At 45.2% G+C, this 144,179-nt stretch overlaps 3 protein-coding genes across 10 annotated transcripts in view; 1 reads left to right on the top strand and 2 right to left on the bottom strand.

Moving 5' to 3' along the window:
- Positions 1 to 6,723, top strand: part of SLC6A8 (solute carrier family 6 member 8) — a 77,419-nt gene extending 70,696 nt beyond the window's left edge. Inside the window, exons 10-13 of the mRNA XM_077283800.1 lie at positions 238 to 340; positions 2,999 to 3,099; positions 3,490 to 3,660; positions 5,018 to 6,723. Of these exons, the coding sequence (XP_077139915.1) occupies positions 238 to 340; positions 2,999 to 3,099; positions 3,490 to 3,660; positions 5,018 to 5,155 (513 nt within the window). The 3' untranslated portion in view covers positions 5,156 to 6,723. The remainder of the gene's footprint in view (positions 1 to 237; positions 341 to 2,998; positions 3,100 to 3,489; positions 3,661 to 5,017) is intronic.
- A 43,505-nt stretch (positions 6,724 to 50,228) lies between these two features.
- BCAP31 (B cell receptor associated protein 31) lies at positions 50,229 to 115,024 on the bottom strand. 3 transcript variants are annotated; one of them, XM_077283793.1, is made up of 8 exons: positions 114,833 to 115,024; positions 107,150 to 107,261; positions 105,797 to 105,897; positions 91,666 to 91,810; positions 79,502 to 79,637; positions 78,214 to 78,334; positions 72,098 to 72,198; positions 50,229 to 51,178 (listed from the first exon to the last, which is right to left on the bottom strand). In XM_077283793.1, exons 2-8 carry the CDS (start codon positions 107,239 to 107,241, stop codon positions 51,140 to 51,142), a joined length of 735 nt encoding a protein of 244 aa, XP_077139908.1. In that variant the 5' UTR covers positions 107,242 to 107,261; positions 114,833 to 115,024; the 3' UTR covers positions 50,229 to 51,139. The 3 variants fall into 3 exon arrangements, with proteins under 3 accessions (XP_077139908.1, XP_077139907.1, XP_077139909.1); XM_077283792.1 differs by having other exon boundaries at positions 114,763 to 114,864; XM_077283794.1 differs by lacking the exon at positions 114,833 to 115,024 and adding an exon at positions 114,688 to 114,789.
- Positions 115,025 to 129,435: 14,411 nt separating this feature from the next.
- G6PD (glucose-6-phosphate dehydrogenase) overlaps positions 129,436 to 144,179 on the bottom strand; it is a 24,633-nt gene continuing 9,889 nt past the window's right edge. For all 6 annotated transcript variants that reach the window (XM_077283818.1, XM_077283817.1, XM_077283819.1 and 3 more), the window contains exons 3-13: positions 139,282 to 139,319; positions 139,040 to 139,148; positions 138,366 to 138,583; positions 136,526 to 136,684; positions 136,319 to 136,444; positions 136,148 to 136,241; positions 135,789 to 135,975; positions 135,343 to 135,578; positions 132,975 to 133,051; positions 132,799 to 132,891; positions 129,436 to 130,624 (exon numbers count right to left, since the gene is read on the bottom strand). In XM_077283818.1, coding sequence (XP_077139933.1) covers positions 130,534 to 130,624; positions 132,799 to 132,891; positions 132,975 to 133,051; positions 135,343 to 135,578; positions 135,789 to 135,975; positions 136,148 to 136,241; positions 136,319 to 136,444; positions 136,526 to 136,684; positions 138,366 to 138,583; positions 139,040 to 139,148; positions 139,282 to 139,319 — 1,428 coding nt within the window. In that variant the 3' untranslated portion in view covers positions 129,436 to 130,533. The remainder of the gene's footprint in view (positions 130,625 to 132,798; positions 132,892 to 132,974; positions 133,052 to 135,342; positions 135,579 to 135,788; positions 135,976 to 136,147; positions 136,242 to 136,318; positions 136,445 to 136,525; positions 136,685 to 138,365; positions 138,584 to 139,039; positions 139,149 to 139,281; positions 139,320 to 144,179) is intronic.

The following is a 144,179-nucleotide window of genomic DNA, read 5'->3' on the forward strand; positions in this document are numbered from 1 at the left end:
GGGGCATCCCAACTCTTCTGTGTTAGATGATGTTGAGGGACAGAAGGATGGACCCACATTAGGATTCAATAGCAAATGGAGCTAAGCTGCAATACCAGACACTTCCTACAGACAGATGTGGCACTGTTTCTGGATGAAATCAACAGGGTTGCCATTTTGATCTTATACAACCATATAGATGTAGAACATCATGGTTATAGATGACCTAACATCCTACATATGTGTTTGTCTTCACAGGGTGGCATGTATGTTTTTCAACTGTTTGACTATTATTCTGCGAGTGGAATGACCCTTCTATGGCAGACTTTTTGGCAGTGCGTAGTCATTGCCTGGGTGTATGGTAAGTCAGTGGAAACCTGAAAAATGGATATGATTTATATATTACTTCTTCCTGCAACTGTTTAAAGATCATGGTCATTTGGCAGAGAGTTGGTGCAATATCCTGGTCCATTTATGTGGTTTTGGAGTGCCAGGACTTGTGTGATATTACAATCAATCATAGTCTCATGGTCATTGGGCAGAGACTTAGCTGGAATATCCTGGTCCATTTATGTGGTTGAGGAGTGCCAGGACTTGTGTGATATTACAATCAATCATGGTCTCATGGTCATTGGGTAGAGGCATAGGTGGAAGCTCATGGGGCTTCTATGTGGATGCAGGGTGCCAGGGCTTGTGTGATACTACAATCAATAATGGTCTTATGGTCATTGGGCAGAGACATAGGTGGATGCTCATGGGGCTTCTATGTGGTTGTAGGGTGCCAGAACTTGTGTGATACTACAATCAATCATGGTCTCATGGTCATTAGGCAGAGACATATAGATGGAAGCTCATGGGGCTTCTATGTGGTTTTAGGGTGCCAGGGCTCATATGATACTACAATTAATCATGGTCAGTGAGTAGAGACTTGAGATAGACAAGAATATTCTATATATGTGGTTTTGGGGTGACAGGGCTTGTATGATACTGTAGTAATAGTCTATCATGGTTATTGGGCATAGACATCGCTGGAATATCCTGGTCTATCTACGAGTGGTTGCAGGGCACCAGGGCTTGTGTGATATTACAACCAATCGTGGCTATTGGGTAGAGACTTAGCTGTAATATCTTGGTCCATTTATTTGGCTGTAGGGTTCCAGGGCTCGTGTGATGCTAAAACCTATCGTGGTCATTAGACAGAGACTTACCTGGAAGCTCCTTGTTCATCTATGTGGTTATGGGGCACCAGAAATAAGATGATACTACATTCTGTCATAGTTAGTGGGCACAGACATAGCATGAGGTTCATGGACCTTGGACGTAATTATGGAGCATCATATGGGCTTGAATGATGGTACAACTTATCTTGGTTATTGGGCAGGTTGATCTATGTGGTTGTGAAGGACCAGGGCTTGAGTGATGATGACAATCGGTCATTGTTATTTGGAAAAGACAAAACTTCAATCTCCTGGTCAATCCATGTATTCATGTGGCGCTAGGACTCAGGTCACACCACTTTATAGTTAAACCATCTTGAGAGACCACATAGGTGGTAACAACTGAGGTACCAGGGTATAAATCTGAAATAGTTTCTTCTGCTGGTGATTTTAAGCCACTTCTACCATGGACTATGCTTGGGATAATATATCCATATAATCACAGTGCAGTGTTTCCCGACGTGGATGTGTATGAGTGAGTCAGCAAAGATAGCTGTCGGCTGAACGAATGACAGCTATCTTAGGTGTAATGGCCCCTTAACACATAAGGTGGTCCACAGGCAACCTGTCACATTAGAAACACCAGCATTATAAAATAGCATATGGGGCCATGTTAGAGATTTTGTATTGGGACCCAAAAGTTTCTACAGTAGTTTCAAGGGCTGAAAGGACATGCTAAAGATTTTAAGCCCCCATCTCTCTGTGATGTGTGATCTATATTTCAGATAGATTAAAAGTCCCATTCTATTTGCAGTGAGTCCGACCCAGAGTTCTCCAATCACTTCAGAGGCAGATGCAGGAGCTGGAGCGTGAACGGCTGTTGGCTGTCATCCAGAGCATGCGCCTCTACACAAAAACTCTGTCTTAATATAGCTCTGTCCTTGGGATCTGCTGAGCTACAGAGATGCCGCAAAGCATCTCCTAGAGCGCTTTCAAAATACCAGATTGGTCACATTTGCTACTGCATATCTTCTGTACAGAGGAAGGATTGATCTATTTGCTGACTGGCACATACATCTTATTTGTAGTCATTATAAGAATTAATATAAGGGAGTCTCTGGAAATATAGAAAAAAAAGGATAAGTGATATCCTTAAGGCTCCCAGTGTACTGATTATTGAAATTTGGTTGCAGAGAGTTTATCATGTCACAATTCTGGAGGTGTGGGATTGTCTACATGGTATATGTAGTTGATGGTGGTGGTATACCAAGTCAAATGGCAAAATACATGTACTGAAATATAAGGTCTACCATCACCATTGCTACCATCAATACCACCACCATCCAAACCACCATCCTGACGACAAATATCACAACCACCTCCATAACACCCACCATCATCATCATAACAACCACCATAATACCCACCATGAAAACCATCATTCTGATGACCAATATCACAACCACCCTTATAATGCTCACCATCACAATCATACCCACCATCCTGTCGACCAATATCATAGCTACATCCATCACACCCACTATCACATCCACCACTATTGCAACCACTACCATCACAACCACTATCATACCCACCATTGGAACCATCACCAACATCACACCTCCATCACAACCATCACAACCAAAATCACTACCGACACCAACAACATCACAACCAACACCACAACTACCACCATCACTCCCACCATCCTAGCCACTATCATCACAGTTACCATCAGAACCATCACTCATCAGGATCTCCATTATCTCACAACCATAAGTGCTGATAATAGGTACACAGAAGAATACTAGTAAAAATATAATCTGCTAATTTTGATCTTTTAATTGATTTCACGTCATCAGGTGCTGATAGATTCATGGATGACATTGCCCGTATGATTGGATATCGTCCTTTCCCTTGGATGAAATGGTGCTGGTCTCTGATCACTCCCTTCGTCTGCATGGTAAGATCACATCCTTAATTACCTGCCTGCTCGGGGTGGGATTTATAGTTTCAATACAGCTGGAAAGCCACAATTTGGAGAAAACTGATCTATGATATCGCCAAACGCAGCTGCCTTGTACCACTTGCTCAGATCCTGAAGAAAGAAGCTTATCACAACCTCCAGATGCCTGAATGAAGAACAAGCCTAATGACTTCCGTGAATATTTTCATAAAACATAAACTCATGTGACATCTTCTTCCATGAACTTGATATAGGGTTGGCTCCTAGAGCAATAAAAAAAATCTATAAAAGTTGTGAAACGTTTCCTAAATCTGCAAGTCAGTCTAGGTTTTCTTGAAGAATTTTTGTTCAAAACTTGTAGTGACTGACATACTTTCTGCTATACAGGCCATATTTATCTTTAACTTGGTGAACTACAAGCCTCTGACGTACAATAAGATCTACACATACCCATGGTGGGGTGAAGCAATTGGCTGGTGCTTTGCTTTGTCATCAATGCTGTGTGTCCCGGTGACCTTCCTTTACAAAATCACACGTGCCAAGGGGACACTGAAAGAGGTAAGTGCCCTCACTTCTACGTAAAATGAGATATAACTGTTTAGTGATGGTTCCATTCAGGGATTCACTAATCCACCAAGAGAACGGAGGATGTTCAGATGGGCCCAATCTTGGACATGATAATTAGGTTCACTTAAAGAGCTTGTCTATTTTAAAAAAAACTGTTTCCATATAGTCCTAGAAGAGAATTAGAAGAAGGGTCCACAGTTTAGGGTTTTTATATCTTGGCTAAAGTGAAAAGTGATTGCAAAAAGCATCTTTTGCTCTAAAAAACTTAATCCAATAATTTGAATAAGCATTGTGTAATTCTTAATTTGCCCTGTGGGGGCAATGAAGGGAAATGTAACACTTACTGTCAGGTTTCCTCTACAGACCACATCTGATTGTTGTGAAAGACATACCCTACGAGTAACTTGTTGTCAATGGAGCCTTTTAATAAGTAGGGTTGGTCCTAAGTGGACAAAGTAGATGCAGTTGGAGTTGATTACAATTTTAATCCCTTACAAACATTTTTTTCAAGTCTAAGACAGGACTGTACCTGTTTATGAATAATATTAAAGGGGTTGTCCAGTGAAAACACATTATCATGGGCTGATAAAATTACTGCTGGGACCTGCACCGATTGAGAAATTGGGGAGTTTTTATTCCCGACAGGGAACTTTTATAATGGAGCGGCAGGTCAGATATCTAACCACTGCTCCATTCACTTTGCCAGAAAAAAATGAGGCTTTAGAGAATGAATGGTGCAGAGATCAAGCAAACACATTTCTGCTCCATTCTAAAGGGGATAAAATTGCCCTAATCTGCCGACCAGTGGGAGTCCCAATGGTCGGACTCCCACCAATCAATAAGTTCTCGCCTATTCTGTCTATAAGTGATAACTTAGCTTCACCGGTCAACCCTTTTAAAGGGAAAACTTGAGTTTTTAGAATTCAAATTAAGATTTATTTGTGATCTCTTCACAACAAGGTACTTTTTTGGTTAATATCAATTTGTGGATGAATTTCTAAATTCACCAGAACCAAAATATATTCAGGATTTCATAGTTAACTGCTGTTTTCACTTTATTTGGTGGTTTTTGCCTTCAGTTATCATTGATTGAGTTATACTTTCTTGGTTTCCATCATTGTTCGAATTGTCACGTGAGCGAGGCCTAGGGTAGCAAAGCTGGAATTGCCAGTTATCTCCCCAAAAATACTCCTGTCAAACCATTCATATCTCTTTGAATTAAATTTAACATAGAAAATTGCCTTGTCCTGAAAATTTTCTTCTTTTCATCTATTAAAGTAGTGATAATCCTTAAATAGAAGAATGCTTACCCAATGTATCTAATGACCTTGTTGCTATTTATTGACAGCGTTGGCATCATCTAACTGAACCCATATGGGGAGCTCATCATTTAGAATACATGGCAAGTGATCCAGATGTCAAGAGCTTGACCAGCTTGAGCCCTGTGTCGGATAACAAGGTCATCATCTTCGAGACTGTTATGTGAAGTGAGCGTCTACAACCTGTGATCCTCTGAGGGTTTTGCTTCAGTCCTAGTCTCCATCTTCAATCAATGACAAAAATGTACAGTAAATTCCAACTCACAATGCAAACATCTTCCCCACCTAATGCTAAATCATCAAGACGTGAAATGATTGTCCCACACCATTGTTGGCAATGGTGAAGCAAATGTGAAGAATTTACCATAGGTTGGGTCTTCTACCTCTAAAGTATGGTCTGTTTCGAGAAAAAAAAATCTGGAAATTTACATAATGAACTTCTGTTACTGCAATCGTACTAATCTCGGTCATTAATTGCCAGCAAACATTTGGGCTACAAATTGATTTTCTTATGTTTTTAAGTAGGAAGCATCAGGTGGTCAAAAAGTGGACAGGTTGTTGAAATCTCCTTAACCAACATTGTTAATGGTTGTCCTCCTTTAGTGAACAAGATGGTAGGAAATCATCCACGAGATTAACAATTCATGACCATGAAACTACTATTCTGCTGGATGATGGATCTCCAGTTAAGCACCTTATAATGGTAAATCCTAGTACCCCAAATTGTTTGTTGATGGAGAATCTCACCAACCTGGACTTATACATTCTGTATCGATTTGTTTTAGGACATATTTGCAGAATCTAAAAGGAATACAGTATCTATGCCAAAAAGCAGAATATGTAGAACAGATACAGTTGAGTAATTCCAGATTTACACTTTTTATAAGGGGGTGGGGTGCCAAATGCTTTTGGGATATCAAAATAAATCCCTGTCTTCCTTTACTACCAGGAAAACTCATCCCAAAATATCTGTGAAAACAAATATCAGGACAGGCATCCATTGTGCACTATGGCGGGTTGCTTGCCAATGTAAATAATACTGGTGTGCTTAGAAGGATTGTTGTGCCCACTTGGTGCCAGCAATCAACACAAAGTTAGATGGCAAGCTGATAGCTTTAACCCCTTAGGACGTCAGAATTATATCCTATGCATGTACCCTCTGAAGGAAAGTGGGATGAGGTGGCCAGGTCACTTCACTGAAATCACCGCAGACAACAGCAAATGCTGAATTTGCACTTTTTCTTTCTTTTTAATTATTTTTAAATCAGTATATTTGTGCATGCATTATGTGTGCACAAGTAACCACAGAGGATGCCACCGGTATTACAAGACTTGTAAAAAAGAACAAACACTATATCGCTGCTCGTATTAGTAACTGTCCTATACCTGAAAAGGGAGGTATCTGCTGCTATATGCAATGCTGTGACCGGCGTCCATTTTGTGCCTCTAGACATAGTGAAACCTATGCATCAACCAATGCAATGCTTTGGAATAAATATATATATATAAGTGTCTGTATAATGTGTGTATATATATATATATATATCACAGACACACACACATCTATTAAATATGTGTGCATATATATGTTACGAGTCAGGGAGTGGGCCAAAGCAGACCAGATAGGTCTGCACGGGAACATAGACTGAACACTTGATACATCCCATTAATACACATATACATCTCTTCTCTATATGCCCCATTGTCAAAAATATACATTGTACCTGACATACGCAAAAAAAAAATATATGTTGCATGCCTTGACAGCAATTCTCAAAAAATGGCGGGCTTATGTTAATTTGCATTAAAAGTGGTCTTTCTGTGGCATTTGGGGTAAAATTAGGCAGGACTTAAATTATCCCTTACACTCTTAACGGTTAGTAAATATGCAGCAGGTTACCATTACCGTACGGTACGATGCAACAAGGGATATCTCCAAAATCAACAATGTTCACACAAAAATACTTGAATTACCCAATTGAATCTGATCAAAAGCAAAACTACTCCCTAATATCACTGAGTAACAGACTGGAATGATACGCGCTTCCCCGCCCAGCATCCTTAGCAGCAGAATTAGTATGCTCAATAGCTTTTTTTTTTAAAAAATGCAAATTTCTAATTTTATTATAAATATTTTTGTGCGGTAAAATGTAATTTTTATTTTTATGATGATAAAACATGTATAGAGATAATGTTTTTATGAAGGAAATATGAAAAAATGCTATATTTTGTGACTTTGTGAAAAAGGGAGGAAGAATTAGGGTAACTTTTTGTGGGCTTTTCACAGTAATTGTGATTCTGATATACTTCTCAGTCATGAGCATGTAAAAGGAGATTCCTTATTCAGTGTACGTGAAGCAGTCCCTGTCACAAATAGGCCTCATTTTTATATACGATGCACTAGGCCTTAACGGTTGCCCATGGCGACCAATCAAAGCTCAGCTTACATTTCCAAAACTGCTTTGGAGAAATGAAAGCTGAATTGTGATTGGTTGCTATGAGCAACAAGGTCTGTTTATCCATTAGACTAAGAAATGAGGCCTATATGTTTTTATTAGGCATCCACCGGCCTTCATATGTTCATGGACTACATTTTTTTTAATGGAGGCTATGTTTCTGCAGCAGCCAATGCAAATTACAGTACTGGTTGAAATGAGCAACTGATTCTCTTTTAAGTCTGCCCTAGTTGTTATAGATAATGGTGATCAGTGCAACCAAATCAGAAACCACGTCTTACTTTGCCAATGAAAGAAAGCATCTGATTGGTTGCCAAGTGGAACACTGATTTTTTTTTACCTTAGCAAGTGTCTTGAAGAAAGTTGCCGAGAGTCTAATAAAGTTTGAACAAAGAAGGAAATATATACATAACAGAACGTCTTATATAAAAAAGTCATCGGATAAAAATATAATCAAGAATTGGAAATGTGAATCAATATAATTGTATTCCACTCATACACTTGTCACTACCTCTCAGTAGTAGCAGCCATTGTTACTGAACGAATAGATGAAGTACTTAAAGGGGTAGTCTACTTGACCATTGTGGAATAAAATGGAGGAGGAAACGCTGAGGTTGAAAAAATATATAAAAAATAAATAAATGTATACCGGTCTATATATTTCTATTATTTGGTACAGTATTTTATTTTTCCCGATTATTGCCTGTCTAAAAAGGTTGTCTATCACCGTACAAACAAGAAAAAAAAATAGAAAATTGTTGTTTTCTGCAGCACACTGCCCCTGTTTACAGGAAATGTGCTGCCGAGAATATGCAAAGAGAAGGATTGTCACTGTTTAACAGGTCAGTTAACGACTGCTGATTGGCTTGTATATAGCTGATTGATTACCGGACGATTGATTACTGTACTAAATGATAGAAAACTCTATATTCCCTGGTTCAGCATCTCTCCTTCTGTACTATGCTGCCCTGGATAGAGGCCTGACAGATCCTCTTCAAATCAATTGGACAAAAAAATGGTCTGTATTTGGCTAGCCTCTACTTATACCTCAAAATACCTCACTGCCCTCTGAACAAAATGACTGGTATTTTAGCATAGTCCAGTCGTGGACTATATTAAGAGATGAGACTAGCCCGTTGCCGCCCGGGACTTTCGTCTTCCTGTTCCGCTCCAAGCGATTGACAGCTCTCTCCCATGTGTGTACATAGCCTGTCAATCAAGCGGAGCAGGGCCAGGAGAAGCACCGGACTAGTCACATCTCTCCCTATAGTCCCATATATAATCTTATTACTTCTGAGGACTTGAGGTCCAGATGTAAGAAATCCTACTGAAAAAGTTTTGCCGAATTCACTACGGCTAAGAGTGATTAAGATCAGAAGCGTTTTCACCTCTCACGTAACCTACAGCTGACGCGCTTGGCACCATTGATGAAAATAACCGCCAATTTTTTTCGTAAACACTTGCCCAATAAAATGTTTCCAGCTCATATTATTTGGGCTGACTGTGCCAAGACATTTCAGGGCATCCTAAGAACGTATTGTAGAGGCACTTCTGATGGAAAAATGAGTATTTAGAAGGAATGTGCAGACTAAGTGAGTCTGGAAAGAGTCCTTGTCCATATTCCTTGGGTAATGATTACTATGGGTAATGTTGACTTACTGTTTAGTTAATCTTTTTATTGATCTGTTCTGTGAATATTTTGCTTGTTGGGTTAATTGTTTTATTACCTGAAGTCCATTGTATTGTAGTATATGAGTAACTGTCGACAAATCCATTCTGTATTATTTTGTAAATTCTGTAATATTTCAGCTTTAACATTTTATGGCGACTACCTCTCAATGGGGGGGAGGGTTCTATGAAAGCCATTAAATTGGTTGCATAATATTAGAGTAACATGGCTGCTTTCTTCCTGAAACGAGGTCAAGGGAATAGGTATAGGCTAAAATATAAGACTACCTTTAAAGGAAGCAGATATTGTTTCTTCTTGTTTAACCCCTTTAAGGAATTCTCTACTCTATTCAAAATTTGTCATTTTTTAAATTTAAGAACAGAAGTCAGAATTACGATCAGTGGGTACAGCGATCAAGGTTGGATGGAAGTCGCATCCAGCCATACATTTTCCTTTGCAGTCTATGTATTAATTGGACTTCCTTACAAGACAGTTCTCTCCTCTGGCACGCAGAGGTGGGTCCTAAGTTCGAATCACTTTCTGTAAATCTATATGTCCTAAAAGGGCATATGGGCAAAAATTGTCCTAATTGGACAACCTCTTCAAGGAGACATTTGAAAGTCTTTCACTCATTGCTGTTCTGGCCATGAACTGGAGCAGCCATCACATCTTTGGGATTCCCAATTAAGGGCCAAATTGAGATATCCATGAAATCGTCTGAGTATGGACCACGATGCACAGACTGGTCATGGGTCTCCTGACTAACCGCAACATCCTCATAGGCATATATCATAGGCATATATGAGGCTACTGAATTCTGGATTGGAGACCCGCAGTCAGTCCATACATCACAAATCCATACACGGACCATGTTTCAAAGACATTTGAATGAGGCATTACGCTGGTAGATAGTAGACTAAATACCAATATGGTGCATAGTAGGCCACTATCAGCTTACCAGTGTTAGTGTGACAGTGCTGAGCTTTTAGAGGAATGGTGGTAAATTCCTTGTACCCATTTTCTCCAGGATAAATGATCCTACATCCAAGGTGCTATATTTTTATGGTGCCACAATGTTCTTAATTCTTTATGCACCTTGCCTAATTTTATTGTAAATCTTTCTTGTGGTGAATTTTCTTATTTGAAATACATGTTTTATGCATTTTTCTTTTATTTTCTTGAGTTCGCCCTCTACCTATCTTAAGCCCAAGCATCAGACACTTTAAACATCTTTGTACATTGTTTTAGTCACCAGCCTCATATAGAACAAGCCAAAAAAAAGACTGATTTTCAGAAATAAAGCCATTGTATATTCTTGGAGTCTTCTAAACACTCATGCGGTATCAATAGGAAGAATTTTCATTGTTTCCACATCAGTATTGTGAATTTTTGGATTTTGAGGACCTTTAGGAATGACTATTAGGCAATCAATGCCTCCTTGTATACTGTGCAATACAGAAACAAGTTGGGTTCAAAACAGTTTTGGTCGCTCTGGGTGGGAAGATAAATGCATCTAGATCCCTATATATATATATATATATATATATATATATATATATATATATATATATATATATATATATATATATATATATAAATATGTTGTTATAATTTTCCTCAACTGCACCATACTGATAGGATGTCTTTGATTGTTAGCTATGGCACCATTCTATCCGTTAGATTTGTTGTACATTATGTTGGGGCAAAATGGACGGTTAATAACTTCAGAAGGGTTCAAAAGGTTACTAAATGTCTTTGATAATTATGGTCGAAAAATTGAGATTTTACCTATTCAAGAATTGGGGTAAATTCAGAAAAGATCTAGATCTAGACATAGTTTGAAGCCTGAAGAATATCCACAGTGCAAGTTTGGAATAGACAACAAGGAAGATGTAGCGATTGATCTTCTACTGCCTTATTTTCCTTATGGGCTACTTTTGTTCTGCGTCAACATTGAGTAAAACTTCCTATAATTGTGCAGTCCATTGTTAACGGGCATCTAATGGCTCACCTATTGGGATTGTCTTCTTCTCAGCCGTATTAAATGACCAATTATTGGGATTGAAAATTAAAGAGGTAGTAAGGGAAAAAGGTCTAGATTTTCCCCAAAATATCTGTTCATAGGCTGTATCTGGTATTACAACCATTATAAATTCCAATCACACATTATTGACAGACATGGTCTTTTCCCAAATCCAGACATGCCTTTTCAACAAGGCTATTCAAGGTTGTTCATTAATTGGTTGTTACACATTAACACATATTGGTGTTTTTAATATGTGACATCCCTCCCTGGGGCAACTAAACTGTAAGCTACTTCATTCGATGCTTTATTGATTAAAGTTCAAAAATGTTTTTTAAAAAATGTAATCGTATTTTTACTTGGTCACTGTCAACCAAGAATCCACGTTAAGATTGAGGGCCAACCTCAACCATAACTGTGCTTATATTGAGCCACATTAAGTAATATAGGGAAAAAAGCCAATTGCAGGGCCACTGTAACATGGTATTAGGCTAGTGCCAATTGGTTTACTATTAGTATTGGTAGAAGACAATGTCATATGAAGTGGCCACCAGTTGTGGACCTCTTCTGTAACCATTGATCAATGTTCTGTAATAGGCTATTCTCACTAAAAAATACTTAAATACCTCCCCTCAATTTTAACTTGGCATACATATTTGTGAATGTTATCTGTAACCCCTTTATCTTAATTCATTTTTGTGTGTTGGCCCTTAAACTGTAGAACCAAGCCTACAAAGATAAGTTGCAGCCTAAGATGTCCTTAATCTATTGCTTGTAGTATGTGATTTTTCAATGTGGTCAGTCTCCCAGCTAGAGTTTAAGCTTCTATGATAAAGCCCACCAATAGATAACTGTTGGCTGACAATCGTTCAGTTGGTAGCTATCTCGACTGTCTCTACCATACACAGGAGCACTCACTCGACTGAGTGCTCCTGTGTACTCTATGAAAGAGCCGCAGCCAGACATTTCTGGCGGCGGCTTAACATAAGGATCGGCAGTCTGAAATCAGATTTGCCGCATCCTTAACTCCCAATTGTCCAGTGCTCCCATGCAGATTAGACTGTCAGCCAAACCCAACCTTATTAGCAGGTTCGGCCAACGTTTTTCTAACATGGATCGGGGGCTTCAAAGTTGTCACCCAGCTTCTGCCGTTATAAGAAATAGCACAGTAATCTTGTTTCTTTCAGATGAGCCCTAGTTTTAGTTAGCTCTGCTAAGCCATACAGTCAACTGTAGCCCATGAATACACATATGTGGGTTGTAAGGTGCCTTAGTACTTAGTAGACATGACCCCAATTGTAAAATCAGCTGCCCTTGTACTTGCTGTCATAGACTGACAGGTCAAGCCGTGCACCCCTTCACTGAGCCAGATACTGTAATGTTTCATTGGAGGACCCAATGAACGTTATCTCAGTCTTCCTATAGGAGCTTTGTAACATACTGTAATATATCGCAAGGAGCTCCATGCTTTTGCACTGTGATTGTCTAAGTATATTCACTGAAAACGGCAATAATAATATTAAAAGATGTGATTTTTTGGGGAAAAGAAATGTGTTGCTTTGTGTCTTTTTTTATGGTTGTCTAAATTATTTTATCTTTAAACATGGCTGCTTCCCGCCAAAAAAGTGCCACATCAGACCATGTGTCAAGTCTGGTTGCAGCACAAGTCCATTGAAGTAAATAGTGATTAAACTGCAATACCACTCATGAACAGGTGTGGCGCTGATTTTTGTAGAGAACAGCAGTGGTCTTACCAATTTTGTACAACTCCTTTAAGATGGTTGGAACTGGAGGGGACAAACTGATGTCATCTTATATTTCAATTTCACTTAGAAAGATATCAAGTGTTACATTTGGCACAGCTTGGACTTTGAAAGCATTTTTCATTGAGAGTGATTTTGCACAAACAATTTGCAACTTCTTTTTAAAAAATTGGAATTCATAAATATGGCAAAAACACATGTGCCACCTAACCTACATCCATTCAAATTAAGACCAATTATTACGCCCACGGTGATACCCTCTGTTCCCCCGGATACTTACATGGCCACCTCTGCTCCCCGACGCGACGCTGTGGAGTTCCCGTGCTGTCTCTCGCTGGCGCTTCCTGGTCCTCGGAGGGCTCACGGCCCACGCATGTACTGTAGGTGCCAGCTGTACGCTCCTTCAACTCCTTATGCTGGAGGGAAGTCATGACCCTATAGCTCCGCCCTGTCATGGCGGCCCCCATCGGGTATTTCAGGACGCCTCCTACTGAGGGTAAACGTCTGATTATCTTTCTCGTATGCACAATTGCGGTCGCTTGTGCTGGCAATAGCACTGAGTTATATTCAGGTCCCAGCTTTGCCTTCCTGTGCTTTCTGTTTTCTGCAGCTTATCCTGCTCTGCTTGTTTTTCAGTGCCCACTTCCTCAGTGGCTCCAGACGTTCCTTCACCGTCCCCCTTACTTCTGGCCCTCAGCCTCCGTCCTTTACCTTCTTCTCCCTCCCTCCTCCAGCTTTCCCTCTGGTTCCTGACTCGTCCTGCTGGTCCCCGGTACTCTCTGACTGCCTGTGGATCCTCGCTCCACGTTCTGTTCATCCCCTACAAGCTGTCCCTTTGGTACCAGCTGTAAGGATTTTAACCCCTTGGGCCTGCCACAAAACACTCCCTGTATAGAGGATGGGTTCACTTGGTCAGCTTGCCCAGGGGGCTCTGGTATCCCGACCCAGAGGGTCCACTCCAGGTGGTGACTCAGTGGTGCTTCAGTGTTATAGTATAATCAGGCCATGGACCCCGCTGGTGCGGCTGCTCAAAAAGAGCTGGCATTTCTGCGTGAGAATCAGAGCCGCATAATGTCCTTCATGAAGACCATGGAATCCCATCTGTCCACTTTACAGGCCTCTGACCCAGGAAATGCATCCCAGCTCGCAAGTCTCCTGCAGGAACTTGTCCAACAGCGTGATACACAGGCTCGCATACTTAGTTACATGGCCTCTGTAGATGACCGTTTGTTTTCTCTACAGTCCGCCGCCTCGGTCTGTACGTAGGCTCTTGTCCCATGATCCAGATTCTAAACCTCATCCCCCAACTCGCCTAGGTAAACCACCTTGCTATAATAGCGACCCCAAGCTTTGCCGAGGTTTTTTGAATCAATGTCGTCTACACTTTTAGTTATTGCCGCAGCAATATCCCACCGATCGGGCTAAGGTAGTGTTTGTGGTTTCACATTTAGAGGGGGAGGCTTTGGCATGGGTTAATCCTCTCTGGGAACGTGGTGATCCTATAGTGAAGACTTAATCTCCCTTGCTACACAAATTGATCTATGCTTTCAGGAGCGCTCTTGTGAACCTGCTCAGGAGAGAACGCCCGCCCGTCCGTCCTCTTCCATTCGCAGGCTACCCAGTTCGCTACCCAAGGTGTCTTCTTCGGCCACCTCACCTGAGCCGATGCAGGTGGATCGGCTTAAAATGGCTGAGCAACGTCGTAAGGAGAGACTCGCACAGGGTCTTTGCTATTGCGGGAGTGCTTCCCACTTGCTTCATTCCTGTCCCGAACATCCGGGAAACTCCCCCACCTAGAACAGGTAAGAGAGGTCTCCCTAGGTGCATGTGATTCCTCTCTACTCCTAACTCTGTCCATTCAATTGCTTGTGGGCCTTAAACGCTATTCTGAGGTGGCTTATGTGGATTCCGGCGCGGCAGGGAACTTTATTAGACTTGAAGAGGTTAGTAAGTATCAAATTCCAGTTAAGACCTTGGAGAATCCACGGCTAATTGCATCCGTGGATGGAAAACCCCTGCAGGAGACCATAACTAAGGTTACTGAGGAGGTGGAGTTTCAGGTAGGAGCCCAGCACCGGGAAAAAATAGCTTTTTACGTTCTATCTGGTCTTTCTCACCTGTTTCGCCTTGGTCTTCCCTGGCTCAGGGCTCATGAGCCAACCTTAGATTGGCATACTGGTCATATACTGCGGTGGGGGCAGTCTTGCCCGGAACGGTGTTTGTGTACATCCCGTAGGCTTGTCCCGTCCCACTTCTTCTCCTGCTGGATTACGACCCGCCTATTGGTCCTTCTCGGATGTCTTCAACAAGGAGGCAGTGAACCTTCCTCCGCATTGGCCATACAACTGTCCTATTGAACTCATTCCTGGGGCGGTTCCTCCTAGGGGCAGAATCTTTCCGCTTTCCCCTGCAAAACCGCAAGCCATGTCAGAGTACGTTCAGGAAAGTCTGGCTAGAGGCTTTATTCAGAAATCCTCCTCTGCTGCTGGTGCAGGATTTTTCTTTGTTAAAAAGAAAGATGGCTCTCTTTGTCCCTGTATAGATTACAGAGGTCTGAATAATATTACAGTAAAAAATAAATATCCTTAGCCGCTTATCCAGGAGCTTTTTGACCATCTGAGAGGGGCACGAATATTTACCAAACTTAACCTTCGTGGAGCCTATAACCTGGTTCGTATTTGTGCTGGGGATGAGTGGAAGACCGCATTCAACACGCGGGACAGCCATTATAAATATTTGGTCATGCCGTTCGGCCTCTGCAATGCTCCTGCAGTATTTCAAGAATTTGTTAATGACGTCTTTTGGGATCTCCTTTACGCCTGTGTTGTGGTCTACCTGAACGAAATTCTCGTTTTCTCTACGGATCTGCCCTCTCACAGACGGGACCGTTCGTCTGGCTACGATTAACAGAGAATCATCTTTTTGCCAAGTTTGAAAAATGTATTTTTGAGCAGAATTCCTTGCCTTTTTTGGGATATATCATCTCTGATTCCGACTGAAGGTATCTGACATTGTCAACTGGCTACAACCTTGGGGTTAAGGCCATTCAGAGATTCCTTGGCTTCGCTATCTATTACAGACAATTTATCCCTCATTTTTCTTCGTTGACTAAGCCCATCTCCTCTCTTATCTGCAAAGGAGCTAACCCCAATCTTTGACCCGCAGCGGCTGAACACGCCTTCCAGTCTCTGAAGCAAGCACTTGCTACTGCCTCTGTGCTTCACCGTCCAGACGCAAGCAGACCATTCATCCTTGAGGTGGATGCCTCCACTGGAGCCGGAGCTGTGCTCTCCCAAAGGTCTACTTCCAAATGGTTAGTCACTTGCGGGTTTTTCTCTAAAGCATTTTCGTCTTCTGAACTCAATTACTCCATTGGAGATAGGGAACTTCTGGCCATAAAATTGGCTTCGGAAGAGTGGCGTTATCTACTCAAAGGTGCTGTTCATCCTTTCATTATATTCACCGACCACAAGAATTTGGCCTACATTCAATCAGCTCAAAGTCTTAACTCCCGGAAGGCTTGGTGGTCTTTGTTCTTCTGCTGTTTCGACTTTGAACTTCACTTTCAGCCGGGCAATAAGAATGTTAAGGCTGATGCGCTGTCTAGGTCATTCCAGCTGGTGGATGTAGACGAGAAGCCCTCACACATTATTGACCCTTCTAGGATCATCACCGAGGCTCCTCTGAATATTACTACCCTACCCCCGGGTAAGATCTTTGTGCCTGTGAGCGACAGAGAGAAGGTGTTTATTTGGAGACATTCTTCTAAACTTGCCGGTCATGCTGGAACCAAGAAAACCCTTTCTCTCATTTCTCGCGACTATTGGTGGCCCTCTCTTTGCCGAGAGGTTAAGGATTTTACACCCTCTGGTCCATCCCGTGCCAAGAACAAGATCCCGAAACATCTAACCTCTGGGCTTCCTGTGCTGTCGGTTCCTTGGAAGCATATAGCCATGGACTTCATCACTGACCTCCCTCGTTCCTCGAACTGTACAGTTGTCCTGGTGGTCATGGATCGTTTTTCTAAGATGGCTCACTTTGTTCCGTTATCTGGTCTGCCCTCCGCTTCCGAGTTGGCAAAGATTTTCAATCACCATATCTTCAGACTTCATGGATTCTCGCAACACATCGTATCGGACCGAGGAGTTCAATTCACCTCCCAATTTTGGAGAGCTCTCTGCAGGCTTATGGAGGTAACTCTGGATTTCTCCTCTGCCTATAATCCTCAGACCAACGATCAAGTGGATCGAGTTAATCAAGTTTCAATGTCTTATCTTAGACATGTTACCAATGCTCACCAGGACGATTGAGTTTGCTTACAATAACCATCCCAGCGAGTCTTCCTCCAAATCACCCTTTTTCATTGTCTTTGGGCAGTGCCCTGGCATGCCTCTTCCCATTTCCCCCACCTCGGGTGTACCGGCAGTTGACTCCGTGTCCATGGAATTTTCTAAAATTTGGGAGGAGATTAAGGGAACACTTGAAAAAGCTTGTGTCAAAATGAAGAGGCATACAGACAAAAGACACCTGGACTCTCCTCTGTATTGTTCTGGCGACAAGGTCTGGCTTTCATCCAAATATGTCAGACTTAAGATTCCCTCCTATAAATTGGGACGGCGCTACTTATGCCCCTTCAAGGTCCTAAGACGTATCAATGATGTAGCTTACAAATTGAAGTTACCTGCCTCGCTTGGTATCCCCAACATTTTCCATGTATCTCTCCTCAAACCTGTGGTGCTTAATCATTTTCATTCTTCGCCCTGTCACACCTCTCGACCTAGTAGCACCGAAAATGTCTTTGAGGTGAAAGATATACTTGCCACGAAGAGGGTTAAGGGGAAAACCTTCTTCTTGATCGATTGGAAGGGTTTTGGTCCTGAGGAGAGGTCGTGGGAACCTCGGGAGAACATCAATGCTCCTCGTATTTTGGGGAAGTTTCTTTCGTCTTAAAAAGGATGTAAAGGGTGTAAAGGGGGGGTACTGCTATGCCCGCGGTGATACCCTCTGTTCCCCTGGATACTTACATGGCTACCTCTGCTGCCCGGCACGACGCTGTGTGGGTCCCGTGCGGTCTCTCGCCAATGGTCCTCGGAGGGCTCGTGGCCCGCGCATGTGCCATTGGTGCCAGATGGGCGCTCCTTCAACCCCTTATGCTAGAGGGAGGTAGCAACCCGTTAGCTCCGCCCTGTCATGGCAGCCCCCATCGGGTATTTCAGGACGCCTCCTACTGAGGGTAAGCACCTGATTATCTTTCTCGTATGCACGATTGCCGTCGCTTGTGCTGGCAATAGCACTGAGTTATATTCAGGTCCCTGCATTGCCTTCCTGTACTTCAGGTCCCCCCATTGCCTCCCTGTGCTTTGTGTCTTCTGCAGCTTATCCTGCTCTGCTTTTGTTTCTTAGTGCCCGCTTCCTCAGTGGCTCCAGACATTCCTTCACCATCCGCCTTACTTCTGGTTCTCAGCCTCCGTCCTGTACCTTCTTCCCCTCCACCTACCCAGCGTTCCCTCTGGTTCCTCTCTTGTCCTGCTGGTTCTCGGTACACTCTGTCCCCCTGTGGATCCTTGCTACACCTTCTGTTCGTCCCCTAAGAGCCATCCCTTTGGTACCAGCTGTTAGGATATTAACCCCTTGGGCCTGCCTCAGACATTCCCTGTATAGGAGGTGGATTCACTTGGTCAGCTTGCCCAGGGGGCTCTGGTATCCTGACCCAGAGGGTCCACTCCAGGTGGTGACTCAGTGGTGCTTCAGCGTTATACCAATATTACCAATGATAACTGTGATGCTAGTCACTTCTCATGGCCAAGCCGTGAGTCAGAATCGTCAAGGAGTCCAAGGTCAGAAGCCCAGAGGGTATGTCATAAACAGAAGAAAGAGATAAAAGCATAGTCAGGTAACGTTCCGAGATCAGAATACCAGGAGGTTAGCGGATCAGAGCAGAAGGGGTTAAACGGACAGATGGTCAGAACAAGGTCCAAGATCAGGCAACAAAAGATCAACATACAGAATGCAAGGCACAGACGAAACAAACCACACTTAGCTGAATGTACGTCTGGCAGAGGTCTGGAAAACACAGCTCAGTTAAGTAGAATGGCAATCACCTGGGATAATGAACACTAGGAGAGATCAAGCACCTCCCAGTCTCAGATTGGATAGTCGAGCTGTCAATCAACAGACTGACAGCTCAGCACGCCCCTTTATCAGACTGGATGGCTGAGCTGTCAATAACTGTATCCCAGACACACTGAGGGGTATAACCGTGACAATAACACTTTATAAGTGAAATAATACCGTTACAAAATGTCCAAGACCAATACCACTACAAAGTGAATGAATAATATTAGCAAACTTCTGCTGTACAAAACACATTGTACAAAGACTAATATTTCCGAAATAATCACTATACACCGACAGTACTCAGTTACTTAATTGCACCACCAAACTGTTACCTTAATAATTGAAAAAAGACTATGCAAGTATATGCATACAACCCCAATTTCAGAGGTGTATACAGTAAAATCCGTTTCCTTTCACATTCTTTAACATTTCCCGTTTTCACATTCTGGCCCAGACAACTATAACAACTTCTTCCAGTAATGACCTGTATCAGTACATTTAACTTCTCACATTTGAAGCACATTTCATAACTTTTAACTAATCTACACAATTTCCCCATTCTGTTGCACCCCCCAATTATGCGTCTTTTCTTTCCACATTTTCCCCATCACTGCACCTGCTGTGTTGCACATTGAACCTAAGGGTACTGTCTATAGCGAACTAGGAGAGACAAGAGTGGACCCTCTGGACCGTGGGGAGCCCTACCCCTGGGCGAGCGACCTAGGAGATAACGACCCCTATACAGGGACCGCAAGGAGCAAGCCCAGAGGTCACTTACCCACGGTGAGATACCAGTAGGGACGGCTCCAGGAAGAGAGATAAACGAAGGCAGGATACTGAGGAAGAATACGGGAAGCAGCTAGAGAGCCCGGAGGGCAGGGAGGCAGGAATGGAGCTGAGCTGAGGGAAGGAAAACAAAACAAAGACCATAGGTAAACTACAGGAAAAGAAGAACGGGGACTGCAGGTAACAACAAGGAGGAAACGGAGTGAACCAGAGAGAACCGGAAGGTAGCACGGTAAGGCACAGAGTGCAGGTACTTGAGCAGGGAATACGAAGGGCCAAACGTAATAGCAAACGTGCTAAAACAATCAGGCACCAGGAAGCAGGAAGAACTACCTTTTATAGGAGGAGCAGGAACAGGATTGGGTGGAAAGAACATGTGACTTCAGGAGGAGGTAACAGAGACGCTGGGGCCTGCGAGCTACAGGGAAGCTAGAGCGCCTGCGCAGAGAAAGAACACCTGCAGAGGAGCGTGCAGACCGGGACGCTGGAGCGGTGGAAACGGCGACGCTGGAGCATGCAGACCGGGACGCTGGAGCGATGGAACGAGGACGCTGGAGCGTAGCGGAGGATGTAACAGTACCCCCCTTCTTATACCCCCCTTTACGAAGAGTAGCAAAAAAACCTATTGAGAATACGAGGAGCATCAATGTTCTCCAAGGGCTCCCAGGACCTCTCCTCCGGACCAAAACCCTTCCAGTCCACCAGAAAAAACTCTTTTCCCCGAACCTTTTTAACAGCCAAAATGTCCTTAACCTCAAAAATGTTGTCCGTGCTGGCAGGTTGAGAAGAGGAACAAGAGGGAGAATGAAAACGGTTAAAGACGGCTGGTTTGAGAAGAGAGACATGAAACGTATTGGGTATACGGAGCGAAGCAGGCAATTTCAGCTTGTAGGCGACATCGTTGACTCGACGTAGAATCTCAAAAGGACCGATGAACCGTGGACCAAGCTTGTAGGAAGGAATCTTGAGTCTGATGAATTTTGAAGAAAGCCAAACTTTGTCACCAGGAGAAAAAGGAGGAGAATCTAAACGCCTCTTGTCTGCTTGTCTCTTCATTCTAGAAGAAGCTAGATTTAAGGTCCCTTTGACCTCGCTCCAGATGGAAGAAAAGTTGAGAGCCGTAGAGTCAGCAGCTGGAACACCAGAGGCAGGAGAAACCGGTAGGGGAACACTTGGATGCCGTCCAAAAACAACAAAAAATGGAGACTTTGCGGAGGATTCGCTGGAATGGTTGTTATAGGCAAACTCCGCCCAAGGAAGTAGTTTGACCCAGTCATTATGGTGAGCATTAGAAAAATGCCGAAGATAAGCAGCCAAGGTTTGGTTGGTACGTTCTGCTTGACCGTTAGTTTGAGGGTGATACGAGGAAGAGAAGTCCAGATTCACCTTTAAAAGTTTGCACAAAGCTCTCCAAAAGCGGGAAGTAAATTGAACCCCTCTGTCTGACACGATGTGCTGAGGAAGACCATGGAATTTGAAGATGTTAAGAATAAAAATGTTAGCCAACTCAGGAGCTGAAGGTAAACCGGATAATGGAATGAAGTGAGCCATCTTAGAGAATCTGTCCACAACGACGAGGATGACCGTGCAGGCGGAAGAGCAAGGTAGATCGGTGATGAAGTCCATTGCGATGTGTTGCCAAGGTGCGGATGGAACAGGAAGAGGAAGGAGATTTCCATGCGGTAGTCGCCTGGGTACCTTGTTTCTGGCACAAGAAGGACAAGAGGCTACGAAGTCCTTTACGTCTTGACGTAAAGTAGGCCACCAATAGTAACGCGAAATGAGAAGAAAAGTCTTTCTAATACCGGCATGACCAGCCAATTTGGAAGAATGGCCCCAAGATAAGACCCTCTTAGTGTCTTCATCCAAGACAAGAGTTTTGCCCGGAGGAGGTTGGAACATCCGTAAAGGGGCTACGGTGACCATCTTAGTAGGGTCAATGATGTAAGCTGGCTCCTCTACGGTATCTGACGATTGGAAGGACCTGGACAGGGCGTCAGCTCTTATGTTTTTGTTGCCGGGCCGAAAACGAAGTTCGAACTCAAAGCGAGCAAAGAACAAGGACCATCTAGCTTGACGTGGATTCAATCTTTGCGCAGTCTGTAGGTAAGTAAGATTCTTGTGATCGGAGAAGATTACAAACGGGTGCACCGAGCCCTCCAGTAGATATCTCCACTCGCCTAGAGCCAATTTGATGGCCAGCAATTCTCGATCTCCAATTGTGTAATTTCGTTCAGAGGGTGAAAAGGCTTTTGAGAAGAAGCCGCACGGTGCCGTTAGACCCTCAGGAGTCTTTTGTGAGAGCACAGCTCCAGCTCCGGTAGAGGAGGCGTCAACTTCCAGAATAAAAGGCTTGTTCACCTCCGGGTGATGCAAGACTGGGGCAGAAGAAAAAGATCTCTTGAGAAGGACAAAGGACTTCTCGGCCTCAGGAGACCAATCCTTGGAGCAGGAACCTTTGCGAGTGAGAGAAGAGAGAGGACGAATCATGGAGGAGAAATGTGGGATGAATTGCCTGTAGTAATTAGCGAATCCGATGAAGCGTTGAATGGCTTTCACTCCGCAGGGCCGTGGCCAGTTAATAATGGCATTCACCTTCTCAGGGTCCATCTTAAGGCCGGAGTCAGAGACAATGTAACCAAGGAAAGGTAGTGAGGTTTGCTCAAACAAGCACTTCTCTATCTTGGCATACAAGTGGTTTTCTCTTAGGCGTTGCAAGACCTCGCGGACACTCCTGCGATGTGACGGAAGATCAGAAGAAAAAATAAGGATATCATCCAAATAAACCAAAACACAAGAGTACAGAAGATCCCGGAACACATCGTTAACGAACTCTTGGAAAACCGCAGGAGCGTTGCAGAGACCGAAAGGCATGACTAAATACTCGTAGTGTCCATCCCGGGTGTTAAAAGCTGTTTTCCACTCATCACCAGAGCGGATCCGGACCAAATTGTAAGCGCCTCGTAAATCCAACTTAGTAAAAATACGAGCGCCACGGAGGCGATCGAAGAGCTCCGGTATAAGGGGCAGAGGATACCGATTCTTAATCGTGATGCTGTTCAAACCCCGATAGTCTATACAAGGTCTTAAGGAACCGTCCTTCTTCTTCACAAAGAAGAACCCTGCTCCAGCAGGGGAGGAGGATTTCCGGATGAATCCTTTAGCTAGGTTCTCTTGTATGTACTCAGACATAGATTTGGTCTCAGCTGCAGAAAGCGGGTAAATCCTTCCCCTAGGTGGAGAACGGCCGGGAAGAAGCTCCACAGGACAATCGTAAGAACGATGGGGAGGAAGATTCTCAGCCTCTCGCTTGTTGAAGACGTCAGCGTAGGACCAGTAAGGAGAAGGTAACCCGTCAGGAACTTCAGCAGGCTGGGTACGAGAAACCGGACATACAGACCGAAGGCAACGATCATGGCACGAAGGACCCCACCGAAGTACATCTCCAGTGCGCCAATTCAGTGTGGGCTCATGTAGTCGAAGCCAAGGGAGACCCAGCAGGAAGGCGTAGGAAAGGTTAGGCAGAACATAAAAAGCGATCTTCTCGCGATGAAGGGCCCCAATTTGTATCTCCACCTCTTCAGTGACGAGGGAAATTGCATCTTGTAAAGGTCTTCCATCCACAGAGGCGATTAGACGGGGGGTGTCCAAAGAGATTACTGGTACGCGAAGCCTCCGAACCGCCTCAAGACTGATAAAATTGCCTGCCGCTCCAGAATCCACATACGCCACCTCGGAAGATTGATGCTGGTTAGAGAAAAAAAGAATGGAAAGAGTCAAAGGTTGAGAGGAAACGCGGGCACCTAGGGAGGCCTCTCTTACCTGTCCTAGGCGGAAGAGTTTTCCGGTCTGTCAGGGCAACTGCGGAGTAAATGGGTTGCACTACCACAATAGAAGCAGAGGCCCTGGGTGCGTCTCTCTTTGCGGCGTTGTTCCGCCATTTTAACTCGATCCACTTGCATAGGTTCAGAGGTTGGAACAGTAGAGGGAACAGAAACGGGAGCACGAGAAATACTAGACTGACGGAAGGTAGCGGAGACAGGCATAGATCTCCTCTCTCTAGCAGACTCCCGCGAACGCTCCTGGAAGCGGAGGTCGATCCGAGTGGCGAGAGAGATAAGGTCCTCCAGGGTAGTTGGAGTGTCACGACCGGCGAGCTCGTCTTTAATACGGCTGGACAGGCCTCGCCAGAAAGCACCCACAAGAGCCTCATTGTTCCACCCTAACTCCGAGGCCAAAGTACGAAAGCGGATGGCATATTGTCCAACGGAAGAAGAACCCTGACGCAGATTAAAGAGAGACTCGGTCGTAGAGGCTAAACGTCCGGGCTCATCGAAAACTTTCCGAAACGTCTCAAGAAAGTCCTCCAGGTGGCTGACAACGGGATCGTCACGCTCCCATAAGGGGTTCACCCAAGCTAATGCCTCCCCCTCAAGATGAGACACTATGAACGCCACTCTCGCCCGATCTGATGGATACTGAAGTGGGAGAAGCTCAAAGTGGAGGCGGCATTGATTTAAAAAACCCCTGCAAAGTTTTGGATCGCCAGAGTACCTGGGAGGTTTACCCAAACGAGGGGGAGGGTGAGCGGTAGACGGAGAACTGGAGTCAAGGGAAGAGGCTTGTGTGACCACAGCTGGGGCAGACTGGAGATTAAACAAACGGTCATCAATAGAGGCCATATAACTCAGCATGCGGGATTGGGTATCGCGTTGCTGGGCAAGCTCTTGTTGGAGACTAGCTAACTGGGCAGCGTTAACTGGGTCTGAAGTCTGTATCGAGGTAAGGCGGGACTCCATAGACTTCATAAAAGCCATTATGCACCGCTGGTTTTCACGCAAATGGGCTAGCTCTTTCTGGGCCGAGAAAGGGGTACCCGCGGGGTCCATGGCCTGATTGTACTATAGCGAACTAGGAGAGACAAGAGTGGACCCTCTGGACCGTGGGGAGCCCTACCCCTGGGCGAGCGACCTAGGAGATAACGACCCCTATACAGGGACCGCAAGGAGCAAGCCCAGAGGTCACTTACCCACGGTGAGATACCAGTAGGGACGGCTCCAGGAAGAGAGATAAACGAAGGCAGGATACTGAGGAAGAATACGGGAAGCAGCTAGAGAGCCCGGAGGGCAGGGAGGCAGGAATGGAGCTGAGCTGAGGGAAGGAAAACAAAACAAAGACCATAGGTAAACTACAGGAAAAGAAGAACGGGGACTGCAGGTAACAACAAGGAGGAAACGGAGTGAACCAGAGAGAACCGGAAGGTAGCACGGTAAGGCACAGAGTGCAGGTACTTGAGCAGGGAATACGAAGGGCCAAACGTAATAGCAAACGTGCTAAAACAATCAGGCACCAGGAAGCAGGAAGAACTACCTTTTATAGGAGGAGCAGGAACAGGATTGGGTGGAAAGAACATGTGACTTCAGGAGGAGGTAACAGAGACGCTGGGCCTGCGAGCTACAGGGAAGCTAGAGCGCCTGCGCAGAGAAAGAACACCTGCAGAGGAGCGTGCAGACCGGGACGCTGGAGCGGTGGAAACGGCGACGCTGGAGCATGCAGACCGGGACGCTGGAGCGATGGAACGAGGACGCTGGAGCGTAGCGGAGGATGTAACACTGTCACACAGTGGCACTTTGATCGCTACGACGGTACGATCCGTGACGTTGCAGCGATATCCATACGATATCGCTGTGTCTGACACGCTACTGCGATCAGACATCACGCTGAGAATCGTACGTCGTAGCAGATCGTTTGGAACTTTCGTTCGTCGCTTGATTACCCGCTGTCATCGCTGGATCGTTGTGTGTGACACCGATCCAGCGATGTGTTCGCTTGTAACCAGGGTAAACATCGGGTAACTAAGCGCAGGGCCGCGCTTAGTAACCCGATGTTTACCCTGGTTACCAGCGTAAACGTAAAAAAACCCAAACAGTACATACTTACATTCCGGTGTCTGTCCCCCGGCGTCTCAGCTTCTCTGCACTGTGAGCGCCTGCCGTCCGGAAAGCGAGCACAGCGGTGACGTCACCGCTCTGCTTTCCGGCTCTGGTGCTTACACAGTGCAGAGAAGCACAGCGCCGGGGGACAGACACCGGAATGTAAGTATGTACTGTTTGTTTTTTTTACGTTTACGCTGGTAACCAGGGTAAACATCGGGTTACTAAGCGCGGCCCTGCGCTTAGTAACCCGATGTTTACCCTGGTTACCCAGGGACTTCGGCATCGCTCCAGCGCCGTGATTGCAAAGTGTGACCACAGTCTACGACGCTGGAGCGATAATCATACGACGCTGCGACGTCACGAATCGTGCCGTCGTAGCGATGAAAATGGCACTGTGTGACGGTACCCTAATACTTCAAGACTTGTTTCATTAACATAAACACTTCCTAACGCGCTACAAAGACAGTAACCCTGAAAATTGTTGTGCCAAACAGTGCCCCTAAAAATAAACGGTGCCAAACAGATGGTAATAGTGTCTTAGCAGTGTCTCCTTCGCTCCCCCAAACAATAATAGTGCCCCTTGTGGGCCCTCTAGACAGTAACAGACCACTGTATGCCCCATAAAAAGCAATAATGTCCCCTCTGTGCTAACTAGAAATTGTGCATTCTGGAAAGTCATAGTGCCCCCTTTTTGCCTCTAAACAGTATTAATCATCCCTATGGACTCCTTTGAAAATTATGATACCCATGTGTGCTCCCTTATACGGATGCCCTTAAATGCTTTCTTAAAGTAGAAGTCTCTCAAGTATCTGAAAGATTCAAGCAGGAACACGGGATGCAGTGACAGACGGGAGGCAGAGCAAGGATTAACAGGTTTAATTACAGGGGAGATACTCCACGCAGGGAAGTAAGGGGTCAAACGGAGTTAAAGGTACAGCGAAATGCAACAGTTCAAAACACAATAATTAGGTGGCAAGAGTATAAGTTAGTCCTCACACTGCAGCTCCTGCTGCACATTAAATAGCGCCGGCAACGGCTGGCATAGTGCCTCCTCCTAGATGATATTGTAGTTGCTGGTTGCGTCTTCTGGCGGTAGTGGTTGGTCTCCGGTACCTCCCACTGCCCCTTGTCCATATAATAATGTGGCTATTAAAGGCACTGGCCACAGTGCGGTGTGAGCCCAACATGGCTCTTTAACTATATTAGCTGGAGGTAGTCAGATAGCAGACGGTCAGGACAACTCTTGTGTGTCCACATCAGGGTGCGAGTGTCAGTCCTGTCCTATGTGTGATCTCTCTTGGGCAACGCGTGTGCGGTACTCACGGTCACGTCGTGTACAGCACCTTGTACTCCCTGGATGTCACTGGGCACACACCACACGTCCCACTCTCCCGGCTCCCTGTTGTTGGCGGCGGTCGACGCTGGTCTGTTTGGCGCTAGTGCTCCTGGCAGGAGCACTCCTCTCTATGTCTGCTGTGACACCCGGCTCGGCTCCGCTGTGTGCACGGCTCTGCTCCACTCTGCACAACTCTCTCTGCAGAACGGCGTGCGGGACCCCTTGTCCAACTGCAGCACAGCCCGTCACAGCACCAGTACTCTGTTTCAGGATGGGGAGCGGAGTACGCTGCTCACCCGATTACACGCTACTCTGTACGCAGAAGGAGAGTTGCGCGCCAGGGCACTTTTTCCACTGTTTCTGCATGCCCTTTTCTGGCTCTCTCCGCCCCCTCCTGTCAGCAGGAAGCTCCATCTCACTAATGCTTCCCTCATGCAGCAGGGGAAGGTCCGCCTTTCTCAGGCTTCCCCCGGAAACAGAGGATGCAGCCGGTCCGGTCTATCTCTTTACATATCCACATTAATCCCCCTGAGTGTTCTGTAAAAAGTAATAATGCCCCCTTTAAAAGTAGTAGTGCCCTCTTAAATATAATAAAGCCACCCTTTTGTTCCCCTTAAAGGTAAAATTTAAATTCACCTATTCCAAATCCCCGACAATCAGAGCAAGTGAGTCTTCTATTCCATATACATAGCAGACTGGCGCAGGCGGCACAATGCAGTGACGTCCTTGCGTCCCCAGTGCCAGGACAATGAACCGCCTACAGGATGGAGACTGGTAGGGCAAAGAGTCGATGGCACACCACTGGAACAATCGCCCCAAAAAATAGCTGAAATCTAATACCAAATGTGCCCCATGGTTTGAGCCACCAGTATGAACAGGGCACCTTCTATCCCAACTTGACAAGCCATTGAGAATGTTGCCCCAGCTCTAGAAATAACCCAAAGTAATTTTTTTTTGCTCCTAACATATGCAGTTTTCTGCAGGAATAACTTGGGATGACCCCTTTGCACCAGCTTAGAAATATCCATCTGGTCACAAGACTAGGACTTTCCAAAGAGCACAGGACAGAAATAGTGCAGTGAGTCAGATGTGGAGCCTCCCCGTGTATATGGTTGGACTCTCTTCGTAAAAGACACCAAACAGTAACCGGAGCTCGGGAGGGATCATAGGTGTTAAAATTGGTTTTGCATTTCCAAGAAAACTTTACTGCCAGGGAATTGTATATGTGTATCAGGTGTAGTTATCAAACCAGGCCAAGGCTCCAAATTCGCAGGGCACAGAACGGCAACCGACAACGTCTTAATCCAATTACTACCTTAAGAAGAAGAACATGCAGAGTGTTGGCACATACTGGCACCATGTGGAAACTATATCAGTGATGAGCGGAGGGTACCAAGAGTCTGCAGGCAGGGAAAGGGGAAGGAAAGGATGCTGGAAGGTGAAGTTTCAGGTCCTACAGATTTAGAAGGGATATTAGTCCAGTGCTAAGGTTTGCCATTTCCTATGAGGCTATGTTCCCACCATGAGTTTTTGGTGAGTTTTTGATGTTGAAGATTTTCTGTAGCATTTCTGCACCTACGTATTACATAAAATATGTTACTTGCAGTTTTTCAAAAATACGCAGCATCAAAAACTCTTTGCGGAGTCAATTTTTCAATGTGAAATCTACACACTGATTCCACAGTTACGGGGATCATGTGATGTCTGTTTGATTTCCTATAGAAAAGGGCTGTATTAAGTCTGAACCAGGGAGCTGTACAATTGCTGCCGCCACAAATTCCACCAATAATACAATAAGGCAGTATTTCCTAAAATGATGGCACAATGATGGGAACCAGGTAGACCTTTTACAGTCAATGGTGCACCACTGGGCGCTGTTGGCTTCCATCCTGTGCGCTCTCTGTCACTGCTCTCATTTTTGCTTTTTGTCGCTATAATGGAACAGGAATACAGAAATTATAATAGCGCAGACATGAACAAAGCTGTAGATGTTTAAAGACCCTTCTACCAATGGTCGTTGTCATGCCTAATATAGGGACCGAAGGGGCAGTTCATGACACAAAGAACACCAGTATGCAAAATAGTTGGCTTCCATAAGGAAAAAAACTTGCACTTTAGTCTGAGCCATTAAAAAGCCTTAAAGTGATTGGAATATCAGCCAAAAATCAGAACCACCATCTGTAGAAAGATAGCAGCGCTCCTGATCCTCGTCAGTACAGAGTAGGGTACTGGTTGGCTGGGTGAAGTTACTGGTTCTCCATCTGGTGTTGGGAGTCTCGAATGCAATGCTCCCAGGAAAAAAGGTTGCAAAGAATAAAGAAAATTCTCTCTAGTGCCGTCTATTGCGGATTACTCACCCAGCCAACATGTACCTTGTTCTGTATTTTTCTGGTGTCCATACTCATGTTTCGGGGCTCTTCAATAGGTCAGACATTGAATTGCAGGATAGTTACTAACAGCTAGCACTAGTGACAGGTTTATTCCTTTTGGAGGAGAGCTAATTTGCATATTTCTCCCAGGTGACATTGCCTGTGATATTCTATATCAGATGGATCTCTACAAGGAGAATCAGCACCTTCTAAAGAACATCAGAGAATCCTCGTGTCAGGGCCCTGCACTAAAGAATAACATGGTTTATCAGCTTTGACTAGAGTGTTCCTGCAACCAGCTCCCCCACCTGAGATATTGTACAGGAGCTGTCAGTCCCAGGGATTGCACGTGTGCATTAAGGTACTGATGACTAACAATCTGCTCATGCACCGCCCCAAAGAACGATGGTGCATGCGTGAGATCTTGGTCCAAGGAAGCAGGTCACAGAGAAGAATGAGGGTGTTGGCAGGAGGAAAGGACATGGAGGTGGACCTGCAGGCCAAGCCCCTGAGCTAATTTACAGAAATGTTTGCCAATGGATTCCTAGAAAACAGAGACACAGGCTTTTAATATAAAGATATGGATGTCATCAATATTTCAGATATTGATGTTTTGCATAGATGGCGTTAGTTTAAGGATTAAAAACCTGCTGACAGGTTCTGTTTAAGCAATGTGATGTGCTATTTCTCATTTGAGGACCAAAGTCCTGTGACCTGTCCATTCTCCAATGAGTAATTGTCAAAAGTCCCATGACTATTGCTCATGATGGGGACAGCCAGGCTCTGGCCATTATGACTAATGAAAAACATGGCCGACATGGTTTAGAAACAGAAACCAGAAGTGGAAAAATATCATTAAATCACAATGAATGTGAGTTCTCTGAAACAAATATTATCTGGAAACTAGAAGTGGAAGTGCTGACCTCCTAGCTCAGTCAGTTCCTGAAAATAGGTGGAAGCTCCCCCAAAAACTAAGCGGCCACTTTACGATATGACATACGGCGAGGATGTTTGTTGGGGTGGGAGTTGAAGATTTAATCAGTGATTACTCACAAATTTTGCCAACCATAGATTATTTCAGAGCTGGATGGATTTCAGACAATGGCTTCAGCTTTATCTAAGAAATCTTGGTCTCCCGCACAGTTATCAGATGTGGACGAAACCACTAGCTCCATTACCATTACCCCCTTTCCTCATTGTTGTCGTGCTTGCAGTAGTTTTAACCCCTTCATGACCTTGGGATTTTCCGTTTTTCCGTGTTCGTTTTTCACTCCCCTCTTTCCCAGAGCCATAACTTTTTTATTTTTCCGTCAATATGGCCTTGTGAGGGCTTATTTTTTGCGAAACAAGTTGTACTTTTGAACGACATGATTGGTTTTAGCATGTCGTGTACTAGAAAACGGGAAAAAAATTCCAAGTGCGGTGAAATTGCAAAAAAAGTGCAATCCCATACTTGTTTTTTGCTTGGCTTTTTTGCTAGGTTAACTAAATGCTAAAACTGACCTGCCATTATGATTCTCCAGGTCAGTACGAGTTCATAGACACCAATCATGTCTAGGTTATTTTTTATCTAAGTGGTTAAAAAAAATTCCAGACTTTGCTAAAAAAAAAAAATTGCGCCATTTTCCGATACCCGTAGCGTCTCCATTTTTCATGATCTGGGGTCAGGAGAGGGCTTATTTTTTGCGTGCCGAGCTGGGGTTTAATGATACCATTACAGTGCAGATACATTCTTTTGATGACCCATTATTGCATTTTAATGCAATGTCGTGGTGACCAAAAAAACGTAATTCTGGCGTTTCAAATTTTTTTTCTCGCTATGCCGTTTAGCGATCAGGTTAATCCTTTTTTTATTGATAGATCGGGCGATTCTGAACGCGGCGATACCAAACATGTGTAGGTTTAATTTTTTTCTATTGTTTTATTTTGAATGGGGCGAAAGGGGGGTGATTTAAACTTTTCTATTTTTTTTTTTTTTTTTTTTACTTTTTCCATGCTTCAATAGCCTCCATGGGATGCTAGAAGCTGGCACAATGCGATCGGCTCTGCTACATAGCAGCGATCATCAGATCGCTGCTATGCAGCAGAAATGCAGGTGTGCTATGAGCGCCGACCACAGGGTGGCACTCACAGCCACCGGGGATCAGTAACCATAGAGGTCTCAAGGACCTCTATGGTTACTATACAGAAGCATCGCTGACCCCCGATCAGGAGGTCAGCGATGCGCTCATTTCCGGCCGCCCGGCCGGAAGCGCCGGTTAAATGTCGCTGTCTGCGTTTGACAGCAGCATTTAACTAGTTAATAGCGGTGGGTGAATCGCGATTTCACTCGCCGCTATTGCGGGCACATGTCAGCTGTTCAAAACAGCTGACATGTCCCGGCTTTGATGCGGGCTCACCGCCGGAGCCCTGCATCAAAGCGGGGTATCTGACCTCAGACGGGATAGTACGTCAGAAAGGGGTTAAGTATAGTCCTACTATTCATTAAATAGGAAGATCAGCATGAATTATAGCAGATGGAAAGAAACCAAAAAAGTTGCTAAATGGTTACTTGAAATGTAAAATACTCAAAAGTTGTGTGTCCCAAAGACAGAAGCCACCGGGGTAACAAGTCCGTTGACGACATTTTTTTTGCATAAGGCTATGTGTACACGTCCGGAACTGCCACGGAAATTTCCGCGGCAATTCCGCAACTGTGCCGCGGGTAAAACGCATGCAGAATTGGCATGCATTTTCCCGCTAAACACTAGCGTTTTACAAGCGAAATTAGCTTGCAGAATGCTAGCGTTTTCGAAGCGATCTGTAGCATCGCTTGGAAAACTGATTGACAGGTTGGTCACACTTGTCAGGCATAGTGCTTGACAAGTGTGACCAAATTTTTACTATTGATGCTGCCTATGCGGCATCAATAGTAAAAAGATCTAATGTTAAAAATAATAAAAAATCGTGATAGTCTCACCTTCCGGCGTCCCCAGCAGCCTTCCCGCTCCTCGCGATGCTCCCGTTCCCAATAATGCCTAGTGGCAATGACCTCAGATGACGTAGCATCTCGCGAGTCCGCTACGTCATCACAGGTCATTGCCGCAAAGCATTATTGGGAACGGGTGCATCGCCAGGAGCGGGAAGGCTGCTGGGTACGCCGGAAGGTGAGATTATCAAGATTTTTTCATTTGAATTCTTTTTTTTTACAGGTATATGGTTCCCAGGGCCTCTCCTCCACCCTGGGTACCAACCGCACATGATCCGCTTACTTTCCGCATAGTGGGCATAGCCACATGCGGAAAGTAAGCGGATCAGTGCATTCCTATGTGTGCGGAATCCCCGCGATTTCGCACAAAGAATGAACATGCCTAGTTTTTTTCCGGAATGCAATTCCGCTGCAGAAAAAAATGCAACATGTGCACAAAAATTGCAGATTGCATTCTAATAATAGGATGCTTAATGTATGTGTTTTTTTCGCAGCTTTATCGCGATTTTATAGTGAAAAACAGCTAAAAAAAACGTGAAAAATCCTGAATGTGTGCACACAGCCTAAATCTTCCCCCATCACCTCTGAGTGATGTTATGGAGAAGTAGAAGGAACCACAGCAACTCAGCCAAGAAGTGGAGACCCCGTAATGTTACTGAGTGGGGGGCCGAGTGCTGAGAAGCAGCGGGTAAGAAAGTCACTAAAGCTCTGCTGACTCCATAACTGCAGGGATCTGACCTTCTCTGGTATAACATCAGCACAAACACCGCACCCAAGCTGGGAGCTTCATGGCTGACAAGCTGCATACAGTCATACATCACCAAGTACAAGGTTGAGCGTTGGATGGAGTGGTGTAAAGCCGCCACCACTGGACTCTGGAGGAGACGTGTTCTGTGCAGTGACGGGTCACACTTCTCTATCTGGCGTCTGATGGACGAGTCTGGGTTTGGTGAATGCCAGGAGAACTTTACCCCCTGACTGCACTGTGCCCACTGTACAGTTTGGTGGTGGAGGGATACTACTATGAGGTTGTTATCAGGGGTCGGCCTCAGCCTCTTAAGGTACCGTTACACTAAACGACTTACCAACGATCACGACCAGCGATACGACCTGGCCGTGATCGTTGGTAAGTCGTTGTGTGGTCGCTGGGGAGCTGTCACACAGACAGCTCTCTCCAGCGACCAACGATCAGGGGAACGACTTCGGCATCGTTGAAACTGTCTTCAACGATGCCGAAGTCCCCCTGCAGCACCCGGGTAACCAGGGTAAACATCGGGTTACTAAGTGCAGGGCCGCGCTTAGTAACCCGATATTTACCCTGGTTACCATTGTAAAAGTTAAAAAAAAAAACACTACATACTCACATTCTGATGTCTGTCACGTCCCCCGGCGTCCACAGGGTTAAAACTGCTTTCGGCAAGAGCGCTGTTAAAGCACGCGCTGCTGCCGAGAGCTTCCCTGCACTGAATGTGTCAGCGCCGGCAGTAACAGCGGTGACGTCACCGCTGTGCTCTGCTTTACGGTCGGCGCTGACACAGTCAGTGACTGATGCTCTTCTTAATGAATGGAGAAAGATTCCCACAGATACCTCCAAAATGTTGTAAAAAGCCTTCCCAGAAGTGTGGAAATTGTTATTTCTGCAAAGAGGAAACAACTTCATCATGTCAGTGTCTATGTATTATTATATTACATGGATTATATTATTATAGAATGGGAGGTGAAAAAAGCTCTCAATACCTTTGTCCCATTGGAAAGGGCTTGTATTTCAGGCTTGGGTGCACGTTACATTGTGCACGTGGCGATGTCTCATCACAAGGACCAAGTAACTCCGTCTTCGCACACCATATTCTATATTTGGCCTACGAGGCTCCCAATGAGGAGACAAAGCTTCTTTCACAGGGATCAGTAATAGATCAGTATTTTTAGATCTGTTGTGCTGACTTCTGGCCTACATACTTACAGTGCGGACCTCCTAATACAGTAATTATTAGTGATGATAAAATAACAATAACGAGAGAAGCATGCAGCAAACAATTCAAAACTACATCCCTTTTTGGAATATACACGGAATATTTATATTCTGTATTCTGTGTATACCCATGTGCACAGTTTTTATTTTCAGCTTCTGATATAATATTTGAGGAGCAATATTTGCCGTTTTACACTGACATTAGGTTAGCTGCCCAAGAAAGAGCATTCTAGTGTACAGATGCAGCACAGGAGAAGTATTGGTAGCTAGAGTGAGAGTCATCACAGAGATCTACCATTTTAGGTCACTGTAGAAGACCGAGTAGACAAGATATAGACGAGGTCGACAAACCTCATCTAACATTTTAATTCATGTAAATCTTTTTTTTTTATTTACTATTATTTTCAGCAGCTTCATAAAGTTTGTGCTTAAATATGAGCAAGACGTGTACGTGATATGGACCAGGTAGTTAGATTTTGAGAGTGTAGCCCCCCCGCTCAAAGTCACGAGTTACAGGAATGGATTATGTAAGAATCAAGTCAGCTGTTGTGGTCGTGTCATACAGTCCATCCACTCCAGCAATGTCCTCCACCGGGGATCCCAGCATAGTGTGTAATGCAAGCTGCACAGCCTCAGGATTATTTTTACAGGCAAGCAGCATGCAGTAAATCTCAGTGTATTCTCTGCACCATACGTGATGGGCTCCGCTTCACAAGGACACTGCATGGGTTAAATGGAAAGTGCATAGAAAATTATAAAAGTACATAATAATAAATATTATATTTTCCATATTTATTCACAAATTATAATAATATGCACATCAGTGGAATTTTCCATTGACAGGTATTATGAAAAAAAAAATATTGTCGTCATGTGAGCTTTAGAATCCCTGTTTTCTCTGCTGTAGGTGTAGCAGTGTTCAAAAGGCTGAGCTGTGTATAACCCCGCCCACACCACTGATTGGCAGCTTCCTGTGTACATTGTCAGTAAGCAACCAATCAGTAGTGGGGGCGGGGTTACACAGATTAGCTGGACTTTCTGGCACGCCACAGCTAGTCTAGCATTGATAATCTCCTGCTGATAAAACACTGATTATCCTGAAACTGCAGCAAGCTACTAAGGAAGTGACACATTGCTGGAATTAGGCTGTCTGTCTCTATATTATGCTCCTCTCCTATTAAATATCAAAAAGCTGCTGACAGATTCCCTTTAACTCCCTCTCTACTTCTCTCTGTACATTCTGGTAACAAATTTGCAGAAACATCGCCGTGTTGGAACCCATTTTGCAAAACTAGTCTGTAAAAACTGGAGGGGCCAGAGAAGTGAGGATTTGGGATCGAGATGCAAACACAGGTACAGGGAAATTTGGGATATTCTAGATTCTTGTGTACCCGACAGCTATCATGCTGAACTTCCAAGGCTGATAGTGGGGAAGGGGCGCATCCCAAATCTCCTATCTTGGGCGCCAACACTGCTTGTCCTGCACCTGGCCCCTCAGCTATCCCATTATTCCCATGAGTGTGAGGCTGAAGCTCCCGCTTATGTTTGATTGCAGACAGTAACACCCGCACTGGTATTTTCGGTGCATATATTTCCTAGAAGTTGCTCTATTGATAGATGTAGCCGCTGAAATGTCTGGAATTACAATTTACGGGGCTTTGATCTTCCTGTCCTGTATTAGATCAGATTTGTCACATGTTTCCAGGCACTGCCATTGAGAATTATGGCAGTATAAGGGCTCGTACCAGAAAATCGCTCCGAGTTTCAACAGTGTTTTTTTTTTAATCAGTTTGATCAGAGTTTGGTCTTAGTTTCATCAGTTTTTTCCCGATTGAGAAACAAAACAAGTCAAGTTTCTCTACACTCTCCTATCTAGCAGTCCATGAAAAACGGACGGCATCAGAGTGCTGTCAGCTAGTTTTCACAGACCCATAGACTTGCATTGCTGATTTTGATCAATATCAGACTTGTCTCTGTGATTTTTCATGGAATGTTCACTCTGCAAAAAATCACAGACATGTGAATGGCCACTATTAGAGGTACGAGTGCTATCCGTGAAAAACACAGATGACATATGTACAGAAAAAAAACAGATGTCTAAATGGTTCCTTAGTGTCCATTTACTTTTTTTTCAAAAGAAAGTGGACCGTATTTTTGGTCCAGGGTGAGAAAAAAAGACTTCAATTTGGCCATAGGAGGACCTTTGCCTTTCATGCATAGGTGTCACGGGTGTGTCATAGGCTGCAGACCGTCGCTCTGCACCTGACTGCAGAAGATCTCAGCAGTTTGCTTTGCAGACTTCTTCCTGGGCCTTCTGACTCTAGGACCCAGTGACAATCTTCCCCCGGCTCTAGTAGACACACCTGGACCGCGCTGTGTATATAACTCCCAGCCTGTTGCTGGATGTTACAGTTGATATTGCTATTTACATGTTGAGGCTTGGAGCTATAGCAGTCGGCTATCTTTATCACTGGTGTTTGGAGGACGTACGTGTTTGTCTGTGAGTCAACTCAAGCTAAGTATTCCCCCTTGTTTGTGTATCCCATCTGTCTTTAGTGGTAGTGGGGATTGACTAGAGCATATCTTGTCCTTCCTGGTCAGGCAGGGATTAGGTATCCTGCTCGGCGATAGGTGCGGAACCTATAAGGGGACGATGGGGTAAACAGGGTGATGTTAAATCTGTCCAGGGCTCTTCATTCCCACCTTCCTTAGTGTTTGGTTCTCTTTCCCTTATCCCTTCGTGTTACACTTAGCCTTTCCTACAAGTTGTGTGACAGTAGGTCTAAAAGCACAATATACTATATATGCTCAAATATTATGGAGAAAAGTATTTACACCTCCAGGAGCTTTTCTGATCTCCCATCTTGCATCCACAGACATTAATATGGAGTTGGCCCCTCTGAAGATATAACGGCTCCTGCTCTTCTCAGAAGGATTTCTACAAGATTTTGGAGGCGTCGGTGGGAATTTTTGCCCCTTCATCCAGGAGAGCATTTGTGAGATCAGATACTGATGTTGGGGAGAGGCCGGGATCATAATCTCTGTTATAGGTGTTGTAAGGGGCTGAGGTCCGGGCTCTGTGCTGACGGCCATGTTCTTCCACCCATCTCTCCCTCCATGTCTGTATGGACCTGGTGCACTGGGCAAAGTCAAGGGGGACAGAAAAAGGGTCTTCCACAAACTCGTCTCAAAAAGCAGGAAGCTACAATTATCCACAATGTCTTGTGCTGAAGAATTAACATTTCCCTAGATCTAAGGATCTGGGAATGAGACCTGACAAACAATCGCATAGTATAACCCCTCTTCCACCAAACTGTACAGCGGGCACAGTGCAATCAGGGGGTAACGTTCTGGCATTCACCACACCCAGATTCCTCAATCAGATGCCAGATAGAGAAGTGTGATCCGTCACTGCACAGAACACGTCTCTCCAGAGGCCAGTGGTGGTGGCTTTACACCACTCCATCCATCGCTCTGCATTGTGCTTGGTGATGTACGGCTGCATGCAGCTGCTCAGCCATGAAGCTCCCGATGCGAGCACAGTGTTTGTGCTGATGTTAATACTGGAGGATGTCTGAACTCTGCAGTTATGGGGTCAGCAGAACATTGGTGACTTTCCTACCCTGTGCTCCTCAGCACTCGGCCCCTCGCTCTGTAACGTTACGGGGTCTCCACTTAACGGCAGTTGCTTCCATTTCTCAATAATATCACTCACATGGGGATAGATTTAGGTGGAAGAAATGTCATGAACGGACTTGTTATCCTGGTGGCTCCTATTACAGGACAGCGCTGGTATCAGTGAGCTCTTTAGGACACACAACTTTGATTACTTTTCATGTAACCTTTTAGCAACTTTTCGAGTTTCACTGTACCTCCTATAAATCATGCTGATCTTCCTGCTGTAGGACTACGCTGTAAATAATGCAAGCATGACAAAAGTGGCTGATAACCCAGGGGGTAATGTAACCATTTGTGGTTTCGGTGCACATCTGTTACCTGTGCGGGAGACCAAGATTTCTCAGAAACAGCTGAAACCATTGTCCGATATCCAGCCCTGAAATAATCTATGGTTGCCAAAACTTGTGAGTAATCACTGATTAAATCCCCAGCTCCTATCCCAACAAACGCCCTGGCCATATGTTATGTCGGTAAAGTTACTGCTTATCTGGTTCAGCTCCACATTGTTGATTTCACTGGGAGTTATTGGTGAAGCTTCCACCTATTTTCAGGAATTGACAGAGTGAGAAGGTTGGCACGTCCACTTCTAGTTTCCAGATATTTGTTTTAGAGAACTCACATTCATTGTGATCTAATAATAATTTTCCACTTCTGGTTTATGGAGTCAACAGAGCGTTGGTGACTTTCCTGTTCTCTGCTCTTGAGCTCTCGACCCCCCCGCTCTGCAACATTATGGGGTCTCCACTTCATGGCTGAGTTGCTGATGTTTCTTCGACTTCTCAATAATATAACAATAATTTTCCACATTGGTTTATGTTTCTAAGCCATGTCGGCCATGTTTTTTATGAGTGATAATGGCCAAAGTTTACCACCAGCCTTATTGTTACTTTAGTCTTCGGCAGATGACATGCCGAAAGGCTGGAGGTCATTCCCCGAAGGTGAGGAGCCAGATGTTATACACTGGGTGCAAAGCTGTCGGATGTTATACATCCGACTGGATGAGAAACCTGAATAGCTTAAGCCGTTAGTGACCACCAATAAGTCTTTTTACTGACCTGTGACTTGAGAACATTATTCCCCTGCGGGTGACAATCCAGCAGCTGTCAGCAGTACACTATGGCTGACAACTTGCTGCATCAGCCACAATCAGTGTTGGCGAAGAGTATGGTCATTTAACCCCTTAACTGCTGCTGGCAATAGTGACTACTGCATCTAGATGGTTAACAGAATGTGGGGACGCCCTCCTTAACCCCTTTGTCACCCTGAGATCTTGATCTTGTGGTCCTGTTTGCCATGGCAGTTCATGGTCAAATAACAGAGTCTGCTGGCTATAGGGGTCAGTTCAAAAGTTATCAAAATTTTGGTGGTAAAAATAAACTTTTTCATTCTTGTCATGCCACTTTGCATTAATTTCTGAAAAGCACCTGAAGGGTTAATGAACTACCTGAAAGCAATTTTGAATATGTTAAGGGGTGCTGTTTTTCAAACGGTATTACTTTTGGGGGGGTTTCCAATATATATGACCCACAAAGTCACTTCAAAACTGAACAGTTCCCTAAAAAAAAAAGTTTTGTAAATGTAATTGAAAAAAAGAAAAATTACTGCTACATTGTTAAACCTTCTAAAATGTTAACATAATAAAACAACATTTTACAAATGGTGCTAATGTAAAGCAGACATGTGGGAAATGTTATTAATGCTTTTGTGTGGGACTATCTGGATTAAATAGATAATCATTCAGATAGAAAATTGCAATTTTTTAAAAACCTGATATTTTTATAAATAAATGCAAAACATATAAACCTAAATTTACCACCATCATGAAGTACGATGTGTCATGGAAAAAAAACAATCTCCAAATCACTGGGATATGTTGAAGCATTACAGAGTTATTCTACCTAAAGTGACAAAAATTGGCCCGTCACTAAGGGGTTAAGACAAGCTTCCACTATGTTTCATCCAGGTCTGCACTCATCACTATGAGATCTTCATGCCACGCATGGACTCTATTAGTATAGCAGCACCACCATGTGTCACCAAGTAAAAACTGTGCAGTCCTCAATCATAGAAAACACCATAGAAAATCATTCCCTTCATTTTGCTTTTTTTCACAAATAGTACATTTTTGTCTAGGATTTTTGGAGACTCGGGCAGGCTGGTAGAGAACGTGACTTCAGTGACCTTCCCAAACTGCAAATCTGGCTTCAGCTCACCCACATTTATCAATCTGAAACAATTTTATGTAAAATGTATACATGTTACTATGAGATTTGAAAAAAAAAAAAGGTGACCTAGGAGGTCGATTATCAAAAATCCTCAAAAACTGCAAGAGAATTAGAAGTGGACAGACAACTGTTGTAGCTCTGGACCAAAATACTTAAAGCAGTCTCCAAGATGAAAAAAAAAGGTACTGAATCTGAGCTCCATCTGGTGAACAGCAAGATCCATGCCAGAGGACAAGAACTCTTAGTAGGTACTACATGTGCTTCTCACAAAATTAGGATATCATCAAAAAGTTAATTTATTTCAGTTCTTCAATACAAAAAGTGAAACTCATATATTATATAGAGTCATTACAAAGAGAGTGATCTATTTCACTTATGTCTGTTAATGTTGATGATTATGGCTTACAGCCAATGAAAACCTAAAAGTCATTATCTCAGTAAATTAAAATAATTAACAAAAAACACCTGCAAAGGCTTCCTAAGCATTTAAAAAGATCCCTTAGTCTGTTTCGGTAGACTTGAAAAATGATTTTAAAATCGGAAATGTTGGCCTACTGAAATGTATGTTCAGTAATGTACTCAATACTTGGTTGGGGCTCCTTTTGCATCAATTACTGCATCAATGCGGCGTGGCATGGAGGCGATCAGCCTGTGGTGCTGCTGAGGTGTTATGGAAGCCCAGGTTCCTTTGATAGCAGCCTTCAGCTCGTCTGCATTGTTGGGTCTGGTGTCTCATCTTCCTCTTGACAATACCCCATAGATTCTCTATGGGGTTAAGGTCAGGCGAGTTTGCTGCCAATCAAGCACAGTGATACTGCTGTTTGTAAACCAGGTATTGGTACTTTTGGCAGTGTGGACAGGTGCCAAGTCCTGCTGGAGCATGAAATTTCCATCTCCAAAAAGCTTGTCGGCAGCGGGAAGCATGAAGTACTCTAAAATTTCCTGGTAGACGGCTGCGCTGACTTTGGTCTTGATAAATCACAGTGGACCTACACCAGCAGATGACATGACTCCCCAAACCATCACTGATTGTGAATCCCCCCAAATTTTTGAATGGCCTTTTCTTAACAATCCATTCAAGGTTGCGGTTATCCCGGTTGCGTGCGCACTTTTTTCTACCACACTTTTTCCTTCCACTCAACTTTCCATTAATATGCTTGGATACAGCTCTCTGTGAACAGCCGGCTTCGTTAACAATGACCTTTTGTGGCTTACCCTCCTTGTGGGGTGCGTCAAAGACTGCATTCTGGACTTCTGTCAAGTCAGCCGTCTTCCCCATGATTGTGGAGCCTACTGAAACAGACTAAGGGACCTTTATAAACGCTTAGGAAGCCTTTGCAGGTGTTTTTTGTTCATTATTCTGTTTTACTGAGATAATGACTTTTGCGTTTTCATTGGCTGTATGCCATAATCATCAACATTAACAGAAATAAACACTTTAAACAGATCACTCTGATTGCAGTGACTCTATATAATAGGAATTTCACTTTTTGTATTGAAGAACTGAAATAAAATAACTTTTTGATGATATTCTAATTTTGTGAGAAGCACCTGGATATATGTGACAGAATTTGAGGTAGACTTGTTGTCTATGATTTCAAGTACTGATGTATAACATTACACTCCAGGAGAGATGATGATTCTAGATCTATTGGCATCTGCATGTTATTTTAGTGTTCTAATTACTACCTAGTTTCTCAAGGTCTGAAGGTCATCTCCTCCATCAATGAAGGCTTTGGTTGTAGCCTTAAGAATATACGAATATTTCGGAGTGTCGCCTGGTGGTGGCGGGAATCACTGGCTATGTGGTAGGCTTCTTATAGATGGATAAACCCGATACCCTGAAAATGTTGCCTGTGCTCAAAACAGCCCATCCGGTGTGGAGGCGAATGTCAAGTTTCACCCACGTTCTGGCAGACATGCCTCGGTAGAAGAATCCCTCTATTCCTCCTCTAGTATCTTATCCATCCTCTTAATTTTGGATCTCCCATAAAATCCTTTTACTTGGTGACATGTATGGTCAGAATATATTTTTGTCATTTGATCAATTGAGTAATAGGTATGGGGGGTGCCAATATCTCAATTTATAAGGTATCTTATTGAAGATCTGCTCTCCAAGCACAATTACATACACAAGATGAATTACCTTTCCGCTGATAGGAATCCTTAAATCACAAGGACTCATATCGGCCCTGTACACTAAGGGTATGTTTCCACGTTCAGGAAACGCTGCTTTTTTGATGCTGCGCAGAGCTGCAGCGTCAAACAAGCAGTGTCCAGATGTTCCAGCATAGTGGAGGGGATTTTATGAAATCCCGTCTCTACTATGCGTGGAAACCCGCACGCGGCGGCCCTGCGACTCCGGACATGCTGCGCGTCTTTTCAGATCGCAGCATGTCCGTACACCTTGCGGGGACGCAGTGTCCCCGCAAGGCATATCACAGGGCCCTATGGGAGCGAGCGATCATCCCGGATGTGAAGAGTTAACACATCCGGCATGATCGCGTCCCAGAAAGGGGGCGGGGCTTAGCGCCGAGCGGCTTCGCCGCTGCGGCGATACCGCCGGCCATCCTGAACGTGGAGACATAGCCTTACTGGCTATTACTGGGCATGACCTCACCTTCTCTAAAGGTGAAAGACAAGTGGAAGCTGCTCATTCCTACTATCAGTGAGGAAGACTGGTAGGAGATCTTGGAATCCCGCCTTTATGTTTCACCCTCCTTGAACCATAAAATTACTCAATTATACATTATTCACCAAGCTTTCTTAACTCCATGAAGACTGCACCGTATGGGGACACTGCCCTCTTCGGAATGTTTAAGATGTCATGCTTTGAATGAAGATTTTTGGCACGATATGGTCGTGTCCAATTATTATCTCCTTTTGGCCAAGCATGGTCACATTCCTGTCTTGATATCTATTCCGATTCCCCAAGCTCCGATGATGTTTATTTGGGTTACTCGAGGAAGGAGTGTGGAAACCCATTGATAGCTAGAAGATGAATGGGGAATTCTCTGCCAACACTAAGGTCATGGATTGAGTCAGTAAACATAACGATAACATATGAGAATGCAGTGTATCATAATATAGGATGCCCTCAGAAGTTCGACAAGGTATGTTTTGTGTATGAAGAACGCTCGTATCTGTACCTACTTGAAGAACGTGGTGTGTTTATATAAAAATATATACACACACATACATACACAGGTTTTAAGTATCTGAAAAAGTCTTGTGGAATTGTATGTAACATTGCTGCGTTTCAGTTTTCAATAAAACAAATTAAAAAAAAATATCCCAGTATTACTATGTATAAAATCAATATCCTGTAGGAATTTTTGCCAAAAGATTTTGGAAACAAGACAATAATTACAGAACATTTGGGTTGAAATTAAATTTCACAGCAACAAATTATATAAAAAAAAAAAAAGTCCTGGAGATAGCAAAGCTATTGTTATCTATGACGATCATTGGCGTATATCCCACCATGCACTTTAGATAGCTGTCAGCTGGGCAATGACTATCCCAAATACAGAGCGCTCCTGTGTTCTTTATGAGAGAGCACTGCGAAACTGCTCTGGTGGCCGCTCATCTCAGAAGGAAAATTAAAGGTTTGGCAGTCCAAAATTGAACATGCCAGATCCTTCTCGCTCCAGACATCATCTGTCAGAGGGCCACATACATATTGGTCGAACACGCTGGCTGGTTGAACCGATGTTAGTTATGTGGACCATAAGACAAGGTATCTTGTAGTCTGCAGACCCCTTGGGAGTGCAGAAAACTCTGCACTACCATTCCCGTCTCTCAGTGTTAGAGATAGCAGAAGGGTTTACACAAATCTGCAGTGAAGAGAGGGGAAAGTAAAGTTTTATTGATAGCAGAGAAAACAGGCTATAAAAAGAAGAAAGCACATGAAGAGGAACTAAATGGAGGATACAAGCTTACATATGAGCAGAGAAGACAGCAGCACCCTAGATATATGCAGACCTCACTTCCAGCCTATATTACTGGAAGAGACACTCCCAAAAGAGAGATATCTAACACTAGGGTCAGGCTGCAAACGGCATATTGGGGAGGGTGAAAAGGAATGAAGGAATAAAGACTAGTGCAATTTTATTAATGAATGGAACATATTAACCATTGATGTGTAGAAATCATTTTTCCATGTCAAAGATGTCCATAACCGTTAAAGACACTTTGGTCTCTGGTGAACATTCCTATCATTATACAGCAACTAATTCACATCCTTCAGTTGATCTACTCCCTGGGTTAAAGAATTTGCAAGATGATTTTATGTCCTGTGGAAGGTTGTTGCAAAACATGAAGACAAATTCAACACTTTCTTTGATTTTCATAGATCACAGGATTCATTTATATAGGCGGTCACCATAAATCCAAGCTAAAGAGCTACAAAGTTACGGTAAAAAAACCATTCAAACCTCATGTTGGACCATTTGTCTGAAAAGAGAAGCGACATCCACCCTGGACACATATATGGAGTAAGAACTTGAGTTGTCAACTTTTGAACCACAAGAACTTTACCTATTAAGCCATGCTGCACTGACAGCGGTAGAAACTTTGTTCTAAAGGGTTTGACCCCTTCCAGAAAACTTACGTCCAACAATCGGAAAATATCTACCGATACCTTAATGCCGCCAATCGCATAACATAATCTGACCCCTAACTTCCCAGCATCCAGCACTTTGTCTCTGGCGCTGCCCCGATTTCGGTTGTTGGGTTGCAGCAGTGACGTCACATTGACGGCGCTGCTGCTAATCACTGCTCAGTGGCTTGCACCATCTACATTGGCAGACATGCTTAATTGCTGAAGATTATGCAAAAAAAAAAAAATAAAAAAATAAAAAAAAAAAACGGTACAGTGCCGGACCCTGGGAAGGTAAATAATGTGGGATTTGTTTTATTTATAGTAAACTAAAGCAGAGGTCAAGCGTTTTCTGAAAGTGGACATGCCCTTTAAGTAGAGAGACAATATTACAATCTGTTTATCTACAAGGTTGTAACCCTGGATCTAGTTAGTTCCAGTTGCGTCCTGAATACAAGACTTTCTCCCTGGCAGCTATCGCAGTTACTATTCTCAGCCTTACTCCGGTTTTCTCATCGGTCAGTGGCAGCACTCCATAGAAATGACTCCATCTGCTTCACTCCAATGGGGCGTGATCCATGTTTTGCAGTTTTTACATGCGAGGTTTGCATCGAGGGACAAGGTGATGAATAGCTGGTGCAGACAAGGTCAACGGCCTGTGGTGAAATGATTTAATCGCCCTGCTCCCTTAATTAAAATGAATGCGATCAGTAATAGGAGAGCTTCATGGCCGACTCTCTATGGCTGTAGGAATGGGGCAGAAGACATCTCAACAATGCAGCTCTTTATTGAAAGTGGAAAACGAGATGCTCCTATTCATCACCATTGAGGACAACACCAAAGCCGAGGGTAAAGGGAGAATTAAGACTCCATATTATCAAAAATAGCGGCGATGTCTTCTCAGTCCACCAACAATCATACTTGGGTCATATAAAAAAAATGGGGTTGATGACATCGGACAACCCCTTGAAGTATGTTTTCGGGGCATGGCAGGACACCTCTCTGAACACATATAAAAACCAGATACGTATTTGTACAGGGAAACAAATGTAATGAGATAAAGGAAATATTGGATTCTGACTCATACAGCAATAACTATGTAGAGCAATGTGACTGTCCCGATTTGCCCAAACCAAGACCCAAGCTGAACTGGTCAAGGTCATGGCTGGCCTAAGATCAAGTAGAAGGGGCAACAACAAAGAACTTTGAAGCCTCTGGTGGTCATCTTCCATACGATGGTGGCTTCCATAACTGCAGACCTGAAGGTGTAGAAGCCAAGCCAGTCTGATGCAGCTCCGTACATTCCTGTAGTAGACATACTCAGCTTCGGGAGTGGATCTATGATAACAAAAGCTGGACTATGACCAAAGGAGCCATGTGAATAACAGTAGGATGACCTTGACTCCACCGTCCTCCCCGTACTCTGTATCCAGTACTAAAACAAGACTGGACTAGTGATTTACTAGACATGTGGCTTACGCAAGGAGATAAAGCTGAAGACACCTGCCCAAAAAAAATATGAAGCCTCCCTAGGGATAAACACTCAATTTTAAGGAGATCTCCAAGCTTCCCGGTAATGGCCACAATCTCACACCTGCAGGTTCCTCATGGGCAGATGGTAATACTGGATAAACTTTTGATAAAGGCTTAATTTCAAAGTTTTATTATTGACAACGCTTTATTATATGCTGTAAAGAAATCACTTTCATTAACTTTCAGGTCCAAAAACGGTTATGGAAAACACCTAAAAGAAAGGAATCCTGTGCCAGAACAAAACATGGGCCAAGTTGATTTCTAACTCCTCATATACAGTTGGGGCCAAAAGTATTCACACCCCTGCAATTCTGTCAGATAATACTCAGTTTCTTCCTGAAAATGATTGCAAACACAAATTCTTTGGTATTATTATCTTCATTTAATTTGTCTTAAATGAAAAAACACAAAAAGAATTGTCCTAAAGCCAAATTGGATATAATTCCACACCAAACATAAAAAAGGGGGTGGACAAAAGTATTGGCACTGTTGGAAAAATCATGTGATGCTTCTCTAATGTGTGTAATTAACAGCACCTGTAACTTACCTGTGGCACCTAACAGGTGTTGGCAATAACTAAATCACACTGCCACAGCAGCCAGTTGACATGGATTAAAGTTGACTCAACCTCTGTCCTGTGTCCTTGTGTGTACCACATTGAGCATAGAGAAAAGAAAGAAGACCAAAGAACTGTCTGAGGACTTGCGAAACCAAATGGTGAGGAAGCATGAGCAATCTCAAGGCTACAAGTCCATCTCCAAAGACCTGAATGTTCCTGTGTCTACCGTGCGCAGTGTCATCAAGAAGTTTAAAGCCCATGGCACTGTGGCTAACCTGCCTAGATGTGGACGAAAAGAAAAATTGACAAGAGATTTCAACGCAAGATTGTGTGGATGTTGGATAAAGAACCTCGAATAACATCCAAACAAGTTCAAGCTGCCCTGCAGTCCGAGGGTACAACAGTGTCAACCCGTACTATCCGTCGGCGTCTGAATGAAAAGGGACTGTATGGTAGGAGACCCAGGAAGACCCCACTTCTTACCCTGAGACATAAAAAGCCAGTTTGCCAAAACTTACCTGAAAAGGCCTAAAACGTTTTGGAAGACTGTTCTCTGGTCAGATGAGACAAAAGTAGAGCTTTTTGGGCAAAGGCATCAACATAGAGTTTACAGGAGGAAAAAAAAAAGAGGCATTCAAAGAAAAGAACACGGTCCCTACAATCAAACATGGCGGAGGTTCCCTGATGTTTTGGGGTTGCTGTGCTGCCTCTGGCACTGGACTGCTTGACCGTGTGCATGGCATTATGAAGTCTGAAGACTACCAACAAATTTTGCAGCATAATGTAGGGCCCAGTGTGAGAAAGCTGGGTCTCCCTCAGAGGTCATGGGTCTGCCAGCAGGACAATGACCCAAAACACACTTCAAAAAGCACTAGAAAATGGTTTGAGAGAAAGCACTGGAGACTTCTAAGGTGGCCAGCAATGAGTCCAGACCTGAATCCCATAGAACACCTGTGGAGAGATCTAAAAATAGCAGTTTGGAGAAGGCACCCTTCAAATATCAGGGACCTGGAGCAGTTTGCCAAAGAAGAATGGTCTAAAATTCCAGCAGAGCATTGTAATAAACTCATTGATGGTTACCGGAAGCGGTTTGTACTGTTCAGTTTATTCTGATAGACTTTCAGCCATACATGGACATTTATGTAATGGTAATATACTTAGTTCTATCATCTATTGTATTTGTTATACTTTGCTGCTATCTACTGGCCATTGCTGTATTACACTGTAATATTTGTTATGGTACTTTCCCATAATACCTCTGTCTATAGCTCCTCCTATCTTTTTCCTTCTCTTCCTGTTTTGTACTCAATGCCATCTTAGATCTCACATGTGCTGCAGAGCTGGAGAAAGAATTCTCTTGTTACCTCTAACCTGGAGCTTCTATTGTCTCTAATCTGGTGCTTCTATAACAGCTCTAACCTACAGTCCTCACTCCTACCTCATCTTCATTCCTTCATCTTCCCTGACGTCTCATCTCATCAAGGTACTGTAAATAAAGTCTGTTGAATTCATCACTGCATCATCCTTCCGGACCACCACACGACGCTGATAGGGACTGGGAGCACAGGTTGGTGAGTAACGCTATCTGCCATTGCTTATACAGAGATTCGTGATCACATCCCTCACATACATGTCATCCACGTACATCAGTGGCAGAATACAGCTGGTCGCAGTTATTTTGGCTAAAGGTTGTGCAACCAAGTATTAGGCTGAGGGTACCAATACTTTTGTCTGGCCCATTTTTGGAGTTGTGAGAAATGATCAATGTTTTGCCTTTTGCTTCATTCTCTTTTGTGTTTTTTCATTTAAGACAAATTAAATGAAGATAATACCAAAGAATTTGTGATTGCAATCATTTTCTGTACTATTAGACATGATATTTCTGCCCATGAGCTTAACTTCGTAAAGATCATTGGGACTAGCCAGTCACGTGCCAGGAAACACGGTCTTGTTCTCTCTGAACTAGTAGGTGGATATGAGCTGCTACACAGACAAGAGCAGAAGCATGCTGGATAGTACACCACAGTTCTGAGCAGTGTAGCTGTGAATCCAGCTCTCGCTTGAGATACACACAAAAAGTGTTTTATCTGTGCTTCACTCTAGCACGGTGCTGCTTGCTTCCCCTCCATTTTTCATAGACAGCAATAAGCCGCTGTAATCAGATGCCTCAGTAAGCTGACGTCAGTTTTGCAAGATGGATGAGTTTAATTAGCAGCTCATAAGTGGAAATAGAAGCAAAGTTCTCTGATTAGCCATATTATAACTTTACGCATTTGTTAAGGTTATGGACTTTTATGCAACGTTTGTTAAAATGTAGCTAGAATCCAATTGTAATGTAACAGGAATTCACCTACCTCAAACCCACTGTTTTATCACAGCATTGCCACTTGTAATGTAACAGTAACCCCTGGAAGAAGCCCATAGTAAGGCGAAACATAGGGTCGAGTTGGGAAATGTTGTGAGAATATGGAATAATTGGTGCTGTCTGACTGAATATCTGCAGCGGCAGGTCAGCCTGGCCGCAGCTTCATTCAACCTCGATGGGGCTACCCCCTAAACAAGGAAGAGAATGGCAACTGAAGAAGTACATTAGGGTATGTGCACACATTGCAGATTAGCCTTATGAATTTTTGGTGTGGATTCTGCATCTCTTGGCAGAAAACGTAGGTGCGTATTTGATGCTCTTTTTATGCGGATTTTGTGTGGATTTACTGCGTTTTTTTTTTACCCCTACAGATTTCTATAATGGAATGGGTACAAAAACGCTCCAGATCTGCAAAAAAGAAGTGACATGCTACTTTGTTTCCGCACGGAATTTTCCGCACCATTAGCACAGCGTTTTTTTTCTCATTTATTTACATTGTACTGTAAATCACTTGCGGATGTGCAGTGTTTCTGCACGGTAAAAAAAACGCTGGGGATCTGCAGGAAATCCGCAACGTGTGCACATACCCTTACTGCTCCATTTAAATGCCCAGGGCTGCACGAATGCCAGCAGTAAAACCCCCACCATCAGTTACATTAACCCCTTCAATCACAGCCAGAGCACTAAGCTGGCTTTGGCTGCAAGTTGGCACACTTTCCAGAAAGTTACAAAAAACAGTGAGAAAAACCACAACAAAACACCAGGACACCTTCCAATGAGAACAGAACGAAGTGGAAAATTACAGGTGATTGAAGCAACCTGGACGGAAGTGTGTGAAGAAGTGATAAGCGGCGTGCATAACCTTGTAACATGGGTATAACATGGAGATGAAATTAAATCACTTTATTACATATCATAACCGTTTAACAAAGGTATTCTGATAACGCAAATCATAAAAGAAGAGCAGGGAACATAAGAATAGAGTCAGAAAGGAAAAAAAATAAAGTGTGTAATAAACCTATTGATTCAAATGTAAACGTGTGAAGCAGAGTGGGTGAGGCATTAACAAGGCTAGATAAGAAGGGGGGGAAGGAGGGGGAAGAAAAGTCTGACATTGATTAACTCTTTCTGCTCCTGTAGAACATAATCTGCAAGGACAGGACGACACACTGGACACCGTGGAGTAGCCATTGCTTTGGGTTGTCCAGGACATGATTGGTACGTTAATATGGTAACACCAGCCATGGCCTCAATGGACTGGCTAATAGTTACAAGACTGTTAATGATGCAACAGTGCCACGTTTGGGCTGCCAGACCCTAAAGCTGCACAAGCTACAAACATTAGGAAGCATTTGTAGAAAATACACAAAACACCCAGAATTAAAGGCACACTCCAGACAAAACCTATACGATGGTGCAGGGATTAGGTGGGAGCAAGAGACAGCCCCTCAGGAGGAGGAGCATGGCAGCAAATCCCTCCCTTTGTCATGCTCCACCCCCTCAGGAGGAGGAGCATGGCAACAAATCCCTCCCTTTGTCATGCTCTACCCCCTCAGGTCCAACATGCGCATTATTAGTTTTGCCTGGGGTGTTCTTTTATAGGGGTTTTCCATGGAGAGTCAGTGCTGCCATGTGTCGGCAGCAATTATTTTTTTGTGAGGGAAAAACCCTTAACAAAAAAAGTACAACACAAGCAAGGTGTCGGCAAATAGTGATGATGGGGGTAATTTCCGATCAGCCAACACATGGAAATAGAGTGACAACTTGATGTTGAGAGCTTGTGACAATCGGCAAAGTCTTCACTCATCCTTTTTGTCTTTTGGTCCATCTCGAAGTGCCTGGGAAGACAAAAAAGAAGCAAAAAAAAGTGATAATGGAAAATCTAGAGGTTTTGGGGCAGGTATATGCACTCATATTTAATCTCACCACCATAACATGAGGTCCAACAGAGTGAATATTTGGGACAGGGGCAAGGTTTTATCTACCCAATTGCAATGAGAAGGAACAAACCATATAGTTTCTTTTTTTCCCCCCCATAAGATGCATCAGCTGAAATTTTGGAGGCTGATCTTTTAGCAAGTCTTTAGCCTCCCTGCAGCAGCAACATAGATCACTTCAGTCTACAAGGCCCCCACAAGTCATTCATTCTCTGTGATGCCTTCAGCAGACCCCACCTTGAGTAATTCCGAAAGCATCTTCGAAGTTGCAACTTGGCAAAATGGATAATAATAAAAAAAAAAAAAAAAGTACAGCATTGATTTTTGTGCAGCGCGATCATAAGTAAAGAAGTGGTCAACTGGAAGACCTCCGGAGAAGCGCTTTCCTCAGAAGCCCAACTTCACTAACGCAATGGATTTGCCACCAATTTCTATCCCGATTGACCAATTCCTTGAAACCCCAAACAAGGCTTCTCAGAGGCCCCAGCTGCTCGGTCATTATCAAGGAGACAAAAAAAAACAAACTCAAGTCCCATGTGGATCTTGGCCTTGCAGAGAGTTAGGGTACTGTCACACTAAACGATTTACCAACGATCACGACCAGCAATACAACCTGGCCGTGATCGTTGGTAAGTGGTTGTGTGGTCGCTGGGGAGCTGTCACACAGTCAGCTCTCCAGCGACCAACGATGCCGAAGTCCCCGGGTAACCAGGGTAAACATCGGGTTACTAAGCGCAGGGCCGCGCTTAGTAACCCGCTGTTTACCGTGGTTACCAGCGTAAACGTAAAAAAAACCCAAACAGTACATACTCACATTCCGGTGTCTGTCCCCCGGCGTTCTGCTTTTCTGCAGTGTCTGCCAGCCGGAAAGCACAGCGGTGACGTCACCGCTGTGCTCGCTTTCCGGCCGGCCGGCGCTCACAGTGCAGAGAAGCAGAACGCCAGGGGACAGACACCGGAATGTGAGTATGTACTGTTTTTTTTTTTTCACTTTTACGCTGGTAACCACGGTAAACATCGGGTTACTAAGCGCGGCCCTGCGCTTAGTAACCCGATGTTTACCCTGGTTACCAGCGAACGCATCGCTGGATCGGTGTCACACACAACAATCCAGCGATGACAGCGGGAGATCCAGCGACGAAAGAAAGTTCCAAACGATCTGCTACGACGTACGATTCTCAGCAGGATCCCTGATCGCTGCTGCGTGTCAGACACAGCGATATCGTATGGATATCGCTGGAACGTCACGGATCGTACCGTCGTAGCGATCAAAGTGCCAATGTGTGACAGTACCCTTAGAGTATGTGTCCACGGTCAGTAAACGCTGCTTGTTTGACGCTGCGCCAAGCTGCAGCGTCAAACACGCAGCGTCCAGATGTTCCAGCATAGTGGAGGGGATTTTATGAAATCCCGTGTCCACTATGCGTGGAAACACGCATCCGACTTCCCTGCGACTCCGGACATGCTGCGCGTCTTTTCAGATCGCAGCATGTCCGTGCTACCTGCGGCGACGCTGCGTCGCCGCAAGTAATATCACAGGGCGCTATGCGAGGGTGCGATGATCCCGGATGTGTACAGTTAACACATCCGGCATCATCGTGTCCCAGAAAGGGGGCGGGGCTTCGCCGCTCCGGCGATACCGCCAGCCATCCTGACCGTGGACACGTACCCTTAGGGTACCGTCTCAGTGGCACTTTGGTCGCTACGACGGTACGACCCGTGACGTTCCAGCGATATACTTACGATCTCGCTGTGTCTGACACGCTACTGCGATCAGGGACCTCGCTGAGAATCGTACGTCGTAGCAGATCGCTTGAGACTTTCTTTCGTCGTCAAGTGTCCCGCTGTGGCGGCATGATCACATCGTGTAACAAAGGTGTGCACAATATTGTAAACGATGTGCGCACAGTAACCAACGGCTTCTACATCGCAAATATGTCATGAAATTATCGCTCCAGCGCCATGCATTGCGAAGTGTGACCGCAGTCTAAAACGCTGGAGCGATAATGGAGCGACGCTGGAGCGTCACGGATCGTGCCGTCGTAGCGACCAAAGTGCCACTGTGAGACGGTACCCTAAGTCTGTCTTGGAAACTATTGGGAGGCTACAAACTTTTACCTTTTCTATTGCTGGAGTGAAATCCCATTTTAACCATTTAGTATCGCATGTCGTTTTCTTTGATGAAGGGAGCGATTTGATGACTACCTCCACACCTCGTCAATGAACATGAGGGCAGGAAATGGATGAACTTGGGTAAAAAAAAACCCACCAGGGATGATATTAGGGTCTGTTAGCAAATAGGCCCTGGATCTGCCAAAGATGATTCTTATACATAGTTTTACCAGCTGACCCTCAGGCCCAGAATGCTACCCATTTCCTTTTGGCAATTTTAGTCACATGGTGCTACATTTATTAGCACAATGATTTGTCTTTTTGATCATTTAAGCCTCCCAAATGACCTCCAGATAAAAGGGTTCCGCTAGTCATATCTCCTGATTAAATCAATAGAAATACAGCGAAACTCATCATCCTCACCAGATTATAGCATTTTGAGATTCATTTGTTATATTTCCTTTTTTTTTTTTTTTTTTGGGGGGGGGGGGGGGGGGGGGGGAACTATATTAAATTTTTAACCATCTTCCTAGTCATTCAGTAGTGGCCAGTAGGCGGCATATGGTACCAATAGTCCACTCATCCCCACGGGGAGTGTCAATACGACTGAAGATTTGTTAAGAGGGCTCAAAACCACGAAAAAAGAAAGTGCCATCACAAAACCAACGTCACATGCAAAAGCGAAGAAGTACAGTTTCTAGTCTTACAAGTTACCCATTTTAATTTGGGCCATACACCAGCCATGAGACACTGACTCACAAATCCTGAAGATAAGTCCAATCGTGTTAGTGTGGAATTTCACAAGTCGTTTGCCTCTGTTCCGAAACTCAGCATCTCAAGACAAACTCCACAAAAAAAAAAAAAAAAAAAAAAAAAAAAAAAAAGGGACCCGGCCTCTGCCATGTAGATCCAATCTACAAAGCAAGTAAGTAGATCGGACCTCAACATTTTTCTATCGATCAAGTAATCTTCTCCTACAAATCTTAATTGCCCTGTTTAATTTTCAAAATCCTCTGCTCTATTGACATCTAAATATTACAAAAAAGGCCCAATAAAGGTTTTTTTTTTTTTGTTTATGGCATTGGGGACCGATTCTGAAACTCCTCAAAAGATGCAGTGTGCCAGGCTGCATTCAGGGAGGCCTTCCAAGTTTTTATTTTATTTTATTTTTTTCTTTTATTTCTAACCCAGGAGGCTCCAAAAATTCTGGATTCTTCTTTCACTCAACAGGACACCTGTAACAGTACCTTTATGATGAATAAACCATTCATGCAAATTCAAGACCTCAAAGTTGCCCATAAAAGACCTCAGCAACCTCAGTTTTTAGCTAAGCTTTTAGATGTAAATGAAGAGCCGATCTGGGCAAGCTCCGCAAATACCTATTTTAGTGACCGTACAAGAAGATTCTTAATGTTCTAAAAAAAATAAAAAAATGGTGAAGTTCACTGGCTAAGGTCTAATCGCCTCCAAATTTCGAAGACTTGGGTCCCTGAGAATAAAATCTGTCTCTGGTTTAAGCACAGATGACCCCACGAACATCTCAGAAGTCAATACTCATTTCAAGCTCTCTGCTTCTGTCATGACGATCGATCTTCTAAGGTTGTAGACTGCCAAAAACAGTGGATTCTTTTATTTCAGAAAACCTTCCCCTGACTAAGTTAGGCTAGGTTCACATTGCATTAGGGCAATCCGTTAAGCGCATAGCGCTAGCGGATTGCGCTAACGCAATGTTCCTCTAGGGTCCGCGTTCACGTCCCCGCTAGCGCAGATCCCCGATCTGCGCTAGCGAAGACCGGACCTCGGACGCACCTCGGACGCCGCAAGCAGCGTCCGAGGTCCGTCACAAAAGAACGGCACATCGCTAGCGCGTGCCGAAAATGGCATGCGCTAGCGATGCGCTACAGGCACAAATAACATTGCTGTCAATGGGTGCGCTAACGGACCCGTTGCACGGCGTTAATTGAGACATTTTCACCGTGCAACGCAGTCCGTTAGCGTTAACCCATTAACGCAATGTGAACCTAGCCTTAGCAGAAGGCCTTCCCAAAATAGGAGGTCATGGATGTGATCAAGTAGATAACTAAGGGTAAAAGTCGAGGTTGCTACTTGGTCCAAAGGAAAAGATACAGCCCTGATTTTGGGTCAGCGCGATCATGAGTAAAAAAAAAAATTAAAGTTGTCGGCTGGAGGAGCTCAGGAGAAGTTTTCAGCTTTCCTCGGAAACATGACTTCACTAATGCACTGGATTTTAGACCAATTCTATCCCAATTGACCATTTCCTTGCAGCACCGACCAAGGCATCTCACAGGCCCCAGCTGCTTGGTCATCACCAAGGATATTCACTGCAAAGTTTTATAAGACTTGTCCCACAGCTCCTTTACTTTGTGACGACGGTATACAATGCCACCTCTAACAAGAAACAATCTACACAATCACGAGTTACCTAAAGACACAGATAAAATGTCACTTCATGTGCAAACTCCTGTTCTGTACCACAAATTAACATGGATGTCAAGTTCAATTCTACAATATTGGCAAAAGAAGATTTTCTGCATTCTTCCCATAGTGATCAACAAGGATCAAGTTGGGTTTATCAAAAATTAGGAGGCAAGAAATAAGTCTAGGTGAACGCAGACTCATTTCTCATGTTCATAAACGCACCAGAACCAACTTACCTCTTCTGAGACAGAACCAGACCCACTAGACGCATTTTACAGTCGACTCTTCTCATAAACCAGCCTTGTGCGACGTCAAGTAACATAGATGATGTGTCGCCAGGCCGGCTTATCATAAGAGGAGCTGAAGAGGCCTTCAGGTAAGCGGTGGTTTGCATGGCTCCATCTGTTGGCCACAGGTTGCTGACCTAGTTGCCAGATTGGGTCCTATGCATCGATATACAGTGGTCCGATAGAGTATGCACTAATACAATATGGTCATCTCCGCTATTACCCAGAGAACCAGGTGGGGGTTGAACATGTATATCCCACAATGACTAAAGCACTTGGCAAATGTTTTTTACGCCACCACTACCAGGTTACTTTTATATAGATGTAATTACTCTAACGTGTTTTTGTATCCGGCACTGATGAATAAGAACATCGGCAAAATTTTCCACGGATGGCTGCTTCTCCATAATAGGAAAATCAGTAAGGCCATCCTATGATATGTATAATATCTGCACGCTTGGTTAACTGGGACACAAGAGAGAAGGATGCCGACAATTTTGAGTGCAGAATTAAATATTCCATGAAATTTTAATTAAGGAGATCAGAGGCGTATGAAAGGATTTGACTCAAAAGTTCAGCTTAAAGTGGAAAAACTACACTGCTTATGCCAAAGTGTCACAATGCTGCAGCCATGCTTAGGAGCTTGCCTAGTTAGAGGTCAATGCAGGAGATTGTGGAGCTACCTTAGAGGGTAGGACTGTACTACATGTGAAGAGAATGGTGGGAAGAACTTATGATCACGAGCTGCTGACGTGTGGCTTTCAGTTCTGGAAGATCACATTTGGGAAACTACAATGGTTTCACCAAGGCTTTTCAATACTCTATACTTAAGAGTTCCCTGGAGGAAGTTCCTACATGGTCATCGGGTCTACCTGGAGAAAATGCAAGCCAAGGTCGGGTTATTTTCATCTGGTCACTCTGTATAGATGTTCTCTGCTTCTCTGGGCACTTAAATATGTCACAACTTTAGACAGTCTTGAGGAGGTAGGCTGATCGTTCTTAGGCTATGTGCACACTTATAATGGTCCTCTGCAGATTTTTCCGCTGCGGAAATGATAAATCTGCAGGGCAAAAACGCTGCGTTTTTGCTGCAGATTTATCACGGATTTACTGCGGATTTCACTGCGGTTTTACACCTGCAGTTTTCTATTGGAGCAGGTGTAAAGCCGCTGCGGAATCCGCAGAAAGTAGTGACATGCTGCAGAATGTAAACCGCTGCGTTTCCGCGCCTTTTTCGCCGCAGCATGTGCACAGCGTTTTCGGTTTCCCATAGGTTTACATTGTAATGTAAACTCTTGGGAAACTGCTGCGGAAACGCTGTGGATCTGCAGCAAAATCCACAGCGTGTGCACATACCCTTAACCCCTCTGTGACCTTAGACATACTATCCCGTCGAGGTGACCTGGGCCTATCTGACCCTCGACGGGATAGTACGTCATAGCCGATCGGCTGCGCTCACGGGGGGAGCGCGGCCGAGTGTCAGCTGACTATCGCAGCTGACATCCGGCACTATGTGCCAGGAGCGGTCACGGACCGCCCCCGGCACATTAACCCCCGGCACACCGCGATCAAACATGATCGCGGTGTACCGGCGGTATAGGGAAGCATCGCGCAGGGAGGGGGCTCCCTGCGGGCTTCCCCGAGACCCCCAGAGCAACGCGATGTGATCGCGTTGCTCCGAGGGTCTCCTACCTCCCTCCTCGCCGCAGGTCCCGGATCCAAGATGGCCGCGGCATCCGGGTCCTGCAGGGAGGGAGGTGGCTTACCGAGTGCCTGGTCAGAGCAGGCGCTGGTAAGCCTGCAGCCCTGCACAGCAGATCGTCGATCTGGCAGAGTGCTGTGCACACTGCCAGATCAATGATCTGTAATGTCCCCCCCTGGGACAAAGTAAAAAAGTAAAAAAAAAATTCCCCACGTGTGTAAAAAAAAAAATAAAAAAAATATCCTAAATAAAGAAAAAAAAAAAATTATTATTCCCATAAATACATTTCTTTAGCTAAATAAAATAAAACAATAAAAGTACACATTTAGTATCGCCGCATCCGTAACGACCCAACCTATAAAACTGCCCCACTAGTTAACCCCTTCAGTAAACACCGTAAGAAAAAAAAAAAAAAAAAAAAAACGAGGCAAAAAACAACGCTTTATTATCATACCGCCGAACATAAAGTGGAATAACACGCGATCAAAAAGACTGATATAAATAACCATGGTACCGCTGAAAACGTCATCTTGTCCCGCAAAAAACGAGCCGCCATACAGCATCATCAGCAAAAAAAAAAAAAAGTTATAGTCCTGAGAATAAAGCGATACCAAAATAATAATTATTTTTTCTATAAAATAGTTTTTATCGTATAAAAGCGCCAAAACATAAAAAAAATGATATAAATGAGGTATCGCTGTAATCGTACTGACCCGAAGAATAAAACTGCTTTATCAATTTTACCAAACGCGGAACGGTATAAACGCCTCCCCCAAAAGAAATTCATGAATAGCTGGTTTTTGATCACTCTACATCACAAATATCGGAATAAAAAGCGATCAAAAAATGTCACGTGTCCGAAAATGTAACCAATAAAAACGTCAACTCGTCCCGCAAAAAACAAGATCTCACATGACTGTGGACTCAAATATGGAAAAATTACAGCTCTCAAAATGTGGTAACGCAAAAAATATTTTTTGCAATGAAAAGCGTCTTTCAGTGTGTGACGGCTGCCAATCATAAAAATCCGCTAAAAAACCCGCTATAAAAGTAAATCAAACCCCCCTTCATCACCCCCTTAGTTAGGGAAAAATAAAAAAATTAAAAAATGTATTTATTTCCATTTTCCGGTTAGGGTTAGGGCTAGAGTTAGGACTAGAGTTAGGGCTAGGGTTAGGGCAAGGGCTAGGGTTGGGGCTAGGGTTAGGGCTAGGGTTAGGGCTAGTGATAGGGCTAGGGTTATTGCTAGGGTTAGGGCTACAGTTAGGGTTGGGGCTAAAGATAGGGTTAGGGCTTGGATTACATTTATGGTTGGGAATAGGGTTGGTGTGTCTGGGTTAGAGGAGTGGTTAGGGTTACTGTTGGGATTAGGGTTACTGTTGGGATTAGGGTAAGGGGTGTGTTTGGATTAGGGTTTCAGTTATAATTGGGGGGTTTCCACTGTTTAGGCACATCAGGGGCTCTCCAAACGGGACATGGCATCCGATCTGAATTCCAGCCAATTCTGCGTTGAAAAAGGAAAACAGTGCTCCTTCCCTTCAGAGCTCTCCCATGTGCCCAAACAGGGGTTTACCCCAACATATGGGGTATCAGCGTACTCAGGGACAAATTGGACATCATCTTTTGGGGTCCAATTTCTCCTGCTACCCTTGGGAAAATACAAAACTGGGGGCCAAAAAATAAGTTTTGTGGGAAAAAAAAGATTTTTTATTTTCACGGCTCTGCGTTGTAAACTGTAGTGAAACACTTGGGGGTTCAAAGTTCTCACAACACATCTAGATAAGTTCCTTGGGGGGGTCTAGTTTCCAATATGGGGTCACTTGTGGGTAGTTTGTACTGTTTGGGTACATCAGGGGCTCTGCAAATGCAACGTGACGCCTGCAGACCAATCCATTTAAGTCTGCATTCCAAATGGCGCTCCTTCCCTTCCGAGCTCTGTCATGCGCCCAAAAAGTGGTTCCCCCCCACATATGGGGTATCAGCGTAATCAGGACAAATTGGACAACAACTTTTGGGGTCCAATTTATCCTGATACGCTTGTGAAAATACAAAAATGGGGGCTAAAAAATCATTTTTGTGAACAAAAAAAGAATTTTTATTTTCACGGCTCTGCGTTATAAACTGTAGTGAAACACTTGGGGGTTCAAAGCTCTCAAAACACATCTAGATAAGTTCCTTAGGGGGTCTACTTTCCAAAATGGTGTCACTTGTGGGGGGGTTTAATGTTTAGGCACATCAGGGGCTCTCCAAACGCAACATGGCATCCCATCTTAATTCCAGTCAATTTTGCATTGAAAAGTAAAATAGCGCTCCTTCCCTTCCGAGCTCTGCTATGCGCCCAAACAGTGGTTTACCCCCACATATGGGGTATCGTCATACTCAGGACAAATTGCACAACAACTTTTGTGGTCTAATTTCTTCTCTTACCCTTGGGGAATTAAAAAAATGGGGGCGAAAAGATCATTTTTGTGAAAAAATATGATTTTTTATTTTTACGGCTCTGCATTATAAACCTCTGTGAAGCACTTGTTGGGTCAAAGTGCTCACCACACATCTAGATAAGATCCTTAGGGGGTCTACTTTCCAAAATGGTGTCACTTGTGGGGGGTTTAAATGTTTAGGCACATCAGGGGCTCTCCAAATGCAACATGGCGTCCCATCTCAATTCCAGTCAATTTTGCATTGAAGTGTCAAATGGCGCTCCTTTCCTTCCGAGCTCTGCCATGCGCCCAAACAGTGGTTTACCCCGACATATGGGGTATCAGCGTACTCAGGACAAATTGTACAACAAATTTTGGGGTCTATTTTCTCCTGTTACCCTTGGTAAAATAAAACAAATTGGAGCTGAAATAATTTTTTTGTGAAAAAAAGTTAAATGTTCATTTTTATTTAAACATTCCAAAAATTTCTGAGAAACACCTGAAGGGTTAATAAACTTCTTAAAAGTGGTTTTTAGTACCTTGAGGGGTGCAGTTTTTAGAATGGTGTCACACTTGGGTATTTTCTATCATATAGACCCCTCAAAATGACTTCATTTTTTTTTTAGGGACCACATCTCATTTGGTGTTGTAAAAATGAGAAATTGCTGGTCAACTTATAACCCTTATAACTCCATCACAAAAATTTTTTTTTACATAGTTAAGGTTGAAGGAAGACTAAGTCCATCTAGTTCAACCCATAGCCTAACCTAACATGCCCTAACATGTTGATCCAGAGGAAGGCAAAAAAAAACCCATGTGGCAAAGAGTAACTCCACCATGGGGAAAAAAATTCCTTCCCGACTCCACATACGGCAATCAGACTAGTTCCCTGGATCAACGCCTTATCAAGGAATCTAGTGTATATACCCTGTAACATTATACTTTTCCAGAAAGGTATCCAGTCCCCTCTTAAATTTAATTAATGAATCACTCATTACAACATCATACGGCAGAGAGTTCCATAGTCTCACTGCTCTTACAGTAAAGAAGCCGCGTCTGTTATTATGCTTAAACCTTCTTTCCTCCAGACGTAGAGGATGCCCCCTTGTCCCTGTCACCGGTCTATGATTAAAAAGCTCATCAGAAAGGTCTTTGTACTGTCCCCTCATATTTATACATTAAAATAAGATCACCCCTTAGTCTTCGTTTTTCCAAACTAAATAGCCCCAAGTGTAATAACCTATCTTGGTATTGCAGACCCCCCAGTCCTCTAATAACCTTGGTCGCTCTTCTCTGCACCCGCTCCAGTTCAGCTATGTCTTTCTTATACACCGGAGACCAGAACTGTGCACAGTATTCTGTGGTCGAACTAGTGACTTGTATAGAGGTAAAATTATGTTCTCCTCATGAGCATCTATGCCTCTTTTAATACATCCCATTATTTTATTTGCCTTTGTAGCAGCTGCCTGACACTGGCCACTGAATATGAGTTTGTCATCCACCCATATACCCAGGTCTTTTTCATTGACGGTTTTGCCCAGAGTTTTAGAATTAAGCACATAGTTATACATCTTATTACTTCTACCCAAGTGCATGACCTTACATTTATCCCCATTAAAGCTCATTTGCCATTTATCAGCCCAAGCTTCTAGTTTACATAAATCATCCTGTAATATAAAATTGTCCTCCCCTGTATTGATTACCCTGCAGAGTTTAGTGTCATCTGCAAATATTGAAATTCTACTCTGAATGCCCCCTACAAGGTCATTAATAAATATGTTAAAAAGAAGAGGGCCCAATACTGACCCCTGTGGTACCCCACTGCTAACCGCAACCCAGTCCGAGTGTGCTCCATTAATAACCACCCTTTGTTTCCTATCCCTGAGCCAGCTCTCAACCCACTTACACATATTTTCCCCTATCTCCATTACTCTCATTTTATGTAACAACCTTTTGTGTGGCACCGTATCAAAAGCTTTGGAAAAGTCCATATACACTACGTCCACTGGGTTCCCTTGGTCCAGTCCGGAACTTACCTCTTCATAGAAGCTGATCAAATTAGTCTGACATGAACGGTCCCTAGTAAACCCGTGCTGATACTGGGTCATAAGGTTATTCCTCTCCAGATACTCCAGTATAGCATCCCTTAGAATGCCCGCCAGGATTTTACCCACAGTAGAGGTTAAACTTACTGGCCTATAATTTCCGAGTTCAGTTTTTGTCCCCTTTTTGAATATTGGCACCACATTTGCTATACGCCAGTCCTGTGGTACAGACCCTGTTATTATGGAGTCTTTAAAGATTAAAAATAATGGTCTATCAATGACTGTACTTAGTTCCTGCAGTACTCGGGGGTGTATTCCATCCGGGCCCGGAGATTTGTCAATTTTAGTTATTTTTAGACGCCGCTGTACTTCCTGCTGGGTTAAGCAGGTGACATTTAATGGGGAATTTTTATCACTAGTCATTTTGTCTGCCATGGGATTTTCTTTTGTAAATACTGATGAAAAAAAGTCATTTAGCATATTGGCTTTTTCCTCATCCACCATTTCCCCCAGATTATTTTTAAGGGGGCCAACACTGTCATTTTTTAGTTTCTTACTATTTATGTAGTCAAAGAATATTTTGGGATTATTTTTACTCTCTCTGGCAATGAGTCTCTCGGTCTCAATCTTTGCTGCCTTGATTTGCTTTTTACAGAATTTATTTAATTTTCTGTATTTATTTAATGCCTCCTCACTACCTACTTCCTTTAATTCTCTAAATGCTTTCTTTTTGTCCCTTATTGCGCCCCTTACAGCTCTATTTAGCCATATTGGTTTCCTCCTATTTCTAGTATGTTTATTCCCATACGGTATATACTGTGCACAGGTCCTATCCAGGATGCTAATAAACGTCTCCCATTTTCTTTGTGTATTTTTATGTCTCAGGATATCGTCCCAGTTAATTGCACCAAGATCCTCTCTCATCCATTGGAAATTTGCCCTCCTGAAGTTTAGTGTCCTTGTCACCCCCCTACTACCCATCTTATTAAAGGTTACATGAAAACTTATTATTTTGTGATCACTATTCCCCAAGTGACCCCCAACCCTTATATTTGATATGCGGTCTGGCCTGTTGGTTAATATTAGGTCCAGCAGTGCCCCCCTCCTTGTTGGGTCCTGAACCAGTTGTGAAAGGTAATTGTCTCTCATAGTTGTCAAAAACCGATTACCTTTGCTGGAACTGCAGGTTTCTGTTCCCCAATCTATTTCAGGGTAGTTGAAGTCCCCCATAATAATGACTTCTCCTTGAGTTGCAGCTTCATCTATTTGCTTTACGAGGATATTCTCCATTGCTTCCATTATTTTTGGAGATTTATAACAAACCCCTATCAGTAATTTATTATTTTTTCCCCCTCCCCTTATCTCCACCCACAGGGACTCTACATTTTCATTAAATTCACCTATATCATCACGCAGGATGGGTTTTAAGGAAGATTTTACATATAGACACACCCCTCCCCCTCGCTTATCTGTACGGTCATTTCTGAACAGGCTATAGCCCTGCAAGTTAACAGCCCAGTCATGGCTCGCATCCAGCCACGTCTCAGATATCCCCACCATGTCATAATTATGCTCCAACAACATTAGTTCTAATTCATCCATTTTGTTGGCGAGGCTTCTGGCATTAGTATACATGCACTTGATGTTACTCTCTGTACCTCTATTCTTTCTTAAATTACTAACTGTTCTAACCCCACCCCCCATGCCACCGCCACCCCCAACTTCCTTATTTGTGCCCAGGTCTCTATCTGCACTATCTTCTCCTCCTATAAAATGAATACCCTCCCCCCCCCCAATCCCTAGTTTAAACACTCCTCCAACCTTCTAACCATTTTCTCCCCCAGCACAGCTGCCCCTTCCCCATTGAGGTGCAGCCCGTCCCTAGCGTAGAGCCTGTAGCCAACTGAGAAGTCGGCCCAGTTCTGCAGGAACCCAAACCCCTCCTTCCTACACCAATTCTTGAGCCACTTATTAACCTCCCTAATCTCCCGTTGCCTCTCTGGCGTGGCACGTGGTACAGGCAGTATTTCGGAAAATACCACGTTGGAGGTCCTTGCTTTCAGCTTGCAGCCTAATTCCCTGAAATCATCTTTAAGGACCTTCCACCTACCTCTAACTTTGTCATTTGTGCCAATGTGCACCATGACCACTGGGTCCTCACCAGCCCCTCCCAGTAATCTGTCCACCCGATCAGCGATGTGTCGGACTCGAGCGCCAGGTAGGCAGCACGCCGTCCGACGATCCCTGTCTTTGTGACAGATTGCCCTATCTGTTCCCCTAATAATTGAGTCCCCCACTACCAGCACCTGTCTGGCCTGTACTGCTCTCCTATTTCCCTCCTTACTGGAGCAGTCACTCCTCCGGCTTTCAGAGGACATGCCTGGCTGCAGCAGTGCTACCCCTGTACTGGTTCCAAAATTGTGCTGATGTAAAGTAGACATGTGGGAAATGTTACTTATTAAGTATTTTGCGTGACATATGTCTGTGATTTAAGGGCATAAAAATTCAAAGTTGGAAAATTGCGAAATTTTCAAAATTTTCGCCAAATATTCATTTTTTTCACAAATAAACGCAAATTATATCGAATAAATTTTATCACTATCATGAAGTACAATATTTCACGAGAAAACAATGTCAGAATCGCCAAGATCCGTTGAAGCGTTCCAGAGTTATAACCTCAAAGGGACAGTGGTCAGAATTGTAAAAATTGGCCTGGTCATTAACGTGCAAACCACCCTTGGGGGTGAAGGGGTTAAAGTCTACAAGAGACATTTTTATGAATGGAAATGCTAAATATTTATCTGAAGATGTAAACAACCAGCAACAGTCATTAGAAAGGAAGGATTAGACTACTGAACATCTAAAAACAGACACCAAGAACAAGAGAGATTAATCCAAGATTAACTTGTACCAGAGCGATGGGGGCAAGAACATTGTAAAGAAAGAAAAAGTATGTGATAACTTGCCGACTGCTAGGGACCGCTGGGGCTTACATGGTTTATAAGACTGTGGGAGACAGCAGAGCACTGTACAATGGGTATGTCAGAGTCAAGAAATTACAAGAAATTTCTAATAGAGGTAAATTACAAACAGAGGTAAATTGTTTGCAGCAGACAAGAAGATCTGTTTTTCTTTTTGTGTCAAGACTAAAGAAAACACAGATCTTGTGTTGAAGAATCGCTTCAGTAGGTCTCTGCACCCTTAGTGGGCTTGTATGGCCCCCCGTGAGCTGTAGTTACGTGACCGGAGCAGTCTGCATCTATACCTGGCGTGTAATACTCCTATAAAGCCACTTGACAAAAAGCTGGAAGTCTACACTCGGCTCACCAGTACGAGTATGGAGCAAATCCATGACTAGTGGATAAAGATGAAAAATCTGTAATTATCCACACACTTATAGACCCGACCGTGTATTTCGAGTCCATTTGTAATGAGGGCCGTTTGTTTCTTGCTTATGTTGGAAATAAAAATGGCTCAAAAAAATAATAAATAAATAAAAAAAAGGCAAAAGCCAGCCAGAAAGTTCTTCAAAGCTAGATACATGCCAAAAGCTTGGGCTGCCACTATAGGAAGGTTTACACTTTGTAAGCCCCTCATTTTGTGTCATACGATGCCCAGAGCTGGTAGTAATATTACAAGCCACCTCAGTGCTAATAACAATAATAATCTTTATTTTTATATAGCGCTAACATTCTGCAGCGCTTTACAGTTTGCAACATTATCGTCGCTGGTTAATGGCTCCTCTCCGAGGCGGCTACCGCTACCACATATGGGGCTTGGGAGACTACATAGAGCCACCATGACAAACTATATATATACATCAGCTGGTAATGCTGTACATGTGATCCAGGAGGAATTCTGTATCTGGGCACTAGTTTAGAAGGAGGTGCAGAGCGGATCAATATCAGAAATCGGAAACCCCATCCAAACCGCTAATAAAAATGTATTGATCTGTTCTGGAATAACGTGGCGTCTCTCTGATCTGTAACTCTGGGTGATTAGAGTGATCCAACGCGAACAATTAAAATAGACAGTGGGGCAGCTCGACAGGGAATCCCTAAACTGGTCACAGTGATCGTCTCTGCTCAATGTCATTTCTGATGGTGTACAGTAGGTATTGGGTATTGTTCTCACCAAGGACCTTATCACTTTCTTGTTCAGGCGAATTGTCATTTTTACACCTTCATATTTTCCTTCCCTTCTTCCAAAAGCCATAACTTTTTTTTTTTTTTATTATTATTATTATTTTTCTTTCAACATAGACATATGTTAGGGCATTTTTTTTTTTTTGCAAGGCAAGTTGCCTTAAACGAAATTTGTCACTAGGTTTTTGCTACCCCAGCATAATTTAGGGGCAGAGACCCAGATTCCCGCAAAGCATCATTTACTGGGCTGCTAGCTGCAGTTTTGATAAAGTCACTTTTCTCTGCTGCAGATCTAGCAGTTCTCTGAATGCCGAGCTCTGTATAACCCCACCAACACCGGTCAGCTTTACATTAATACTGTGCATAGGCAGAAGCTGACAGTGGTAGGTACACAGAGCAGGAGGACTAGGAGGCATGAGACAACTAGTCCTGTAGTGATAATCCCCTACTGAAAAAAAATGATTTTATTGAAACTACAACAAGCAGCCCAGGAAGTGACATCGCTTGAATCAGGATCTCTGCCACTACAAAATGCTGCACTCAGATTAAATAGTAAAAAAAATCCTAATGGCTTTTATTTATTTATTTTTTTTTTAGTGAGAAGGGCACGGTCGCTAGTAAAGGGTAAAGAGAGAGTCTTACTACATGCTGTACAGAGCCAGCAGCAGTCGGACAATGCAGAGACAGGTGTAGATTCTACCGCGTTTTCCTACTGCTCCCTTATATACAGGAATCAGTCTTACATGGCACCCAGCATGAATTCAGCAGCACAGATCTCTCCTGTGTTTACATGCGGCACACTCTCAGTCTAGCCCCTCATATCGGTATTGTCCAGCTGGGGAAAGGCTCATACAGCAGTTCTCAGAGTCCAGAAATTTTGTAATAATTAGTTCTATAGTCAACTAGTTTTGTTTCTTCTTTTACAACCCATTTCCCTCAAGGACAAACTCTTTGGATGATCCTAATAGTTAACTGCTAAAGGGGATGCCTGCCCCGCTCCTTACACATCTCTTCCTTGACTCCAGTAGGAATTACATTTTCTTACAATAATGTAGCGCCACCTGGGGTTCAAAATGTATATAATAAAAAGTAGATCCATCTACACACGTGGTCAAAATTGTTGGTACACCTCGTTTAATGACAGAAAAACCCACAATGGTCACAGAAATAACTTGAATCTGACAAAAGTAATAAATAAAAGATCTATGAAAAGGAACAAATGAAAGTCAGACATTGCTTTTCAGCCATGCTTCCACAGAATGTTTTAAAAAATAAAACTCATGAAATCCGCCTGGACAGAAATGATGGTACCCCTGAAAATAATGTGACAGAAGGGACATGTTAAATCACGGTGTGTCCACTAACTACATCACAGGTGTCTATAATCTTGGAATCAGTGAGTGGCCTGTATATAGGGCTACAGATGCTCACTGTGCTGTTAGGGGACACGGTGTGTATCACACTCAACATGGACCAGAGGAAGCGAAGGAAAGAGTTGTCTCAGGAGATTAGAAAGAAAATTATAGACAAACATGTTAAAGGTAAAAGTTATAAGACCATCTCCAGGCAGCTTGATGTTCCTGTGACTACAGTTGCACATATTCAGAAATGTAAGATCCATGGGACTGTAGCCAACCTCCCTGGACGTGGCCGCAGGAGGAAAATTGATGACAAATCAAAGAGATGGATAATACGAATGGTAACAAAAGAGCCCAGGAAAACTTCTAAACCGATTAAAGGTGAACTTCAAGCTCAAGGAACATTAGTGTCACATCGCACCATCCGTCATTGTCTGAGCCAAAGTGGACTTCATGGAAGACGACCAAGGAGGACACCATTGTTAGAAAAAAAAAAAAAAATCATAAAAAAGCCAGACTGGAATTTGCCAAACTACATATTGATAAGCCACAAAGCTTCTGGGAGAATGTCCTATGGACAGATGAGACAAAAACGGAACTTTTTGGCAAGGCATATCAGCTCTATGTTCACAGATGGAAAAATGAAGCATATCAAGATAAGAACACTGTCCCTACTGTGAAACATGGAGGAGGCTCTGTTATGTTCTGGGGCTGCTTTGCTGCGTCTGGCACAGGGTCAGAAAGCTTGGTCTCAGTCGCAGGTCATGGGTCTTGCAACAGGATAATGACCTAAAACACACAGCTAAAAACACCCAAGAATGGCTAAGAGGAAAACATTGGACTATTCTGAAGTGGCCTTCTATGAGCCCTGACCTAAATCCTATTGAGCATCTTTGGAAAGAGCTGATACATGCCATCTGGAATAGGCAACCTTCACACACGAGACAACTGGAGCAGTTTGCTCTTGAGGAGCGGCCAAAATACCTGTGGAGAGGTGCAGAAGTCTCATTGACAGTTACAGGAATTGTTTGATTGCAGCGATTATCTCAAAAGGTTGTGCAACAAAATATTAAGTTATGGGTACCATCATTTCTGTCCAGGCCTATTTCATGAGTTTTATTTATTTTTTTTTTTATTCTGTGGAAGCATGGTTAAAAAGCAATGTCTGACTTTCATTTTCACAGATCTTTTATTATTACTTTAGTCAGATTCAAGTTATTTCTGTGACCACGGTGGGTTTTTGTTATTAAACAAGGGGTACCAACAATTTTGACCAAGTGTGTAATAAGATTGGCAGCAGCAACTAATAGAAATAGCTTGTGCCGTGCTTGAGCCATCTATTGGCTAACTTGTAGAGAGACGGAGCATGTGCGTCCACCAGCACTCAGCCCAGTAGATGGATGTGCACAATACTGGTCACTTTAAACACTAGGCAGCGCCATACTATGCAAATTAGTGTCAAATCTCCTCGCAGGTATGAGATAGATATAGATATATATGTACACACACACACACACACACAAATGCTAGTAGTCAGTAGATGCACAGAAATAACACCAGAGCTGGTGGAATATAGCCAATACAGCCGACACAGGAATAATATTTCCAGCTACACAAATAACACAAACAAACACACAAGGTTGCCAGAAGAGGACGAGTCAATGACTTGTGTGTGGGCACATCTGAGTGTAGGTGGGCTCCTCCTCGGGAGCAGAGCGTTGTCTGTCCTCCACATTCCTCTCCCTCCACGCTGGCGGAGACTGGCGGCTTGTAAATAGCTGCTCCCTATCACGCTGGGTGTAACAGGAGTGTCCCCTCCTTCTGACACTGTGACTTATCTTTATTACTAACACCTAGCTTGACTTTAGCCATGGCTTTAACTCGTGACTAAAAAAAAAATAGAATTATTCTTACCGTTTATTCGGTTTCTAGTAACCCACCACGACAGCAGGAGTAATCCCTCCCTTTGCTTAATATACCTTCTGGAAAGAATATAATTTGAAGCATTCCTTCTCCTGTGGTCCTTTATAATAACACTGAGGGGAGGATGAGTGAGGGGTTATTTAACCTCTGTCATTTCCGGTCCCTATTAGGAAAGGGGTAACATTCTCCAGGTGTGCTGTCGTGGGGGGTTACTAGAGAAAAATAAATTCCTACACGACAGGCAGGGCGGCACATGCGCTGAAGGTGACTGTGTGTGGTCAGCACCTCCAATCAGAGGCTTAGAAAAAATTAATGTAATTTTAGCATTTCATTTTTTTCTGGAGTTTTTCACAAGGGACTTATTTTCTGAAATAGCGCCACTTCTAACCACAGGCTGTTCCTGGTACTGCAGCTGAGCTCTATTCCCTTAGCTAGGACTGAAATGTGATATAGAGCAGAAGCCTTATTTAAGAGCAGCGCTATTTAACTCCTTATACACCATTGGTTAGATGGAGAGGCCAGATCATCTGTCAACATAGCAGGAAAGTGTAACTCTCCTGTCTGTGCTGTGTCCTAAGTCTACATTCACTGTGATGTTTCCTACTAGGCCTCTGAAGGTGTCCTGTGGTATGCGGCACCAGGACGCCGGCAGCAGATCCTGTAAGTTGTGAGGTGCGACCTCAGTGGCTCGGACTGTTTTTCTTTTCCAACACATGCCACAAAAATCTGGGGAATTTGGGAAAAAGTCATCAGCTTGGTCCTTGTCATGTTCCTCAAACACCTCCTGTACAGAGCTTATGTAGGTGGCACATATCACATCCACATGATAGCAGACCCAGGAGAACATCTGCCCATCATGCTGCCTTCTTCCCGCAGTGCCTCGTGCTGCCATCTCTTCCATAGGTAAGTGACGCTCATGTACCTGGCCTCCAACCTGATGTAGACCAGGACCCTTCCATTGCTCCATGGTCCAGTTCTGGTGCCCACATGCCCACGTTGAGCACTTTCAGCAGTGGACAGGTGTAATAACGGGCCCTCAGACCAGTCTGTAGGTACATAGCCAAACTTACAGCAAGATGCGGTGCTCTGCATGTTCAGACACCTTTCCATCACAGCAAATACTGTATGGGGTCAAACCAGATGGGCTAGCCTTCACTCCCTACCTACATGCATCAATGAGCCTTGGATGTCAAAGACTCTGTGGCCAGTTCACACTTTGTCCTTCTTGGGACGGTATTTGAATACCATGAAGAATGAACATGATCAAACTGTTTGGAGAAGCTCAAATCCAGACATCTTGTCATTATCAAAGACCTTCACCTTCCAGCAGATGGGGCATCACCTGCCCCCCGAGGCCCCCTTGATGATGGTAGCTACTTGATGGATTAGCGGCACCAGGGGAGGTCACAGATTTACAGAAACTTGAGGCCGGGACTGTATGACTGGCAGCTAACACTTGGGAAAAAGTTTAATAGACTTTCTTCCCTATTTGTATTCCCTGTGATTGTATGTGAAACCATTTGGCAGCCCATAAAAGGTTGGGGGCAAAACATGATAGTGGGCTCTGCTGGTCAAGAGAATGGCACCTGGGCCAAAACCCTGCCCAGAGCACACTACACATGTGTGACGTCAGGGCTGCCATGTCAGCATATTCTCATGACCTGCCTGTATAGTAAAGGTGTGGAGCATAATGTGAATATGCCATATGACATGCAATGCTTACATTGGGGTTCTCTCATCATAAGTAGGTAAAATAGCAACGTGCTTGTGAAAACAAGGTTACCGGTCACCTCTGCAGTCTATCAGAAGGGCAGCGCTTACAAGCTCCTTTCTACACAGCTTGCAAGTGCTGCTCTGAAACTGATCTGTATCCATACCCCTGTGCTCCTTCAACGCTGCGGAGGCAAATCGAACACCCTATTCATTTATATAGGCATTTCCAAAACTTCTGTATTCCTCACCACAGATGTATAGGAGGCACCATTGGTTATGTTAGCCAGAATCCGAAAGAACTAGTCTATCAGTCCGGGGTGAGGACACCAGCGCTGACTTCTGGCGTTCAGTTCTAGCAAACAACATAGGCCTCTGTGCAGCTATATTTGCTCTGTATGGCTCTGACTTGGTAATCAGTCCCGGTGAATGAAACAAGATTAATACATTCATTTGTCTTACACAGAAGGCCGAGCGGACAGTCCATGTACCAAACACCGGACTTGTTATCTAAGGCATGTAGAAATAGAAAAGCTGCAATTCTCTTATGATAACATTCACACAAGTGGTGAAATAATATCCAGATGAATTCTGAATATGACGGGTGTATGTATATGAAGTGTGACGTCTGCATCCACCATGGTGTGTGAGGATGTCCTAGTAAGGTCCACGGTCTCACCTGCAGCTTGGCGTGGTCGCTCAGCAGCCGGTCGTACTCCTTTGTCAAGCCCTCGCTCTGCTTTTTGATGGCGATCACCTCGTTCTCAGATTTCTGCAGGGCTTTAAGAAGAAAACAAAATATAAGAAGACTGGTAGCTCGGGACAGAATGGCCATGCTGAAATTCAATACTTGACCCTCAAGTTCTTGAGGAAGATAAGTTGCTGTCGGAGGCTTCTTCTTACTCCCCTTCTACATATGTTGCAGCCCCTTAAACACCCTGTTGAATGGTTTGTGTCCTAAGACAGACCCCTTTGTTCAGTTGCTGCACAGCAGTGCAGGTGTTAAATTAAAGTCTATATAAATGCATTGTGTGCGATCATGTAGGAACCGAGCAATAGGTGGAGGTTGCAAAACTCGGAACCCGCTGATCTACAGGTGGTTTAAGGGGCATATATATATTATATATATTATATATATATATATATATATATATATATATATATATATATATATATATATATATATATATATATATATATATATATATATATATATATATATATATATAAAAACTTCTAATAGTTTACTTTTTTAATGGGATGGACTAAGAGGAAATAAACCAATGACTTCCTATCTATTCCGGACACGTTTATAGCAGGGTCTCTAGCACCAGACCCTTTTATTCTACACAAAAGAGCGTGTCCGTTATAGATTTCCCCAAGGCTCTTAATGGTGGGTCACCAGAACAAAAATCAATAACATGTTGCTATCAGTATGAGCGCCCACAGACGGCGTCCTGGGAAGCACAGCATATAGCAATTTGATGTGCCAGCCATGCAGGTAATAAACGTTCCAGGACTGGAGCAGAACTCATAATTCAGCTGTCAAGTGAAATTACAGACAGGTCAAGGCGTCTATTTGTGCTCAAGAACATTGCCCATTTTTGGAAGTTGATGCGAACAAGCTGAAGGTGACTGGGGAGGTCTGCCATGTTCTAACGTTTGGAAGGTCACATGGATTTAACATTGAAAAGAACTGCTAGCCCAACACATTACATTGCAGATTTCAGACCTCAAACCTGGGAGCCAAGATGTCTGGTGTCCAGAGGTTATACAGGGCTCCTGGCAGAAGGAACAGTGAATAAAGGGGCTGCATATTAGTGATGAGTGAGCATACTCTGTTAACATGTTATCTGCCATGTTTGTGCACTAACCGAGTGTCTTCTGAGTGCTCGAAAAATGTGTTTGAGTCCCCACGTCTGATAGGCAATCCCTTCATGTGTTGTGGCTGTTGAACAGCAGCAAGGACTCGAACATATATTTTTCGATCATGTCAAAGGCACTCTCCACACCTGAGTATGCTCGGATAACACCTTATCCGAGCAAGCTCGCTGATTAATACTGTGATGCCCACCCCCAACACTCCGCTGCATAATGGGGTCCCAGCGATCATACAAAAACTGCCGCCTCATCACTGCTCCAGATACCTGCATGGCGTCTGCTACTATTGGAAGTGACAACACTCGAGTGCCACGTCGCCTTGGCTGATCGGTGTGGAACTGAGAGTGCGACCCTGAAAAGCAAGGAGGGTCTAAGGATAGATCATCTAAATGGGGATCCTGTAAACCAGCTCTGACAACACTTATGGGAGTAAAGCTGCAGAGTGAGACACTACCAACATGTTCTCCAAAAAGAAAACGGCAGGGGAAGCGGAGTGCAGCATCCCTAAACTTTGGTACAGACTGCTCCGTTCCTTTAACCTGCGGTTGGGAGTGTGAGGCGACAACAACCCCCTTTAAACACAGGGGCTTCCGCTGACGTTATTGCCAGCGGTTAATCGCTACGTTACATGAGCATGTTCTGAACAATCCTTTGGAAGCTGTGGTTAAATATTCGGTTCACAGTTTTAAACAGTTCTGTGATCGTAACAGATGATTTTCCAAACCCAGAACCATTTGGCTCCTACTTCAGCATTTCTTGGGATTACAACCTGTGAGGACAGAGCAGCCGTCCTCAGCAGGTGCAGAAGTTCCTGAATTGCAGCGATTACCCGTCGCGCACTTACTTTTGATTGGAAGGATGCGGGAAGGGATCATTACGAGTAGCGATGAGTGAATACATTCAGCACTATTCGTTACTCGCATGGAATAGTATGGTATTGGGGCTATTCATTACTCTGCGAGTAATTACATGTTCGCCTCAGCATATTCGAGTGACCCGCCCAGCATGTTTGGCGCTTTATTTTCAGCCAAAGAACATGCTGTGCTGGCTTGCCAATCACAGTAATGCCGGCGCCATCTTTGGTGTGGCATTACCGTGATTGGCTGGCCTTCCAGCGTCATAGGGACTATTTAATAGGCTGCTGGCGCGATCTTGTGCGGAAACAGCGTAGGGAGAGTGATAGGAGGTTACAGTGAGCGTTATTCATTCGTAAAAGCTCTTTTAAGAGCTGAAGATTGTCAAGATCACTTCTTTGTTACGTGGGGATTTAGTAGGGAGATTTAATAGGAGGAAGAGTGAAAGGCAGGCACCTGGGCGTTCTCATCAGTGCAAGTACATGCTGCAGATCTCTGCTATTTTCCACTGTGTTGTATAGTAGTTGGTATTAGGAACAGACTGTGGGATTAGGGTGAAATAGGGAGGATTTCATCCACTACCAAAACATAAATATTTCCCTCTACAAATAGCTGATTTTTAAGTAGTAACAGCATATACAAAACCATTTTTTTTTTTTTTTAGAGCTACATAAAATTCCTGTGTAGCAGCCTTTTTTTTTTTCTTTTTAACCGCAAAATAATACTCCTCAGTGCCAGCATATAGTAACAACTATTTTAAAATCTAATTGCTAAACAATATTCCTCCTCTACTGCTTAAAATACCTAATATTTATCTAGCAGTTGTGTGAGCGGTGCAATCCAGGTAGAGATAATCTTACGTGATAATTTAGCAGGGGCAATAATGTTCATTACTCCGCTGTTTGAGTGTGTCAGCAAGGCAATTGATAGGGATTACAAGTTTCACCATTGCACAATGTGCCAACTTTGCACAAAGTACAAAACAGTCATGTAAGGAATACATACATGACCACCAAGTACACGTTGCAGGAGGAGGCGGCGATTTCATGAACAAAATGGGTTTGGATAGTAAGGGATGAATGTTAAGACAACTTCCCCTTTTACATTATGCTGCTGTCCTCCGTAGGGCGTACAAATTTGCCGGAAATCCAGCCCTTGTTCAATTTTAGAAGAGTCAGCCTGTCGGCATTTTCTGTTGACAGGCATGTGCACCTATCCATTATGATTACAACAGCCAGACCAAAAACCAGCTCGGACAACACAATCGCGGCAGGGCATGACTGCACCTACAAAGAGACTTCGGGCCAAATGTGGAATTGGACAAACAATATTTAAAGGGCACTGAAGAATCAGGAAGGATGCAGGTATGGTCACATAAGTAGTCCTTCACCATTTTGGTCAACTTCTCCCTCTTCATCATAGTTACACCCACAGATCACCCTTGCTAATGGGACGGTCTCATGAAAATGGCCCAGTTGGTGGACATCCACACCCCTCCCGAGTTGCACCTGGTGTGCTTGGCCCTCCCCTGTATTCCTTGCGGGTGAAAAGATCCGGTACCTCTGCCAGCAGTGTTGTCTTTGGGTAATCGTTGTAGCAAGTCTACCACAACAGCCCTCTGGCATACATGCACTGAAAATGAAACGTCTGCCTCCGACATGAGAGAAGAAAATTTCTCCTTGTACCTTGAGTCAAGAAAGGTGCACAGCCAGTATTTCATGGTGGACAAAACGTCTTTCACGCAAGGGTCTTGGAAAAGGCATCTCGACATTAACTCTGCCATGTGTGTCAGGCTACAAGAGTCAAATGTTCAGTGTCCTCACCAGGAAGAACACTAACCATCCTTTCCTCCTCACGACACAGCCGCCTCCTCCTCTTCAGGCTTTCCATGCAGGACAGGCATGAAGCTGGGTTTGGGAGTCCCCTCTGTAGCACAGACCAAAAACTCCTGTTCCTCCTCGTCATCACCCAATGTGGCTTGAGAATATTGTGTGAGGCTGGGCTGTATGGTACCAGCCACTGTAAAATCTTGCTTCATAACCACCTGCTCAGCATTCAAAGCTTCCTAACAGATTCTGCAGCGAATGTTTTTAATAGACAGAGGAGCGAGATGGTTACGCTGACAATAGAGTCATCAGTGCTCACCATCTTGGTGCAGTACTCAAAGTTTAAGAACCTCAGAAAGGTCATCGATCCACACCCATTCGGCAGTTATGTGTGGGGGCTGAATGTTACTCTGACGAGCACTGAAAAGTTGGAATTCAGACACTGCTCTCTGCTGCTCACTAAGCCTTGCCAACATATGAACCACCTACCTCCAACACTTTTATCTAACTATCCCGGTGTTGCGCATTCAAACTTTTCTTCATAACCAGGATCCTTGTATCTTGTTCTCATACACTTTATGCATATAATAGCCCTCGGTGTCTGTACTTTAACACATACTGGTTGGTAACCGATTCATGCAGCTTTACATGAACACCCAATTGCTTACATTATGGATGGTCAGAACAATAAAAGCAATTGTTACCATCCACCTCTCGGGTCTCCATTTTTTCTCATAGATTGTAAGCTTGCAAGCAGGGCCCGCACTCCTCTTGGTATCTGTTGTGTATGTGATCATTGTTATTCTGTAATGTCTATCTGTACAAGTCCCATCTAAAATGTAAAGTGCTGCAGTATATATTGGCGCTATAGAAAAAATTACTACTATTATTATAGGTCGAATTATAGCGTGTGGGCAGGTCACAAATCAGGCAAATGAAAGCGCTGCTGCAGCAAAGCTAGTCCGACGAAAGCCTGAGAAGACTTTTGGATATGTGCGCTGACACGCCGTACCTTGGCAAGCAGGTCAAGCAAGTCAGGGTATGCTTTTAAAAAACTGCTATACAACAAAGCTCAGCACATGGGCCATGCATGGAATGTGTTTACCAGCTTGCCGAGCTTTAAACCCACCACCAAGTTACACCCATTATTGCACACAACCAGACTTGGTTGGACATTCAGTAGGGAGAGCCAGTAATCGGTCTTTTCTTTTATTCCTTTCAACAGGTCAGCTGTGTTGTGAGCTTTATCATATAAACAGATGAGCTTCAGCAGAGCACACTGCCGCTTCTCCAAAGCACTGCTGCAGACCTCCCAGCTGAGGAGTGATGGGGAGGCTACTTTTGGTGAGGAGGAGAGCCATGAACTCTAATAAGAGGAGACTGAAACCCTGATGGATGTGGAGACCGCTACTCTTGGTGTGGGTAAGATGTGTGATGTCCCACTCTCTGACTCTGTCCCAGACTCCAACCAGGTTCAGCCAGTGTGCCATAAAGGAAATATAGTGACCCTGTCCACAAGAACTTGTCCACATGTCTGTGGTAAAGTAGACCTTCCCTGTGACTGTTGGCCAGTGAACGGCTGATAATGTGTAACACGTGCAGTCAACGCATTGCATAAGCGACCAGTCCCACAAGTCGAAACTGCAACATTTCCAGGGCCACCAATCTAGCATACGCAGCACCCCATAAGGAGGGGAGAGCGCCTGGGTACAAAATCTGTGACGGTGAAACCACTGGCCCTTCCCCCGTGTTACATCATTCCCACTCTGTCCAGGAAGCGCTGATGGCTCCTATCCACAACCTGGCGTCGCACAGACACAACAGTCAGCAACCACGTCCAGTTCCTTGTCCCAGCGCAGCGTTCAGTTGGCTCTTGTCAGCATATATGTCTGTGCACAAATTGTTAGATAGGGCATACATATTCATTACCACTTTACATTGTCCGGTGCTGGATAAAGACCATTGCTGACTTTTCCAGGCTCCTAAATGAGACTTCTGTCTCTCTATTAAACGGTCACTTACCTTTATTTTAAATTTAGGTCCTAACAAAAAAATAAAATAAAATAGTGGTGGGGTATTTGAAAGGTTTCCGTACATTTTAAGCATGTCTAAGAGACTGGGGTAATGCGCGCCACAGACCTATTCAGGCAGCAGCCTTACGCATATTGGAATATGGTCATTGCCTTGCTAAGGCCTTTACCTGAGCTGTGTCGCAGGGCTGGGACGCTACTTACACTTCTTGGTGGACTCCAGCTCCTCTTTGAATTTCTTCACTTCAGTCTTCAGCTTCTTGTTCTCCTCCTCAGCGTTACTGTCAGGGACATTGGCCACTTCAACCCCAGAGGCTTTCAGTTGCTGGAGAAAAATTCAGAGGTGAAATTATTATTAGAAATGGCAAAGAACTGGCTCCAAGTGCCCAAATGAAGCTTGAGAGGAAGATGGAGGTATCACTCATGCGCTGCTGATATCCAAATATCGGTAAAATTAAAACATTTATTTAGACAGGTTTGAAAGTCTACACATTTCGAGGTCCAAGCAGGACCAATCTTCATCTAGATGAAGAGGTTCTGAGTGACCTCGAAACATGTTGACTTTTAAACCTGTCTAAATAAATGTATTAAATTTTACAGATTTTTGGATATTCGCAGCACATGAGTGATACCTCAGTCTTCCGCTCTGTATTTATGGTCGTCCTTTTGACCGGTATCTGTGCAGCAGCTGTTATATTCTCATTATATGTTGCCACTCAGCAACCTAGCAAGATGAATATCTCCCCTTTCCCTGACACCCCACTGGCATCGGATAACACCCTATTGCCCCTTTTCTTTCTTCAGATGAAGCTTGGACAAATCCAAGTGGTTTTTTTTTTTTTTTTAGAAAATTATGTACAGGGCTGGAGGCAGAAACCATTAGCAGAATACAGAGGTCTGTAGAAGGGCCCATATGTCTTAGGTGGCTGGTTCAGCTGACAGGCTTTGTCTCCTGCCCCCCCCCCCCCTTATATACATGCACACTCCTCTCAACTATATAAATGCAGATTGCTGTGTTAAAGGGGTTTTACAAAAGTTTTAGAGACCGATCGTATCCTGGCTGCAATTGTTTTAACAACAAAACGGTGCTGTACCTGGGGAAGGTGAGTAAAGCGTAAAGTCTCTGCCGCTGCTCCAGGTGCCTCTTGCCCTCTACAGCACTGCAGACAATCAGAGAACTAAGTGTCTTGCTGATTGACAGTTCTGTAAATTAAGTGATGTCAGCACTGAAGACAACAACAGACACCACAAGAAGCGGAAGAGATTCAGTGCAGGACCCAGGGAGGGTGAGTAAAGCACAGTTTGTTTTTACTTAAAGCAAACTGCACAGTGCGTCCTGTGAATGGCACACTGACTGCTACTAAGAAATAGCGTTAGGAGTGTCAGCCTTCGACACAGATTGGACGTGAAGCAGTGCTGGACTAGGTGTAAGCAGGTTGCTGCACCCCTATAACATCCCCTCCTCCACCCCGTGAACAGGACCGTGTAATACCTTCTTGAGCTTGTCGTTCTCCTCCATGTACTTCTTGGCAGCGTCACTTGCACTCTCGGCTTGTTTCTTGAATGCCTCGTTGGATGCAAGGAGTGTAGCTTGTTTGGATATCAGCGTGACCAGACGCCTCAGCAGACTGTGGGGAGCAAAATTACAGTAAGTGATGGGGACAATTTACTTTTTCATTAACAAACGAGCTGCGAGTTCAGCATGACCTCTTACAGGAGCCTCAAAATTAAGGGTATGTGCACACGCTGCGGACTGTTGTGCGGATTTTTCCACACTGATTTTGATAAATCCGCAGGGCAAAGACACTGCGTTTTTGCCGCGGATTTTCCGCGGTTTTTGTGCGGATTCTACTGCGGTTTGACACCTGCGTTTTTTTTTTTTTCTTTTTAATATGGAGCAGGTGTCAAACCGCTGCGGATTCCGCACAAAGAATTGACATGCTGCGGAGAATAAACCGCAGCGTTTCCGCGCGTTTTTTTCCGCATCATGTGCGCAGCTGTTTTTGTTTTCCATAAGTTAACATTGTACTGTACACCGCATGGAAAACTGCTGCAGACCCACAGCGTCAGAAACGCTGCGGATCCGCAGCGTCAAAAACCGCAACGCGTGCACATACCCTTAGAAGTTCAGCACATATGCACAGCACAGTTTCTGATAGCAAGGAAGCCCCCCCCATCAGGAGAACAGGGGAGGGGGTCCAAGGTTGACTGCGAGAATGGTGCTCAGGTAGCATGTTCGGCTGCTCCATTCACTCCATATAACATTGAGTTCGCCTATCTACCACTTCCATAGAGACAGTATGCAGAAGGCACTAAGAGAACCCTGCTCTTCGTCCAAACACCAGACTCGGGGACCCTCTGTTCTGGTGATCTAAGTGTGCTAATGTCGAACCCACTGTGATTATAAAGTTTTGACCTATTATATAAAATTAGTGATACTTTTGATTTTGGGAAGACCCCTTTAAACTCCATTTCTAAAATAATGTATTCTGAGTTACAGGGGTATTTTGATCATCATTGGTGGCTAAATAGTTTAATAGTGCATGTATAAAACACTTTTTGCATTTTACGGCTTATTACACTTTTCAGCTGTTCTTGAGATCGTTAACACTTGTTTACAAGGCGTTGCCTAGGAGACCGACCACCGCTGCTATATAGCTTACATGTGCTTGACTGAAGCTGGCCTACAGGTAGAAGGCAACAGAGCTCTGTAGCTTCAACACAGTGCTGACAAGATCAATCGAAAAAGAGCTGGTAAGGACGGCACAAGTTCTACAGAACTAGAAGCGGGGTTCGGTCTCCCAGGCATCAAAGCTGTAAACAAAATTAAAAAAAAAAGTTTAAAATATCTCAAGAATGGTTGAAAATTTTAATAAGCAGTATATTGCAAAAGCCCTATCCGACAATACCCATTTATGAGTATAAACCTTTAAAGGGAACTTGTCACCCCCCCCCCCCAAAAAAAAAAAAAAAAAAAAAAACGAAGGTGAGCTAAGCCCACCGGGGAGGGGAGTATAATCTAACCTCTTCTTCTCATCTTTTAGGATACATCGGGGGCTTACCTACAGCATTACAGAATGCTGTAGATAAGCCCCTGATGCAGGAGGGCTTAGCTAACCGTCGATTTTGGGGGTGACAGGTTCCCTTTAACTGAGGATTGCCACCTCCTCAGGACTTACATTAGCTTTTCAAAAGAAGAGAGTGGCTACAAAGACTATCAAAGTGCACGGGACCCCTTTAACACTTCGATCTGATGTTTTTTTTGTTTGTCCCCCCCCAAAAAAAACAACTTAATAAATAATAAACAACAACGACGATGATAATAATAATGTCCATGCAGCAGCACTAAGGGAGACAGGGCACCGGCGCAGAGTCCAGCGTGCACTGGTGATGCCCTACGCTCAGTGTCAGCATGTCTAAGCAACTTAGTTAAAAAAAAAGTAAAAAATAAGGAAGATGTTTTGCTGACTTGGGTTTCATTCCTAAAAAACACTACTCCGAGCCAAGAACAGAGGAGAAAGGGTGGAGGGAGCCCATAGAGGAGGCCTGCAGGCGAGGAGGGAGCAGCATGTACCTGTTTATTTACCAGGCTGTAGTGGGGGGCAAACATCCCCGTCCTGGGGGCGCAGCGCCGTCCTCCACAGGAACATTACTAGTAAACTACAGAACATAACATGTTATGGCGCCAGCACACACACAACTCTGACTCCCTGTTACGCACGCCAAGAGGAAAAAAAATATAGAAATTCCCCAAGGGAGTGACTGGATGTACTCAGAACGGGATAAAGCAAAATCTGTTACCAAAATACAAAAAGTGCTCTGTGTGTGAGGGGAAAACATCACATTTAACAGCGTATGTGCCCTGACCGGGACTCCAGACATAGCCCCCACTATGCAACACTAAGCCTCTGCCAAGTTCATGAGCAAAACTACAACTACAAGCACTAAAAGTACCAGAATGGCAACATGAGAGAAGCGATGAATGCCCCCCAGGACGGCCATTCTTTTCTAGAAAACATTTAAAAGGGAACCCATCACCAGGATTTTTGCCACCTAATCGGAGAGCAGCATAAAGTAAACCCGGATTCCATCGATGTTTCACTTACTGGGCGGCTTGCTCTAGTTTTCATATAAAAAACAAACAAAAAAAAAAGCTGTTGCTAGGTATTCCAACCCCCATCCACCACTGATTGGCAGCTTTCTGCCTATGCAGTGGGCGGGGCTATACAGAGCTCAGCATTCAGAGGACTGCTACATCTGCAACAGATAAAACTGCGGTTTTATCAAAACTACAGCAAGCAGCCCAGCATGTGACATATGGCCGAAATCAGATTCTCAGACCGTACGTCATGCTGCTTTCAGATTATACGGCAAAACTTGCTGACAGATTCCCTTTAAATGTATTAATAAAAACAAAAAAACCTCCCTCACTTAACCCCTTCACGATATGCACCATACATGTACGGTCTCTCCCTTTGATGTAGGCTCCAACGCTGAGCCCACATCTTTCCAGGCACAGGTCAGCTGATTTCATCAGGTGTCATGTGCCTTTAACAGCCATGGGTGGAATCGCAATCCACCCGCGGCTGTTAACATGCATGTTAAATGCTGCTGTCAAATGCTGCTGTCAATCTCTGACGGCAGCATTTAACATGATCGCGCCGGAAGTGCAGCACAAACCCCGCCCATGTCTCGTGACCGCGGGTTGCTGATGGGGTGGAATGACAACCCAGGGTCTGCAGGAGATCTTTATATTAAAAAAAAAAAAAAAAAAAAAAAAGTTTAAATCACCCATTCAAAAAGGAGATGTGTGTACTCACCGTCGATCTTTTTCTCCGAGCCAATCATTGGGGGACACAGGACCATGGGTGTTCTGCTGCTTACCACTAGGAGGACACTAAGTAAACACAAAAGAATTAACTCCTCCTCTGCAGTATACACCCCTTGACTGGCCAGTAACAACCCAGTTCGGTAGTAAAGCAGTAGGAGTGTAAGAAAAACCAGACAAGTAAACTATGTCAAAAACTGAGGAAAAAACCACAACAACCAGCCAATAGGCTAACAGGGTGGGTGCTGTGTCCCCCAATGATTGGCTTGGAGAAAAAGATTTTACGGTGAGTACACAAAAATCTCCTTTTCTCCTACGACTCATTGGGGGACACAGGACCATGGGACGTCCTAAAGCAGTCCCTGGGTGGGGAGCGATTGCACTGCGAAACCCCATGTACCACTGGCTTACTGAGGTACCGCTGTCTGCAGAATGCGCCTGCCAAGGGCAGCATCTGCCGAAGCCTGGGTATGAACGGGATAGTGCTTCGTGAAAGTATGCAGACTGGACCAAGGCGCAGCTTTACAAAGCTGTTGTGCTGAAGCCTGGTGCCGAATGGCCCAAGAAGCACCGACTGACCGCGCCTTAATACCAGCTGGGACAGAGGAGTTCCTGACGTGGTAGGATTCCTGAATAGTGGAGCGAATCCACTTGGCTAGAGTGGCCTTTGAGGCGGCTAGACCTTTCCTATGTCCCTCCGGAAGCACGAACAGAACATCTGACTTACGGAAGGGAGCCGTGCGAGATATGTACCGCCGAAGAGCTCTAACCACATCGAGAGTATGGAGAGCCTTCTCGATACGATGGGTTGGCGCCGGACAGAATGACGGCAAGATAATGTCCTCATTTAGCTGAAAGGAGGAGACGACTTTAGGTAGGAAAGAGGGAGAGGTTCTCAAGACTACCTTGTCTGGGTGAAAAATCAGAAAAGGGGGTCGGCTCGAGAGGGCCGCCAACTCAAACTCTCCTGATTGATTTAATCGCCAAAGGCATTCTATAGGGAGGAACCACCCGGGAAACTCCTTGGATGAACGTCTTAACTGGCAGTCTGGAAGCGATCTTTTGTTGAATTAGAACAGAATGCGGACACTTGTCCCTTGAGCGAGCTTAGGGCAAGGCCTGACTCTAAACCTGACTGGAGAAACTCCAGAATGGACGGAATGGATAACACCAGAGGAGAACGTCCATGGGCATTGCACCATGAAAAGAAGATGCGCCAGGTGCGATGATAAATGCGCATGGATACGGGTTTCCTAGCGCGAATCATGTAGAAGAAACCCTTGGAGAGAATCCGGCTTGGGCTAAAATCCAAGATTCAACGGCCACGCCGTCAGAGACAGGGCCCCAGAGTTCTGGCGGCAAATCGGGCCCTGTGAAAGGAGATCCCTGCAATCTGGAAGCCGCCAGGGAACATCGGCGACCATTTGGACGAGTTCTGCGTACCATGCTCGGCGTGGCCAGTCCGGCACGACGAGGATTACCGGTCTCCCCTCTGCCCTGATCTTCTTGATGACTCTCGGGAGCAGAGGAAGAGGCGGAAATATGTATGGCAGCTGGAACCGCTGCCACGACAGGACCAGAGTATCTGCCCCGATGGCACAAGGATCGAGCAATGAACTGGGGAACCTGGTTGTTGAGCCTTGAGGCCATGAGATCCACATCCGGCGTCCCCCAGCGAAGACAAATCTGCTGGAAGACTTCCGGATGGAGGGACCACTCGCCCGAGGTAAGACCTTGACGACTGAGGAAGTCCGTTTCCAAATTCTCCACACCCGGTATGTGGATCGCCGAGACGAGCGAGTGATTGGTCTCGGCCCAGCGCAGGATGTGGGAGAATTCGAGCATTGCTGCCCTGCTGCGGGTTCCCCCTTGCCGGTTGATATACGCCACGGCTGTGGCATTGTCGGATTGGATTCTGATGGGACGGACTGCGAGAAGATGGTGAGAGTTGCATAAGGCAAGTGTGATCGCTCGAATCTCCAAGACATTGATTGAAAGACGCGATTCTCTCTCGTGGACCAACGACCTTGAGCCGTGTGGTGATTGAAAACTGCGCCCCAGCCCAAAAGGCTCGCATCGGTGGTCACCACTAACCAGCGCACTGGGAGAAAAGACTTCCCTTGGTTCAGGGAAGACTGAAGCGTCCACCACCTGAGGGTCTGCCTGACCTGTGGGGACAGGCGAAAAACGTCGGTCGAGGGATAACGGACTCCTGTCCCAGGCCAACAGCAGCGCCTGTTGCAGGGGACGGAGATGGAACTGCGCAAACGGAACGGCTTCCATCGCCGCAACCATTTTTCCAAGGATGCAAAGCGAATGAAGTGAGGGACTGGGCGGGAGAGCCTGCCCGCTCCATGTTGTAAGGACAAGACCTTCTCTGGAGGGAGAATGACTAACCCACGGGAAGAGTCCAAAATCATGCCCAGGAAGCAGATTTGCTGAGCAGGCACTGGAGATGACCTTCGTGAAGACTCTGGGGGCAGTGGCGAGTCCGAAGGGTAAGGCCACAAACTGGAAGTGTTCTTTTTGGACTGCGAAGTGAAGGAACTGCTGATGAGAGGGAAAAATTGGAATATGTAGATAAGCATCCTTGATGTCTATGGATGCAAGGAACTCCCTTTATCCAGGGACGCGACAACGGAATGGAGCGAGTCCATCCTGAAGTGTCAGACAAGTACGAACTTGTTTAGCAGTTTGAGGTCCAGCATGGGCCGTAGGGTCCCGTCCTTCTTTGGGACCACGAATAGGTTGGAGTAATACCCCTTGAACCTTTGGTCTCAAAGGACCGGAACGATGACACCGTCCCTTTGAAGCGCCTGTATGGCCTGAAGAAGATGTGACACCCTTGCTTTGGGGGGAGAAGACTGGAAGAAGAGCGGAGGGGGGGGGGGGGGGGGGGGGGGGGGATGGAAGAAAACTCGATTTTGTATCCGGAAGACACGAGCTCTCTGACCCACTCGTCGTGAACGACCGAGAGCCAATTTTGACGGAACGAAAGAAGGCGTCCGCCTACTTTGTCGGTGTCCGCTGGACACGTCAACGAGTCATTGTGTAGAACGTTTAAGGGATGCAGATGCCTTAGGGCCAGAAGGTCTCGGTCTGGGCTTCCAGGAACGGTTTGGTCTGTATGAGACCTTGTGATTTCTGTTTTCCCGCCGTCCCGAACCAGGGGAGGAGGACCAACTGGAGTTGTTCCGAAAGGACTGGAATCAAAACTGCTGTTGATTCCGAAAAGGCCGGGCAGGTTTTTGCTGGGGAAGAAATTTACTCTTCCCTCCGGTAGCGTCAGAAATGATTTGGTCTAGTTTCTCCCCAAATAAACGACCCGCTTGGTAAGGTAAAGAAGTCAGCGACTTTTTAGAAGCAGAATCCGCTCGCCAATCACGGAGCCATAAGGCCCTCCTGATGGAGATTGCGTTTGCAGCCGCTTGCGCAGCGCAATTAGCCGCATCTATGGAAGCACTAACTACGAAATCTCCAGCCTGAGCCATCTGGTTAGCTAGTCTGGCCGCCTCTGGGGGAAGATTACTGTTATAGACGGTAGAGGTTAACACCTCTGCCCAGGCAACCATTGCCTTAGCCACACAGGTAGCGGCAAAAGACGGAAGGAGAGCTGCTCCTGAGGCCTCAGACTGAGCGAGCTAGGAAGTCAACTTGACGGTCAGAAGGATTTTTGACTGATGAGCCGTCAGACAGAGATAAGACTGTTTTGGATGCGAGTCGCGATACGGCAGGATTCACAGAAGGAGAGAAAAGCAACTCCTTCATCAGATCCTTGGAGAAAGGATATTTAGCTTCCGTGACTTTGAGACGTAAATCACTTCTCTGGGTGTTCCCTGTGTTTTTGGACAATGTCTTTTAAAAGACACGACGTGTTCCTGACTGGATACCAATTCCTCGTCCACCATTAGTGTTTTGTTGACTGCCTCAATAAGGGAGTCAAGTGTCTGACCGATAGAGGAGACTTGGGTTAAAGATTCCTCCGACTCGTATACTGAGTCATGTATGCTGCGACCCTCAGGGGAGGGGGAGCGAGAAGATGAGCTCACAGATGCTGAAGCTCGAGCATGGACGGGAGATGAGGGAAGGGTTCTTTTGCTGGCACCCCGAGATTCCCGTAGTACGATACACCCCCTGTGGTCGGACGGCCCCGCACCGGAACTAGATTAAGTCGCAGCAGACGGAGGTGAGTTCTGGCTTAAGGAGGACCCTCGAAAAGAGTCCAATGCCTTGACAAAGGAATCCATAGAGCGTGACAAGGACGCGGCCCACTCAGGAGGGTTAGGCTCGACGAGGTCGGTGGAGACATTGGAGGTGGAGGCAGAAGGCGGCTGCGCAAAGGCTGGGTCACAGTTCTGGCACAGAGGGGTATTGTGGGCACGTGACAACGCAGAATTGCAAGTGGCACATGAAGTAAAAAACACTGTGCTTTGTATTGCCCCTTTTTGCCTCCTTAGATTGAGACATAGTGTATGTCTATTCTCCAGAAAACTGCTAATAGCAGGGCTATGGGTGCAGAGAAGGGGTTAAGCTTTTCCCTATGCAGTGCAGCAGCTTACCCACGGTCCTGTGCTGGTGTCCCCAGGGAGGAAGAGAGGGAAGTAGCGTTTTCGGCTGTATTTCCCTGCAGCAGTGTTGTCCCAAGATGGCGCCCGAGATTTGCAGGGCTCTTCTCGTTCAGAGTGAGAATAGTGGGCGGGGCTCCAGCGGTGGGTGGGATTTTTGAATTGCGGCCTAGTCCGGCTGAAGAAGCCGGGGGCTAAATTAGTGAAGCCGGCCGGCGGAGCGCGCGGCGGCTGCGCCTAACGGTTGCCGCTGGCATCTAGCCAGCGGTACCTCTCCCAAGGGACCTGGACCGCATCTTCCCACGTTGGCAGCGTGAGGAAGGGTAGTACTCACCGAGGAGGAGCCACCTCCAGCTCAATCGATCCTCCCTATGCCGGGGGATGGAGAGTGTCCTGATATGTGCCTGCCCAGGGGACTTACGGCTTCTGTGGGGACTACAAGACGCCAAGGTGAGGGCTTGAGTGCGGTGGAGCCCGGGAGATGCACATAAGAGGTATACTCTATGTGCTCGCCATCTTACAGGGGGAGAGAGGGACCGTATAGGAACCGTTGCCCTAGCGTAGATTAGGCGTGCCCCAAACGTCGCAGGAGAGGAACGGGGAGGTATACTCCGCGTGCTTGCCTGTTGATGGTTCGGGGGAGAGCGGACCCTGAAAGGAATCCATCACCCCCTTCACTCCGTTAATTAAAAAATATAAAAAAAAAAATGTACAGAAAAAAATAAAGTAAAAAACGTTGGGGTCTGAGAACAGACCCAAGTGCCTCCTACAGACACTAAGCAAGAACTGGGTCGTTACTGGCCAGTCAAGGGGTGTATACTACAGAGGAGGAGTTAGTTTTTTGTGTTTACTTGGTGTCAGCCTCCTAGTGGCAGCAGCATAACACCCATGGTCCTGTGTCCCCCAATGAAGCGTAGGAGAAATAATATAACCACAAGCATTTTTGGAATCGCCGCACTCAGAATCGCCTGATCTATCAATATATATATAAAAAAATTAATCCGATCTCCACACATTTCTAATCCCCGGCGACGATCCTCTACACGTTCTCCCAACCATGATAACCTCATACCCATTCATCCAGCCCCTGCTCCCCCTACCTGGAGCACTATGGAACGCATGCTCCGTCTGCAGCAAACTGCCATTTCTCCATGACCTCTTCATCACCAACAAACTACTTCCTTGGCATCACGGAAACCTGGCTCACCACCTCTGATTCAGCATCTCCCCCCCCCCCCCCCCCCCCAGAACTAGCCATCTCCACCTGGCTACTTCATTTCCTCTCTGCTGACATCCCCACTATCATCATGGGTGACTTCAATATCCCCATTGACACTTCCACCTCAGCTGCCTCTAAATTTTTATCACTGACTGCCTCCTTTGCCCTCACTCAATAGTCCTCTGAGGCCACTCACATAGATGGCCACACGCTGGACCTCATCTTCACCCGCCTCTGCTCCCTTACTAATCTCATTAACTCACCCCTCCCCCTGTCTGACCACAACCTACTGACATTCTCTTTCCTCTCCTAGTGAGCAACCCCCACTCCACAAACTCACTCACCCTCGCAGAAATCTCAAAACATCTCAACTTAAGGTACCTTCACACTGAACAACTTAACGATAACGATAGCGATCCGTGACGTTGCAGCGTCCTGGATAGCGATATCGTTGTGTTTGACACGCAGCAGCGATCTGGATCCCGCTGTGATATCGCTGGTCGGAGCTAGAAGTCCAGAACTTTATTTGGTCGTCAGATCGGCGTGTATCGTTGTGCTTGACAACAAAAGCAACCATGCCAGCAATGTTTTACAATGGTAACCAGGGTAAATATCGGGTTACTAAGCGCAGGGCCGCGCTTAGTAACCCGATATTTACCCTGGTTACCATTGTAAAAGTAAAAAAAAAAAACACAGTACATACTCACCTTCTGATGTCTGTCACGTCCCCCGGCGTCCGCGCTGCTGCTCAGAGCTTCCTGCACTGAATGTGTCAGTGCCGGCCGTAAAGCAAAGCACAGCGGTGACGTCACCGCTCTGCTTTAGGGCCGGCGCTTACACAGTGCAGAGAAGCGGACGCGACAGACACCGGAATGTAAGTATTTAGTGTTTGTTTTTTTTACATTTACACTGGTAACCATGGTAAACATCGGGTTACTAAGCGCGGCCCTGCGCTTAGTAATCCGATGTTTACCCTGGTTACCCGGGGACTTCGGCATCGTTGGTCGCTGGAGAGCTGTCTGTGTGACAGCTCTCCAGCGACCACACGACGAAACAGCGACGCTGCAGCGATCGGCATCGTTGTCTATATCGCTGCAGCGTCGCTTAATGTGACATTACCTTTACACTCAGTGTCCCTTCTCCCTCTTACAGACATAGCCTCCCTTCATGACACAGATGCTGCTGCCACTTTTTATAACACCACAATAACAGCAACACTCGATTCGACTGCCCCATTCATGCATAGCAAAACTCGTACAATCAGGCAGCCCTGGCTGACCAGCCTGACCAAAGAACTGAGACGGGCTTCTAGGGTCGCTGAGTGGAGATAAGAGATCCCACTCTGCCGAGCACTTTATCACATACAAGCAGTCCCTCACCGGCTTCAAGTCCGCGCTCACTGCTGCAAAACAAACTTAATTCTCATCTCTCATATCCTCCCTGTTTCACAACCCTAAACAGCTTTTCAACACTTTCAATTCTCTACTCCGTCCCCCCGCACCACCTCCCTCTTCTCTCATTTCTGAAGACTTTGCCTCTTTCTTTAATCAGAAAATTGTATCAGAGAAAGCTTTGTCCCGCAGCCCCCAATGCCCCTCTTAGCTGCTCAACCCTATTCCTCCAAAACCAGCTTCTCCACCATGACAGAAGATCAGCTCACCACCCTCCTGTCAAGATCACACCACTTGAACGCTTGACCCGCTCCCGTCCCACCTCATCCCAAACCTCGCCAGTCTTCATCCCAACCCTAACACACCTCTTCAACCTCTCACTCACAATTGGAGTCTTCCCCTCATCCTTCAAGCATGCCAAGATCACACCAATCATTAAAAAGCCCTCCCTCGACCCATCCTCTGTGTCCACCTATCGCCCGATATCTCATCTCCCTTACACCTCAAAATGGTGTAATGAGGAAAAAAAAAAAATGATATGGAGACTACAGGTCTCTGGAAAAATTTTTTTTTTTTTTTTTTAAACAAACTGTTATTTAAGTGGTGAAAAAAATCCAAAGAACCTATACATGTTAGGTATCTACAAACTAGTAATGATCTGGAGACTCATAACGGCAGGTCAGTTTTAGCATTTAGTGAACATGGCAAAAAAACAATTGCAGAATTGAACTTTTTTTTTTTGCAAGCTCACCTCACTTGGAATTTTTTTTTCCTCCTTTTCCAGTACATTATATGGTAAAATCAATGGTGTCTTTCAAATGTACAACTCGTCCCACAAAAAACAAGCCCTCACACGACCACATTGAGGGGGGGGGGAAGAGTTCTAGCTCTGGGAGGGAGGGAGGGGAGCAAAAAAGATTCCAGCTGTTCTGATGGTCCCTGTATGTAAGACATGTTGTCTTTTACTCACGCGCCAGCTGCAGCCAATCACAGATCCTGATGGTAACATGGGATACATGCAATCAACACTGCTGAAGACAATGATCGGCTGCTGCAGTCACGTGTTTCACATACTAGACGTCATCACTGCAAGACTCAAGGGGTAAGTAAGGCTCATTTATGTATTTTAAATAATCTCTCTTTCCCCTTATGATACCACTATCATTTCACTAAGGGCAGCACAGTGGCTCAGTGGTTAGCATCACACGTTGGCTCAGTGGTTAGCACTGTTTTGCAGCACTGGGGTCCTTGGTTAAAATCCCACCAAAGCCAGCATCTGCAAGGAGTTTGTATGTTCTCCCCATGTTTGCCATAATAGCCACATTACGGTTTCTCTCCTATGAAAGCTGAGTGCACCATATAGTATAACACAATGGCGTCTGTCACTGTAGCAGCATTTCTGATTACTCGGGATCACACATTCTAGGCAAGTGGATGCTGTCACCCTGTGGTCAGATTAGGAATAACAAGCATGAAGCAATGTACCCTGGAAAGGAGCTCCAACCCTGCACCAATGAGGAGATGGAGGACATAACCTTACAGAGCTGCCATTGTAGTGTAATAATCAGACATCAGAGCCTCAGGATGATACAGAGGGTTAGGGACGACTTCTAATGTTGTGCAGTAAGAACAATGGCGACTTTCTTTACTCACAATGACAGGAGGAGGGAGAAGCCGGCAATGTACAGGTTACGCTGTGCTCTGAACAGTTTCATGTGAATATGTTCCACGGCAATTGGGTTGTTCTTTAGGTCCACCTGCTCCCCGACTCCATACTTCTGGATCTCCCGGAAAGCATCTGGAAGGAAAAGAAGACTCTGCAGTAAATTTAAGAGGACACTACACACCGCCATTGTGTTTCCAGTATTATATAATACAGGCCCTCACTCATCCCACCATTATATATACGGACACAGAAACCGAGCTGCGGATTCAGGTTGAAAAAATGAAGCTGCTGCTTCACCGTGGATATAACACCATGCGTTAAGTGCGAGAATCTGCACATGATGCGTTTTCCAGGCGGATTGAACTTCAAAAAGTGCCGCAAAAAATGAACATTGTGCAGCACAATGTAAGAAAAAAAAAAAAAGTGCTGTGCACATGTCCAGTGTAAAAGCTTAATAGAGTGTGTGTGACAGTCAGTGCCTGGCTCCGGCATCAGGTAGTGCAGGGAGAGGAGAGCTGCCATCTGTGACTTCTCAGCTCAGGCTGAAAGGGGATCAAATAATACTTAGCCCTCTTTCACACGTCAGTGTCTCCGGTACATGTGGCAACAGTTTTCACATGTACCAGAGACACTTACACACGTAGACCCATACAAGTGAATAGATCTGTGTACATCTGTTTGTTTCCACAGACCGTGTGTCCGTTTAACAGCTGCACGAGCCGCAAAATGTCCCACACACAGATGACACCCGTGTGTCACATACTGGCGCCTGGGAAGCAGCGGTACTGTTTGCACTGTTCCCCGACCCCAGGTGATGAAGACTGCACCTCATTCTCCCCTGCTCTGCCTGCAATCAGCGCAAGAAGGGGACAATGGTGAGTTATAGTTAACTGACAACAGCGAGAGCAGGTGGCAGCTGATGGGACTACTACTCCCATCAGCCTACACCTGCTGCCGCTAATAACAGTGAGAACAGGCACTGGCTGACAGGAGTACGCATCAGCCGCAGACTGCGCTATAAATAATAATAAAAAAAAAAACCTGTGTGGGTTCCCCTGTATTTTTGCTAACCAGCCAGGCAAAACCGAGAGCTGCGGGTTACAACCCTCACCTTTCAGCTTTAGCAAGGCTGATTATCAAAAATACAGGGGAACCCACACTGTTTTTTTATTATGTAAAAAAAAAAACAAAAAACATTTTTTGATAACAAGCTAAAGTAGACAGCTGGGGGCGGGTGTTCTCAAGCTGGTAATGGGCCATGATTTCGCCCCAGTCTAAAAATAGCAGCACGCAGCTGCCCAGAAAAGGCGCATCTGTTCGATGCACCAATTCTGGCACTTTGCCCGGTTCTTCCCACTTGCCCTGCAGTGGTGGCCATTGGGGTTCAAATTTGTATTTTCTGGTGACATCAAGACAACAGTTTAGTAATGAAGAGGAGACTATAATACACCCATCCATTACTAATCCTATGGTTGTATTTTAAATAATGTATTTGAAATAAAACACTTTTCCATGGTGATCTGCGGTGAACACTGACTTTTTATCATGGTGATAAGGTCATCGGAGTTCAGGCCGGCTGGGAACGCAGCCTCCGTGACCGGCAGTAACCTCAATGACGTCACCGTTAGTCACACATGCTGCGCTCGCAGCAGCTCATTCCCCAGTGGTTCTCAGCCTGGACAGTCACGTCTTGGCATCGTCCAGATCGAAAACTATTTATCCCCAAACATGGATTACGGCATGGGACAGAACGAAGAGGCAAGGGATATCGTTGTTTTTTTGTTTTATTACAGGAGTCGAGGGCTTCAACAAAATGAGCGTTAAGAGAGTATAAGGCCATGTTCACACTTTGCGGTTTTTACCGCGGATCCGCGGCGATTTTGATGCTGCGGGTCCGCAGCAGTTTCCATAGCGTTTACATTAACATGTAAACCCTATGGAAACCGCAAACCGCTGTGCACATGCTGCGGGAAAAACCGCGCAGAAACGCAGCGGTATAAAACCCGCAGCATGTCACTTCTTTGTGCAGAATCGCAGCGATTCTGCACCCATAGAAATGCATTGAACCGCTTACTTCCCGCATGGGGCTGTGCCCACATTGCGGGAAGTAAGCGGATAATGTGCGGGTGGTACCCGGGGTGGAGGAGAGGAGACTCTCCTCCAGGCCCTGGGAAGCATAAATAGTGTAAAAAAAAAAAAAAAAGAATTAAAATAAAAAATGATGCTATACTCACCTCTCAGGGCTGCCCGTGGCCGTCCGGTCTTCGGTTTGCTGTGCGAGCAGGACCTGTGGTGACGTCGCGGTCACATGACCGTGATGACGCCTCGGTCACATGACCGTGACGTCACGAAGGTCCTTCTCGGCACAGCATCTTTGGAACCGGACCGCCGGGTGCAGCGCCCAGGAGATCCGGACATCGGAGGGTGAGTATAACCAATTTTTATTATTTTTATCATTACTATTGATGCTGCATATTGCTGCATATGCAGCATCAATAGTACAGGAGTAATCCCGCAGCGGAAACCACGGAACAAACCGCGATAAATCTGCAGGGATAACCGCAGCGGTTTTGCCCTGCAGATTTATCAATTCCGCTGCGGGATAAACCTGCAGAGCACACCGCAAAGTGTGAACATGGCCTAACTGTGCTTGTTATTTGTAAATTAAAAAAAAGGAATAAGGGTATGTGTCCACGTTCAGGATTGCATCAGGATTTGGTCAGGATTTTTCATCAGTATTTGTAGCCAAAACCAGGAGTGGAACAATTAGAGGAAAAGTATAATAGAAACATATGCACCACTTCTGCAGTTATCACCCACTCCTGGTTTTGGCTTACAAATACTGATGTAAAATACTGACCAAATCCTGATGCAATCCTGAACGTGGACACATACCCTAAAGTGTCTTGTTTTTATTTAAAAAAAAAAACAAACAAACAAACAACTTTATTCTGGCTGTGTGTTTATTTAAAATATAACTACAGGATTTGTAATGGCTATGTGTCTTATAAATGTGCCTTTTCTAGGTGGCTGAAGGCTGCTATTTTTAGGCTGGTGAGGCTACAATATCCATGGCCCCTTACCAGCTTGAGAATACCAGCTCCCAGCTGTCAGATTTAGCTTGGCTGGTTGTCAAAAATGGAAGGGGAAACCCCACGCTGTTTTTTTGTTTTGTTTTTTTAATTACTTAAATAAAGTATGGAGACTCCTCAATTTTTTATAACCAGCCTTGCTGAAGCAGATAGCTGAGGGTTGCAGCCTGCAGCTGTCAGTTTTGCCTGGCTAGTTATCAAAAATACAGGGGCAGGTAGGGACTGATGATGAATGTTCCCATCAGCCGCCACCTGCTCTCACTGTTATTAGAGGCAGCAGGTTGAGGCTGACAGGAGTAGTAGTCTCATCAGTCGCCCTCCTCTCGAAGTTATTAGCCGAATACAACTCTCAACATTGTCTCCTATAAAGTGCTGATCATAGAGCAAGCAGGGGAGAATAATGAGAGTTGTCTTCAGCACCCAGCGCCGGGGAACAGTGCTAATAGTACCGATGCTTCCCAGGTGCCGGTACGCGTGATACTGATGCAATATGGTTGCCATAAGTATTACACACATATCTCTGGTACTGATTTTTCCAATACTGGAAATATCAGGACATGTGAAAGAGCACTTAGGCAAAGTACCATGTGATAAAGACACTGCACCACATCTCTAGTCTGATGTGTGAAGCCTGCGTTGCAAATCTGCCATGTTTATTACCCTGATTATTCCCATTACTAGTGCTAGAGAGACTGACATCAGTGACATCTATCCCTGACTGATGTCTTGTTATTATAGAGACGGTCTAAGTAGCATGTCAAAAATGACCGCTGCATGTGGGAGGATATTTGTCCTGTTATTATAGAGTAAGAGACACATATACACCTCTTCCCTCATTAGAACATACAAGGCTGCCAATAACCTGCCCCTCCCCCAAAAACCCCTTTATCAATCTCCATATACCACCCCAAACCCAACGACCCGACCTCCTTATTATATGCTTCTCGCACAACCAATGCCAAGTCTTCCCCCCCCCCCGTGCTTCCCACATATTCTGTAACTCGCCACCCCAACGAGTCTGACTTCGAAATCTTTGCAGCTTTCAAAACAACCTAAAAACCCACCTACAATAACCTGATAGCACTATGTTAGCAATTTCTACCCTCATTTTATTCTCCTTTCCTCTTGCCTTGTAGATTTTAAGAGCCCCCCCCCTACCCCATAGAGCAGGATCCTTGTTTGCCATGTTTTTTTCAGTATACAGCATGGTATACACTCAATGTTACATCCCAAAACCCCGTTTCTACTTTATTCATAGGTAGAGCACAAATAATATCATGTAGCACGTGGAAACAGTTTCAGCAGGCAGGCTTACATAAAGAGACAATCCTATAAACTATCTACGACTCGAATGACGGCCATAAACAAGTTATCATGATCTGTCTATTCCCCAAAATACAATCATAAGTGGACATTCATATTTATAGACAAGAACAAATGATAAAAAAAAGTTAAATGTCAACCTACTTTTTATTTCTTCCCGCTACATCAGACATGGGCAAATTGCCGCCCAAAAGAGTCAAGGGCTGAAACAGTGGTCCACGGGTCACACCGTACCCACCGCTGCTCACTGTTACCGCATCATGTGTATGCTGGGGTGGTCAATACATAGGTGGAGGAGGGGATGTCCGTATACTTAATTCTGCTCAATATTACATCATACAATATTAACCCCTTCATGACCTTGCCGTTTTTTGCAATTCTGACCAGTGTCCCTTTATGAGGTAATAATTCAGGAACGCTTGTTTTTTCGTGACATATTGGGCTTCATGTTAGTGGTAAATTTAGGTCGATAATTTCTGAGTTTATTTGTGAAAAAAACGGAAATTTGGCAAAAATTTTGAAAATGTCGCAATTTTCACATTTTGAATTTTTATTCTGTTAAACCAGAGAGTTATGTGACAAAATAGTTAATAAATAACATTTCCCACATGTCTACTTTACATCAGCACAATTTTGGAAACAAATTTTTTTTTTGCTAGGAAGTTATAAGGGTTAAAATTTGACCAGTGATTTCTCATTTTTACAACAAAATTTACAAAACCATTTTTTTAGGGACCACCTCACATTTGAAGTCTTTTTGAGGGTTCTATATGGCTGAAAATACCCAAAAGTGACACCATTCTAAAAACTGCACCCCTCAAGGTGCTCAAAACCACATTCAAGAAGTTTATTAACCCTTCAGGTGTTTCACAGCAGCAGAAGCAACATGGAAGGAAAAAATGAACATTTAACTTTTTAGTCACAAAAATGATCTTTTAGCAACAATTTTTTATTTTCCCAAGGGTAAAAGGAGAAACTGGACCACGGACGTTGTTGTCCAATTTGTCCTGAGTACGCTGATATCTCATATGTGGGGGTAAACCACTGTTTGGGCGCACGGCAGGGCTCGGAAGGGAAGGCACGCCATTTGGCTTTTTGAATGGAAAATTAGCTCCAATCATTAGCGGACACCATGTCGCGTTTGGAGAGCCCCTGTGTGCCTAAACATTGGAGCTCCTGCACAAGTGACCCCATTTTGGAAACTAGACCTCCCAAGGAACTAATCTAGATGTGTGGTGAGCACTTTGAACCCCCAAGTGCTTCACAGAAGTTTATAACGCAGAGCCATGAAAATAAAAAATAATTTTTCTTTTCTCAAAAATGATTTTTTAGCCCACAATTTTTTATTTTCCCAAGGGTAACAGGAGAAATTGGACCCCAAAAGTTGTTGTCCAGTTTCTCCTGAGTACGCTGATACCCCATATGTGGGGGTAAACCACTGTTTTGGCACACGTCGGGGTTCAGAAGGGAAGTAGTGACGTTTTGAAATGCAGACTTTGATGGAATGCTCTGCGGGCGTCAGGTTGCGTTTGCAGAGCCCCTGATGTGCCTAAACAGTAGGAACTCCCCACAATTGACTCCATTTTGGAAACTAGACCCCCAAGGGAACTTATCTAGATGTGTAGTGAGCACTTTGAACCCCCAAGTGCTTCACAGAAGTTTATAACGCAGAGCCGTGAAAATAAAAAATCATTTTTCTTTCCTCAAAAAAGATGTTTTAGCAAGCAATTTTTTATTTTCACAAGGGTAACAGGAGAATTTGGACCCCAATATTTGTTGCCCAGTTGGTTGTGAGTACGCTGATACCCCATATGTGGGGGTAAACCACTGTTTGGGCACACGTCAGGGCTCGGAAGGGAAGTAGTGACATTTGAAATGCAGACTTTGATGGAATGGTCTGCGGGCGTCACATTGCATTTGCAGAGCCCCTGATGTGCCTAAACAGTAGAAACACCCCACAAGTGACCCCATTTTGGAAACTAGACCCCCGAAGGAACTTATCTAGATGTGTGGTGAGCACTTTCAACCCCCAAGTGCTTCACAGAAGTTTATAACGCAGAGCAGTGAAAATAAAAAATAATTGTTCTTTCCTCAAAAATTATGTTTTAGCAAGTAATTTTTTATTTTTGCAAGGGTAACAGGAGAAATTGGACCCCAACAGTTGTTGCCCAGTTTGTCCTGAGTACGCTGGTACCCCAAATGTGGGGGTAAACCACTGTTTGGGCACACGTCGGGGCTTGGAAGGGCGGGAGCACCATTTGACTTTTTGAACGCAAGATTGGCTGGAATCAATGGTGGCGCCATGTTGCGTTTGGAGACCCCTGATGTGCCTAAACAGTGGAAACCCCTCAATTCTAACTTCAACACTAACCCCAACACACCCCTAATCCTAATCCCAACTGTAGCCATAACCCTAATCACAACCCTAACCCCAACACACCCCTAACCACAACCCTAACCGCAACACACCCGTAACCCTAATTCTAACCCTAATCCTAACCCTAATCCCAACCGTAACCCTAATCCCAACCCTAACCACAACTGTAACCCCAACACACCCCTAACCCTATCCGTAACCCTAACCACAAGCCTAATCTTAACCCTATTTCAAACCCTAGCCCTAATTCCAACCCTAACCCTAAGGCTATGTGCCCACGTTGCGGATTCGTGTGAGATTTTTCCGCACGATTTTTGAAAAATCTGCAGGTAAAAGGCACTGCGTTTTACCTGCGGATTTACAGCAGATTTCCAGTGTTTTTTTGTGCGGATTTCACCTGCGGATTCCTATTGAGGAACAGGTGTAAAACGCTGCGGAATCCGCACAAAGAATTGACATGCTGCGGAAAATACAATGCAGCGTTTCTGCACGGAATTTTCCGCACCATGGGCACAGCGGATTTGGTTTTCCTTAGGTGTACATGGTACTGTAAACCTGATGGAAAACTGCTTCGAATTCGCAGCGGCCAATCCGCTGCGGATCTGCGGCCGATCCGCTCTGTGTGCACATGCCATAACCCTAACCGTAACCCTAACCCTACCCCTAACCCTACCCCTAGTTCTAACCCTACCCCTAGCGGAAACAGAAAAAAAAATATTTTCTTTATTTTATTATTGTCCCTACCTATGGGGGTGATAAAGGGGGGGGGGGTTTATTGATTATTTTTTTATTTTGATCGCTGTGATAGAACCTACCACAGCGATCAAAATGTACTTGTAATGAAACTGCCGGCCGATTCGGCGGGCGCACTGAGCATGCGCCCGCCATTTTGGAAGATGGCGGCGCCCAGCGAGGGGACGGACCGACACCGGGAGCCTCGGTAAGTATAAGGGGGGGGGGGGGGGCAGGAGGACGGGGGAGCGGAGCACAGGACGGAGGGGACCGGACCCCATAACGGAGCACTGGGGGGGCGATCGGTGGGGTGGTGGTGGGGGGGGGTCACTTCAGGTTTTCCAGCCATGGCCGATGGTATTGCAGCATCGCCCATGGCTGGATTGTAATATTTCACCAGTTTTTTAGGTGAAATATTACAAATCGCTCTGATTGTCAGTTTCACTTTCAACAGCCAATCAGAGCGATCGTAGCCACGGGGGGGTGAAGCCACCCCCCCTGGGCTGAAGTACCACTCCCCCTCTCCCTGCAGATCGGGTAAAATAGGAGTTAACCCCTTCACCCGATCTGCAGAAACGCGATCATTCCATGACGCTACATAGGCGTCATGGGTCGGGAAGGGGTTAATATAAATTAAAAATTATAATATTGAGAGTTAATTTCAGGATGTTGTTTCGGCCTCCACAACAGTCCCGCTCTCGTATATCGGGAAAACTGCCCACTCCTGTGCTACAGGATGCACCATTTTGTTATGTAAAGTATGCGGGTGTAAGGAGCGGGCTCAGGAGATAAACCCACTCCATACCGGGCAGGTGCCGGCAGCCTCATACAGCGAGCACCTGTCTCTAACAGCAGCAACAAAGCTAACCCTGATGGCTGCTGATTAATACCATAATTGCCGCTGTCCCTTTCTCTCAGTGGTGCAATCAGGTAGTAAGGAAAGAAAAACCGGTTTTTACTTACCGGTAATAGGATTTTACAGAGTCCACGACAGCACCCTTACGAGAGAGGGGATCCGCCCACCATCTGGACAGGAACCTACAAGATTTAAAGGGGCGGTCCCCCTCACCACTCCAGTTTGTGTTTCAGAGTATAAGGGACACCGCCCATTGAGTTAGTACATAAACATATATACTTAAACATTACTAAATACCACCACCTCTAAAAGAGTGATAACTAATAGCACACTTTCCAAAGAGTGCAGGAAACCAGTGCTTAACTACGGGGGGGAATGTGCGGGTGCTGTCGTGGACTCTGTAAAATCCTATTACCGGTAAGTAAAAACCGGTTTTCCTATCGCCACGACAGCACCCTTACGAGAGACTTTCAAAGACTAATCACCTGGGAGGGACTACAGCACTGAGTACTGAATGGCCAAAGTCTAAATTGGCCTTACATGATAGATCAAGACGGTAATGATTATAAAAGGTGGAAGGAGATGACCACGTTGCCGCCTTACATATCACGTCTATGGAGACGTCCGTTTTCTCCGCCCAGGATGAGGCCATGGCTCGAGTGGAGTGGGCCTTGATGCCTTCTGGTGGAGTCTGACCCTTGGCAGTATAGGCAAGACATATTGCATCTCTGATCCATCTGGCAATAGAACATTTAGTAACACTCGCCCCCTTCCTTGGGTTCTGAAAGGAGACAAACAGAGCCCTACTCTGCCTCCAGGGTTCTGTTTTGTGTAGGTACTCTAATACAGTTCTTCTAACGTCTAACATATGACATTTTTGTTCTTCTGCTGAAACTGGGTTATCACAAAAAGAAGGTAAATATATTTCCTGACTCCTATGGAATTTAGAGGCTACCTTCGGTAGGTATGCTGGGTCAGGCTTCAAGACTAGCCTATCCTGAAAGATCATTAGATAAGGAGGGTCTACTGACAACGCTTGCATATCACTCACTCTTCTAGCAGAAGTTAAGGCTACTAGCAGGGCCGTCTTTAAAGTTAAATTTTTAATGGAGACAGAATCTAACGGCTCAAAGGGGGGTTCTGTTAAAGCGTCTAAAACCAAATTTAGATCCCATGGCGGTAATCTAACAATATGAACGGGGTTACTCCGATCCATAGCTTTCATAAATCTAGATACCCATCTATTTCCTGCTACATTGCTGTTATACAATGCCCCCAGAGCAGATACCTGGACCCTAAGGGTATTTACCGCCAAACCCAACTCACGGCCCTTCTGTAAAAACTCCAGTATAGCCGGAATTGGAATTTTATCCGTAAAGGGCTGTTGGTGAAAGGCAAGAAATTTTTTCCAGACCTTACAGTAAATTTTAGTAGTAATTTCCTTTCGGCTACTTAAAAGGGTGGATATTAACGCATCAGAAAATCCCCTCCTTTTCAATAATTCCCTCTCAAATTCCACGCCGTGAGATGCAGAGATTCCACATTGGGATAACGGAATGGACCCTGAGAAAGAAGATCTGGAATTACGGGCAACACCCAGGGGTCGGTCACTGACATTGCCCTGAGTAAGGAGAACCATGCCCTTCTGGGCCAGAAGGGGGCAATCAGGATTACCCTCGCCCTCTCCTTCCTGATCTTCCTGAGAACTAGCGGAATCAGACATAGTGGGGGAAATGCATAGGCTAGAGGGAACCCCCAATGAATCTGAAGGGAGTCCACTACGGAAGGGTTGTCCGCTACCCGAAGGGATGCAAACTTCCTGGTCTGTCTGTTTTCCCTCGTAGCAAACAGATCTATGACTGGTGATCCCCACTATCTGTTTGAAAACTAGCCGATTTAGAACCCACTCTCCCTGACGTAGAGAATGACGGCTGAGGTAGTCTGCCTGTATGTTGTGTTCTCCTCGTATGTGAACCGCTGAAAGAGAGCGAAATTGAGTCTCGGCCATATTGAAAATGTCTGTGGTGGTGATCATCAGAGACTTCGACCTTGTCCCTCCCTGATGGTTGAGGTATGCTACTACTGTCGTGTTGTCCGACTGGACTCTTACATGTGAGTCCTGAAGCAACGGTAGCCATCTGAGCAGGGTATTTCTTACTGCCGTGAGCTCCTTCCAATTGGAGGACTCTTGGGCTTCTAAGGGAGACCATTGCCCTTGAGTCCAAACATCTATGTGAGCTCCCCATCCTATTGGACTGGCATCGGTCGTAATCGTGTTGTCTGGTCCTATTTCCCAACAAACTCCGTTTGACAAATGTTCTATACTTAGCCACCATTTTAGACTGTTTAGAGTGGTGGTAGATAGCCTGAGATTTCCGCTTAACCGACCTTGAAGGCTCTTCTCTGTATCCAGGACCTGGGCTTGTAGTACCCGAGTGTGAAATTGAGCCCACAGAACAGCCGGTATACACGCTGTTAATGATCCCAACAGGGACATTGCATCTCTCAAGGTCAGATTTGGTCTTTTTATCACCGTGCTGACTTTGTGGATAACCTTCTGCTTCTTTTCTTCTGGAAGAAAACATAGCTGATTCTCTGAATTTAGCAGAATACCCAAGAAGGTCTGAATAGTCGATGGCCTTAGTTTTGACTTCTCTAGGTTGACCAACCAACCTAGGTCCTGTAGAGAAGATATTATACAGTTTAGGCGATCTTTACACTGGACAAATGAATTACCCACTACCAGGAAGTCATCCAAGTAGGGTATAACTAAAGTATCTTGCTCTCTGACATAGGCCATTACTTCCGCAATGACCTTAGTAAACACCCTTGGTGCCATAGATAATCCAAATGGCATTGCCGTAAACTGAAAGTGCCTGACCTGATCGTTTAGGCGCACCGCCATTCTGAGGAACCGTTGGTGATCTTTGTGAATGGGCAGATGGTAGTATGCATCTTTTAAATCCAGGACTGTCATATAACACCTGGGAAAAAGAAGTTTAGTTGCCGATTTAATTGATTCCATTTTAAAGGCATGGTATTATAAAAATTTGTTCAGTTTCCGTAAATTTATGATGGTTCGAAAGGAACCATCAGGTTTGGGGATTAAGAATAAGGGGGAATAGAACCCCTCTCCCTCCTGATCTTTTGGAACCTCTACAATAACTTCTTTTTGTCTCAACATTTGAATCTCTTTTTCCAGGGCCTTCTGTTGGTTTAAGGAACCAGGGGCAGTCAATACAAAATAATCTGAAGGTCTTACCCGGAACTCTAGTTTTAATCCGGACCTAACTATACCCAGGATCCAATTACTGGAAGTTATTTTGACCCATTGAGTATAAAAATGCTTTAATCTGCCCCCTACTGGAAGGTCCGATCTATCAGTAATTTCGCCTACGTCTTGAAGAAGACGATGAGGTGTTGAAGTCTGAATTCCTCTTCTTCGGCTCTGCCGGCTCCCAATTTCGGGCTGAGTAAGGTCTCCGGGTATGGGAAACGTCTCTTGAAGGTATTCCAAAAGGTAGGATTAAACACTTTAGGAAAACCCTTCTTCCCATCATCAGCCTTAGCTAGGATGTCATCCAGCACTGGCCCAAACAAGTACTCACCCCTACACGGAATAGTACATAGTTTAGCTCTAGCCTGCGCGTCCCCCTTCCAAGTTTTAAGCCATAAGGCTCGCCGGGCAGCGTTTGAGAGTCCTGCTGATCTGGCTGCAAGTTTTAGGGAGTCTACCGAGGCGTCCGCCAAATATGCCACACCTTACCGAATCTGGGATAGTGAATCCAGTAACTTGTCACGAGGCACCTTAGTTTTTAGCTGCTCCTCCAGCTGGGCTACCCAGACCATAACTGATCTGGCCGTGCAAGTGCCGGCAATTGCCGGTTTGAAAGCCCCCGACGATGCTTCCCAAACCTTTTTAAGGAACATGTCTGCTTTTCTGTCCGCAGGGTCTTTTAGAAGGCCTACATCCTCTAGCGGTAAGGTGGTTGATTTAGATGTGGAAGCCACAGCCGCATCCACTTTAGGAATTTTAACCCATTCCGCCAGGATTTTACCATCAAAAGGGTACCTTCTCTTCGCTGATGATGGCAGGAAACCCTTATCCTGCTTATCCCATTCTCGCTTAACAAGTTCTTTCACAGTGTCCACTACCGGAAATGATTTACGGCTCCTTTGGCACAACCCTGCAAACATTAGATCTTGGGTTGACCTTGGCTCCTTGTTCTCTACAACCCCCATGGCGGTACGAACCGCTTTAACTAGTGCGTCCATTCCATCCACTGAAAAACAAGGTCTCCCCTCTTCATCTGAAGAGGATGGTGATGAGGAACGTGAACATTCACCCTCTTGCATAGACGGGCTCGATCCTGGTGATACTTCCCTGGACCTTTCATGCCGACTTTTAAAGGGAACTACTAATTTCCTCCCTTATAACTGCTCTGAGGTCTGATGCACGAAGGGGAGCCTCCTCTTCCAAGGTCTGACAAATACAAGTTTGGCAGAGCCTTTTCTGATAACTATCAGGCAGGGGAACCGCACATAACGCACATTGCTTGTGCTTGGATTTAGCCGATTTCTTGGCCTAAAACAAAGCACAAGGACAGACAGGCTATATCAGCTACTTGTTTTTTTTGTAAACACTCACCAAGGCTGAACTGCATAGTACCGGTCTCTGAGGAGGGGAATCCATACGTGACGTTGAGGCACCTGCCTGCTCCTGCCCCCGTACCACGCTGCTGCTGCTCCTGGAGCGGCTGCTGTCCTTCTTACGCTGGTCAGGCACCTCCACCTGAAGGTGCTCTGTATCCGCAACCGAAGTCATACTGCCGCACATTCTCCTGCAGTCACCGCTGCTTAATACCGGCAGCCGCGCCTCCTCCCCCAGCATACCCCGGAAGTCCTACCTTCCACTTCCGGGTCCTCTGTATGAAGGACGCTGAGCCGGCGCCGCGCGCTTACAGACAGCGCTGCGGCGTTCACGCGACCCAGGGCGGCCTGCCCGACCCCTGGGAACGCGTACCACGCGACCAGACGAGGAGGGGTCTGAAAAAAAGAACACCCCCGACGCTGCTTCCAGAGTCCCCGATTCTGCCGTTCTCAAAGAAACCGCGCAGAGGCATGGTGGACCCGGGTAAGAAAATCCTGCAGGCTCCCGCCATCCGGACAGGAACCCAAACTGGAGTGGTGAGGGGGACCGCCCCTTTAAATCCTGTAGGTTCCTGTCCAGATGGTGGGCGGATCCCCTCTCTCGTAAGGGTGCTGTCGTGGCAATAGGAAAATATTGACTGCAGCAAAAAGGAGTGACAATGAGCTTACGATGTCCTTGCCCGATTATGACGTACATGGACATGTGTCCCCTTTACAAGATGAACCCTCTGAGGGAGAAATCTGGTCTAAGCATCAACTGGATTGCAGGAAATGGTCAGATTGCTGCCAGCTCCTGTGCGCCCCCAATCTTCTTCTGGTTACCCTAGGAGTAGCATGGAGCTGAAGATCCCACATGTGCTCAGTCGCTCTATTTAGGTTTCTGGTAAGGATGAAGATAACTGAGCGCAGCGCTTGGCTTTCTTCACATCTTCAGCATCACAGACTTGGCATAAGGTCAGGAGTCCTTGGTCTGACCGAGGTCACTTGGCCAGGGAAGAATGAGGACCTCGGTCCTAACGATAGATGATAACATGGTCCAGAATACCCCTTTAAAATAACGTAATAATTTTAGCAGTAGCAACACTTACCTAACAGTAGAAGCAACAGTATCACTATCAGGACCACAAAGAAAGTGTTCCCATAAGTCACCGTCAGCTGCACCAGGCGAGATTTAAAGATTTTCTGCCATCTATAAAAAAAAAAAAAAAAAGTTGCCGTGTGTAATATTGTAGTGGTATATCCAGCGCTTATATCCACCCTGAACACCTGTATACTAAACTGATAGGGCCAGCAGCAGAAAGACAGAAAATGTGAGCAGAGAAATGACAGATCCCAGACTGGACGATACAGGATGGGGAAAAGAAGAAGGAAGCATAGAGTATTTCAGAAGACGAGGCTGATGATATTGTAAGCCTATGTTCACATGTTGTATTTTATCTTTTTTTCAACAGGCTTGGTCTCCTGCCATTTTTTGCGTTTTTGCTCTCCTGTGCATGCTAATAAAATTTAGTTCCTCCCAAATAAAATAAAAAAAATAATAGTGTACCTTCCCTAAGGTTTTTGTACCAAAAATACAGCAAAATCCGATACTGCATTTTTTGCACTTATTCCGGGTTCAGATGTGTGTTCGGGGGCTTTGCGGAGGGCTGCGCACGTCCTCTGTTAAGCCCCGCAGGACATGCAGATGTATGTGGATGCGTTGTTTTGACGCGCCCGCCGTCCGCACAAAACGCAACTTGTTTTGGACGCATGCAGAAGTAGGCGGGGCTTAACGGAGTACATACGCAGTCCTCCGCAAAGCCCCCGAACATCAATCTGAACTTAGCCTTAGCCATTACATTCTGGGTGCAAATGCTGCAAAAACATTGAAAGAAGAGGCATGCTGCAGTTTTCAAAAAACACTGACGTTTTCCCAAATCAGTCAGGAAAAAAAACAAAACGTGTGAGCATGAGATTTTTGACGTCTCACAGTGTTGTTACTGGTACTGTAAACACAGCCTAAAATTTGCATTAAAAAAATGCAACATGTGAATATATTATTAAAAGTAATGAAGATGGTGCACATTGAATTGCAGGATTAGGTCAGTATCCTGCATGCCATCATACAGCAGATCTGTGAGCCGCCTTTTACCTGATGGTAGCCCTGGCCTGGTGTGAGGTCACCATTGAAAAATGACATCACACCAGGCCCATTAATCAAAAGAAGAGTGAGGTTTCACAGCAGGTAGGAGACAGCTCAGACCGCTCCGATCCAAAAACAGAGCCGGCTGCTCAATGGAGTCCAGGGAATCAATTTGCTCAAAGCTGAATAAGGAGATGTGAGAAAGACAGAAAGAAAAACAAAAACAAACAAACGGATTGAAAAGAACAAAAAAAAAAAAAAAAAAAGGACAGAAAAACATGTAATAATAAGGTGCTTAGTAAGGAGAAGTTAGGGTTACCTTGTGGGTGAAATAAAAGGAATGCACAGCAGCAGGACCAAGAACACCTCGGCATATAGGAAGCCGGCCACCGCCGTCCACTGGAGACTCATGGCTCACCCACTGCAATCACCTAAGAGGAAAAGAAGAAACGTTCAGCAAGTCACGTCATAAAGTACAACTGAGGATATAACCCTCCACACTGCTGCCACACACAACAGGAGCACACGGATGAGCGGCATTTGCTTTGCAAATGAGATCCTTGTTCAACTGACATGGTGCCTGAACAGGGCGCCCACCACAGGGCCAAGGATGGCGTGCACCACACGGTCCAGAGTGGTGGGGAGGCAGCAGCGGACCACATGGCAGGGAGATTGGAGACACGAGTCTCTGCAAGATAAATTTCACCCATATAATGCATTGGACGCAGTGAATCCGCACGGGTCAGTGATCACATGCAGATTCATCTGAGTTCAACAGAGAGCAGCACTTCGGAAGCAGCGAACATGCCCTGTGTCCAAAGCGCTGCCACTACTGGATCATGTGCACCCGGCCTTAGGAAAGTTCATACTACAGGGCTACTAAACAAACCAAACACGCTGCTAAAATATAAAATAAAATGTACGTCGTGCCCTACCAAACAACCTGTGCACAATGGTGGCACTGTTTGACAAGGAGAGAACAAAAAAAAAAAGTTCACCGCCTCTGTGTGAATGATATGACAAAACACTAGGAAAAAGCGAAGGATGTAGAAATATCTGAGCTTTATACAGACTTCATGGTGTGATGGATTGTAATGCGGTCACATGGCATTGCAGCACTGCTGGCAGAGGAGCTACATCCCACCCAAGGCTGGCACAACGCCAGTGCCGCTCTCATAGCACACTTATTACTAAATATTTGCATTCCCCACGATAGGAGTTCTGGAGCGCCTTTTCTCTCTGCATTGTCGTTCCTCAAGTAATACCACTGTAATGTCAGCCCTGACGGGACAATGTCACTGATTGACAGTGACAACTCCCCAATTGACAGAATACATTTCCAGGAGGAGTAGCAGAGGAACATCACAATGCAGAGAAAACTATAATACAATACAATATATACATACATACAGTATAATTGTCTAAGGGGTACTTCCGTCTTTCTGTCGGCAACTTCCGTCACGGAAATCCCGCGTCGCTGATTGGTCTCGCCAGCTGCCTGTCATGGCTGCCGCAACCAATCAGCGACGGGCACAGTCCGATTAGTCCCTCCCTACTCCCCTGCAGTCAGTGCCCGGCACCTGCTCCATACTCCCCGCAGTCACCGCTCACACAGGGTTAATGCCAGCGGTAACGGACCGCGTTATGCCGCGGTGTAACGCACTCCGTTACCGCTGCTATTAACCCTGTGTTCCCAACTTTTTACTATTGATGCTGCCTATGCAGCATCAATAGTAAAAAGATGTAATGTTAAAAATAATAAAAAAAACAAAAAACCTGCTATTCTCACCTTCCGTCGTCCGACGATGCGCTCGTGCCGGCCGCCGTTCCCAGAGATGCATTGCGAAATTACCCAGAAGACTTAGCGGTCTCACGAGACCGCTAAGTCATCTGGGTAATTTCGCAATGCATCCTGGGAACGGAAGATGGCGGCAGCCGCGCGCATCGCAACAGCTTCACTGGATCCCGGCGGGTGAGTATATCACTATTTTTTTTTTTTTTTTACAGGGATATGGTGCCCACACTGCTAAATACTACGGCCTGTATTGACGCATCGGGTATTCTACTGTATGTATGTATGTATGTATGTATGTATGTATGTATGTATGTATGTATGTATGTATGTATGTATGTATGTATGTATGTATGTATGTATGTATGTATGTATGTATGTATCACAGGCCACATAGTATTTGTCTGCTATATACTACATGGCTCCTATATACTACGTGGCCGCTGCTATATACACTATGTGGCTGCTATATACATACATACATATTCTAGAATACCCGATGCGTTAGAATAGGGCCACCATCTAGTATAGTATAACGGCCACAACCAATCAGCGACGGGCACAGTCCGGCGGCAAAATGGCTGCTCCTTACTCCCCTGCTGTCAGTGCCCGCTCCATACTCCCCTCCAGTCAGCGCTCACACAGGGTTAATGGCAGCGTTAACGGACCGTGTTATGCCGCGGTGTAACTCAGTCCGTTAACGCTGCTATTAACCCTGTGTGACCAACTTTTTACTATTCCTGCTGCCTATGCAGCATCAATAGTAAAAAGATCTAGTGTTAAAAATAATAAGTCATTATATACTCACCTTCCGGCGCCTTTCCAGCTCCTCGCGACGCTCCGGTGACCGGTCCATGCACTGCGGTCTCTCGAGATGATGACGCAGCGGTCTCGCGAGACCGCAATGCACTCTTGGGACCGGAGCGTCGCAAGGAGCATCGGTAAACGCCTGGGCTGGATCCGGAGGGTGAGTATATAACTATTTTTTTATTTTAATTCTGGGCTATACACTACGTGGCTGGGCTATACACTACGTGGCTGGGCTATACACTACGTGGCTGGGCTATACACTACGTGGCTGGGCTATACACTACGTGGCTGGGCTATACACTACGTGGCTGGGCTATACACTACGTGGCTGGGCTATACACTACGTGGCTGGGCTATACACTACGTGGCTGGGCTATACACTACGTGGCGCCCGGCCACGAACAATCAGCAACAGGCGCAGTCCGGCTTTGCTAAGCTTCCCAGATCATGGGAAGCAAAATATCAGCTCACGCTTTGACAAAGTCTGAAGCACGGCTCGCAGATGTCCGACAGATAGCAGCACCGATCACTAGCAAATCATTAATGAGAGGAACATAGAAACAGTCAAAATGACTGAAAACCTCATGCAGTCTTGTCACAGTGTAACAGTGGTTTCAGATCAAACTTCTAACCCAGGGAAGAAGTTTCACATCAATATATGTCATCACAAGGCAACCATTTCCAAACTGCGGCTCACCAGCTGCAAAACTGCAACTCCCAGCAAGCCCCGACAGCTGCCAACATGAGGCCGGCTGTGAGAGTTTATTTTTATATCCAAAAGAGCAGAGCCTGGTGCTTGGCAGGTGGTCCCCGTGGCCACTTCTTCCCATAAAGCAGGGTAAAATGGGTGCAACATATTATGGGGAGGGGTATCAGCACCTGCAACCCATAAACTAATTATCTGCCACAACAGAAACCTATGTGGTTAAAAAAGGTGCAGCCCCAGCAAGTTGCATAACAAGCTTGAACAGATCGCACGACCCAGTACTGATAATACAGTAGGGCATGGACTATTACATAGATCCGAGGACGCCGCCCTGCCCCCCACCTGTGGGGATATCGCCCAAAGAAACATCTAGTCACCGGAATTCTGATAACAGGAGGGGGCTGAAAGGTTTGAAAACCACCACAAAATTAATTTTACCAATGGGCTGCAGGAAAGGTTCTGCTATAAGTAATGCCAACTTAAAGGGAACCGGTCACCTGAATTTGGCGGGACCTGTTTTTGGTCCGATGGGCGGTTTTCGGTTGTTTGATTCACCCTTTCCTTACCCGCTGGCTGCAATATTGGCTTGAAGTTAATTCTCTGTCCTCCGTAGTACACGCCTGAGCAAGGCAATCTTGCCTTGCGCAGTATGCTTTGCCCAACTCCGGCAAAGCCGAAAAGCATTAGTGCGCATGTGCCGGCGCACTATGTCCCAGAAAACAGCGAAATACTTCCGGGACAGTGCGCCGGCGCACTAATGCTTTTCAGCTTTGCCTGCAGGTAGGCAAAGCATACTGCGTGTGCGCAAGGCAAGATTGCCTTGCGCAGGCGTGTACTACGGAGGACAGAGAATGAACTTCAAGCCAATATTGCAGCCAGCATGCAGCCAGCGGGTAAGGAAAGGATGAATCAAACACCCGAAAACATCACCCATAGGACCGAAAACCGGTCCCGCCAAATTCAGGTGACAGGATACCCTTAAGTGAATCTATCAGGCAGTCTGAGACACCACCAGTTTTTAACAAGCTTTGCCAAGATAAAAAAACACAAAAAAAAAAAACACACCATCAGTGCCGGCAAAATAAATGATTTGTGCAATAAATTGCAACTTTGAGACCAGAAAGCTTAAGAAAAAAAAATTATTATAAATTAACCCAAAAGTTTGCGTGTCCGATACATTGAAGGAGAATGCCCCTTCCTCCCCTCACAGCAATGATTGATGGGCTCCATGTTCTGTGTGATTACTAATATAAAATATCCATCACTTTCATACATAGCAGGTCCAGTATTAGCAGTAACGGTAATCCTCACCTCCTATAAGGATGTCTGTGGTCTACAAGTCCTATTAGGACACCCAGACATCAGTGAGGGGTCCCAGCTAACACTCCCCCTATAAGACACAGCAACAGTTCTGACAGGCTCAGACGCATTGCGTGGTCACCCATAGATCTCAATAGCTTCCATGTACTTCTATATGAAAGTGTAAAGGAACAAAACTCCCCCCCCCCCCTTCATAAACCTTTAAAAGGATTTATTCACATTTTTAAAGGATAGTCCAGGATTAGAGAATCATAGCTGCCTTCATACAGACCGCAGCAGCCCTGCATCAGGAGTTGTGGGCGGTATTGCAGCTCTGTTGCATTCACTTCAATGAGGCTGGACTGCAATAACGGACGCCACACATGGCCAGTCAGAGGTGGCATAGTTTGTAGAAGAGAGCTGCCATGTTTGTTCTAATCCTGGAGAAAACCCTTTCAATCTGTTGCCAGACACACCCAATAGTTGAGCCCAAACATTCAAGCCGACAGCTATTGTTCCCAGTTTCATAGATTTAAAAGGGAATGTTAGCACAGAATGACTGTTCAAACCAAACACAAATGCTCAATGCTTCAATCATTTTTATATTGTGACAACCATGAATAAGGCTCTTATCAGCTGAAACACATTGGTTTTCATTCACACTGGTTAGAACCGCTTGTCACTTTTTACAGTGGGGCAAAAAAGTATTTAGTCAGTCAGCAATAGTGCAAGTTCCACCACTTAAAAAGATGAGAGGCGTCTGTAATTTACATCATAGGTAGACCTCAACTATGGGAGACAAACTGAGAAAAAAAAAAATCCAGAAAATCACATTGTCTGTTTTTTTATCATTTTATTTGCATATTATGGTGGAAAATAAGTATTTGGTCAGAAACAAAATTTCATCTCAATACTTTGTAATATATCCTTTGTTGGCAATGACAGAGGTCAAACGTTTTCTGTAAGTCTTCACAAGGTTGCCACACACTGTTGTTGGTATGTTGGCCCATTCCTCCATGCAGATCTCCTCTAGAGCAGTGATGTTTTTGGCTTTTCGCTTGGCAACACGGACTTTCAACTCCCTCCAAAGGTTTTCTATAGGGTTGAGATCTGGAGACTGGCTAGGCCACTCCAGGACCTTGAAATGCTTCTTACGAAGCCACTCCTTCATTGCCCTGGCGGTGTGCTTTGGATCATTGTCATGTTGAAAGACCCAGCCACGTTTCATCTTCAATGCCCTTGCTGATGGAAGGAGGTCTGCACTCAAGATCTCACGATACATGGCCCCATTCATTCTTTCATGTACCCGGATCAGTCGTCCTGGCCCCTTTGCAGAGAAACAGCCCCAAAGCATGATGTTTCCACCACCATGCTTTACAGTAGGTATGGTGTTTGATGGATGCAACTCAGTATTCTTTTTCCTCCAAACACGACAAGTTGTGTTTCTACCAAACAGTTCCAGTTTGGTTTCATCAGACCATAGGACATTCTCCCAAAACTCCTCTGGATCATCCAAATGCTCTCTAGCAAACTTCAGACGGGCCCGGACATGTACTGGCTTAAGCAGTGGGACACGTCTGGCACTGCAGGATCTGAGTCCATGGTGGCGTAGTGTGTTACTTATGGTAGGCCTTGTTACATTGGTCCCAGCTCTCTGCAGTTCATTCACTAGGTCCCCCCGCGTGGTTCTGGGATTTTTGCTCACCGTTCTTGTGATCATTCTGACCCCACGGGGTGTGATTTTGCGTGGAGCCCCAAATCGAGGGAGATTATCAGTGGTCTTGAATGTCTTCCATTTTCTAATTATTGCTCCCACTGTTGATTTCTTCACTCCAAGCTGGTTGGCTATTGCAGATTCAGTCTTCCCAGCCTGGTGCAGGGCTACAATTTTGTTTCTGGTGTCCTTTGACAGCTCTTTGGTCTTCACCATAGTGGAGTTTGGAGTCAGACTGTTTGAGGGTGAGCACAGGTGTCTTTTTATACTGATAACAAGTTTAAACAGGTGCCATTACTACAGGTAATGAGTGGAGGAAAGAGGAGACTCTTAAAGAAGAAGTTACAGGTCTGTGAGAGCCAGAAATCTTGATTGTTTGTTTCTGACCAAATACTTATTTTCCACCATAATATGCAAATAAAATGATAAAAAAACAGAAAATGTGATTTTCTGGATTTTTTTTTGCTCAGTTTGTCTCCCATAGTTGAGGTCTACCTATGATGTAAATTACAGACGCCCCTCATCTTTTTAAGTGGTGGAACTTGCACTATTGCTGCCTGACTAAATACTTTTTTGCCCCACTGTATATTTATATTTTCTACAATAAATTCTGGGTTTTATATTTGTGAACCTGCTACCCCGCTGGATTTTCTTTTTGGTTCTTCATACACAGCTGGATCCCGGGCTTCTCTGTGTGTGCTTCCCAGCAGGATTGATGCTGAAACAATGTGGTGAGCCGACTCATCTCCTTCCCCCTTTTCTCGTATTGGGATCATAGTCTGAACAGTCATCCTTCGCTCAGAGTCCTATTCAGGTTAAAGGTAGACTGAAGTCCATCAGGTTCAACCTATAGCCTAACTATAGCTCTGACAAGTAAGGAGGCCACAGCCTCACTATAGCTCTGACAGTAAGGAGGCCACAGCCTCACTATAGCTCTGACAGTAAGGAGGCCACAGCCTCACTATAGCTCTGACAGTAAGGAGGCCACAGCCTCACTATAGCTCTGACAGTAAGGAGGCCACAGCCTCACTGCTTTTACAGCAAAGAATCTGCATCTGTGATGATTAAACCTTCTTTCCTCAAGACATAGAAGATGCCCTCTTATCACTGTACCATCATTTGTGTTTAACAATGAAAGAGTGGAATACTTTGAGACCAAAAAAAAACAAAAAAACTATCTGCCAGAGAACTCTCCATTAACATTATTGGTTTATCAAGGCATTAGAAGGTGGCACAGTATACGAGACCATTGCAATCTAATAGTTTATGACCATGCGCCCTGCTGCTTTGGAGGTGGTAGCAGTCCCTTTAATTCTTGGACCCTTGAACGCCGCACTGCTAGCACCAATGGTATGCCCACCCCTGATCTACAATACTGATTTTTTGATGATCCCAATGATATCGGCCAACTTACAAGTATGGGGTCCCTAAACATTTAAGGCGAGAAAAACTATCAAATACATAAATGCAGAACCTCCTCCCCCCTTACACCATGTAGCATGGCTGCCCTGTCACACACATACATACATTACATACCACACTGGCTAATACAGGGTTAACTCGCTCCCCACCACTCCTGCCCGTGAATATAACACGCCACCCCACGCTCACCGTGACAAAGCTGCACGCCCCGCCGTCACCGCTCCGCTCTGACACTAGCCACTACTTGTAATCCCCTCACCTGACGCGTGACACCAGCACTTCCTGTTTCCGGTCGGCAGTACAGCGCAGCAGTCTCACAACGAGGCTTGGAATGCGGAGACGCTTTTTTTTCTTAAATCACAACAAACTTTATTGTTCTCTTTGTAGCAGCCCTAATCAGTACTAGTAGAGCAGCGGTGATGGCTGCAGAGTGTGCTGTGTGTTATCACTCTCCGGCCCAGGGTTATCTGCTATAGACTATGACCTGTGACTGATTACAGGATTATTAACCACAAGCTTTTAGTTTTTTATATTCCACCCACACACCAGAAACTAGAATCCTAGAGAATGAAATTGCGCCATCGAGAAGGACGAGTCGTAGAAACCGCGGGATGCATAGACATGTTAGGCTACGTTCACATTTGCGTTGTGCGCCGCAGCGCACAACGCAAACAAAAACGCAGCAAAACGCATGCACAACGCTGCGTTTTGCGCCGCATGCGTCCTTTTTTTAAATTGATTTTGGACGCAGCAAAAATGCAACCTGCTGCGTCCTCTGCGCCCGGACGCGGGCGCCGCAGCGACGCATGCGGTGCAAAACGCAAGTGCGACGCATGTCCATGCGCCCCCATGTTAAATATAGGGGCGCATGACGCATGCGGCGCCGCTGCGGCGCCCGCCGCTAATGTGAACGTAGCCTTACTAATATGCAAATAGTGGAAAAGCTGAAACATTTTCGATGGTCGTCTGTATGGCTAAATGCACTCGGGCAAATCATCAAGATCCCCTGCTGGCAGCTCCGCTGTAATCACCCACGCATGACGTCCCAGATGTGCTCAATGGGAGACAAGTCCTGGATCTGTACAGTGCAGATACAGAGAGCTATTAAAGGGGATGTCCGGTCCAACTCTGTGTGACTGCAGACTTATGAATCCCCCTGTGCACACACTATGCGCGGCGAGGTTTCGCCGGTTTCAGACCCGACAACGGAGGGATTGTATGTGTTATACATCCAGGAAATGCCTTTTCTTTTAAACTGACCCTCCAATGCTGGGCTGGTCCCAAACATATTAACCATGCTTTGTAATTTTCTTGAAATGTGAAAAATTGTGGCTAAAATATTAAGCCATGTAATGTCCCCAAAACTCAATGGACGCATAAAATAATAGATGCCAGCATAAAGTAGACATATGGGAAATGTTAATTGTTAGCCGTTTTGAGTGACATGGTTCCAACGTAAAACCAGATTTTTGGTCTTTAAAGTTCTGATGATTTTATACAGATATATCAGATGCAGACAGACGCCTTGGTGGTATGTGTGGACTCTGCACATGTAATAAAAGTTTATTCTAAAGAGGACCTGTCACATGAATAGTAGCCATGTTTTGCTTTTAATTTATTCCCACTGCTCCACTGAATATTTCCCTTTTTTTGCTAAATCTGCCAGACATTTCAGGAGATAAAAATCTTTCTATTTAATGCTACTTTCTATGGCCTTTATGATGGAGGAGGTGCTCATGGGATCCTCAGGGGCGTGTCTATGTGAGCCACGCCCCCTAAGTAAAACGGCCTAGATCTCTGGAACCATGTAATGGATTAAAAATAAATAATAATAAAGTGGAATAAGAAATAACCGGGGGTGCAGCAAGAACAAAATGAAAGCAAAAACTGAACTGAGTTTGACCCGGTGACCTCTCTTCTTAAGGCAGTGAGGTCTATCAAATTTTCTGTTGGGTCACACTTTTAACAAAAAATACATATTTTTTTTCTATTAAAAAAAAATAAAAAATACTTGAATGAAAATTGTATAAAGGAGCTTGTATGAATAAAGTGCTGACAGTGTGCCAGGTGCCTACATTTAGTAAATATATAGATATTGGGGGGGGGGCGGAATATTGATTTTTAGTATTTTATTATTTTGAGATTTATGTTTAATTTATACACATTAATAAATTGTCCTGACCTCCAAGAGGTGCAAGGTGTCTAGGGGAGCAAAGAAGCAGTGCTGTCAGAAAACAGCAATTTAGAGCCTGACCGATCAGAAATGAATTTGATAGCAATGTAATTAGTGAGAAAACATATCAAATGGCTTTCCTATAAACTTTCATCTGGGATGTGTTTAGATTTGGATGCAGATTTGTTTTCCTGCATGTTATGCTGCATTTGGCCAGTAGAGGGTGCAATAAGTACATGTACCTGTGAGCAGAGCAGAGATCATGATGGCTATATAAAAAAAGGGAAATTATATTCTGTGTCCCCTCTGCCGGGTACATCACCTACTAAGAAATGTAAAAAAAAAAAAAAAAAAAAAGGGATTTGTAAAGTAAATCTGCAGGTGCAGAATGTGTCTACTGTATGGATTGTTGGCTGCGATATTTTATTTCTCAGCCTGGGTACTACGCATCACCACATATGGGCTGCGATGGTGCCAAGATGTTAGCAGCCGACCTGTCATGCTACTACAATGATGTCGCCCCAGGCCGGCTAATCAAAAGAGGGACCAGAGATGCCAGCAGGTAGGATGCTGTCCGCTGACCAGGGTCCTGCACAACAATCCGCTCATCTCCACTGATGGGCTATCCTTCACACTCCGGGCTTCGGAACCCCAGGACCCTTTGGTGGGTACCTACCACTGCATACTAAAAACATCCCATTACAGTAAAACAGTTATAAATATTAGCGTTGAATTCAAACGTACCCCATAGAATTAATGGGAGCCAATAGTAAATTATAGTACAATTACAAAAGACAACAAAAATGACGCAAGAAAAAATGGGATAATTCTATGGGGTGTAGAGGGATTACATTTCTTAGTGATAAGAAATAGATTTTTGGCAATATTAGGGGCACCTCAGAGCCCATTAATTATTTTATATGTCGACCAAAATTAATTTGGGTCTTAAATCAGACCAGTGCATTCAGCTCCCTACACTCAGGTGTTCCTCACAGGTAAGACACCCTCATATGTCAGCAAACTCCCCATCTTTGTCTGCATCATCAATCAGATTTTTGAAGTAAGACACCTTATTCAGTAGCTAATCTACTATATAATTGTCTAAGGGTCACTTCCGTCTGTCTGTCCTTCTTTCTGTCACGGATATTCATTGGTCGCGGCCTCTGTCTGTCATGGAATCCAAATCGCTGATTGGTCGTGGCAAAATGCCCACGACCAATCAGCGACGTGCACAGTCCTGAAGAAAATGGCTGCCCCTTACTCCAAGCACTCACTGCCCAGCGCCCGCATACACCCCTCCGGTCACCGCTCACACAGGGTTAATGACAGCGGTAACGGACCATGTTATGCCGCGGATAACGCACCGCTGCTATTAACCCTGTGTGACCAAGTTTTTTACTATTGACGCAGCCTATGCAGCGTCAATAGTAAAAACATCTAATGTCAAAAATAATAAAAAAAATAAAAAATGATTATATACTCACCTACGCCGCCTTTCCCGCTCCTCGCGATGCAAGCAGCACGTTCCGGTGGCAAGGATGGTCTGGCAGAAGGACCTGCCATGACGTCACGCTCATGTGACCGCGACGTCATCACAAGTCCTGCGCGGAAAGGACCTGCCGTGACGTCACGGTCACGTGACCGCAACGTCATCACACCCAGGGTCTGGAAGCTGCCGCCTGCACCCCACACAGGCGACAGAACTACAACGCGCCTGCGGAAGGTGAGTATATGTTTATTTTTTATTTTTTCAACCTGTGTCATACGTGGCTGGGCAATATACTACGTGGCTCTGTGCTGTATACTACGTCACTGGGCAATATACTACATGGCTCTGTGCTGTATACTACGTGCTTGGGCAATATACCACATAACTGGGCAATATACTACGTCACTGGGCAATATACAATGTAACTGGGCAATATACTACGTGGCTGGGCAATATACTACGTGCTTGGGCAATATACTACGTGGCTCTGTGCTGTATACTACGTGGCTGGGCAATATACTATGTGGCTCTGTGCTGTATACTACGTCACTGGGCAATATACAATGTAACTGGGCAATATACTACATCACTGGGCAATATACAATGTAACTGGGCAATATACTACGTGGCTGGGCAATATACTACGTGGCTGGGCAATATACTACGTGGCTCTGTGCTGTATACTACGTGGCTGGGCAATATACTACGTAACTGGGCAATATACTATGTGGCTCTGTGCTGTATACTACGTCACTGGGCAATATACAATGTAACTGGGCAATATACTACGTCACTGGGCAATATACAATGTAACTGGGCAATATACTACGTCACTGGGCAATATACTACGTCACTGGGCAATATACAATGTAACTGGGCAATATACTACGTCACTGGGCAATATACTACGTGGCTGGGCAATATACTACGTGGACATGCATATTCTAGAATACCCGATGCGTTAGAATCGGGCCACCATCTAGTGTAATATATATATTCGGGGTCTGTTCCACAGGACTGGCGCATAGCAAATGTGGTGCCAATATTCAAAAAGGGCTCTAAAAGTGAACCTGGAAATTATAGGCCAGTAAGTCTAACCTCTATTGTTGGTAAAATATTTGAAGGGTTTCTGAAGGATGTTATTCTGGATTATCTCAATGAGAATAACTGTTTAACTCCATATCAGCATGGGTTTATGAGAAATCGCTCCTGTCAAACCAATCTAATCAGTTTTTATGAAGAGGTAAGCTATAGGCTGGACCACGGTGAGTCATTGGACGTGGTATATCTCGATTTTTCCAAAGCATTTGATACCGTGCCGCACAAGAGGTTGGTACACAAAATGAGAATGCTTGGTCTGGGGGAAAATGTGTGTAAATGGGTTAGTAACTGGCTTAGTGATAGAAAGCAGAGGGTGGTTATAAATGGTATAGTCTCTAACTGGGTCGCTGTGACCAGTGGGGTACCGCAGGGGTCGGTATTGGGACCTGTTCTCTTCAACATATTCATTAATGATCTGGTAGAAGGTTTACACAGTAAAATATTGATATTTGCAGATGATACAAAACTATGTAAAGCAGTTAATACAAGAGAAGATAGTACTCTGCTACAGATGGATCTGGATAAGTTGGAAACTTGGGCTGAAAGGTGGCAGATGAGGTTTAACAATGATAAATGTAAGGTTATACACATGGGAAGAAGGAATCAATATCACCTGTCATGTTCTCAATGGCAAGAGAACATAGCATCAGCATATATAGGAACTAGCTCTTGGAAGATGGGAACTGAGCTGACCATGAACTAAACCTAACGCACAACTAGCAGTGGCCGGGTAGCATGCCTACGTTGATTCTAGATGCCCAGCACCAGCCGGAGGACTAAATAATGCTAGCAGAGGAAAATATTAGTCCTAGCTCACCTCTAGAGAAATACCCCGAAAGGAGACAGAGGCCCCCCACATGTATTGGCGGTGAATAAAGATGAAATAACAAACGTAGTATGAAAATAGGTTTAGCAAATTTGAGGTCCACTTACTACATAGCAGAAGACAGAAAGGACACTTTCATGGTCAGCTGAAAACCCTATCAAAACACCATCCAGAAATTACTTTAAAACTCTGGCATTAACTCATAACACCAGAGTGGCAATTCCTGTTCACAAGAGCTTTCCAGACACAGTAACGAAACTACAGCTGTGAACTGGAACAAAAATGCAAAAACAAACATGGACAAGAGTCCAACTTATCTAGTAGTTGTCTAGGAGCAGGAACAAGCACAGAGAGGCTTCTGATAACATTGTTGACCGGCAAGCAACTAACAGAGCAGCAAGGTTATATAGCGACTCCCACATCTTGATGGGAACAGGTGAACAGAGAAGATGAAAACACCAGTTCAATTCCACCAGTAGCCACCGGGGGAGCCCAGAATCCAAATTCACAACAATCACCATTACACACTGAACGGGAAACCACTGGGTAAATCTGACAGGGAGAAGGACTTGGGGATCCTAGTTAATGATAAACTTACCTGGAGCAGCCAGTGCCAGGCAGCAGCTGCCAAGGCAAACAGGATCATGGGGTGCATTAAAAGAGGTCTGGATACACATGATGAGAGCATTATACTGCCTCTGTACAAATCCCTAGTTAGACCGCACATGGAGTACTGTGTCCAGTTTTGGGCACCGGTGCTCAGGAAGGATATAATGGAACTAGAGAGAGTACAAAGGAGGGCAACAAAGTTAATAAAGGGGATGGGAGAACTACAATACCCAGATAGATTAGCGAAATTAGGATTATTTAGTCTAGAAAAAAGACGACTGAGGGGCGATCTAATAACCATGTATAAGTATATAAGGGGACAATACAAATATCTTGCTGAGGATCTGTTTATACCAAGGAAGGTGACGGGCACAAGGGGGCATTCTTTGCGTCTGGAGGAGAGAAGGTTTTTCCACCAACATAGAAGAGGATTCTTTACTGTTAGGGCAGTGAGAATCTGGAATTGCTTGCCTGAGGAGGTGGTGATGGCGAACTCAGTCGAGGGGTTCAAGAGAGGCCTGGATGTCTTCCTGGAGCAGAACAATATTGTATCATACAATTATTAGGTTCTGTAGAAGGATGTAGATCTGGGGATTTATTATGATGGAATATAGGAATATAGGCTGAACTGGATGGACAAATGTCTTTTTTCGGCCTTACTAACTATGTTACTATGTATATATATATATATATATACAGTACAACTGTCCAAACAATTAAAGCAGGGGAGTCTACAGCAAAACAACAACCGAAAAAACAAACCTACCCCCTAAAAACCATCAATCTTTATTAATAATCTAGTACAATACAAATAATCATCAAAAATCTGGATAAAAAAAACATCCCTGTTAGGGACCAAATTCCTGGAATTAGGGACACAGCATATATATGAACACTTAAATAGATCTCATTTTTGTACCAAAAAGAAACAAAATAGAAAAACTCAAGAAAAATTGAAAAATAACAATGAAAAAAACAAGAAAATGAAAAAAATATAAAAAATGAAAATATTAGATATAATATGCCTATTCTGACCCTAGTAGGCCCTAAAGTCTGATAACCTTCCTTGCAGCGGAGGTTGGCACCCTAAATTTTCGATATGGCGCCCCCGCTCACCGGTGGCTGTCCCTTATACCCTAGGTGACCCCTACGCATCTAATACCCACAGACAAAAAACTCACATATATGGATCAAATTAGATCCATAGTACCATACCAAGCACTAATATATAAGCTATATGCTGCAACTAACGCTATTGACCAAGAACTTTAAATAGTTGTTTTAACGAATATGTAATTTTCACAAATCTGTGATCAATAGGAACCTAGAACTGCGCCTAAGCTGTTCTATATATGTATATTAGCAACAGGTATATCTTAACCAGCATAACAACAGTATGCAAGCTTGTCCTACATCAAAACATCAACTTTAGTGGGTACTCAGATGAGCTAGAAAAAAAGAAAGAGAATGCTCATGTATCCATAGCTTATCATAGAGGGGATATACCCACACAATTTATTTTAGCTGATGCCTTGGTCAAAAACACAGTGCTAAATAAACTACTTTTACACCCAATATTATCGGTTTTCATAGGCAGTTCAGATACACACTCCCAGCTTCCTAGTTTACAACAGCGGGGATATACCCATACAGATGTTGTATGTATCACTACTTTGAATAAATCAAGTGCTTAGTATACCATAAATTGCACCATAAAACTATAACCAATGCAAGTTATCCACTTAGCTCCTTGCTCCTCAGATGTTCCCTCATAGCCGCCATGTAAATCTATCGGCTCATGTACACGCTGTCCTGACGCGTTTCTCCCCCGTATTATTCATTCAGGGGTTCATCAGGGGACTTTAGATTACTCCACCGTAATAGGTCATAGAGCCACATGCAGGAATCAAGATGCTGAATTCCAGAGTCTGTGCTAAATTATGGTACTGGGTCATTCTGCCTCACAAAAATCAGAATAAAAAGCGAACAAAAACTGACACGTGTCTGAAAATGTTACCAATAAAAACGTCAACTCGTCCCGCAAAAAACGAGACCTCACATGACTCTGTGGACCAAAAGATGGAAAAATTATAGGTCTCAAAATGTGGAGACGCAAAAACTTTTTTGCTATAAACAGCGTCTTTTAGTGTGTGACAGCTGCCAATCATAGAAATCCGCTATAAAAAACGCTATAAAAGTAAATCAAACCCCCCTTCATCACCCCCTTAGTTAGGGAAAAATAATAAAATAAAAAAAAAATTTATTTATTTCCATTTTCCCATTAGGGTTAGGGCTAGGGTTAGGGCTACGGTTACCGTTAGGGTTGAGGCTAGGGTTGGAGCTAAAGTTAGGGTTAGGGTTGGGGCTAAAGTTAAGGTTAGGGTTGGGGCTAAAGTTAGGGTTAGGATTACATTTACGGTTGGGATTAGAGTTAGGGGTGTGTCAGGGTTAGGGGTGTGCTTAGGGTTACCGTTGGGATAAGGGCTAGGGGCGTGTTTGGGTTAGGGTTTCAGTTAGAATTGGGGAGTTTCCACTGTTTAGGCACATCAGGGGCTCTCCAAACGCGACATGGCGTCCGATCTCAATTCCAGCCAATTCTGCATTGAAAAAGTAAAACAGTGCTCCTTCCCTTCCGAGCTTTCCCGTGCGCCCAAACAGGGGTTTGTCCCAACATATGGGGCATCAGCGTACTCGGGACAAATTGGACAACAACTTTTGGGGTCCAAGTTCTCTTGTTGCCTTTGGGAAAATATAAATTTGGGGGGCTAAAAATCATTTTTGTGGGAAAAAAAATATTTTTTATTTTCACGGCTCTGCATTATAAACTGTAGTGAAACACTTGGGGGTTCAAAGTTCTCACAACACATCTAGATAAGTTCCTTGGGAGGTCTAGTTTCCAATATGGGGTCACTTGTGGGGGGTTTCTACTGTTTGGGTACATCAGGGGCTCTGCAAATGCAATGGGATGCCTGCAGACCAATCCATTTAAGTCTGCATTCCAAATGGCGCTCCTTCCCTCCCGAGCTCTGCCATGCGCCCAAACAGTGGTTCCCCCCCACATATGGGGTATCAGCGTACTCAGGACAAATTGGACAACAACTTTTGGGGTCCAATTTATCCTGTTACCCTTGTGAAAATAGAAAACTGGGGGATAAAAAAATCATTTTTGTGAAAAAAAAGAATTTTTATTTTCACGGCTCTGCGTTATAAACTGTAGTGAAACACTTGGGGGTTCAAAGCTCTCAAAACACATCTAGATAAGTTCCTTAGGGGATCTACTTTCCAAAATGGTGTCACTTGTGGGGGTTTTTAATGTTTAGGCACATCAGGGGCTCTCCAAACGCGACATGGTGTCCCATCTCAATTCCAGTCAATTTTGCATTGAAAAGTCAAACGGCGCTCCTTCCCTTCCGAGCTCTGCCATGCGCCCAAACAGTCGTTTACCCCCACATGTGGGGTATCAGCGTGCTCAGGACAAATTGCACAACAACTTTGGGGTCCACTTTCTTCTCTTACCCTTGGGAAAATAAAAAATTTGGGGCGAAAAGATCATTTTTGTGAAAAAATATTTTTTATTTTTACGGCTCTGCATTATAAACTTCTGTTAAGCACTTGTTGGGTCAAAGTGCTCACCACACATCTAGATAAGTTCCTTAAGGGGTCTACTTTCCAAAATGGTGTCACATGTGGGGGTTTCACTGTTTAGGCACATCAGGGGCTCTCCAAACGCAACATGGCGTCCCATCTCAATTCCAGTCAATTTTGCATTGAAAAGTCAAATGGCGCTCCTTTCCTTCCAAGCTCTGCTATGCGCCCAAACAGTGGTTTACCCCCACATATGGGGTATCAGCGTACTCAGTACAAATTGTACAACAACTCTTGGGGTCCATTTTCTCCTGTTACCCTTGGTAAAATAAAACAAATTGGAGCTGAAATAAATTTTGTGTGAAAAAAAGTTAAATGTTCATTTTTATTTAAACATTCCAAAAATTCCTGTGAAACATCTGAAGGGTTAATAAACTTCTTGAATGTGGTTTTGAGCACCTTGAGGGGTGCAGTTTTTAGAATGGTGTCACACATGGGTATTTTCTATCATATAGACCCCTCAAAATGACTTCAAATGAGATGTGGTCCCTGAAAAAAAATGGTGTTGTAAAAATGAGAAATTGCTGGTCAACTTTTAACCCTTATAACTCCCTAACAAAAAAAAATTTTGGTTCCAAAATTGTGCTGATGTAAAGTAGACATGTGGGAAATGTTACTTATTAAGTATTTTGTGTGACATATCTCTGTGATTTAAGGGCATAAAAATTCAAAGTTGGAAAATTGCGAAATTTTTGCCAAATTTCCGTTTTTTTCACAAATAAACGCAAGTTATATCGAAGAAATTTTACCACTATCATGAAGTACAATGTGTCACGAGAAAACAATATCAGAATCGCCAAGATCCATTGAAGCGTTCCAGAGTTATAACCTCATAAAGGGACAGTGGTCAGAATTGTAAAAATTGGCCTGGTCATTAACGTGCAAACCACCCTCGGGGCTTAAGGGGTTAAAGAAGAAGTTACAGGTCTGTGAGAGCCAGAAATCTTGCATGATTCAGGTGACCAAATACTTATTTTCCACCATAATTTGCAAAATAAATCTTGCCAAATCAGGTCTACCTATGATGTCAATTACAGGCCTTTCACATCTTTTTATTTGGAGAACTTGCACCATTGGTGGCTGACTAAAAACTTTTTTCCCCCACTGTATACACAATGCCACACAATGGCGCTTGAAAGTTTGTGAACCCTTTAAAAATTTCCATTTTCCTAAAAATACATGGAGAAATAAGTCAAGCAAATGGGTCAAAAATATTAGGCTTGTAAAAAGAAATTTGAAAAATAATGTTTATTAGTGGCCAACGTATGTGAACCTTTAGGATTAGCAGACAATTTGAAGGTTAAATTAGAATCTTCTGTTTCCAATCAATGGGATGACAATCAGGTGTGAGTGGGAGTCCTGTTTTATTTCAAGAACAGAGATCTATCAAAGACTGATTTTTAAGAACACAATTTTGTGGATATGTATGTTACACACCTGTTCCATTTCCTGGCTCTGCTCCCTTTACCGCGATCCGCTAAACTTTCTTGTGCTCCATGTTGGGCTTTGAAAGTAGCCTGGAATGCTCCCATGTGATCATCCATCTAGGCCTGTATAAGGCCTACTAAGGCCACACACCTGTGTCTTGGTATTAAGACTCTTTGTCTGTCCACCACGACCTGTTTAGTACTGGTCTGCGGTCTCCAGGACCTCTGCTACATGTCTGGGGTCTACAGGACTTCTGTTACCCTTTTCCTGTGTCTCAAATGCCTGATGCACCGACGCCCATGGCCTTTGTTCCCACCCAGATATTGGGCTTTGAGGATGCACCTCACCTACTGTCTCTAACAGTATCATGGCAAAAACAACATTTCTAAAGATTTAAAAAAAAAAAAATGCTTGTGTTCATCAGGCTGGAAAACGTTACAAAGCCATCTCTGTGGACTGGTGGAATTCACACTCTTTAGTCAAACTGGTTGTGAATAAATCAAGGAAATTCAGGACTGTTATTACCCTCCCCAAGAGTGATCAACCACGAAATATCACTCTAAGAACAAGATGTATAATAGTGTGCAGGGTCACAAAGGAACCCAAGATAACCTCTAAGCAACTAAAGGCCTCTCTAACATTAACTAATGTTTATGAGTACACTGAAAGGCAACAATGTGCTGAATTTTATCAGCAAATTCTAAAGGAAAATGTCAGGACATCTGTACATGAACTGAATATCGAGAGAACGTGGCAAGACTATGACCCAAACACACACAAGTGGTTCTACAAAAGAAAGGTAAAAAAAAAAGGGGAATACAGTTAACATTTTGGAATGGGCAAGACCTTAATCCTATAGAAATGTTGTGGAGAACCTAAAAGGAGCAGTTGATGGGAGAAAACAACCAGCATAAGAGTGGACACTGTTTTGCCGGAAGTAATCATCTAAAATTCCTTCGAGTCGATGTGTCGGACTGAAGAAATACCAAAAAGGTTTAGAAGCAGTTATTGCTGTTCAGACTAAACTCAATGAGAGCAGATAATCATGGAACTGCGATTTTAATTTTGGATCACAATGAAAACGAACGCCGCTTACTAATGATAACAACGACGGCTCTTTAAACATTTCAATGGCATCTGGCGTCACCACATGGCACAGAACCGCTGTGTATAATTTATAAGACTGGTACAGCATCCCTGCTGTTGGATCCCTTCCAGGCGGCAGCATCTGTAAAGCTGGCAACATTTCACAGGGGTAATGGGCAATTTGTATGACTTAACATGCCGTCCTTAAGGAGGACGCTGGGAGCAGACAGTGGGCGCTGGGGGATTACGGTCCAAGCCTCGAGCAGATGTTTGCAATGTAAAATTGATTAAAAAAGCCTCAGAAATTATGTCGTGTTCTGGCTGATGAGAAGTTATGGGTTTATGTAACTAGACAAGTCGTATGGCGTGGAAACACAAGCACCAGAAAGCAAAGGGACGGCACTAGGGTACATTTTTTTATGGAAATTATACTTAAAGGGGAACTGAGTTCTCTAAGCCTATGTTCACACAGAGCTTTTTTTTTTTTTATTTAAAACTGACAAGTTTGTCAAAGGAAACGTGACTTTATAAGTTTTTCTTTTTTTTTTTTTTTTTTTTTTTTTTATATAGAGGTTTTGGAAGTTTATTTTTGAGGGTTTTTTTTTTTGCAGCCTTGTAATTGGCTAGGGCCTAGTTTGCGGCAGATTCCATCAGGATCCATTTCGAAATAGCCACATGCACTTTTATTTTTCTTCATCATAACAGCTTTAAGAAAACATGCTTAAAAAAACTCCTTGTATTAACAGCAAACTTTTCCCATAAAAATAGGAAGAGTTTTTCAAACATTTTTTGGGGAAGGATTTTGGAGCGACGAACTGAATGCAAACCTAGATAAAGGGAGCTTTTTGGAAAAAATGTTGGCTGCGAGTAAGTAGAAAAATAAGACACACATTGGATTCTTTTGTTTCTTAAACTGTGTTTTTGTGTCCCTGGCTGGTGTTTTTATCTTTTTGTTTTCATTTTCCTATAAGCTTCTACTGTATGGAGGAGAAAATGCATGAAAACCCCCCAAAATATCTGAAACCTAAGGGTATGCTCAAAGTGTTATACCTCCCTTCACCAAACTGTACAGCGGGCACAGTGCGGTCAGGGGGTAACGTTCTCCTGGAATCACCAAACCCAGACTCGTCCATCAGATGCCGGATAGAGAAGTGTGATCCATCACTGCACAGAACTCGTCTCCTCCAGAGTCCAGTGATGGTGACTTTACACCACTCCATCCGACACTCAGCATTGTGCTTGGTGATGTACGGCTGCATGCTGCTGCTCGGCCATGATGCTCCCGGCGGGGGGCGCAGTGTTTGTACTTATGTGAATACCAGAAAAGGTCTGGACTCTGCAGTTATGGAGTCAGCAGATCGATAGTGACTTTTCTGCCCTCTGCTCCTCAGCATTCAGTGACCCCACTCTGTAACATTACGGGGTCTCCACTAGGTGGCTGTGTTGCCGCGGTTCCTTCCAATTCTCAATATCACTCACAGGTGATGGGGGAAAATTCAGGAGGAAGAAATGTCATGAACGGACTTGTTACACCAGTGGCTCCTATTACAGGACCGCACTGGAATCAGTGAGCTCTGCACCACCGGCCACTCTGTCACATGTTAGTAAAGGAAGACGGCATGGCGGGGGCTGGATGTTATTCACCAGGGTGCCATGGGACCTGAGGTTAATTCACCAGGGTCCGATGCGGCAGGTTATACACCGGGGTGCGATGAGTCAGGAGGTTATACACCGGGGTGCGATGAGGCAGGAGGTTATACACCGGGGTGCGATGAGGCAGGAGGTTATACACCGGGGTGCGATGAGGCAGGAGGTTATACACCGGGGTGCGATGAGGCAGGAGGTTATACACCGGGGTGCGATGAGGCAGGAGGTTATACACCGGGATGTGATGAGGCAGGAGGTTATACACCGGGGTGCGATGAGGCAGGAGGTTATACACCGAGGTGCGATGAGGCAGGAGGTTATACACCGGGGTGCGATGAGGCTGGAGGTTATACACCGGGGTGCGATGAGGCTGGAGGTTATACACCGGGGTGCGATGAGGCTGGAGGTTATACACCGGGGTGCGATGAGGCTGGAGGTTATACACCGGGGTGCGATGAGGCTGGAGGTTATACACCGGGGTGCGATGAGGCTGGAGGTTATACACCGGGGTGCGATGAGGCTGGAGGTTATACACCGGGGTGCGATGAGGCTGGAGGTTATACACCGGGGTGCGATGAGGCTGGAGGTTATACACCGGGGTGCGATGAGGCTGGAGGTTATACACCGGGGTGTGATGAGACAGGAGGTTATACACCGGGATGTGATGAGCGATGGGACTGGATTCAAATTCATCAGGGTGCGATGAGGCAGGAGGTTATACACCAGGGGCAATGGAATTGAATCAAAGATCTGACTTCAAGGAAAGACATGCGTTTCCCAATACTGTTCTCCATATGGTGGATCTCCATCACTGAGTGTAAGCATCGGCCGTATGTAACTAACTCAGAAAGACGCTAATTTCCTTATTTGCATGGACAAATTTACTATTTCAAATTTGTCAAAATAAAAAAGGCAAACAGGAAAACACAAAAATGACTGAGGATATCTATCCACCTATCCTCAGCAGGAAGACATAGATATACAAGTGCTAGCTCTACACAACAATCCATTTTATACATTATAGTGGAAGGAAATTTTAAAACACAAGTGGGGAAAAAAAATGCTTTTATGAAATGTAAACTGAAAGCAAGTGTTACTTAAAGGGGAACTCCTGTTTTGACACGTAGAGTTTCAGTAAATAAGGATTTGTAGAGCTCTCACACGTGGTCCCTCAGAGCTGAACTCAGGGACTGCAGCTTAAAGGGGAACATCGTGGGCCTCATTCACCCAAACTATCTTTGGTGCTGATTGGAATAAGCTAAAATTCCTCTAAGCTGATGTGCAGCAGTAATCAACAATAACCAGGAGTGCTCATGTGCAGCAATAATCAGCAATTACCAGGAGTGCTCATGTGCAGCAATAATCAGCAATTACCAGGAAAGCTCATGTGCAGCAGTAATCAACAATTGCCATGAATGCTCATGTGCAGCAGTAATCAGCAATTACCAGGAATGCTCATGTGCAGCAGTAATCAGCAATTACCAGGAATGCTCATGTGCAGCAGTAATCAGCAATTACCAGGAATGCTCATGTGCAGCAGTAATCAGCAATTACCATGAATGCTTACTGCTGCTGCGTTTATGTTTCCAGAACAGTTTTTAAATTTGAAATTTAAATTCTTGTTGGTTGCTATGGCAACAAAAGCAGTTGTGCTGTTAAGACAGTTATGCTTCACAGGACATCCAGATGGGCATGAATGAAGTGAATCTCTGAGATCGGCTCTAGCGCAAGAAATGATGACAGCGAGCCAGACATGTGCCTTGTCTATGAAGCCCTATCCATCAAAAGTGGAGTTCCCCTTTAAATGCCTTAAGACTATGCTATCGCATGGTGTAAAAAGTGAAATAAGAGGCCGAAAAGCCAGCACGGAAGCACGTAGTACGTTGGTCCTCAGGAATTCCATGGTTGCAGTCGCTAGTTCTGGGAAGCCCGCCGGCACTTTGTTCTACCGGGTCATCACAACTTGTTCGGATTCACCCATTTGTATGTTCCTTCATATCGGAAGCCGACTCTCTGTATAAACTCATCACTTTCTGCAGGACCCCGGCTAAAATGTGGAAGGAAGACACGGAGTTAGATCCTGCAGAAGGTCGTAGGATTCGCTTTAAGAGTCACCGTCGTTTTAATTTTTATTTTATAAATCATTAGTAGAGCTGAAAATAAGAAACTTTGTAATATATCTTATCAGAGAAATCTGCTCCTTTCTCCTCCTGGACGGATCTTTCGCTCTCAGTTCAGGGCAAAAATCTGCCTTTCGGTGAAGACACATGTTCATATTACACAGATAGGAGATGACAGTTAGTGCTTATAAAATTCTATGGAGGAGGGAGGAGCTGGAGGCTGATAAAGTAAGTTCTCCTGACAGTTCTAGTCCTCCATAGAATCTTATAAGCACCAACTGTCGTCTCCTATCTCCGTAGTGGGAAAATCTGTATTGGCTGAAGACACATTTTACCTCTCAATTTTGAATAAATATCGGTCCAGGAGGAGAAAGGAGAAGATTTCTCTGATAAGATAGATAACATTTCTTATTTTCACCTGTACTATTGATTTCTGGAAAAATAAAATGGAAACAGTTGGTGACTCTTTACAATAGGTTAATTGGAAGGAAGAGTGAGACATTATACAGTTTATTGTAGGTGAATTGAGCCATTTAATAATTTTCCACTATATGTGCTATTAATCAATAAAAAAAAAAAAAATAAAATTCTTGTGAAGATGCTTAATTTAGATTTTTTTATTTTTTTATTTTTTTTTTTTAAGTGATTGCCTAATTTTAAAAACATATTTTCAATTACACATTTGGAAATTTGGAGTTGAAGATCTTTTCATGTCTACTGAACAACCCTTTATTAATGAGCCTGGAAGGTGGAAAAAAAAAAAAATAAATAATTGATACCTCCCAGTCTGGTGCAGATCCTCTTTGGTTGTCATGTGAACGCTGCAGCCAATCAACCCCTTAAACAGTCCCTAATCGTGACCCTTATCTATTAGCTGGAATGTGAAGTATTTGTTCCTCTGGAAGACCCTGCATATACAAGTATTATACGCAGAGCCCATTTCAATGGGTATAGTGTAATGCTTCATCCTCCCTCCGGGGGCGCTGCAGGGTAATGAAGCACTTTCTTCTCAGTTAATCTACAAATTGCAGCTGATTGCTTATAGTGCCAGGAGCAAACGTGTTAAGATCAGCTTATCACCAAGGTGCATCGAGTACAAATAGGCATTGTCCAAATCAACATTAGAATCAGTAGGATAAACAGATTATTTGACGATGCTATGATTTAGCATTTACTATGAGACTCCTATGAGACGAGCTGTGGCCACTAATGGGGTCTGTCTCGAGGCTATTAGCTGTAAGTGATGAACATCCTGCTGACGGCAAATTATTTAATGGATTTTATCAACAGCCAACAAAACGTTCGGCATTTATTTCCTAGCGGAGTAAAAAAAATCTAAGCTTCTGACAGCGCGGTCATAGGAGGAGCACTATATGTTGCAGAATTACCGATCCTTTATAATGCAGTGCCAAGTGTGCGCAGGGGTCATTACCACGTAGTATGTGCCCATCATATCTCAGGCTGCACCTGCAGAAGCATTCCGGCGAAACCTGTGTGGATTTTTGTATACTGGGTCAGATTTAATATTGCAAATACACCAAAATTCCGGTGGCTAGACAAGGGGTCCAGGCTTTGGGCAGCAGTAAAATGTGCCATATTTATTCCTGGGGTGTGCCAGGTCTAAAGTAAGCCAACCAAGAGGTGGCAGAAAAAATAGAAAAATGAACACGTGCAAAATGCGCCAAATCTATCGCACTTTGATAAATGTGCCGCATCTACTGCCCTAAATATAAGACAAGATTGAAAAATCTCCTCCGCTGTGGCCAACAGATTAAATGAGAGGGTAGACCCCAGGTGCCAGTAGTCTGAGGGGTGTTCAAGGTCTTTAGTGCAATTACAGGGGTTTTCTCATCTTCAGGAGCACACAGCTCCCCTCACCTCCCGGCTTCCTGGTTGCCGGTGAGCTCCTGAAGGTTGACAGGTCAGATTAGTGGCCCGGTCGCGCTGTAGGTCTGAACTGTGTGCTCAGAGGCTGCAAGCAGAGGCAGTTATGTCTCTGCAGCGTCAGGGGAGCGCAGGGCACTGAAGCTGGCCGGATGTAGTCAGCTTCAGAGCAGCGCTCTCTGGAGAAGAGCTTGTAAGCGCTGTGCTATGTGCTCACCTCCCATATTTGTAGGGCAGGGGTTTGATCTTCTCTTTTTCCAGTTGATGCAGGATAGGAGTAAAGATTCTCCAGGCTTCCTTCAACTCATCGCTGGCAAGAAAAAGAGAAAGAAAGGGGTCACGGCCGAGTCCGCAGGCACCACGCCTCACGAAGTGCACCGATACCAGACCTACCTGCGTACAAAGTGCATCTGACTCCCACAGAACACATCGAGGATCAGCCGCTCGTAGGCATCCGGCAACTTCACGTCCTGGAGAACGCAGAAAGCAGTCATTAGCCATCATCACATTTCAGAGCCGCCTCTTGTCAAGCGACCACGTTAGTAGGTGGGAGGAGGCCGCCAGGGAGCTCTGGTCTGGCAGCCATGGATTAAAGACATGGCCGCTGGATCAGGGTCGAGCCTCCATTCACCTCTCACAGTGTGGCTGTTGGCCAATCGTTGGTCCAGGAGTCATCTCGGCCGTCACTCCCATACAGACACTCGGCTGAGCGCTCCTGTGTGCTTTGTGACACCTCTGCTGGCGGCTTATCTCGGGGAGAACAAAGCGATCGGCAGTCTGATATCAGACATGCGTGATCGCCATCTCACCCGTACACAGAGCGTTGGCTGAACCTGTCGATATTGGAGCCGACTTTAATCTAGCGTGTATGGGGGCCTTATGGGACATCGCAAAGTCAGGGGCGATACAGGGATAGGGGGCGCAGTCAGGGGCTATACAGGGATAGGGGGCGCAGTCAGGGGCTATACAGGGAGAGGGGCGCAGTCAGGGGCGAACACAGGGAGAGGGGCGCAGTCAGGGGCGAACACAGGGAGAGGGGGCGCAGTCAGGGGCGAACACAGGGAGAGGGGCGCAGTCAGGGGCAGATACAGGGAGAGGGAACGCAGTCAGGGGCAGATACAGGGAGAGGGGGCGCAGTCAGGGGCAGATACAGGGAGAGGGGGCGCAGTCAGGGGCGAACACAGGGAGAGGGGGCGCAGTCAGGGGCGAACACAGGGAGAGGGGCGCAGTCAGGGGCGAACACAGGGAGAGGGGCGCAGTCAGGGGCAGATACAGGGAGAGGGAACGCAGTCAGGGGCAGATACAGGGAGAGGGGGCGCAGTCAGGGGCGAACACAGGGAGAGGGGCGCAGTCTGGGGCGAACACAGGGAGAGGGGCGCAGTCAGGGGCGAACACAGGGAGAGGGAACGCAGTCAGGGGCAGATACAGGGAGAGGGGGCGCAGTCAGGGGCAGATACAGGGATAGAGGGCGCAGTCAGGGGCGAACACAGGGAGAGCGGGCGCAGACAGGGGCGAGCACAGGGAGAGCGGGCGCAGTCAGGGGCAGATACAGGGAGAGGGGCAAAGTCAGGGGCGATACAGGGATAGGGGGCGCAGTCAGGGGCTATACAGGGATAGGGGGTGCAGACAGAGGCTATACAGGGATAGAGGGCGCAGTCAGGGGCAATACAGGGAGAGGGGGCGCAGTCAGGGGCAGATACAGGGAGAGGGGGCGCAGTCAGGGGCTATACAGGGATAGGGGGCGCAGTCAGGGGCAGATACAGGGACAGAGGGCGCAGTCAGGGGCGATACAGGGATAGAGGGCGCAGTCAGGAGCGATACAGGGAGAGGGGGCGCAGTCAGGGGCAGATACAGGGATAGAGGGCGCAGTCAGGGACAATACAGGGAGATGGGGCACAGTCAGGGGCTATACAGGGAGAAGGGGCGCAGTCAGGGGCAATACAGGGAGAGGGGCAAAGTCAGGGGCGATACAGGGATAGATGGCGCAGTCAGGGGCTATACAGGGATAGAGGGCGCAGTCAGGGGCAATACAGGGAGAGGGGGCGCAGTCAGGGGCAGATACAGGGAGAGGGGCAAAGTCAGGGGCGATACAGGGATAGATGGCGCAGTCAGGGGCTATACAGGGATAGAGGGCGCAGTCAGGGACAATACAGGGAGAGGGGGCGCAGTCAGGGGCTGATACAGGGAGAGGGGGCAAAGTCAGGGGATATACATGGAGAGGGGGCGCAGTCAGGGGCTATACAGGGAGAGGGGGCACAGTCAAGTGCGATACAGGGAGAGGGGGTGCAGTCAGGGGCAATACAAAGAGAGGGGGCGCAGTCAGGGGTGATACAGGGAGAGGGGGCGCAGTCAGGGGCAGATACAGGGAGAGCGGGCGCAGTCAGGGGCGATATAGCCAATCAGCAGCAGCACTGCTCTCACAAAGTTTTCAACGCAGGGGAAAAAATCCATCATAATGGAACAGCGCTCTGTTCTTTACAACTAGTGAGCTCCAGTCTGCAGAAGACGATCGTGTCAGCAGTGACACGCGCCCTGCTCATCCGATTTTTTTCTGGGAGATTTGACGTACTGATCACCACTCCTCCCACTGTCACTGCTGACACGATTGTCTAGCTCACTATTTCTAAGAAACAGAGCGCTGTTCCGTCATGATGGATCACTGACATGCCAGCATGTGCCAGTGCCTAGGCCCACCAGAGAATCCTCCGATCTTCCGGTGGGCCAGGCCGACCCTGCTGGTGACGGATTTCCTTTAATGTACCTTGTATCGGTTGCCATATGTCAAGTCTAACTCGGATTCCTCAGGGTTGAAGAACATCCCGGGTTTCTTCGTCATCATCTTTGTATAAACAGCTTCGTCGGGTTGAACTCTGATCACCAGCTCATTTCTCTTGCACTGTCCATGGAAGATGTCGCCAGGGACTTCTCGGAACTGCAGCCGGACCTCCGCTTTCCTCTCATTCAGGGCCTTTCCACAACGCATAATGAACGGAACACCTGGGGCATGACAATGATATGGTTACACATCCAGAACGGGGATCGTATAGAAGATTTACATCAAGATCCTGTATTAATGGGGTATTCCCTGTTTGGAAATTTACGTCTGACAGATGGGGGTCCCAGCTCCTATCTTTAAGCCGGAAATTAAGAGGTGGCCATGCATGTATTTGCTTCTAAGGCAGTTGCAAAAAATACGCAACCTCTTACCATCCCATCTCTCGTTCTGCACATAAAGGACAGCTGTGGCAAATGTTGGGGTGAAGGATCCTTTCGGAACGGTGGGGTCATCCAGATAACCCTTCTGAGCCTCTCCTTTACCCTCGGGATCGCCCACGTATTGTCCCATTACAATGTTATTGAGGGTCAGCTCGGGCACACACTTCAGCACCTTCACCTATGGAGAGAACGGGAGGACCAGTAATAGGAATTATTCACATGGTCGATGTCCAAAAGTCTGGAGACTGTAGAAGTCCTGTCTCAGGCAGTTAGGGCAGGGTATGCATGTTCTCCGCTATGGAGACCCTTCACCGCCCTCGGGTAATTGTTTTAAGAAATGAAGCAATCACCTTCTCATCCCGCACATCATCCGAGTTAGTAGAAACGGGTTTTTCCATGGCCACCAAGCACATCATTTGTAGCAAGTGATTCTGCATGACATCTCTAGAAGACAGGGCCGCCATTAGCTCGGTGCCAATGATAACAGTTTCTTGCATCAATCAGATTATTGAAATATCTACCTGATTATCCCAAATTCATCAAAGTATCCTCCGCGCCCCTGAGTCCCGAAGGGTTCTTTAAACGTAAGGACCACGGACGCAATATGGTCCCGATTCCACAAGGGACCGAATATCCGATTACCGAATCTGAAAGGGGGCACAACATGAAAAATGATATATAGAGACTGGTGCGGAGCTACACCATAAAGGAAAATCCATGGGTCTCACCGGAGCACCATGAGGTTCTGCACCATCTCTTTGCCCAAATAGTGGTCAATACGGTAAATCTGGTTTTCTTGGTAGAGCGAGGAGATGTGTTCGGATAACTTGTTTGAACTTTCCAGATCTTTTCCGAATGGCTTCTCTACAATCACCCGATTCCAACCCCTATGAGGTAAGGAGGATGGAAAAATTAGAAAAGCAAAAAGGTATGCAGAAAAAACCCCAAGCATAATCCTATAGTGGAGCCTATCCAGGAAAGTGGATTTCATGCCTGCTAAAGAGGTACATTACCCTATTTTAAAGGGAGACACTCCCCATCCTGTCACTTATGCAGGCACATGACGACATATACACTCCCTATCTGCACCAGCATATCCCACCCCATGAGGGCAGCAGCACATCCCCACCCCATGAGGGCAGCAGCACATCCCCACCCATGAGGGCAGCAGCACATCCCACCCCATGAGGGCAGCAGCACATCCCACCCCATGAGGGCAGCAGCACATCCCACCCCATGAGGGCAGCAGCACATCCCACCCCATGAGGGCAGCAGCACATCCATCAAGCAGGATTAGTCTCAGCAGGATCCTTTACTTGCCATCACAATACAGCCATGAGGCCCAATGTTGGAGTATGTACATATTCAGCTTTATAGTTACATGAATGGCTGCAATTGACTCGAATTTTACATCAGTACCAAAAGTAAACCCCGATACATGACCCACAAGTCAGACATTCACACATGAGCCCCATTCAATAGGTGGAGCGATCCGTATGTACAGTCGTTTCCGCGCCGGCATATCACTTATTGATGCAGCGTACAAATCTGTACACGGGTGAACAGCAACAAGGCCGTCTGTGAATGGATTTGGCATAGACGCACTGAAATCTTACAGAAACGTAAAAATATCACAAGCAAAAAAAAACAAAAAACACTTTTCTCCAACCTTTTCTAATATATATCCGTTTGGGTGACAACTAGTATTGAGTGAATATACTCGTTACTCGAGATTTCTCGAGCACGCTCGGGGGTCCTCCGAGTATTTGTTAGTGCTCGGAGATTTAGTTTTCATCGCCGCGGCTGAATGATTTACATCGGTTAACCAGCTTGATTACATGTGGGGGTTCCCTAGCAACCAGGCAACCCCCACATGTACTTATGCTGGCTAACAGATGTAAATCATTCAGCTGAGGTGATGAAAACTAAATCTCCGAGCACTAACAAATACTTGGAGGACCCCCGAGCGTGCTCGGGAAATCTCGAGTAACGAGTATATTCGCTCATCACTAGTGACAACCAAGGAGGCCACAATACAGCAGTCACAAGGGTTGTCAGACAATTTTCCTATCGTTATCCACTGAAGGAGTGCAAAAACAAAGTAGCCGCACCGGCTCAAAAAATGTATAGTTGAAGTGGTTGTCTGAGACTATGCTATTGATGACCTGTCCGTGTGATCGGTGGAGGTCCGACACTCAGCACCCCCAGGATCTGCTCTGGCGGCGGGGGGGCAGCTGTGTCGCTTACCCCCTGTGCAGGGCATTGCAGTACCTTGGATATCCTTGGTTACAACCACTAACAACTAAGTGTCACTATATCAGTGGTCATAACCATAGATACCTAGGCTACTGCAATGCCTGCACATGAGTGAATCAGAAGAACTATACCACGTTATACCTACTATATATTGGGAAAGGATCTTGGAGATGGGAATAGTCCTTTAAGTCCTTTTCGGCATAGACAGCCCCCCGCATCAGACATAAAATATCAGTTTTACCAAGAGGGTCCCTTTAGAGGCAGTCATACTACATTTCTTCTCTCCTATGACTGACACTACAATATACGTACACTGTGCTCATACAGGTCACTCTGATGTTCCGGGTCACGTCGTGGTACACACTTGGTGGAACTGCCAGGTAGAAGAGGCGGTTGGCCTTTGCCCCATTGGGTAAGGCCTGTAAGTGCTGATTAAGAGCTTTGAAGGACGCCTCGTCCGAGTACTGTCCGGACACATAGGAGTTCCTCTCGAAGAAGGCGTTCAGCTTCCCGGCATCACTTGGGGAGACCTGAAAATCATAAAAATAAGGCACTGAAATAGGATGAATTAACTAAATGGCCACTAGTTGGCGCTGCACCTCCAAGTACGTTCGTCTTTACAAACTCATGTTATACATTTATAGTGCAGTGCCCCTTTAAAGGAGGACCCATCAGCAAGTCAAAAGTGGGCAGTTCTTGCTCTCATTTCATTCCCGCTACTTCCTCAAAAGTATCCCATCTTTTTCTTAACAGTTCCAGACTTCTACACATTTTTTGGGGAAAATTTTTAGGCTGTTTATATGGGGGCGTGGCTATGCAGAGCAGCCTAAATACACGCCCCAGAGGATCCTGAGATGTTAAGTGTGCTGCATATACCGCTCTATAGAAATCATTGCCTTTAAGAGCAAAAGAGGGTCAAAATGAATAAAAAACAAAAAACCCTCCAGTTGGGTAACTTCAATGATCAGTGTGACTTTTGTCCATACCTTCAGGTAAGGCTCGCTCTGTTTTCGGATGTCCTGTATGTTCAGCTTCGATCGTGCATAACCAACTATGTAGGTATCTTCAGGGAGGAGACCATCATTGTACAGCCACCTGTAACAACCATAGTACAGTATAAAACTATACAATTAAAGGGATACACTCCTTATTACCCATGAAGAAGAGGACCCCATGATTGGTGGAGAAATCAGAGCAGGAGATTAGATAGACAGACACATTGACTCACCATAATGTGGGATAGATCTTCTTTTTTGCCAAATCTCCCTACAATATACAAAAAGGAAAAAAGATGTACATTAAAGCTCCGACTCACACATCTAACATCACACATAATTGTGAGTGTTCTCTTGTATTTGGATGAAAATTTTCATGGTTGATTGTCATCAAAAATTCCATAAATCAATTGCACAAGCGAATATAAGAATCTTTGTAGTATATCTTATCAGGGTAATCTGCTTCTTTCTCCATATATGAGCCACTTCTTCCCCTCCCCTAGCTCCAAACTTATTATCTAATCTACAAAACTGATAAAAACCATGGCCTAATGAAGACAAAACAAACTGCCGAATCACTGAGGGATTGCAGCTACCTGTTGAGAAGGGAAGTGGAAGTGCAGAATGGCAAAGAGGCACAGAAAGTCATAAAATGCTTCTGCTTTCATGTCAGTGTCTTATCTCACCCTAGAGCTGGATTCACAGCTATACTGCTCAGTACTGCAGTATAATTTCCTTCATGCTGCCGGTGATTTTGAACATGCGTTAGATAGAGACAGGTAAGGAGGAAACCCTCATGTCTGTGTATAGAAGACATTATAGCACCTAGTCTTTACCCACAAGACAACTGAAAAGGAGTGATAGAGCCCCCATAAGAAAAAAAACTGGGAAATCCAGGATACAAGACATATAATGGACACGGAAGTGTTACTCCTCATGTACACACATGACAATCACCTGAAACTAAATGTACATTTTAAAGTCACAGTCAACCAAGGTTAAAATGGCTGATAACAGGGAATAATAGATGGATTGCTCTGTACAGTGAATGACGGTAGGCTAGGCTGCAGGTTGGGTAGCACAGGACTCACAGATCTAGGACGCCACAATGCCATTTGTTTTGTAAGCTTTCCTGGGCATTGTGTGATTTCTGCACCTGTTGTTTTTAGGTCATTTTGTACTTTCCCTTCCATCTCTATCCACCAGTCCAGCCCTGAACTGGACAAACTGGTAAAGAGCGGCGCTGTCCAGTTCTCAGGCTACTGTGGGAATTTTAGCCTGGACTATAGAGATATAATCAACCTCGGCTGACAGTCTCCCATTCTGGATCTCAAGACCTGCAGGGCGTCTGTAAGGTAAGGGATGACTTATCAGGCATGGCGTCTTCAGCAGGGCTGGGGAGTCGGTAAGCCAAACCTCTGACTCCACAGCCCTGGTCACTACTGAGCATGTGCATAAAGTGCAGCACAGATTCATCTCAACTAAAAGCCGAGATCCTTAGATCAGGAACAGAACAGACATTTATAGGACAGGTCATAACTTTACCAAATGCATTTACAGAATACCCTGCATTGTTCTACTGTACCCAATGTATTATAGATTTTAGGAGCCAGGCCATTTTCTCCCGCCTCCCCAGCCTGGTCCTCAGTGCTGTCACCCCTGGAGTACATGATTTGCTCGTCTCCTCTGGAAAAGATTCAGTGCAGTGATTGTGAGTGGACACTACAGATCTCATAGCTGGAACCTTTCTGGAAACCACCAGTATGGCTAGAGTGCTGTCAGAGGCAAAACCTTAAAGATCCTGGGATCCAATAGAAAATATTAAAGTTTAGATCTGTTCACAGTTTATATCTGACGGTCACCGAACCAAATAGCTGATTGTAGGGGTGTTGGTAAGGTGATCGATCCCCAGAGATCTGATATTGATGACCTATCCAAAGAACATGATATGAAGACCCAAACAGCGGCAGATGTAGAGAACCTGCTCAGTCTCATGCCCCCGAGCGCTGGACCCGAGGAGGGGAAGGGAGGACCTTCTCCATCTGTTGCCCTGAGCGCTAGATCCGGGGAGAACGAGTACCTACTCCATCTCTTGTCCCAAGCGCTGGACCCAGGGAGGGCGAGTACCTGCTCCGTATGTCAACCCAAGTGCTGGACCCGGGGAGGGCGAGTACCTGCTCCGTATGTCAACCCAAGTGCTGGACCCGGGGAGGGCGAGTACCTGCTCTGTCTGTTGACCCAAGCGCAGGACCCAGAGAGGACGAGTACCTGCTCTGCCTGTTGACCCGAGCACAGGACCTAGGGATGACGAGTACCTGCTCCATCTCTTGTCCCAAGCGCTGGACACGGGGAGGGCGAGTACCTGCTCCGTCTGTTGACCCAAGCGCTGGACCCAGGGAGGACGAGTACCTGCTCTGTCTGTTGACCCAAGCGCTGGACCCGGGGAGGGAGAGAACCTGCTCCGTATGTCAACCCAAGCGCTGGTTCCAGGGAGGACGAGTACCTGTTCCGTCTGTTGACCCGAGCACTGGACCCGGGGAGGCCGAGTACCTGCTCCGCCTGTTGATCCAAGCACTGGACCCGGGGAGGCCGAGTGTACCTGCTCCGCCTGTTGATCCAAGCACTGGACCCGGGGAGGCCGAATACCTGCTCCGCCTGTTGATCCAAGCACTGGACCCGGGGAGGCCGAATACCTGCTCCGCCTGTTGATCCAAGCACTGGACCCGGGGAGGCCGAGTACCTGCTCCGCCTGTTGATCCAAGCACTGGACCCGGGGAGGCCGAGTGTACCTGCTCCGCCTGTTGATCCAAGCACTGGACCCGGGGAGGCCGAATACCTGCTCCGCCTGTTGATCCAAGCACTGGACCCGGGGAGGCCGAATACCTGCTCCGCCTGTTGATCCAAGCACTGGACCCGGGGAGGCCGAGTACCTGCTCCGCCTGTTGATCCAAGCACTGGACTCGGGGAGGGCGAGTACCTGCTCAGTCTGTTGACCCAAGCGCTGGACCCGGGGAGGGAGAGACCCTGCTCTGTATGTCAACCCAAGCACTGGACCCAGGGAGGGCAAGTACCTGCTCCATCTGTTTCCCCAAGTGCTAGATCCGGGGAGGACGAGTACCTGCTCAGTCTGTTTCCCCAAGCGCTAGATCCGGGGAGGACAAGTACCTGCTCCATCTCTTGTCCCAAGCGCTGGACACGGGGAGGGCGAGTACCTGCTCCGTCTGTTGACCCAAGCACTGGACCCGGGGAGGCCGAGTGTACCTACTCCGCCTGTTGATCCAAGCACTGGACCCGGGGAGGCCGAATACCTGCTCCGCCTGTTGATCCAAGCACTGGACCCAGGGAGGCCGAGTACCTGCTCCGCCTGTTGATCCAAGCACTGGACCCAGGGAGGGCAAGTACCTGCTCCGTCTGTTTCCCCAAGTGCTAGATCCGGGGAGGACGAGTACCTGCTCCATCTGTTTCCCCAAGCGCTAGATCCGGGGAGGACGAGTACCTGCTCCATCTCTTGTCCCAAGCGCAGGTCCCAGGGAGGACGAGTACTTGCACAAACTGTTGACTCAAGCGCTGGACCCGGGGAGGCCAAGTACCTGCTCCGTCTGTTGCCCCGAGCACTGGACCCTTACATTGGTCCATTGGTACGCTCACCTGAACTTGCCCAGCGGCTGCCTTCACATGCCCACATTTCACGGTCCATATACGGATTGCAAACTGTCAGAGCTCAGGTATCCTGACCCAAACAGGCATATATGAGGCTGAGGAATCGGGGAAGGAGGACGGAGCTCAGTCCGGGAACACGGGTCGTACATGAACCGTAAAACACATATGAAGGCAGGGTTGGATGCAGCGCCGCTATGGTGGTGGATGTAGCCTCCACAGAATGGCCACATGCTCTCTCTCCTTCCGCAGCGTTGGCCACGGTCACTCCTCTCACCTCTCCTGAACTCTACAGTGACTCCACAGGCCGGGAATCTGAGGGGAGATTTTCATGGTTTGCTGAACGGATAAAAGAGAAGTAACGTTCCAGAAAAACGAACAATGGAAACAATGAGGAGCAGAGCTTATGTTTTGGCAGAGACAGAGGCTGGCAGTGCCAGGACAAGGCGTTGTGTGCCGGGAGTGGCACAGTCACTGATAGCATGGCAGACAGCAGAGCTTACATCAGGACAAAGTGCTGAGTAACTCTGACAGGTCGGCGAGTGTGTGAGAGACGTCGGTGCAGAGGAGAAGGGGCGTGACAGTGTGTGGTGAGGGCCGGCCCTGGTCACACAATAGGGGAAAGGATCACAGGGCGACGCTCCGTGCAGGGATTTTGTGCAGGGTCACAGTTAGGCCTTTCTTAAAAAGGGTTCTCTGGTGAAAACAACTTATCATCTTTCCACGGGTTTATGTGGCGGGTCCTGTGCAGAATGGTGCCCTTTATTCTGCCCGACCGCCGCTCCATTCATTCCCTAGCAGCCCCACATAGAATGAATGGAGCAGCGGTTGCCATTTTGTCACGGGTATTAAAAGTTCCCCCTTTTGTCGATTGGTGCAGGTCCCACAGGTCGGACCCCCGATGATCAGCAAGTTATCACCCATCTTGTGGAAATTCAACAGGGATTTTTATTTTTTATTTTGCCTGAGAAATCTACAGTGAAATAAGTGGCAGCAAAAAGGGTCTGACAGCCCCTCATCTCTACCTCCCGACTGATGTACCATACGCGTTAGGCCGGGTTCAGGGGGCACATTTCATGGTCTGTAAGACTGTATATGAACCACAATGTCTAGAGTCCAGTGATGGCGGTTTTACACCACTCCATCAGACGCTCGGCATTGTGCTTGGTGATGTACGGCTGCATGCAGCTGCTTGTCCATGGAAATCCATAAAATTGTGTGACCCAAATAACGGTTTTTACCTATGTAATATAAGTGTTTGTCCTGCAAAACACTAGGACGATATAAGGGACTATACAGATATTGGTGACAGCTGGCTATGTACTCACAATGTGAGGACAGCAGGATATTGTGCATGGAGCTCCCCCCGGGTTAGTATTACACAGTTACCCACTAAATTTCTTCATTGGACTTAAGTAAAGATTTTTCTTCCTCTATTGTTGCACAACCAGAACACACAAAGTGACACAACCAC

This window comes from Ranitomeya variabilis, chromosome 2 (genome assembly GCF_051348905.1).
Source record: "Ranitomeya variabilis isolate aRanVar5 chromosome 2, aRanVar5.hap1, whole genome shotgun sequence".
NCBI lineage: Eukaryota > Metazoa > Chordata > Amphibia > Anura > Dendrobatidae > Ranitomeya > Ranitomeya variabilis.

Bases quoted from the DNA above. Each gene is read 5' to 3' on its own strand.
- BCAP31 (XM_077283793.1), bottom strand. From the start codon at position 107,241: ATGAGTCTCCAGTGGACGGCGGTGGCCGGCTTCCTATATGCCGAGGTG. The intron at 91,811-105,796 runs GTAAGTGTTGCT...TTTTCCTTCCAG, and splicing joins ACTGTTGCTTCTACTGTTAG to ATGCTTTCCGGGAGATCCAG. The intron at 72,199-78,213 runs GTAAGTAGCGTC...TTCTTCTTAAAG, and splicing joins GCTGGAGTCCACCAAGAAGT to CCCTGCAGAAATCTGAGAAC.